This window comes from Lemur catta, chromosome 5 (assembly GCF_020740605.2).
Source record: "Lemur catta isolate mLemCat1 chromosome 5, mLemCat1.pri, whole genome shotgun sequence".
NCBI classification, from domain to species: domain Eukaryota; kingdom Metazoa; phylum Chordata; class Mammalia; order Primates; family Lemuridae; genus Lemur; species Lemur catta.
Genome location: NC_059132.1, coordinates 45,610,597 through 45,754,775, shown reverse-complemented (window position 1 = coordinate 45,754,775; position 144,179 = coordinate 45,610,597). Strand labels below are relative to the sequence as shown.

Below are 144,179 nucleotides of genomic sequence, written 5' to 3'. Positions count from 1 at the left end.
GTCCTTGTGCTTTAGAGTAACACCCATTGTGCTGGAGAAGCCAGCCAAGGCAGGACTAGGAGGTCCTGCGGGCAGGGCCCTCACGGTCAGAGTACCCCTTGGATCATTGCAGTTTCATAGGGGGAGAGGTGTGAGGTGCACTATCTGTGGCATCCATGGTATGGAGGGAACAGTGACAAAGGCGAGGAAGTTGCTCCTGATTGCCGTAGCATAGTCATCCCTTGGGGTGCCCATGCCAACCCTGAGCAGGAATGGCCATGGCTGTATCAGCAGCGGTAGGTAGGAGAGGGTAGGAGGAGAAGGAGGAAGAGAAGAGTCTAAAAGGAGGAGACCTGGCCCTCTGGTCCCGTATGTCCCGAGGAGCCCTTCTGGCATGCTATGCTGTACTCTGACCCTTAGGCAGCCTGCCTGGAATGTCCCAGATTTGGGATGACACAGTTCACCCAGGATTCACTGGCCAACTGGCTGTTGCTGTGTGAGTGTGTGTTGCAGAATATTTGTGGGGGGACAACGGAAAAGAAAAATAAGACACTGAAGGGCTGAATCCCCCTAGACAGGACAAAGAGGCACGATTTTCATGAAAGTGGTATGGCACTCACTGCATGTGCTCGGGTGTATGGTGAGGAAGAGCATCCTCCACAGTGCTGGCAGCCTGGTGCTGTGTTCTCAAGAACAGAGGGGAGCTGTCTGAGAGATTCAGAGCCTGCAGACTGCCAGAGGTGCGAGGGGAGGAAAAACAAACCTCCTCGCCTACCCTTTCCGTGGGGCTCCCAGTTCCTCCGGGGTCTCTCTCTGCTGTAATCTTGCCCCTTCTTCTTCTGCCCTGAGACTTTTTCCTGTGGGATCTGTGGTGGCTTCTGGCACTGTTTCCTCAGAATGGCACCTGGGCTGTGCCTTGTCATCTGAAACTTTCTGTTCTTTCTCACAAGATCTGGTTCCCAGTGTGTCTAGTCAGCCCTTCTGCCTGTATCCCCTCTATGCTTTTCCTACTGGGGGCTTTTAGAGATATCTTTCATTACAAGCCGCACAGTACTTGTGTGAACACTGAGTGCTTCCTCAGTCACAAGATTGTGGAGCGTGGACCTTGGGGACATTGGGGCGGAGCAGACCATTCTCCCCCCGCCACCTGCAGCAACTGGGGCACTGGGTGAGCAAGGGCACCGCTCCCTCCCCCTAGCCAGTGTCTTTCATGCCTTATCTTTAGAATTCTGATTGCACATTTTTTTCCTCCAAGTAGATTAATGAAACATATCTGTTTCCATATTTTTCTCTTTGTAGTAATAAAGTTTGCTTTTAGGTAGTGGTAGATGACCAAGTTTAACTATTTGAATGTCTCATAGCAATAAAATCAAAGTCTACAGAGTAGAGAAAAAAAGTAACTCTGAAATAAATATTAGGCATTACTATTATGGATATGCTATGAACAGAAGTCTGTTATATATTTTATTGTTCTGAATGTTTTCCTTTTTCCTCCTTGATTTATGTTCATAACTGAGTGGGAATGTCTCTTTTTTTTGTTTGTGTGTTTCTCCATGCTCCCCCGCCTTTTGAAATGGTTTTACATCCACGTACATTTTCCTTGCAAAAGATGTTTCTTCAGTGTCTGTCCCTTCATTCCTTCTCTGTCTCCATATTTAGTTACAGCTTTCTATGTAGTAGCTATGTGTGCCTTTCCTTCATCTGTCTTTACCTGACATGGTTTATTCCTGTTTACTTCCCTCTTTCTTGCAAAGCCCTGAGTGGGTACAATCATTTACCTTTAGCTTTTTAAGGAACATGATAGAAGTGACTTATACTATTTGCAGTGTCAACCCTTTTACATAAGGTACTACTAAAAGCTAAAGTCCCATATATTGCTGGGCAAGAGATAACTCATACAAAGATAATACAAAGATAAATCATGCGAACATATGTCAAAATATAACACGTGATTAATGTAAGTTCCTTAATGTTACTTCTTTCAAAAATGCTCTAAACTATCTGGGAAAATTTTTGTCCTAGGTTATTCTTGTTATGAAAATAATCTAATGCATGTCATAGTGTTTGTACAGTAATGAACTAGGGGTAAGCGGAGTGATATTTTGAGGATATCTGTATGAGCTCTCATAATCCTCTCCCCATGAGAAGATGTAGGTGAACAAATCAGAGAATCGAGGGTTGTGTCTACATCCGAGTGACTCCAAAATCTGTGCCCTTTGTGTTAGATCGTATGGTAATGGTGAATATTATTCTTAATTTACCCGCTTTGATACTCGTTATTCTTAAAGCTGTTGTTTTTTTTTCTAGAATGTTCTGCCACCAGGGGTAATAAAGCAAATGACTGCTTATCGGCGACACATGAAAACTGGTAAGCTATTTGAAGATTTTCTATTTTTGTGTTATCTCTTGTTATTTAATTAAAAATATTTTCATATACTCTTTATTTTTATGGTAGTACAAGCCAAATTTACTGTGAGAACAGAAGATGGAACAATGTTTGAAGACAGTATTTTTAATGATCCACCTGTGGTTCCAAGCCTTCCCACAGCATCAGTCGATGTGCAGGGCTTTCATGATCCGTTCCTGCAACCACCTGGCCCTGGTCTGAAAGCTTCCTTCAAGTCTTCAACTAAGCCAGGTGGTACAGAGGTAAGTTAATGTAAGCAACAACAGCAACAACCCCTTCTTTTCCCCACGCTTTTTTCACATACCACCCCGCATCCCCATCATGCTGACAAGGATCGTAGAAATGTATGCCCTCAAGATCATAATAGAAAGCAGTGTAATCACAAGAGAGAGAGATGTATAGGACTGAGATTTCTAAAGTTTGGTTGGGAGTAAAGAATTCTTTGAGTTGCCATTGTGTGAGCAGAGAATTAGAAAGCAACCCAAAAGGACTGCTCAAGAGACATGTAGATGAGAAAGGGATGAGGGGGAGGAATTCATGTGAGAAGGGCAAGATAAATAGAAGGGTTGAATAAGAGAGTCAAAGTGAGAGATTATTATAAAAACACCACAGCAATAGTGGAGTTTAATGAGAGCAGGAACTCTCCATATGTAAAATCCAATGGAAATTCTTTTAAATGCAAATTGAGAAAAGACAATCAGCACAAAAGATGCTCAGATTCTTCAGAATGACATGTACCTGATTTCAGTGAAGAAATGAAAGACAATTTGAAAATGATTAAGGTGATGGATATCCCAATTACCCTGTATGCTTCTACTAATATGAAGGGTCAAATTATCACATGTAGGCCCCATATATGTGCACCAAGTATGCAGCAATTAAAAATGACTTAGAAATAAAAGAATTTATTCTTCATTTCTGTTAAATTTAGTAAAGTGATGTCTTAATCTGAATCTAGTAAAACCTATGTCGTAGATAATGCCAAGAGATATCTATCTTGGGGCTTGTCAGATTTTTTAATGAATTATTTAGTTTAGACTCTTGTTCCTTCCTTAAGGTTGCTAACTTAGTGTTTTCTCTATCCATAACTTGCCTAAGTAATATATCTTACTGTTTGATACAATCCTGGTGACTGTTTTAGATCTTTTAGAGAATAAGGAGAAAGAAATAAATAAACCTTTTATTTGATCTTTTGATTAATTAAAATTATAATCTCAGATTATATAAGGGAGGTTCTGAATTTTTATTGATGCTAAGAGAAAAGAAATTTTGAGCCACAGCCCTCTTAGAGAAATAAATGCAGCAATTATTTATTTCTGCAGTTATTCTCATTGATCTTATGCTAATACTATCTGTATGTAAAGGGCACCTGTATATACACATGCCATGAACTTAAACATAATTGGTGACTCTTCTCTCACATAAACTACTTATAGAAACAATGAAGGAATGATTTCCAATGGAGAATACAAAATCATCTCTAGACGATGGTTTTTTTCTTTGAAAAATATCTCCCCAAAAGGGGACCCTTTATATTATTCACAGGAAGCTTTATGAACTTTAGTATTTATAGATTTTTGACCTGGCCCAGAGATGAATTCATCTCTTAAACTCAGGAATCCTTTACACCTGACATTTGAGTCTGTTTCTTCTGTCTTCCTAGGAATATTGGGTCTTCCTTCACAATCATAGATGTTTTCGGATTTTTGATCTTCAACTTGAATAATCATGGCTTTATTTTCTTCATGCTAGATGCTCTCTCTGATTTTTAACTAATATCCTATGTGGCATAAAGAGGAAATTAGAGCTATTACTATGTCCTTTACCGGGGCAGAAGAAAAACCATGTCACATCCAACATGAGGATTTACATTTCCTTCTAAAATTATAGTAGTATTTAAACATGCCTCCTAATTCTGTAATCACACAAATGGAGAAGGAGGTCTTCTACAGATTAAAACTTTTAAGATTAATTTTTACATAAGAATCCTATTGAATTGGCATTTTGAATCAGTGCTTTAGAATTCAACCATTTCATTTCATTTAAACATGCATATCCCGGCAATTTTCTGGAAGTAAATATTTGCATATATAAATGAAAGTATATTTTATATCCTTGACAGATTCTGGGTAATGTATTTGAAAACATTGCATCCCATATTATATTTCCCTACTCTCATATTCATTTCCAGAATTTCCAAGTTCTTTCAAGGTTTGCATTATTAAATTCTACCACTTTAGTATATTTTTCAAATATTTACCTTCTGAACTCTGTAAAATTTTCCCAAGTAAGCTAACCGAATCCTACACCCAATGTGTTTACCCAGATTTCTCTTGTGCATCACATCCACTAGGTGCCTCAAATTCGATACATTGCCAAATGAAGCTCTCCTTGACCCTTGTCAGACTCTTCCTGGTTCTCCATAATATACTCCGACATCTGGCTTCTTCACCCTAGTAAATAACCCCTAATAAATAGCAGTGAAAGATTCAAGCAGGAACAATCCAGCTCTCCAGTCCTCCCCCCAGTCGCCAATTCTGTCATTCACCAAGTTCTGTATCTTCTCCCTGCTCACCATTTTTCCTATCTTATTATGCTTACTCACTCTCTGCCTTATGATGTTGGAACACTGTTTTCTGGATTCCCGCCACCCCACCCCCGCTTGGTAAGTTCATTTAGCTTTCCATTGCTGCCTGGATGACCTTTCTAAAATTTATTTGTGAAGATGTAAGTCATCTCCTCATTGAGGGTATCCTCATTCCATGAAGGGGACAGCTGATGTCCTAGGATGGCACGTGACTGGTGTGGTTCAGACTGATTCTCCCATTTTCCCTCTCCATCCCGCTTCCTATAGCTGTTTTCCAGTTTTACCACATTATTTTGCTTCCCCTATTTGCCTGGTTGCTTCCTTATCCTTGTGCTGATCCCACATGTCAAGAAATTCTTTACACCTTCGGTCTGTATTTTGTGTGTCTTTCAAAATCCATTCCTCTCTTTGTAGCGTTTCTGGACTTTCCCAGTTAGAATGGACTGTTCTCTCCTTTGTGCCCTCACTAGACTTTGTTCAGTCCATTTGTTGAACTGGTGACTTACTTAGTGACTTACCCATTTGTATTCCTATTTGTTTCCATACATCTCAAGTCCCGCTTGAATTATCAGGCAGAATCTGCCTTCTATTTATATGTTCTGCTTTGTCCCAGAATATTGCCCATGATTTGGCAGACACAGTGACTGTTTATTATCTGACTGAGTGAGTGGGTGAGTGAGAGAATAAATACAATGCATTCTGAAGTGCATTTCTTTTTTTTTTTTTTTCACAGGAGGAGACAACAAAGCCAGCAGGTTTAAGAGAGGAAAATGGTATGAGTATTATTGAAAATGCTCCACGAGAGCAAAATGTAATGTCAGTTTTGCTGTAACACGTGAAAATAGCAGAAGCGGTAAATCAGTGAATATCTCTGAGATTTCTCCATGGGTAAATACTGTCGTAAAGGCACCAGTTAACATATGTGGCTTCAAATGTAACAACCGTTTCCTGTAATTATTTTTCTTTTCCTGTTTTCCTTCATACGGCCTACCTTTTGTTCTTTTAATCTGCATCAATTCTGAAAAAATTTTTTGCTATTAATTTTATTTCATCTAAATAAAAAAGAATGGCAGTAGACTTGTATAGGTATTTGAAGTATAAAGTCAGACATGTTCTCATAAATGACTCTGTGAATGACATTTTATAGCTAAGAGGTCCTTGTTAACATCTGGACCAAAGGAAGAGGAAGCGTCGTCACCTGCGGATTCGGATTCTGAGGTACTGTGTTTTCTTGTTGTCGTTGTTATGCTGTTAAAATCTAAGCACTGAGTGATGTTAAAATCCAAGAAGGGGTGGTGTGATGTCACAGTCTGACCTCTCCATTTGCATATAAGGGCTGATCGTCTTACAAGTTTCAGCTTATAAGTCAGAAAATAATGGTGTGCTAAGTACATTACAGCTGTACAGTATAATTCTTCTAGTTTGCTGCATTTTTTTAAGAGGCCATCATACCGTAGGGTAAAAAATAAGGCTTAGAAGTGGGAAAGAATCAATTTGGGCTTTGAAGTATGTTGACCTACAAGCTAAAGAATTCTTCCGGGTCAAGCCATGGCCAAATGTAAAATTGCATGGTACATGGGAACGTGTGAAAGGTCTAATGACATTCAAAGAGAAAGAGTGTGGAGTAGAATGTTTTGGAAGCTGGAATTAAAAAAGATAGTGCCTGAAACCTGAAGATTTTAAAATGTTGGATAGTCAAGTCAAGATGTTGAGGAAACAGGAGATGGAAAAGTGTGGGGAATAGTAAATACGTGAGAGTATAATGACAACAATTCTATTTAGTGATATTTTGATGAGTAGAATTTCTTATCAAAAACAAAGTGCACTAAATATATTTGTGGCTGCTGTGCTTTTACAAGGGTAGGTAGGAACTACTGATGACGTATAGTAAGGGAACAGCTGTGGAAAGAGCTTGGAAGGGCCTGACCTCTTAGATAGAAGCAGCTGCTGCACAGTGGTACCTGGATGGAGGAGAAGTCAGGTGACATGTTAGCATCCTGGTTATGTCACTGATTACACTAGGCATGAAATCTGCAGGAACTTCCAGGGCAGTGCCAGCAGCGGTGGACAGAAGAGGGAGGGAGGAGCAAGATGAGAAGGGTCTAAAAGAATGAGACCTGTCATTCTTGACACCTGTGTCTCAAGGAGCCCTTCTGGGATTCGGTGCTGTCCTCTCACATGTAGGCAGCTTGCCCAGAATGTGCCAGCTGTGAGACCGCTCAGGTCCCCGAGATTCACTGGTGCCCTCTGGCTGCTGCAGTCTGAGTGGGTTGTGTAGCACATTTGTGTCGGTTCCAGTGAAATGAGAAACTGAAGGGCTGAAGCTCCCTGGGCAGCACAGAGGCACGCAATGGGTGCGAAAGCAGTATGGTGCCCACCACATGGGCTGTGGTCTGTGGGGAGGGAGAACGACCTCCAGGGTGCCAGCGGCCTTGTGGTCTGTGCTCAAGAAGCTCCCAGTTCCCTGAGGGCATCAGCGCTTGGGCTCCTGAGGACAGAGGGGCTGTCTGACAGTTTGGGGGCCTGCAGACTGCCAGAGGTGTGAGGGGAGGAAAAACAAACCTCCTCACCTACCCTTTCCGTGGGGCTCCCAGGTCCTCCGGGGTCTCTCTCTGCCAGAATCTTGCTCTTTCTTGTTCTGCCCTGTGAGTTCTTCCCGTGGGATCTGTGGTGGGTTCTGGCACTGTGTCCTTAGAATTACCCCTTTACACCTGGGGTGTGCCTTAGCATCTGAGACTTTCTGTTCTTCCTCGTAGGATCCAGTGCCCGATATCTGTAGTCAGCCATTCTGCCTGTATTCCCCTCTGTGCTCTTTCTAGTGAGTGTTTCTGAAGATATCTTTAAGACATGATATCATTACAAGCCGCACATTACTGTTTAGAATTCTGATTACCCATTTTTTTTTCTCCTAGGAGAAACTGATGGAATGTTTCTGTTTCTGTTTTTCTCTTTTTGTATTTATAAGTTTACAGCTTTCAGATAGTAGTATATGACCATGTTTCACTACTTGAATGCCTCATTTTATAGCAATAAATTAAAGTCTACAAAAGTGGAGACAAAAAGTAACTGTCACGTAAATGTTAGTCAGTATTATTGTGGATGTGCTATGAACAGAAGTCTCTGTTATAGATCTTATTGTGCTGAATGTCTTTTCTTTTCTTTCTTGATTTACGTTCATAATTGAGTGGAAATGTTTCTTGTTTTTGTTTGTGTGTTCATCCATGTGCCCGCAGCTTTTGAAATGGTTTTACACCCACCTAAATTTTCCTTGCAGGAGACGTTTCTTCAGTGTCTGTCTCTTCATTCCCTCTCTGCCTCCGTATTTAGTTACAGGTTTCTTTGTAGTCGCTATGTGTGCCTTTCTTTCATCCATCAGTGCCATATGAGTTTTATTCCTGTTTATTTCTCTCTTTCTTGCAAAGACCTGAGTGGGCACAATCATTTCTCTGTAGCTTTTTGTCAAACAAGACGGAAGTGTCTTATACTACCTTTAATCTCCATTGTTTTAGGTAAGGTACTAGTAAAAACTAAACTCCCACATATTCATGGGCAAGAGATAATTCATACAAATATAAATCACGTGGATGGATGTAAAAATATAGCACACGATGACTGTAAGTTCCTTAATGTTAGTTGTTTCAGAAATGCTCTCAACTATGTCAGAAAATTTTTGTCCTAGGTTATTCTGGTTAAGAAAATACTCTAAATGTATCATAGAGTTTGTATAGTAATGAAGTAGGGATGAGGGGGATAATATTTTGAGGACATCTGTAGTAGCTCCCATAACGCTCTCCCCACATAAAGATATATGTTAAATAATGACAGAATTGAGTGTTGGGTCTACATTCAAGTTATTCCATAATCTGTGCACGTTGTGTTGATTCATCTGGTAATGGTGAACATTACACTTGAGTTACCCGTGTTGATACTCATTTTTATTAAGGCTTCTGTTTTTTGTTCTAGAATGTTGCACAACCAGGATTGACGAAGCCAATGGCCACTTCTCAGCAACTCACGAAAAGTGGTAAGCTATTTCAAGACTGCCTATATTGTGTTATTCCTTGTTAACTAATTACACATATTTTCATATACTCTTTATTTTTGCAGTACTAAAAGGCAAATATAATAGTGTGGGAACAGAAAAGGAAACCATGTTACAGGACGGTATTTCTCATCATCGAGATGTGGTTGAAAGCCTTCCGACGTCAGTCAAAGTCGAGGGCTTTCATGCTCATTTCGTGGAAACACATGGCCCTGGTCTGCAACCTTTCTTGATGTCTTCAACTGAGGAAGGTCACACAGAGGTAAGTTAGTTTAAGGACCCACAACAACAAAAACCCCTTCTTTTCCCCACGCTTTGTTCACATACCACCCCCTGACCCTCATCATGCTGACAAGGATCCTAGAAAGAAATGGATGGCCTCAAGGTCATCATAGAAACCAGTGTAATCACAAGAGAGAGAAATGTACAGGATTGAGATTTATAAACTTTGGTGGGAGAAAACAATTCTTAGGGCTGCCACTGTGTGAGCAAAGAATTAGAAAGCAACCCAAAAGTGCTGCTCCACAAATATGTGGATGGAGGAATGAATGAAGGGGAAGAATTCATGTGCGAAGGGCAAGATAAACGTAATGATTGAATAAGAGCGTCAATTTGACAGATTAGTATAAAAACACCTCAGAAATGGTGGAGTTAAATGAGAGCAGGATCTCTGCACATTAAAAAATATGAAGAAAATGCTTTTATTTTTTATTTTTATTTTTATTATTTTTCTTGAGACAGCGGGCTAGAGTGCCGTGGCATCGGCCTAGCTCACAGCAACCTCAAACTCCTGGACTCAAGCAATCCTCCTGCCTCAGCCTCTCAAGTGGCTGGGACTACAGGCATGCGCCAATATGCCTGGCTAATTTTTTTCTATATATTTTTAGTTGTCCTGCTCATTTCTCTGTATTTTTAGTAGAGAGGGGGTCTTGCTCTTGCTCAGGCTGGTCTGGAACTCCTGAGCTCAGAGGATCCACCAGCCAGGGCCTCCCAGAGTGCTAGATGGAAATGCTTTTCAATGCAAATTAAGACTCTGGGAGGTGGGGTGGGAGGGGATGGAGGTATGACTGCATGGTGAGTGCCAGGCACACTGTCTGGAGAATGGACACGCTTGAGGCTCTGACTCAGGGGGATGGGCGGGACATGGACAATGTATATAACCTGAACTTATGTACCCCCATGATGAGCTGAAATAAACAAAAATGAATAAAAATAAAAATAAATGCAAATTAAGAAACGAGAGGCAGTCAGTGCAAAAGATTCTTCAGACTTACATATCCCTGATGTTAATGAAGGACTGAAAGAAAGTTTGAGATGATTGTCATGAACATTAATCAGCTGGGCATTTTAAAACTGCTAGAAGAGGATAATTTGAATGTTGCTAGCATATAGAAAAGAGAATCATTTAAGGTGATGGATATCCCAGTTACCCTGTATGGTTCTATTAAAATGAATGTTTCAAATTATCACATGTTAGTCCTCATATGTGTACACCTAGTGAGCATCAGTTAAAATCCATGTGGGAAGTAAAGAAAATTTAATTCTCACTTCTTTTCAATTTAGTAAAGTGATGTCTTGTCTTGAATCTAGTAAAATCTGTGTCCTGCATGATGAAAAGTAGTTTTGACTCTTTTGTTTCTTGTTAAACGTGTCCAACTTAGTGTTCAGTCACTCCATCAGTTACCTAAGTAATTTATCTTATTGTTTGATATAATCTTGGTGGCTGTTCTAGATATTTTGGAGAATAAGGAGAGAGAAATAGATAAGCCTTTGATTGGATATCTTTGTTAACGAAAATTGAAATGTGAGGTTATATACAGGAGGTTCTCAGTCTGTTTCGATGAAATCAGAAAGGCAATTTTGAGCCACAACCCTCTTAGAGAAACAAATGCAGCGATTATTTCTTTCTGGAGTTACTCTGATTTATCTTGTGGCAATAATATCGGTACCTAATGGCCACCTGTATGTACACATGCCACGTGAACGTAAACAAAATTGTCGATTGCTTGCTCACATAAACTACCTTTTATCACAGAAACATGCTGAAGGCATGGTTTCCAAAGGAGTATGCAAAATCATCTCCGGGCGATGATTTTTTAATTTTAAAAATATCTCCCGCTAAGGGCACGCTTTATATTGTTCCCGGGAAGCTTTGTGAACTTTCGTATTCACAGTTGTTCCACCTGGCCTGTACAGTCATTCATCTCTAAAACTGAGGAACCCTGTACATTTGACATTTCAGTCAAATTCTTCTGTCTTCCTAGGAACATTGGGTCCCCCTTGACAATCGTAGGTGTACCTGAAGATTTTTAATCTTCAACGTGGATAATCATGGCTTTACTTTTCTTCATACTAGATGCTCTCTCCGACTCTTAACTACTACCCTATCTGGCATAAAGCGGAAATTAGAGCTATTAGTATGTCCTTTACCAGGGCAGAAGGAAAAGCACGTGAAATTCAACAATGAGTATTATGTTTCCTTTTTACCTTATAGTAGCATTTAAAGATGCCTCCTAATTCTGTAATCACACAAATGGAGAAGGAAGTCTGCTACAGTTTAACACTCATCAGATAAATTTTTACAAAGGAATCCTCTTGAACTGGCATTTTGAATCAGTGCGGCCGAATTCAGCCATTTCATTTCATTTCATTTAAACGTGCATATCCCAGCAATTTTCTGGAAGTAAATATTTGCGTATATAAATAAAAGTATATTTCATATCCTTGAATCAGACACTTAGTTATGTAATTGAAAAATTGCATCCCGTATCTTATTTCCCTCCTCTCCTTATCCTTCTAGAATTAGCGAGTTCTTTCTATGTTTGCCTTATTGAATTCTACCACTTTTGTATGCTTTTCAAATATTTACCTTCTAACTCCAGATAATTTTCCTGAGTAAGCTTACCGAATCCTACGCCCAATGTGTTTACCCAGCTCTGTGTTGTGCATCACGTCCACTAGGTGCCTCAACTTTGACGCATTGCCATGTGAAGCTGTCCCTCACCCTTGTCTGAGTCTTCCTGACTGTCCGTAATATACTCCGACATCTGGCTTCTTCACCCCAGTAAACAACCCCGAATAAATAGCAGTGAAAGACTCAAGCAGGAACAGTCCAGCTCTCCAGTCCTCCCCCCAATCGCCAATTCTGTCATTCACCAAGTTCTGTATCTTCTCCCTGCTCTCCATTTTTCCTATCTTATTATGCTTACTCACTCTCTGCCTTATGATGTTGGAACACTGTTTTCTGGATTCCCGCCACCCCACCCCCGCTTGGTAAGTTCATTTAGCTTTCCATTGCTGCCTGGATGACCTTTCTAAAATTTATTTGTGAAGATGTAAGTCATCTCCTCATTGAGGGTATCCTCATTCCATGAAGGGAACAGCTGATGTTCTAGGATGGCACGTGACTGGTGTGGTTCAGACTGATTCTCCCATTTTCCCTCTCCATCCCGCTTCCTGTAGCTTTTTGCAGTTTTACCACATTATTTTGCTTCCCCTATTTGCCTGGTTGCTTCCTTATCCTTGTGCTGATCCCACATGTCAAGAAATTCTTTACACCTTCGGTCTGTATTTTGTGTGTCTTTCAAAATCCATTCCTCTCTTTGTAGCGTTTCTGGAGTTTCCCAGGTAGAATGGAGTGTTCTCTCCTTTGTGCCCTCACTAGACTTTGTTCAGTCCGTTTGTCGAACTGGTGACTTAATGACTTACCCATTTGTATTCCTATTTGTTTCCATACATCTCAAGTCCCGCTTGAATTATCAGGCAGAATCTGCCTTCTATTTATATGTTCCGCTTTGTCCCAGAATATTGCCCATGATTTGGCAGACACAGTGACTTTTGTTATCTGACTGAGTGAGTGGGTGAGTGAGAGAATAAATTCAATGCATTCTGAAGTGCATTTCTTTTTTTTTTTTTTTTTCCACAGGAGGAGACAACAAAGCCAGCAGGTTTAAGAGAGGAAAATGGTATGAGTATTATTGAAAATGCTCTACGAGAGCAAAATGTAATGTCAGTTTTGCTGTAACACGTGAAAATAGCAGGAGCGGTAAATCAGTGAATATCTCTGAGATTTCTCCATGGGTAAATACTGTCGTAAAGGCACCAGTTAACATATATGGCTTCAAATGTAACAACCGTTTCCTGTAATTATTTTTCTTTTCCTGTTTTCCTTCATACAGCCTACCTTTTGTTCTTTTAATCTGCATCAATTCTGAAAAAAATTTTTACTATTAATTTTATTTCATCTAAATAAAAAAGAATGGCAGTAGACTTGTATAGGTATTTGAAGTATAAAGTCAGACATGTTCTCATAAATGACTCTGTGAATGACATTTTATAGCTAAGAGGTCCTTGTTAACATCTGGACCAAAGGAAGAGGAAGCGTCATCACCTGCGGATTCGGATTCTGAGGTACTGTGTTTTGTTGTTGTCGTTGTTATGCTGTTAAAATCTAAGCACTGAGTGATGTTAAAATCCAAGAAGGGGTGGTGTGATGTCACAGTCTGACCTCTCCATTTGCATATAAGGGCTGATCGTCTTACAAGTTTCAGCTTATAAGTCAGAAAATAATGGTGTGCTAAGTACATTACAGCTGTACAGTATAATTCTTCTAGTTTGCTGCATTTTTTTAAGAGGCCATCATACCGTAGGGTAAAAAATAAGGCTTAGAAGTGGGAAAGAATCAATTTGGGCTTTGAAGTATGTTGACCTACAAGCTAAAGAATTCTTCCGGGTCAAGCCATGGCCAAATGTAAAATTGCATGGTACATGGGAACGTGTGAAAGGTCTAATGACATTCAAAGAGAAAGAGTGTGGAGTAGAATGTTTTGGAAGCTGGAATTAAAAAAGATAGTGCCTGAAACCTGAAGATTTTAAAATGTTGGATAGTCAAGTCAAGATGTTGAGGAAACAGGAGATGGAAAAGTGTGGGGAATAGTAAATACGTGAGAGTATAATGACAACAATTCTATTTAGTGATATTTTGATGAGTAGAATTTCTTATCAAAAACAAAGTGCACTAAATATATTTGTGGCTGCTGTGCTTTTACAAGGGTAGGTAGGAACTACTGATGACGTATAGTAAGGGAACAGCTGTGGAAAGAGCTTGGAAGGGCCTGACCTCTTAGATAGAAGCAGCTGCTGCACAGTGGTACCTGGATGGAGGAGAAGTCAGGTGACATGTTAGCATCCTGGTTATGTCACTGATTACACTAGGCATGAAATCTGCAGGAACTTCCAGGGCAGTGCCAGCAGCGGTGGACAGAAGAGGGAGGGAGGAGCAAGATGAGAAGGGTCTAAAAGAATGAGACCTGTCATTCTTGACACCTGTGTCTCAAGGAGCCCTTCTGGGATTCGGTGCTGTCCTCTCACATGTAGGCAGCTTGCCCAGAATGTGCCAGCTGTGAGACCGCTCAGGTCCCCGAGATTCACTGGTGCCCTCTGGCTGCTGCAGTCTGAGTGGGTTGTGTAGCACATTTGTGTCGGTTCCAGTGAAATGAGAAACTGAAGGGCTGAAGCTCCCTGGGCAGCACAGAGGCACGCAATGGGTGCGAAAGCAGTATGGTGCCCACCACATGGGCTGTGGTCTGTGGGGAGGGAGAACGACCTCCAGGGTGCCAGCGGCCTTGTGGTCTGTGCTCAAGAAGCTCCCAGTTCCCTGAGGGCATCAGCGCTTGGGCTCCTGAGGACAGAGGGGCTGTCTGACAGTTTGGGGGCCTGCAGACTGCCAGAGGTGTGAGGGGAGGAAAAACAAACCTCCTCACCTACCCTTTCCGTGGGGCTCCCAGGTCCTCCGGGGTCTCTCTCTGCCAGAATCTTGCTCTTTCTTGTTCTGCCCTGTGAGTTCTTCCCGTGGGATCTGTGGTGGGTTCTGGCACTGTGTCCTTAGAATTACCCCTTTACACCTGGGGTGTGCCTTAGCATCTGAGACTTTCTGTTCTTCCTCGTAGGATCCAGTGCCCGATATCTGTAGTCAGCCATTCTGCCTGTATTCCCCTCTGTGCTCTTTCTAGTGAGTGTTTCTGAAGATATCTTTAAGACATGATATCATTACAAGCCGCACATTACTGTTTAGAATTCTGATTACCCATTTTTTTTTCTCCTAGGAGAAACTGATGGAATGTTTCTGTTTCTGTTTTTCTCTTTTTGTATTTATAAGTTTACAGCTTTCAGATAGTAGTATATGACCATGTTTCACTACTTGAATGCCTCATTTTATAGCAATAAATTAAAGTCTACAAAAGTGGAGACAAAAAGTAACTGTCACGTAAATGTTAGTCAGTATTATTGTGGATGTGCTATGAACAGAAGTCTCTGTTATAGATCTTATTGTGCTGAATGTCTTTTCTTTTCTTTCTTGATTTACGTTCATAATTGAGTGGAAATGTTTCTTGTTTTTGTTTGTGTGTTCATCCATGTGCCCGCAGCTTTTGAAATGGTTTTACACCCACCTAAATTTTCCTTGCAGGAGACGTTTCTTCAGTGTCTGTCTCTTCATTCCCTCTCTGCCTCCGTATTTAGTTACAGGTTTCTTTGTAGTCGCTATGTGTGCCTTTCTTTCATCCATCAGTGCCATATGAGTTTTATTCCTGTTTATTTCTCTCTTTCTTGCAAAGACCTGAGTGGGCACAATCATTTCTCTGTAGCTTTTTGTCAAACAAGACGGAAGTGTCTTATACTACCTTTAATCTCCATTGTTTTAGGTAAGGTACTAGTAAAAACTAAACTCCCACATATTCATGGGCAAGAGATAATTCATACAAATATAAATCACGTGGATGGATGTAAAAATATAGCACACGATGACTGTAAGTTCCTTAATGTTAGTTGTTTCAGAAATGCTCTCAACTATGTCAGAAAATTTTTGTCCTAGGTTATTCTGGTTAAGAAAATACTCTAAATGTATCATAGAGTTTGTATAGTAATGAAGTAGGGATGAGGGGGATAATATTTTGAGGACATCTGTAGTAGCTCCCATAACGCTCTCCCCACATAAAGATATATGTTAAATAATGACAGAATTGAGTGTTGGGTCTACATTCAAGTTATTCCATAATCTGTGCACGTTGTGTTGATTCATCTGGTAATGGTGAACATTACACTTGAGTTACCCGTGTTGATACTCATTTTTATTAAGGCTTCTGTTTTTTGTTCTAGAATGTTGCACAACCAGGATTGACGAAGCCAATGGCCACTTCTCAGCAACTCACGAAAAGTGGTAAGCTATTTCAAGACTGCCTATATTGTGTTATTCCTTGTTAACTAATTACACATATTTTCATATACTCTTTATTTTTGCAGTACTAAAAGGCAAATATAATAGTGTGGGAACAGAAAAGGAAACCATGTTACAGGACGGTATTTCTCATCATCGAGATGTGGTTGAAAGCCTTCCGACGTCAGTCAAAGTCGAGGGCTTTCATGCTCATTTCGTGGAAACACATGGCCCTGGTCTGCAACCTTTCTTGATGTCTTCAACTGAGGAAGGTCACACAGAGGTAAGTTAGTTTAAGGACCCACAACAACAAAAACCCCTTCTTTTCCCCACGCTTTGTTCACATACCACCCCCTGACCCTCATCATGCTGACAAGGATCCTAGAAAGAAATGGATGGCCTCAAGGTCATCATAGAAACCAGTGTAATCACAAGAGAGAGAAATGTACAGGATTGAGATTTATAAACTTTGGTGGGAGAAAACAATTCTTAGGGCTGCCACTGTGTGAGCAAAGAATTAGAAAGCAACCCAAAAGTGCTGCTCCACAAATATGTGGATGGAGGAATGAATGAAGGGGAAGAATTCATGTGCGAAGGGCAAGATAAACGTAATGATTGAATAAGAGCGTCAATTTGACAGATTAGTATAAAAACACCTCAGAAATGGTGGAGTTAAATGAGAGCAGGATCTCTGCACATTAAAAAATATGAAGAAAATGCTTTTATTTTTTATTTTTATTTTTATTATTTTTCTTGAGACAGCGGGCTAGAGTGCTGTGGCATCGGCCTAGCTCACAGCAACCTCAAACTCCTGGACTCAAGCAATCCTCCTGCCTCAGCCTCTCAAGTGGCTGGGACTACAGGCATGCGCCAATATGCCTGGCTAATTTTTTTCTATATATTTTTAGTTGTCCTGCTCATTTCTCTGTATTTTTAGTAGAGAGGGGGTCTTGCTCTTGCTCAGGCTGGTCTGGAACTCCTGAGCTCAGAGGATCCACCAGCCAGGGCCTCCCAGAGTGCTAGATGGAAATGCTTTTCAATGCAAATTAAGACTCTGGGAGGTGGGGTGGGAGGGGATGGAGGTATGACTGCATGGTGAGTGCCAGGCACACTGTCTGGAGAATGGACACGCTTGAGGCTCTGACTCAGGGGGATGGGCGGGACATGGACAATGTATATAACCTGAACTTATGTACCCCCATGATGAGCTGAAATAAACAAAAATGAATAAAAATAAAAATAAATGCAAATTAAGAAACGAGAGGCAGTCAGTGCAAAAGATTCTTCAGACTTACATATCCCTGATGTTAATGAAGGACTGAAAGAAAGTTTGAGATGATTGTCATGAACATTAATCAGCTGGGCATTTTAAAACTGCTAGAAGAGGATAATTTGAATGTTGCTAGCATATAGAAAAGAGAATCATTTAAGGTGATGGATATCCCAGTTACCCTGTATGGTTCTATTAAAATGAATGTTTCAAATTATCACATGTTAGTCCTCATATGTGTACACCTAGTGAGCATCAGTTAAAATCCATGTGGGAAGTAAAGAAAATTTAATTCTCACTTCTTTTCAATTTAGTAAAGTGATGTCTTGTCTTGAATCTAGTAAAATCTGTGTCCTGCATGATGAAAAGTAGTTTTGACTCTTTTGTTTCTTGTTAAACGTGTCCAACTTAGTGTTCAGTCACTCCATCAGTTACCTAAGTAATTTATCTTATTGTTTGATATAATCTTGGTGGCTGTTCTAGATATTTTGGAGAATAAGGAGAGAGAAATAGATAAGCCTTTGATTGGATATCTTTGTTAACGAAAATTGAAATGTGAGGTTATATACAGGAGGTTCTCAGTCTGTTTCGATGAAATCAGAAAGGCAATTTTGAGCCACAACCCTCTTAGAGAAACAAATGCAGCGATTATTTCTTTCTGGAGTTACTCTGATTTATCTTGTGGCAATAATATCGGTACCTAATGGCCACCTGTATGTACACATGCCACGTGAACGTAAACAAAATTGTCGATTGCTTGCTCACATAAACTACCTTTTATCACAGAAACATGCTGAAGGCATGGTTTCCAAAGGAGTATGCAAAATCATCTCCGGGCGATGATTTTTTAATTTTAAAAATATCTCCCGCTAAGGGCACGCTTTATATTGTTCCCGGGAAGCTTTGTGAACTTTCGTATTCACAGTTGTTCCACCTGGCCTGTACAGTCATTCATCTCTAAAACTGAGGAACCCTGTACATTTGACATTTCAGTCAAATTCTTCTGTCTTCCTAGGAACATTGGGTCCCCCTTGACAATCGTAGGTGTACCTGAAGATTTTTAATCTTCAACGTGGATAATCATGGCTTTACTTTTCTTCATACTAGATGCTCTCTCTGACTCTTAACTACTACCCTATCTGGCATAAAGCGGAAATTAGAGCTATTAGTATGTCCTTTACCAGGGCAGAAGGAAAAGCACGTGAAATTCAACAATGAGTATTATGTTTCCTTTTTACCTTATAGTAGCATTTAAAGATGCCTCCTAATTCTGTAATCACACAAATGGAGAAGGAAGTCTGCTACAGTTTAACACTCATCAGATAAATTTTTACAAAGGAATCCTCTTGAACTGGCATTTTGAATCAGTGCGGCCGAATTCAGCCATTTCATTTCATTTCATTTAAACGTGCATATCCCAGCAATTTTCTGGAAGTAAATATTTGCGTATATAAATAAAAGTATATTTCATATCCTTGAATCAGACACTTAGTTATGTAATTGAAAAATTGCATCCCGTATCTTATTTCCCTCCTCTCCTTATCCTTCTAGAATTAGCGAGTTCTTTCTATGTTTGCCTTATTGAATTCTACCACTTTTGTATGCTTTTCAAATATTTACCTTCTAACTCCAGATAATTTTCCTGAGTAAGCTTACCGAATCCTACGCCCAATGTGTTTACCCAGCTCTGTGTTGTGCATCACGTCCACTAGGTGCCTCAACTTTGACGCATTGCCATGTGAAGCTGTCCCTCACCCTTGTCTGAGTCTTCCTGACTGTCCGTAATATACTCCGACATCTGGCTTCTTCACCCCAGTAAACAACCCCGAATAAATAGCAGTGAAAGACTCAAGCAGGAACAGTCCAGCTCTCCAGTCCTCCCCCCAATCGCCAATTCTGTCATTCACCAAGTTCTGTATCTTCTCCCTGCTCTCCATTTTTCCTATCTTATTATGCTTACTCACTCTCTGCCTTATGATGTTGGAACACTGTTTTCTGGATTCCCGCCACCCCACCCCCGCTTGGTAAGTTCATTTAGCTTTCCATTGCTGCCTGGATGACCTTTCTAAAATTTATTTGTGAAGATGTAAGTCATCTCCTCATTGAGGGTATCCTCATTCCATGAAGGGAACAGCTGATGTTCTAGGATGGCACGTGACTGGTGTGGTTCAGACTGATTCTCCCATTTTCCCTCTCCATCCCGCTTCCTGTAGCTTTTTGCAGTTTTACCACATTATTTTGCTTCCCCTATTTGCCTGGTTGCTTCCTTATCCTTGTGCTGATCCCACATGTCAAGAAATTCTTCACACCTTCGGTCTGTATTTTGTGTGTCTTTCAAAATCCATTCCTCTCTTTGTAGCGTTTCTGGAGTTTCCCAGGTAGAATGGAGTGTTCTCTCCTTTGTGCCCTCACTAGACTTTGTTCAGTCCGTTTGTCGAACTGGTGACTTAATGACTTACCCATTTGTATTCCTATTTGTTTCCATACATCTCAAGTCCCGCTTGAATTATCAGGCAGAATCTGCCTTCTATTTATATGTTCCGCTTTGTCCCAGAATATTGCCCATGATTTGGCAGACACAGTGACTTTTGTTATCTGACTGAGTGAGTGGGTGAGTGAGAGAATAAATTCAATGCATTCTGAAGTGCATTTCTTTTTTTTTTTTTTTTTCCACAGGAGGAGACAACAAAGCCAGCAGGTTTAAGAGAGGAAAATGGTATGAGTATTATTGAAAATGCTCTACGAGAGCAAAATGTAATGTCAGTTTTGCTGTAACACGTGAAAATAGCAGGAGCGGTAAATCAGTGAATATCTCTGAGATTTCTCCATGGGTAAATACTGTCGTAAAGGCACCAGTTAACATATGTGGCTTCAAATGTAACAACCGTTTCCTGTAATTATTTTTCTTTTCCTGTTTTCCTTCATACAGCCTACCTTTTGTTCTTTTAATCTGCATCAATTCTGAAAAAATTTTTTACTATTAATTTTATTTCATCTAAATAAAAAAGAATGGCAGTAGACTTGTATAGGTATTTGAAGTATAAAGTCAGACATGTTCTCATAAATGACTCTGTGAATGACATTTTATAGCTAAGAGGTCCTTGTTAACATCTGGACCAAAGGAAGAGGAAGCGTCATCACCTGCGGATTCGGATTCTGAGGTACTGTGTTTTGTTGTTGTTGTTGTTATGCTGTTAAAATCTAAGCACTGAGTGATGTTAAAATCCAAGAAGGGGTGGTGTGATGTCACAGTCTGACCTCGCCATTGGCATATAAGGGGTGATCGTCTTACAAGTTTCAGCTTATAAGTCAGAAAATAATGGTGTGCTAAGTATATTACAGCTGTACAGTATAATTCTTCTAGTTTGCTGCATTTTTTTTAAGAGGCCATCATAGTGTAGGGTAAAAAATACGGCTTAGAATTGGGAAAGAATCAATTTGGGCTTTGAAGTAGGTTTACCTACAAGCTAAAGAATTCTTCCGGGTCAAGCCGTGGCCAAATGTACAATTGCATGGTACATGGGAACGTGTGAAAGGTCTAATGACATTCAAAGAGAAAGAGTTTGGAGTAGAATGTTTTGGAAGCTGGAATTAAAAAAGATAGTGCCTGAAACCTGAAGATTTTAAAATGTTGGATAGTAAAGTCAAGATGTTGAGGAAACAGGAGATGGAAAAGTGTGGGGAATAGTAAATACCTGGGAGTATAATAACAACAATTCTGATTAGTGATATTTTGATGAGTAGAATTTGTTTTCAAAAACAAAATGCAATAAATATATTTGTAGCTGCTGTGCTTTGTAAAAGGGTAGGTAGGAACTAGTGATGACTTATAGTAAGGAAACAACTGTGGAAAGAGCTTGGAAGGGCCTGACCTCTTAGATAGAAGCAGCTGCTGCACAGTGGTACCTGGACGGAGGAGAAGTCAGGTGACATGTTAGCATCCTGGTTATGTCACTGATTACACTAGGCATGAAATCTGCAGGAACTGCCAGGGCTGTGCTAGCAGCGGTGGACAGAAGAGGGAGACAGGAGCAAGATAAGAAGGGTCTAAAGAATGAGATCTGTCATTCTTGACACCTGTATCTCAAGGAGCCCTTCTGGGATTCGGTGCTGTCCTCTCACATGTAGGCAGCCTGCCCAGAATGTGCCAGCTGTGAAATTGCACAGGTCCCCGAGATTCACTGGTGCCCTCTGGCTGCTGCAGTCTGAGTAGGTTGTGTAGCACATTTGTGTCGGTTCCAGTGAAATGAGAAACTGAAGGGCTGAAGCTCCCTGGGCAGCACAGAGGCACACAATGGGTGCGAAAGCAGTATGGTGCCCACCACGTGGGCTGTGGTCTGTGGTCTGTGGGGAGGGAGAACGACCTCCAGGGTGCCAGCGGCCTTGTGGTCTGTGCTCAAGAAGCTCCCAGTTCCCTGTGGGCTGCAGCGCTTGGGCTCCTGAGGACAGAGGGGCTGTCTGACAGTTTGGGGGCCTGCAGACTGCCAGAGGTGTGAGGGGAGGAAAAACAAACCTCCTCACCTACCCTTTCCGTGGGGCTCCCAGGTCCTCCGGGGTCTCTCTCTGCCAGAATCTTGCTCTTTCTTGTTCTGCCCTGTGAGTTCTTCCCGTGGGATCTGCGGTGGGTTCTGGCACTGTGTCCTTAGATTTACACCTGGGGTGTGCCTTACCATCTGAGAGTTTCTGTTCTTCCTCGTGGGATCCAGTGCCCGATATCTGTAATCAGCCATTCTGCCTGTATTCCCCTCTGTGCTCTTTCTAGTGAGTGTTTCTGAAGATATCTTTAAGACATGATATCACTACGAGCTACACATTACTTTTTAGAATTCTGATTCCCCATTTTTCCTCAAGGTGGAAATTGATGGCACAGTTTTGGTTTTGTTTTTCTTTCTCAGCTTTCAGGTAGTGGTAGGTGAGGATTTTTCAGTGCTTGAATGTCTCATTCTATAGCAATAATATCAAAGTCTACAGAAGTAGACACAAAAAGCAACTGTCAAGGGAAAGACTTCATTATTAGGGATGTGCTACGAACAAAAATGTCTGTTAATATATCTTTCTGCTCCAAATGTTTTTTCTTTTCTTCCTTGATTTATGTTCAGAGCTCATAGACTGGGAATATCTCTTCTTTTTGTTTCTGGTGTTCGTCCGTGCTCCCCCACCTTTTGAAATGGTTTTACATCCACCTAGATTTTTCTTGCAGAAGATGTTTCTTCAGTCTCTGTCCCTTCATTCCCTCTCTGACCCCATATTCAGTTACACCTTTGTGTGTAGTAGCTATGTGTGCCTTTCATTCATCCATCATTGCCCAAGAGGTTTTATTCCTGTGTATTTCTCCCTTTCTTGCAAAGCCCTGAGTGGGTACAATCATTTATCTTTAGCTTTTTGACAAACCACGATAGCAGCGACTTGAAGTTTTTGCAATGTCGACCCTTGTTCATAAGTACTACTAAAATCTAAACTCCGACGTATTCCCAGACAAGAGATAATTCACAGAAGTATAAATCATGTGAACGCATTGCAAAATATAACACAAAATTAATGTAAGTTACTTAATGGTACTTATTTCAGAAATGCTCAGACTACCTCGGGAAATGTTTGTCGTAGGTTATTCTTGTTATGAAAATAATCTAATGGATATCATAACGCTTTCATAATAATGCATTAGCAGCAAGGGGAGTGATATTTGGAAGATGTCTGTATGAGCTCTCATAATCCTCTCCCCATGAGAAGATGTAGGGGAACAAATCAGAGAACTGAGGGTCAAGTAAAACCTGTGTCATAGGTCATGTAAAGTGCTATCTCTTTCAGGCTTGTCAGATTTTATTAATGAATTATTAAGTTTTGACTCTTCTGTTTCTTGTTTAAGGTTTCTCAGTTAGTGTTTGGTCTCTCGTTACTTAACCTAGTAATATCTGTTATTGTTTGATATAATCTTGGTAGCTGTTTTAGATCTTTTGGAGAATAAGGAGAGAGAAATAGATAAGCCTTTGATTGGATATCTTTGTTAACGAAAATTGAAATGTGAGGTTATATACAGGAGGTTCTCAGTCTGTTTGGATGAAATCAGAAAAGCAATTTTGAGCCACAGCCCTCTTAGAGAAACCAATGCAGCGATTATTTCTTTCTGGAGTTACTCTGATTTATCTTGTGGCAATAATATCGGTACCTAATGGCCCCCTGTATGTATACATGCCACGTGAACGTAAACAAAATTGTCGATTGCTTGCTCACATAAACTACCTTTTATCACAGAAACATGCTGAAGGCATGGTTTCCAAAGGAGTATGCAAAATCATCTCCGGGCGATGATTTTTTAATTTTAAAAATATCTCCCGCTAAGGGCACGCTTTATATTGTTCCCGGGAAGCTTTGTGAACTTTCGTATTCACAGTTGTTCCACCTGGCCTGTACAGTCATTCATCTCTAAAACTGAGGAACCCTGTACATTTGACATTTCAGTCAAATTCTTCTGTCTTCCTAGGAACATTGGGTCCCCCTTGACGATCGTAGGTGTACCTGAAGATTTTTAATCTTCATCGTGGATAATCATGGCTTTACTTTCTTCATACTAGATGCTCTCTCTGACTCTTAACTACTACCCTATCTGGCATAAAGGGGAAATTAGAGCTATTAGTATGTCCTTTACCGGGGCAGAAGGAAAAGCACGTGAAATTAAACATAGATTATTATGTTTCCTTTTTACCTTATAGTAGCATTTAAAGATGCCTCCTAATTCTGTAATCACACAAATGGAGAAGGAGGTCTGCTACAGTTTAACACGCATCAGATAAATTTTTACAAGGGAATCCTCTTGAACTGGCATTTTGAATCAGTGTTGTAGAGTTAAGCCATTTCATTTCATTTCATTTAAATATGCTTATCCCAGGAATTTTCTAGAAGTAAATATTCGCATATATAAATAAAAGTATATTTTATATCCTTGAATCAGACACTGAGTTATGTAATAGAAAAATTGCATCCCGTCTCTTATTTCCCTCCTCTCCTTATCCTTCTAGAATTAGCGAGTTCTTTCTATGTTTGCCTTATTGAATTCTACCACTTTTGTATGCTTTTCAAATATTTACCTTCATAACTCCAGATAATTTTCCCGAGTAAGCTTACGGAATCCTATGCCCAATGTGTTTACCCAGCACTGTGTTGTGCATCACGTCCACTGGGTGCCTCAACTTTGACGCATTGCTAAGTGAAGCTGTTCTTGACCCTTGTCTGAGGCTTCCTGACTGTCCGTAATATACTCCGACATATGGCTTCTTCACCCGAGTAAACAACCCCGAATAAATAGCAGTGAAAGACTCAAGCAGGAACAATCAGCTCTCCAGTGCTCCCCCCAGTCGCCAATTCTGTCACTCACCAAGTTCTGTATCTTCTCTCTGCTCACCATTTTTCGTACCTTATTATGCTTACTCACTGTCTGACTTAAGATGTTGGAAAACTGTTTTGTGGACTCCCACCCCCCACCCCCACTTGGTAATTTCATTTAGCTTTCCATTGCTGCCTGGGTGACCTTTCTAAAATATAGTTGTGAAGATGTAAGTCATCTCCTCATTGAGGGGATCCTCATTCCATGACTGATTCTCCCGTTTTCCCTCTCCATCCCGCTTCCTGTAGCTGTTTTGCAGTTTTACCACATTATTTTGCTTCCCCTATTTGCCTGGTTGCTTCCTTATCCTTGTGCTGATCCCACATGTCAAGAAATTCTTCACACCTTGGGTCTGTATTTTGTGTGCCTTTCAAAATCCAGTCCTCTCTTGGTAGCGTTTCTGGAGGTTCCCAGTTAGAACGGACTGTTCTCTCCATTGTGCCCTCACTAGACTTTGTTCAGTCCATTTGTCGAACTGGTGACTTAGTGACTTACCCATTTGTCTTCCTATTTGTTTCCATACATCTCAAATCCCGCTTGTATATCAGGCAGAATCTGCCTTATATTTATATGTTCCGCGTTGTCCCACAATATTGCCCATGATTTGGAAGACACAGTGACTGTGTATTATCTGACTGAGTGAGTGGGTGAGTGAGTGTATAAATTCAATGTGTTCTGAAGTGCATTTCTTTTTTTTTTTCTTTTTTTTACAGGAGGAGACAACAAAGCCAGCAGGTTTAAGAGAGGAAAATGGTATGAGTATTATTGAAAATGCTCCACGAGAGCAAAAAAATAATGTCACTTTTACTGTAACACGTGAAAATAGCAGAAGCGATAAATCAGTGAATATCTCTGAGATTTTTCTGTGTGTAGATACTGTTGTAAAGGCACCAGTTAACGTATGTGGTTTCAAATGTAACAACCATTGCCTGTAATTACTTTTCTTTTCCTGTTTTCCTTCATACGGCCTACCTTTTGTTCTTTTAATCTGCATCAATTCTGAAATAATTTTCTGCTATTAATTTTATTTCATGTAAATAAAAATGAATGGCAGTAGACTTGTATAGGTGTTTGAAATATACAGTCAGACATGTTCTCATAAATGACTCTGTGAATGACATTTCATAGCTAAGATGTCCTTGTTAACATCTGGACGAAAGGAAGAGGAAGAGTCGTCACCTTGGGATTCGGATTCGGAGGTACTGTGTGGTGGCAGTGGTGTTATGGGGTTAAAACCTAAGCACTGAGTGATGTTAAAATCAAAGAAGGGGTGGTGTGATGTCACAGTCTGACCTCGCCATTGGCATATAAGGGCTGATCGTCTTACAAGTTTCAGCTTATAATTCAGAAAATAATGGTGTGCTAAGTACATTACAGCTGTACAGTATAATTCTTCTAGTTTGCTGCATTTTTTTTAAGAGGCCATCATACTGTAGGGTACAAAATAAGGCTTAGAAGTGGGAAAGAATCAATTTGGGCTTTCAAGTATGTTGACCTACAAGCTAAAGATTTCTTCCGGGTGAAGCCGTGGCCAAAAGTAAAGTTGCATGGTACATGGGAACGTGTGAAAGGTCTAATGACATTCAAAGAGAAAGAGTTTGTAGTAGAATGTTTTGGAAGCTGGAATTAAAAAAGATAGTGCCTGAAACCTGAAGATTTTAAAATGTTGGATAGTCAAGTCGAGTATTGAGGAAACAGGAGATGGAAAAGTGTGGGGAATAGTAAATACGTGAGAGTATAATAACAACAATTCTAATTAGTGATATTTTGATGAGTAGAATTTGTTTTCAAAAACAAAATGCACTAAATATATTTGTAGCTGCTGTGCTTTTTAAAAGGGTAGGTAGGAACTACTGATGACTTATAGTAAGGGAACAACTGTGGAAAGAGCTTGGAAGGGCCTGACCTCTTAGATAGAAGCAGCTGCTGCACAGTGGTACCTGGACGGAGGAGAAGTCAGGTGACATGTTAGCATCCTAGTTATGTCACTGATTACACTAGGCATGAAATCTGCAGGAACTGCCAGGGCTGTACCAGCAGCGGTGGACAGAAGAGGGAGGGAGGAGCAAGATGAGAAGGGTCTAAAAGAATGAGACCTGTCATTCTTGACACCTGTGTCTCAAGGAGCCCTTCTGGGATTCGGTGCTGTCCTCTCACATGTAGGCAGCCTGCCCAGAATGTGCCAGCTGTGAGACCGCTCAGGTCCCCGAGATTCACTGGTGCCCTCTGGCTGCTGCAGTCTGAGTGGGTTGTGTAGCACATTTGTGTCGGTTCCAGTGAAATGAGAAACTGAAGGGCTGAAGCTCCCTGGGCAGCACAGAGGCACACAATGGGTGCGAAAGCAGTATGGTGCCCACCACGTGGGCTGTGGTCTGTGGTCTGTGGGGAGGGAGAACGACCTCCAGGGTGCCAGCGGCCTTGTGGTCTGTGCTCAAGAAGCTCCCAGTTCCCTGTGGGCTGCAGCGCTTGGGCTCCTGAGGACAGAGGGGCTGTCTGACAGTTTGGGGGCCTGCAGACTGCCAGAGGTGTGAGGGGAGGAAAAACAAACCTCCTCACCTACCCTTTCCGTGGGGCTCCCAGGTCCTCCGGGGTCTCTCTCTGCCAGAATCTTGCTCTTTCTTGTTCTGCCCTGTGAGTTCTTCCCGTGGGATCTGCGGTGGGTTCTGGCACTGTGTCCTTAGATTTACACCTGGGGTGTGCCTTACCATCTGAGAGTTTCTGTTCTTCCTCGTGGGATCCAGTGCCCGATATCTGTAATCAGCCATTCTGCCTGTATTCCCCTCTGTGCTCTTTCTAGTGAGTGTTTCTGAAGATATCTTTAAGACATGATATCACTACGAGCTACACATTACTTTTTAGAATTCTGATTCCCCATTTTTCCTCAAGGTGGAAATTGATGGCACAGTTTTGGTTTTGTTTTTCTTTCTCAGCTTTCAGGTAGTGGTAGGTGAGGATTTTTCAGTGCTTGAATGTCTCATTCTATAGCAATAATATCAAAGTCTACAGAAGTAGACACAAAAAGCAACTGTCAAGGGAAAGACTTCATTATTAGGGATGTGCTACGAACAAAAATGTCTGTTAATATATCTTTCTGCTCCAAATGTTTTTTCTTTTCTTCCTTGATTTATGTTCAGAGCTCATAGACTGGGAATATCTCTTCTTTTTGTTTCTGGTGTTCGTCCGTGCTCCCCCACCTTTTGAAATGGTTTTACATCCACCTAGATTTTTCTTGCAGAAGATGTTTCTTCAGTCTCTGTCCCTTCATTCCCTCTCTGACCCCATATTCAGTTACACCTTTGTGTGTAGTAGCTATGTGTGCCTTTCATTCATCCATCATTGCCCAAGAGGTTTTATTCCTGTGTATTTCTCCCTTTCTTGCAAAGCCCTGAGTGGGTACAATCATTTATCTTTAGCTTTTTGACAAACCACGATAGCAGCGACTTGAAGTTTTTGCAATGTCGACCCTTGTTCATAAGTACTACTAAAATCTAAACTCCGACGTATTCCCAGACAAGAGATAATTCACAGAAGTATAAATCATGTGAACGCATTGCAAAATATAACACAAAATTAATGTAAGTTACTTAATGGTACTTATTTCAGAAATGCTCAGACTACCTCGGGAAATGTTTGTCGTAGGTTATTCTTGTTATGAAAATAATCTAATGGATATCATAACGCTTTCATAATAATGCATTAGCAGCAAGGGGAGTGATATTTGGAAGATGTCTGTATGAGCTCTCATAATCCTCTCCCCATGAGAAGATGTAGGGGAACAAATCAGAGAACTGAGGGTCAAGTAAAACCTGTGTCATAGGTCATGTAAAGTGCTATCTCTTTCAGGCTTGTCAGATTTTATTAATGAATTATTAAGTTTTGACTCTTCTGTTTCTTGTTTAAGGTTTCTCAGTTAGTGTTTGGTCTCTCGTTACTTAACCTAGTAATATCTGTTATTGTTTGATATAATCTTGGTAGCTGTTTTAGATCTTTTGGAGAATAAGGAGAGAGAAATAAATAAGCCTTTGATTGGATATCTTTGTTAACGAAAATTGAAATGTGAGGTTATATACAGGAGGTTCTCAGTCTGTTTGGATGAAATCAGAAAAGCAATTTTGAGCCACAGCCCTCTTAGAGAAACCAATGCAGCGATTATTTCTTTCTGGAGTTACTCTGATTTATCTTGTGGCAATAATATCGGTACCTAATGGCCCCCTGTATGTACACATGCCACGACAACGTAAACAAAATTGTCGATTGCTTGCTCACATAAACTACCTTTTATCACAGAAACATGCTGAAGGCATGGTTTCCAAAGGAGTATACAAAATCATCTCTGGGCGATGATTTTTTAATTTTAAAAATATCTCCCGCTAAGGGCACGCTTTATATTATCCCCGGGAAGCTTTGTGAACTTTCGTATTCACAGTTGTTCCACCTGGCCTGTACAGTCATTCATCTCTAAAACTGAGGAACCCTGTACATTTGACATTTCAGTCAAATTCTTCTGTCTTCCTAGGAACATTGGGTCCCCCTTTACAACCGTAGGTGTACCTGAAGATTTTTAATCTTCAATGTGGACAATCATGGCTTTACTTTCTTCATACTAGATGCTCTCTCCGACTGTTAACTGCTACCCTATCTAGCATAAAGGGGAAATTAGAGCTATTAGTATGTCCTTTACTGGGGCAGAAGCAAAGGCACGTGAAATTCAACATAGAGTATTATGTTTCCTTTTTACATTATAGTAGCATTTAAAGATGCCTCCTAACTCTGTAATCACACAAATGGAGAAGGAGACCTTCTACAGTTTAACACTCATCAGATAAATTTTTACAAAGGAATCCTCTTGAACTGACATTTTGAATCACTGTTGTAGAATTCAGCTGTTTCATTTCATTTCATTTAAACATGCATATCCCGGCAATTTTCTTTAAGTAAATATTTGTGTATATAAATAAAAGTATATTTTATATCCTTCAATCAGACACTGAGTTATGTAATAGAAAAATTGCATCCCGTCTTTTATTTCCCTCCTCTCCTTATCCTTCTAGAATTAGCGAGTTCTTTCTATGTTTGCCTTATTGAATTCTACCACTTTTGTATGCTTTTCAAATATTTACCTTCATAACTCCAGATAATTTTCCCGAGTAAGCTTACGGAATCCTATGCCCAATGTGTTTACCCAGCTCTGTGTTGTGCATCACGTCCACTGGGTGTCTCAACTTTGACGCATTGCCAGGTGAAGGTGTCCTTGACCCTTGTGTAAGGCTTCCTGACTGTCCATAATATACTCCGACATCTGGCTTGTTCACCCCAGGAAACAACCCCAAAGAAATAGCAGTGAAAGACTCAAGCAGGAGCAATCAGCTCTCCAGTCCTCCCCCCAGTCACCAATTCTGTCATTCACCAAGTTTTGTATCTTCTACCTGCTCACCATTTTTCCTATCTTATTATGCTTACTCACTCTCTGACTTACGATGTTGGAAGACTGTTTTCTGGACTCCTGCCCCCCACCGCCACTTGGTAAGTTCATTTAGCTTTCCATTGCTGCCTGGGTGACCTTTCTAAAATTTATTTGTGAAGATGTAAGTCATCTCCTCATTGAGGGTATCCTCATTCCATGAAGGGGACAGCTGATGTTCTAGGATGGCACGTGACTGGTGTGGTTCAGACTGATTCTCCCATTTTCCCTCTCCATCCCGCTTCCTGTAGCTTTTTGCAGTTTTACCACATTATTTTGCTTCCCCTATTTGCCTGGTTGCTTCCTTATCCTTGTGCTGATCCCACATGTCAAGAAATTCTTCACACCTTCGGTCTGTATTTTGTGTGTCTTTCAAAATCCATTCCTCTCTTTGTAGCGTTTCTGGAGTTTCCTAGTTAGAACGGACTGTTCTGTCCTTTGTGCCCTCACTGGACATTGTTCAGTCCATTTGTCGAACTGGTGACTTAGTGACTTACCCATTTGTTTGCTTATTTGCTTCCATACATCTCAAGTCCCGCTTGAATATCAGGCAGAATCTGCCTTCTCTTTATATGTTCCCCTTTGTCCCAGAATATTACCCATGATTTGGCAGACACAGTGACTGTGTATTATCTGACTGAGTGAGTGGGTGAGTGAGAGAATAAATACAATGTGTTCTGAAGTGCATTTCTTTTCTTTTTTTTTTTTACAGGAGGAGACAACAAAGCCAGCAGATTTAAGAGAGGAAAATGGTATGAGTATTATTGAAAATGCTCCACGAGAGCTAAAATGTAATGTCAGTTTTACTGTAACGCGTGAAAATAGCAGAAGCGGTAAATCAGTGACTATCTCTGAGATTTTTCCATGCGTAAATACTGTTGTAAAGGCACCAGTTAACGTATGTGGTTTCAAATGTAACAACCATTTCCTGTAATTATTTTTCTTTTCTTGTACTCCTTCATACGGCCTACCTTTTGTTCTTTTAATCTGCACCAATTCTGAAATAATTTTTTGCTATTACTTTTATTTCATCTGAATAAAAGTGAATGGCAGTAGACTTGTGTAGGTATTTGAATTATACAGTCACACATGTTCTCATAAATGACTCTGTGAATGACATTTTACAGCTAAGATGTCCTTGTTAACATCTGGACCGAAGGAAGAGGAAGCGTCGTCACCTTGGGATTCGGATTCGGAGGTACTGTGTTTTGTTGTTGTTGTTGTTATGCTGTTAAAATCTAAGCATTGAGTGAAGTTAAAATCCCAGAAGGGGTGGTGTGATGTCACAGTCTGACCTCTGCATTTTCATATAAGGGCTGATCGTCTTACAGTTTTCAGCTTATAGGTCAGTAAATAATAATGTGCTAAGGACATTACAGCTGTACAGTATAATTCTACTAGTTTGCTGCATTTTTTTAAGAGGCCATCATACTGTAGGGTAAAAAATAAGGCTTAGAAGTGGGAAAGAATCAATTTGGGCTTTCAAGTATGTTGACCTACAAGCTAAAGAATTCTTCCGGGTCAAGCCGTGGCCAAATGTAAAATTGCATGGTACATGTGAACGTGTGAAAGGTCCAGTGACATTCAAAGAGAAAGAGTTTGGAGTAGAATGTTTTGGAAGCTGGAAGTAACAAAGATAGTGCCTGAAACCTGAAGATTTTAAAACGTTGGATAGTCAAGTCAGGATATTGAGGAAACAGGAGATGGAAAAGTATGGGGAATAGTAAATACGTGAGAGTTTAATTACAGCAATTCTATTTACTGATATTTTGATGAGTAGAATTTGTTTTCAAAAACAAAATGCGCTAAATATATTTGTGGCTGCTGTGCTTTTACAAGGGTAGGTAGGAACTAGTGATGACGTATACTAAGGGGACAGCTGTGGAAAGAGCTTGGAAGGGCCTGACCTCTTAGGTAGAAGCAGCTGCTGCACAGTGGTACCTGGACGGAGGAGAAGTCAGGTGACATGTTAGCATCCTGGTTATGTCACTGATTACACTAGGCATGAAATCTGCAGGAACTGCCAGGGCTATGCCAGCAGCGGTGGAAAGAAGGGGGAGGGAGGAGCAAGATGAGAAGGGTCTAAAAGAATGAGACCTGTCATTCTTGACACCTGTGTCTCAAGGATCCTTTCTGGGATTCGGTGCTGTCCTCTCACATGTAGGCAGCCTGCCCAGAATGTGCCAGCTGTGAGACCGCTCAGGTCCCCGAGATTCACTGGTGCCCTCTGGCTGCTGCAGTCTGAGTGGGTTGTGTAGCACATTTGTGTCGGTTCCAGTGAAATGAGAAACTGAAGGGCTGAAGCTCCCTGGGCAGCACAGAGGCACACAATGGGTGCGAAAGCAGTATGGTGCCCACCACGTGGGCTGTGGTCTGTGGGGAGGGAGAACGACCTCCAGGGTGCCAGCGGCCTTGTGGTCTGTGCTCAAGAAGCTCCCAGTTCCCTGAGGGCAGCTGCGCTTGGGCTCCTGAGGACAGAGGGGCTGTCTGACAGTTTGGGGGCCTGCAGACTGCCAGAGGTGTGAGGGGAGGAAGAACAAACCTCCCCACCTACCCTTTCCGTGGGGCTCCCAGGTCCTCCGGGGTCTCTCTCTGCTACAACGCGTTGCTCCTTCCTGTTCTGCCCTGCGTCTTCTTCCCGTGGGATCTGTGGTTGGTTCTGGCACTGTGTCCTTAGAATTACACCTGGGGTGTGCCTTACCATCTGAGACTTCCTGTTCTTCCTCGTAGGGTCCGGTGCCCGATATCTGTAGTCACCCATTCTGCCTGTATTCCCCTCTGTGCTCTTTCTAGTGAGGGTTTCTGAAGGTATCTTTAAGACATGATATCATCACAAGCTGCACATTACTGTTTAGAATTCTGATTACCCATTTTTTTTTTTTTCCTCCTAGGAGAAACTGATGGAATGTTTCTGTTTCTATTTTTCTCTTTTTGTATTTATAAGTTTACAGCTTTCAGATAGTGGTATGTGACCATGTTTCACTACTTGAATGCCTCATTTTATAGCAATAAATTAAAGTGTACAAAAGTGGAGACAAAAAGTAACTGTTACATAAATGTTAGTCAGTATTATTGTGGATGTGCTATGAACAGAAGTCTCTGTTATAGATCTTATTGTGCTGAATGTCTTTTCTTTTCTTTCTTGATTTACATTCATAATTGAGTGGAAATGTTTCTTGTTTTTGTTTGTGTGTTCATCCATGTGCCCGCAGCTTTTGAAATGGTTTTACACCCACCTAAATTTTCCTTGCAGGAGACGTTTCTTCAGTGTCTGTCTCTTCATTCCCTCTCTGCCTCCATATTTAGTTATAGATTTCTTTTTAGTAGCTATGTGTGCCTTTCTTTCATCCATCAGTGCCATATGAGTTTTATTCCCGTTTATTTCTCTCTTTCTTGCAAAGACCTGAGTGGGCACAATCATTTCTCTGTAGCTTTTTGTCAAGCAAGATAGAAGTGTCTTATACTACTTTGCATCTCCATCCTTTTAGGTAAGGTACTAGTAAAAACTAAACTCCCACATATTCATGGGCAAGAGATAATTCATACAAATATAAATCACGTGGATGGATGTAAAAATATAACACATGATGACTGTAAGTTCCTTAATGTTAGTTGTTTCAGAAATGCTCTCAACTATGTCAGAAAATTTTTGTCCTAGGTTATTCTGGTTAAGAAAATACTCTAAATGAATCACAGTGTTTGTATGGTAATGAAGTAGGGATGAGGGGGATAATATTTTGAGGACATCTGTAGTAGCTCCCATAACGCTCTCCCCACGTAAAGATATATGTTAAATAATGACAGAATTGAGTGTTGGGTCTACATTCAAGTTATTCCACAATCTGTGCACGTTGTGTTGATTCGTCTGGTAATGGTGAACATTACGCTTGAGTTACCCATGTTGATACTCATTTTTATTAAGGCTTCTGTTTTTCTTTCTAGAATGTTGCACAACCGGGATTGACGAAGCCAATGGCCACTTCTCAGCAACTCACGAAAAGTGGTAAGCTATTTCAAGACTGCCTATATTGTGTTATTCCTTGTTAACTAATTACACATATTTTCATATACTCTTTATTTTTGCAGTAGTAAAAGGCAAATATAATGGTGTGGGAACAGAAAAGGAAACCATGTTACAGGACGGTATTTCTCATCATCGAGATGTGGTTGAAAGCCTTCCGACGTCAGTCAAAGTCCAGGGCTTTCATGCTCGTTTCGTGGAAACACATGGCCCTGGTCTGCAACCTTTCTTGATGTCTTCAACTGAGGAAGGTCACACAGAGGTAAGTTAGTTTAAGGACCCACAACAACAAAAACCCCTTCTTTTCCCCACGCTTTGTTCACATACCACCCCCTGACCCTCATCATGCTGACAAGGATCCTAGAAAGAAATGGATGGCCTCAAGGTCATCATAGAAACCAGTGTAATCACAAGAGAGAGAAATGTACAGGATTGAGATTTATAAACTTTGGTGGGAGAAAACAATTCTTAGGGCTGCCACTGTGTGAGCAAAGAATTAGAAAGCAACCCAAAAGTGCTGCTCCACAAATATGTGGATGGAGGAATGAATGAAGGGGAAGAATTCATGTGCGAAGGGCAAGATAAACGTAATGATTGAGTAAGAGCATCAATATGACAGATTAGTATAAAAACACCTCAGAAATAGTGGAGTTAAATGAGAGCAGGATCTCTCCACATTAGAAAATATGAAGAAAATGCTTTTATTTTTTATTTTTATTTTTATTATTTTTTTTGAGACAGCGGGCTAGAGTGCCATGGCATCAGCACGCTCACAGCAACCTCAAACTCCTGGACTCAAGCAATCCTCCTGCCTCAGCCTCTCAAGTGGCTGGGACTACAGGCATGCGCCAATATGCCTGGCTAATTTTTTTCTATATATTTTTAGTTGTCCTGCTCATTTCTCTGTATTTTTAGTAGAGAGGGGGTCTTGCTCTTGCTCAGGCTGGTCTGGAACTCCTGAGCTCAGAGGATCCACCAGCCAGGGCCTCCCAGAGTGCTAGATGGAAATGCTTTTCAATGCAAATTAAGACTCTGGGAGGTGGGGTGGGAGGGGATGGAGGTATGACTGCATGGTGAGTGCCAGGCACACTGTCTGGAGAATGGACACGCTTGAGGCTCTGACTCAGGGGGATGGGCGGGACATGGACAATGTATATAACCTGAACTTATGTACCCCCATGATGAGCTGAAATAAACAAAAATGAATAAAAATAAAAATAAATGCAAATTAAGAAACGAGAGGCAGTCAGTGCAAAAGATTCTTCAGAATGACATATCCCTGATGTTAATGAAGGACTGAAAGAGAGTTTAAGATGATTGTCATGAACATTAATCAGCTGGACATTTTAAAATTGCTAGAAGAGAATAATTTGAATGTTGCTAGCATATAGAAAAGAGAATCATTTAAGGTGATGGATATCCCAGTTACCCTGTATGATTCTATTAAAATGAATGTTTCAAATTATCACATGTTAGTCCTCATATGTGTACACCTAGTGAGCATCAGTTAAAATCCATGTGGGAAGTAAAGAAAATTTAATTCTCACTTCTTTTCAATTTAGTAAAGTGATGTCTTGTCTTGAATCTAGTAAAATCTGTGTCCTACATGATGAAAAGTAGTTTTGACTCTTTTGTTTCTTGTTAAACGTGTCCAACTTAGTGTTCAGTCACTCCATCAGTTACCTAAGTAATTTATCTTATTGTTTGATATAATCTTGGTGGCTGTTTTAGATCTTTTGGAGAATAAGGAGAGAGAAATAAATAAGCCTTTGATTGGATATCTTTGTTAACGAAAATTGAAATGTGAGGTTATATACAGGAGGTTCTCAGTCTGTTTCGATGAAATCAGAAAGGCAATTTTGAGCCACAACCCTCTTAGAGAAATAAATGCAGCGATTATTTCTTTCTGGAGTTACTCTGATTTATCTTGTGGCAATAATATCGGTACCTAATGGCCACCTGTATGTACACATGCCACGTGAACGTAAACAAAATTGTCGATTGCTTGCTCACATAAACTACCTTTTATCACAGAAACATGCTAAGGCATGGTTTCCAAAGGAGTATACAAAATCATCTCTGGGCGATGATTTTTTAATTTTAAAAATATCTTCTGCTAAGCGCACGCTGTATATTGTTCCCGGGATGCTTTGTGAACTTTCGTATTCACAGTTGTTCCACCTGGCCTGTACAGTCATTCATCTCTAAAACTGAGGAACCCTCTACATTTGACATTTCAGTCAAATTCTTCTGTCTTCCTAGGAACATTGGGTCCCCCTTGACAATCGTAGGTGTACCTGAAGATTTTTAATCTTCAACGTGGATAATCATGGGTTTACTTTCTTCATACTAGATGCTCTCTCCGACTCTTAACTACTACCCTATCTGGCATAAAGCGGACATTAGAGCTATTAGTATGTCCTTTAGCGGGGCAGAAGGAAAAGCACGTGAAATTCAACATAGAGTATTATGTTTCCTTTTTACATTATAGTAGCATTTAAAGATGCCTCCTAATTCTGTAATCACACAAATGGAGAAGGAGGTCTTCTACAGTTTAACACTCATCAGATAAATTTTTACAAAGGAATCCTCTTGAACTGGCATTTTGAATCAGTGTTGTAGAATTCAGCCATTTCATTTCATTTCATTTAAACATGCATATCCCGTCAATTTTCTGCAAGTAAATATTTGCGTATATAAATAAAAGTATATTTCATATCCTTGAATCAAACACTGAGTTATGTAATTGAAGAATTGCATCCCGTCTCTTATTTCCCTCCTCTCCTTATCCTTCTAGAGTTAACAAGTTCTTTCTATGTTTGCCTTATTGAATTCTACCACTTTTGTATGGTTTTCAAATATTTACCTTCATAACTCCAGACAGTTTTCCTGAGTAAGCTTACCGAATCCTACGCCCAATGTGTTTACCCAGCTCTGTGTTGTGCATCACGTCCACTGGGTGCCTCAGCTTTGACGCATTGCCAGGTGAAGCTGTCCTTGACCCTTGTCTGAGTCTTCCTGACTGTCTGTAATATACTCCGACATCTGGCTTCTTCACCCCAGTAAACAACCCCGAATAAATAGCAGTGAAAGACTCAAGCAGGAACAGTCCAGCTCTCCAGTCCTCCCCCCAGTCGCCAATTCTGTCATTCAGCAAGTTCTGTATCTTCTACCTGCTCACCATTTTTCCTATCTTATTACGCTTACTCACTCTCTGACTTATGATGTTGGAAGACCCCCGCTTGGTAAGTTCATTTAGCTTTCCATTGCTGCCTGGGTGACCTTTCTGAAATATATTTGTGAAGATGTAAGTCATCTCCTCATTGAGGGGATGCTCATTCCATGACTGATTCTCCCGTTTTCCCTCTCCATCCCGCTTCCTATAGCTGTTTTGCAGTTTTACCACATTATTTTGCTTCGCCTATTTGCCTGGTTGCTTCCTTATCCTTGTGCTGATCCCACATGTCAAGAAATTCTTCACACCTTCGGTCTGTATTTTGTGTGCCTTTCAAAATCCAGTCCTCTCTTGGTAGCATTTCTGGAGGTTCCCAGTTAGAACGGACTGTTCTCTCCATTGTGCCCTCACTAGACTTTGTTCAGTCCATTTGTCGAACTGGTGACTTAGTGACTTACCCATTTTTCTTCTTATTTGCTTCCATACATCTCAAGTCCCGCTTGAATATCAGGCAGAATCTGCCTTCTATTTATATGTTCCGCTTTGTCCCAGAATATTGCCCATGATTTGGCAGACACAGTGACTGTGTGTTATCTGACTGAGTGAGTGGGTGAGTGAGAGAATAAATACAATGTGTTCTGAAGTGCATTTCTTTTTTTTTTTTTTTTTTTTACAGGAGGAGACAACAAAGCCAGCAGGTTTAAGAGAGGAAAATGGTATGAGTATTATTGAAAATGCTCCACGAGAGCAAAAAAGTAATGTCAGTTTTACTGTAACGCGTGAAAATAGCAGAAGCGGTAAATCAGTGACTATCTCTGAGATTTTTCCATGCCTAAATACTGTTGTAAAGGCACCAGTTAACGTATGTGGTTTCAAATGTAACAACCATTTCCTGTAATTATTTTTCTTTTCTTGTATTCCTTCATATGGCCTACCTTTTGTTCTTTTAATCTGCATCAATTCTGAAATAATTTTTTGCTATTACTTTTATTTTATCTGAATAAAAGTGAATGGCAGTAGACTTGTGTAGGTATTTGAAATATACAGTCACACATGTTCTCATAAATGACTCTGTGAATGACATTTTACAGCTAAGATGTCCTTGTTAACGTGTGGACCGAAGGAAGAGGAAGCGTCGTCACCTTGGGATTGGGCTTCGGAGGTACTGTGTTTTGTTGTTGTTGTTGTTATGCTGTTACAACCTAAGCATTAAGTGAGGTTAAAAGCTGAAAAGCAGTGATCTAAGTTTTCATTCTCGCCTCTGCATATGCATATAAGGTGTTATTGTCTTATAATTTCCCGCTTGTTGTTAGGAAAACATTTCTGTGCTAAGTATATAGCAGCTGCCTAGTATAATTGTGCTCTTTTGCAGCATTCATTTAACAAGGCAGTGCACTGTACTGCAAAAACTAAGGCTTAGAAGTGACAAGGAATCAATTAGCGCTCTGAAGTATGTTGATCCAAACCTACCCAATTAGTGCAGTGGAACCCATAGCCCAGTGTAAGACTGTAGGGTACATCTGGATGTGGACAGGTCTAATGAGAGATACTCAGAGAGAAAGAGTTGAAGTATAATTATTTCCCAACATGCACTACAAAAGATAATGGCTGAAATGTGAAGACTTTAATATGTTTGGATTGTCAAGTAAAGATGTTCAAGGAACACTATGGGACAAGGAAAATTATGGGGAATAATCAATATGTAAGATTGTAATAACAAACCGGTTTAGTGATATTTTGATGAATATAATTCATTTTCAAAAATAGAATGAACAGAATATATTTGTGGCTGCCATGCTTTTGCAAGGGCAAGTATGACTTAATGACAATGGACAGTAAGGGCACAACTGTGGAAAGAAATGGGAAGGGTCTGACCCCTTAGATAGAAGCAGCTGTTGCACGGTGGTACCAGGACTGAGTGGATGTCAGATGACATGTTAGTATCCGATTATGTCACTTATTGTAGTAGGCGTGGCATCTGTAGGAACTGCCAGGGCTGTGTCAGTGTGGGTGGGCAGGGGAGGAGGAGGAGAAGGAGGAGAAGAGTCTAAAAGGATGAGACCTGTCATTCTTGACCCCCATGTCCCAAGGATCCCTTCTGGCATACTGTGTTGTCCTCTCACCTGTAGGCACTCTGCACAGACTGTGACAGCTGTGGGCTCACTCAGTTTCCCCAAGATTCACTGGTCCCCTCTGGCTGCTGCAGTCTGAGTAGGTTGTGCAGCACATTTGTGTGGGTTCCAGTGAAATGAGAAACTGAAGGGCTGAAGCTCCCTGGGCAGCACAGAGGCACACAATGGGTGCGAAAGTAGTATGGTGCCCACCACGTGGGCTGTGGTCTGTGGGGAGGGAGAATGACCTCCAGGGTGCCAGCAGCCTTGTGCTCTGTGCTCAAGAAGCTCCCAGTTCCCTGAGGGCAGCAGCGCTTGGGCTCCTGAGGACAGAGGGGCAGTCTGACAGTTTGGGGGGCCTGCAGACTGCCAGAGGTGTGAGGGGAGGAAAAACAAACCTCCCCACCTACCCTTTCCATGGGGCTCCCAGTTCCTCTGGGCTCTCTCTCTGCCAGAACATTCCTCCTTCCTGTTCTGCCCTGCAACTTCTTCCCGTAGGATCTGTGGTGGGTTCTGGCACTCTGTCCTTAGAATTACACCTGGGGTGTGCGTTAACATCTGAGACTTTCTGTTTTCCCTCATAGGATCCAGTGCCCGATATCTGTAGTTAGCCATTCTGCCTGTATTCCCCTCTGTGCTCTTTCTAGTGACCGTTTCTAAAGGTGTCTTTAAGACATGATATCATTACAAGGCGCACATTACTGTTTAGGATTCTGATTACCCATGTTTTTTTCTCCTAGGAGAAACTGATGGAATGTTTCTGTTTCCATTTTTCTCTTTTTGTATTTATAAGGTTACAGCATTCAGGTAGTGGTGTGTGACCATGTTTCACTACTTGAATGCCTCATTTTATAACAAAATTAAAGCCTACAAAAGTGGAGACAAAAAGTAACTGTCACGTAAATATTAGTATTATTGTGGATGTGCTTTGAATAGAAGTCTCTTTTTTAGATCTTATTGTTCTAAATTGCTTTTCTTTTCTTTCTTGATTTACATTCATAATTGAGTTGGAATGTTTCTTGTTTTTCTTTGTGTGTTCATCCATGTGCCCGAACCTTTTGAAATGGTTTTACACCCACCTAAATTTTCCTTGCAGAAAAGGTTTCTTCAGTGTCTGTCCCTTCATTCCCTCTCTGTCTCCATATTTAGTTACAGGTTTCTGTGTAGTAGCTTTGTGTGCCTTTCTTATCACAGAAACATGCTGAAGGAATGGTTTCCAGTGGAATATAGAACATCATCTCTGGGTGATTATTTTTTACTTTTAAAAATATCTCCCGCAAAGGGGACTCTTTATGGCATTCTCAGGAAGATTTATGAACTTTAGCATTCATAGCTGTTCCACTTGGCCTGTAGATGCATTCATCTCTAAACCTGAGGAATCCTGTACAGTTTACCTTTCAGCGGATTTCTTCTCCTTCTTATGAACATTGAGTCCTCCTTGATAATTGAAGATGTATCTGAAGATTTTTTTTTTTTTTGGAGACAGTCTTTCTGTGTTGCCCGGGCTAGAATGAGTGCTGTGGCGTCAGCCTAGCTCACAGCAACCCCAAACTCCTGGGCTTAAGCGATCCTACTGCCTCAGCCTCCCCAGTAGCTGGGACTACAGGCATGTGCCACCATGCCCGGCTAATTTTTTGTATATATATATTTTAGTTGGCCAGATAATTTCTTTCTATTTTTAGTAGAGATGGGGTCTCACTCTTGCTGAGGCTGGTCTCGAACTCCTGACCTCAAACAATCCACCCGCTTCGTCCTCCCAGAGTGCTAGGATTACAGGCCTGAGCCACCGCGCCCGGTCATATCTGAAGATTTTTAATCTTTAACTTGGGGAATCATAGCTTTATTTTCTTCAACTAGATACCATCTCCAATTTTTAACTAATAGCTTATCTGGTGTAAAGAGAAATTAGAACTATTCATATGTTGTTTACCAGGGCAGAAGAAAACCACATCAATTTCAACATGGGGTTTTACATTTCTTCGTATGTTATAGTAGCATTTAAACATGCCTCATAATTCTGTAATCACACAAATGGAGAAGGAGCTCTTTTACAGTTTAAAACTTTTAAGATTAATTTTTACAAAGGAATCCTCTTGAATTGGCATCTTGAATCGGTGTTTGAAAATTCAACAGTTTGATTCCTTTTAAAAATGCATATCCCGGCAATATTCCAGAAATGAACATTTGTGTATGTAAATAAAAGCACATTTTATGTCCTTGAAACACATATTGAGTTAGATAATTGAAAAATTATATACAGTATTTTTTTTTTACCACCTCTGGTTTTCATTTTTGGAATTTCAGAGTTTACATTATTGAATTCTACCACTTTAGTATATTTTTCAAATACTTACCTTCTTTACTCTGTGTAATTTTCTTAAGTAAGGTTACTCCTCCTCCCGATTTTTTTACATGTATCTGTCTTGTACATCACATCCCCTGGGTACCCAAGCTTGTTATAGTGTCACATGAAGCTGTCCTTGACTCTTGTCTGAGTCTTCCTGATCTTCATAATCTACTCTGCCATCTGGCTTCTTCACCCTAGTAAAGAGCCCTAATAAATAGCAGTGAAACTCTGAAGCAGGAACAGTCCTGCACCGCAGCCCTCCCTGCAGTCCCCAGTCCAGTCATTCACCAGGTTGTATATGTTCTAGCTGCTTACCATTTTTCATATCTTATTAGCCTAACTCACTCTCTGACTTACAATTTTGAAATACTCTTTTCTCGTTATCCCGGCTCCCGCCAGGTTCATTTATCTTTCCGTTGCTGCCTGGGTGACCTTTCTAAAATATATTTGTGAAGACCTAAGTCATCTCTTTATTCAGAGGATCCTCATTACTTGAAGGGGATAGTTCACATTCTGGGTCATACTCGTCTGCTGTGGTTGGGACTGATTCTCCCATTTCCACTCTCCATCCCGCTTCCTATAGCTGTGGTCATTTTACCACATTTCTTTGCTACTCCTAATTACCAAGTTGTGTTCTGCCTCATCCTTTTCATCAAGTTGCCCTGTGTAGAAAGCATTTATACTCTCCTTCTTCACTTTGTTTTTCAAAATCTGGTCCTATTTTTGCAGCATTTCCTCAGTTTACCAGGTAGAAGTGACGGTTCTCTTATTCATGCCCTTACTATCCTTTATTCAGTTCAATTATAGAAGTAATGAATTTTCTTTTTCTGTTTTTTTTTTTAATACATCTCAATCCTGTCTTGAATGTAGTGCAGAATCTGCCTTTGTTTATGTGCTCAGCTTTTCCCAGAGTATTGCCCATGATTTGATAGACACTATAAATACGTATTGTTTAACTGACTGGGTGGGTAAGTGTGTGAATAAATACAATGTGTTCTGAAGTTGGGATTTTTTTTTTTAATAGGAGGGAACAGCAAATCCATCAACTACAAAAGTGGAAAATGGTATCAGCATTATTGAAAATGCTCCTCAAGTGCGAAATGCTAATGGCAGTTTTACTGCTGTGTGCCATAGTAACAGAAGTGGTAAGTTAGTGACTATAGCTAAAAATTTTTCCACGCTTACATGCTGTTATGAAAACACCAATTAACGTATGTAGATCAAAATGCAACATCCATTTCGGTTAAATATTTTTCTTTTCTTGTTTTTCTTCTATTATCAACTTCTTCTCTCTGTATCTGCTTCAATCCTGAAATCAGTTTTTGCTAGTAATTTTATTTCCTTAAATGAAAATGAGTGGTGATAGATTCGTGTATGTATTTAAAATACACAGTAAAAAATGTTCTCATGAGTGTATCTGTGAATAACATTTTATAGATAAGATGTCCGCATTAGAACCTGGAGAAAATGAAGTTGTAGAAGTGCCTTTGGACTCGGCTTGTGAGGTACTGTCTGTTGTTGTGTTTTTAAAATATAAGCTTCGAGTGTTGTTAAATCTTAAAAAGCGATGATCTGACTTTTCACTCTCACCTCTCTCTCTATATATATATATAGAAGGAATTATTTTCTTACATTTTCACCTCATTATTAAGAAAGTAATTGTGTTGTAAGTATGTTAGGGCTGCATGATGCAATTCTGCCAGTTTATAGCATTCCTTTGTGCAGGCAGTATAATGCAACAAGTAAGGCTTAGAAGTGACAGGGAATCAATTTGGTCTCTGAAGTATGTTTATCTGTAACCTATAGAACAATTCCAGGTCACCCCATGGCCCGATGTAAGATTGTTTGGTACTTCTGGATGTGTGAGGGGCCTAATGACCCTCAGAGAGAAACAGTTTGGATGAGAATTTTTTGCAACATGAAACTTCAAATGATAATACTTGATACTTGAAGGTTTTAATGCATTTGGATATTCTAGTGTCGGTCTGCAAGGACCATTTCAGGAGAAGGAAATGTATGGGTAATAGTAAATATAGGAGTATCATAGTAACATTTTGGTTTAGTGATGTTCAGGTAAGTAGAATTCATTTTCAAGAATAGAATGCATTGAATATATTTGTGGCACCCATGCTTGAAATAATGACAATGTATGGTAAGGGCACAACTGTGGAAAGAGGTGGAAATGGCCTGACCTCTTAGAAGCAGTTGTTGCACAGTGGTACCAGCACTGAGTGGGAGTCAGAAGATAGATTAGTGTCTTGGTTGTATCACATACTGTCCCTGGAATAGTGGAAAAAATGATTCATCCTCTTGGACCTTTAGTGACCTCATTCTTAAAAGTCATACTAATATCTACCTTGTATGTATGGGTGATGAATAACTGTGATAAGAAATGTGAAAACAGTTTTTAACTGGAAAGTGTGTATACAAAAGTAAGGTCAAATGATCACACTGGTGTTCAGTGAGTTAATAAATATCGAGGGTGTTTTTTGTAAATCTGAAAGCAGTAGCATCCAGAAAAGAATGGGGAAGTTAGAATGGGCATGTGGCTTGTTAGTCTGGGGTATGTTAAGTTTCAGCAGACCATTACTGGAGATGTGCTATAGGAATATAGTGATTTGGCACTTGATAACCCTCCAGATAGGATTTTACATGTGTTGACCTTGAATAAATTCCTGTTACTGAGTACAGATTATGTGCTTAGTGCTTAGATGCTGAATGTACAAGATGAACTCTGTTACTGCAATGGTAGGAATAGAAAAGGTAGTAAGCAAAAAACATTTGATAGTCCTTATTAAGTGCTCCATATAAAGAAAACAGAGAAGGTTAGGTTAGACAATATTAAAGAGGTTCGTAGTTAGGGTGGAGCTGGGAGTGAGTGTGTAATTCTGTAGTCAGAGAAGATTTCTCTGAAGGTGACATTTAAATGGCCAACTTTCACATGGTTGAAGAAGGAACCAGCCATGTGAAAGTCTAGGAGGACAACATTGTGCACAGAAATCAGTGGATCACATTTCATCATTTTACCTGTAGGATCCTGGAATGACCAGGAAGCAGGAAGAGGGTAACCATCATCATCATCATTTTTATTGACATATTCCAAAGTTCATATCATGCCAAGTGTTCTGTTTTAACACTAAAATGTTTCTAGAATTAGAAATATTTTAAATGCTTAATGCCGAGTGTATTATAGCAAATGTGTTTTATATATATATATATATATATATATATGTATGTGTGTGTGTGTGTGTGTGTATATATATATATATATATTTTTTTTTTTTTAGTTGACTTTTTTGGTGGGGAATGCAAAGTCGAGTTAGGCATTTTGAAGTTAGTTCTTTGTTAAAATATTCACATGAGTTAATATTTTGTCCAGAAATCTGTTTGTTTTGGCATTCTGTGCTTGGATTACAGTCAATATCCCATATGAAGATGAGAGGTAAACTTTATCTAGAGAGCATAGATGAAGTATTCTATTGAAACGTTTTAATTTTCAATAGATATTTCTCCTTTTAGATCTGACTGGGTTTAAAATAGGAGATTCAGATTTTTTTTTTTAGAACATGATGGAAGTCTTGATGAAACTTCTTGGTTTTTTTTTTTTTATTGAAACTCATTATTGATATAAATTTTGACAGAGTGTCTCAAAGAGTCCTGTACAGAAGGATGTTGGTCCTTCATCTAGGGCTGTAGATCAAAAAGGAAGAAATACAGTAAATGGACAAATAGAAGGTAAGAACCATATTTGTAAAAAAAAAAAAAAAAAAAAAAAAAAAAAAAGTCATTTGGAGAACATTTGTTTAAAAACATGAGCCCTGATCTATTCTACCAGGCCAAAAAAAAAAAAAAAAAAAAAAAATCACCTATTAAGATACCTAGTAAGGAAAAGGAGAAGTGAAATGGTGACACATTGTAGATCTTCTCAGGTGCTAGCAACAGATGAAATTGAGAATGTCAGTGAAAGGAGCTGAATCGTTAGTTCCATTTCAAGATGGTCTAAGACCTGGGGGAAGTCAGGAAATAAGGAGGAGGCAAGGAGTCAAAGAGGGAATGAAGACTGAGGAAGGCAAAGAGTACAGGGAGTATGCGAAGGAAGGAGAAAAAGGAGGATGTAAAAGAAAGTGGTCAAATAAAATAATTCTTCAGAAAATGGAAGAACAGGGGATTAGAAAGGTGGGACGAATATAAAGTGAGCGTCCAGTGCCAAAACCTGACAGAGAAGTAGAGCAAAATTTTCCCATTCTACCTGTCCTCCTCCTGTTGTGAAGGCATTGATGGTTGAGGCCCATGATCCTGCAGAGCTCCTTTTTCCCTACCATAGAGCAATACAAGCAGATACGGTCAGCTATCCATGGGTGTAATTTAATGTCATGCAAAATGTTGTGACTTCATAGGTTCATACCATGAAAATTTGAGTTCTTCACCACACAGTGACAGAGCATCAAAAGTATATCTAAAAGAAGAATTACGGCAAGATACGCAAAAGTTTAAGAATGAGGTAGACATGTTACAAGTCGAATTACTGTCTGTGGAGAAAGAAAAAGGTCTGCTTGAAAAAGAGGTAGGGGTTCACTTACTGCTACTCTTTGTTTTTTCTCTTGATCAGTTCTTGATCCATTTTGATTTTCTACTTATGATATGAAAAGCTCATATGTAAAATAGGGTTTTCCATATATGTAATTGTGTGTAGAAATAGATTATTTCTGCTATGTACATGATTGGATTTCAGGAAAAGTTTCTCATAATCATTATTTCTTCATCAACCTAACTCCCTCTATCAGTCTCCCAGGTGGCATAAGGACTGGGAAACTACTAATAATTTAGCGGTATACCATGTGACCACCTGCACCAGGATAAGCATAAAGAAAATTGATAAAACTATCTATTAATAATGAGCTCTAGGGTCCCCCTCACCCCATTGACTGAAAGATGAATTGCATTCATGGAAAGAACACAATGGGAATACATTGGGAAGGACGCAGTGACTGAGAGGAGATACAACTGTGTCTAACCTTGAGAGTTGCAACAAATGTGGCCAGCCCAATGAATCTCTGAATGTGCTTTTATGTGTGCGAGTTGATCAGTTAAGTCAAACTTTTGGAGCTTATAATTCCATCATGACCACTTTAAATATTTTGGACAATAAATACACATACTTCCACATATTTATTTCAAAATCACCACTCTCAAATGTTTCTGTTGAATAGGAACTTTATATTATGTTGTTTAATGAAGTATGGTTAGATTTTTCACATATGATTTTATAAGTAGCATAAATGCTCAGCCAAAAATTTAGTATTTGACTCCAGAGTAGAAAGCTGAGTTCTCGACATTGAGTTTCAGTGGTAGACAAAAATCTGGAGACATTTCTTCTTTAAAAGTAAAAGTAGAAGAGGCCTCCCACCCCGCCCCTCTACGTCCAAGGCATTTTATTACTTTGACAAAGTCACACCTTTAATTTATCTGACAAATTTGGTGAATTTCTCTGATAATTTATGTGACTCAGCATGATGGCATTGCTTCGTCTCTTTTGGTGCCATAAAACGCTAGGTAATACCACTTTAGGAATACCACTTTTGGAGGAATCATTTCATCTTTCTTGGTTTTACTGCCATTATCAGTAGATAAGGGAGGTGAAGCAGGTAATTACTCATGCTGTACATTCTCCATCCATAAATTTTTATGTCTATTGAATATGGAATTTGGGGAGCATCTCATTTTTCAGAATTCTGCACTGGCAACTCAGCAGTTACACTCTGCCCCTTGTGTTGTGGCAAACTTGGTTGATATATTTCAGTGAACACCATCATTTTTTTTGAGATCCCAGGATCCGGATAAGCATAGAATGATAAAAGGCAGTGGGGAAAAGAATAAGCTGAGTGCAGAAGGGGAAAGCTTCCTTTGTCGTCATGAAGCCCCACAAGGTCACATTCTCTAAATCTGGCTATTTAGTGGAAAATCTAGGTGATAGCAAAAGAAGACTATACAAATGTTAGAAAAGTAGAGTATCTAGAGAATATTCCCAGGAAAAAGGAACGTAAAGTACTTTGGGAAATTTTATCTGTCCAAAGATAGGCAGACCTAAGGCTCTCACCATGGGGGTAGTATAAGGTTAGATATTAGAGTGCAAACCCAATTTTTAAATGTAGTCAAATTTATGAATCTTTCATTCTATGCCTTTGGGTTTGTTGTAATTCAGGGAAAGGTTTTTCCAGTTCTGAGATCCTTAAAAATCCGGTAGTGGTTTCTTTTTTACTTTCATGGATTAATTGTTTTCAAATAAATTTTTGATCCTGTGGGAATTTATGCTCTATAAGGTTGGAGGGTTTGCTCCAACTTCTTTTCCAGTTGTATATCCACTTACTGCAACCCTTTCATTGTATAAATGGACAGGTTATCTTTTAATTTCAGAGGAAATCATGATAGATAGGTCCTTGTATTGAGAGATAGCTAAAAGCTTCCTTGGTTTTCCATAGATTTCTCATAGCCAAGAAAGAGAAAAAGATCTGCTCCATAAGAATCGCATGTTGCAGGAGGAACTTGCCATGGTGAGAATGGAGAGAGACAAAATTAAAAGTCAGAATGAAGAAAATGAAAAGAAATATCCAAAGGACACGGAAATTACGAAAGAAAAGTATGATGACGTTTACATGACTCTATTGCGGAATTTGGAAACATTAAATAAAACTGTGTGTCAGTATGGTGAGAAGCTTTGTGTTCTCACAGCTGAGAATGCAATGCTAAAGTGTAAACTGGAGAGTGAAACACAAAACAAGGAAAGACTGGAAGAAGAACTTGCCTCTTGCCATTCCAGACTGACTGCCACTACACGTGATCTTGATGAAAGAGAGACATCAAGAAAACACCTAGAGCTTGCTTTCTACACAGCAAGAGATGAGTGGGATCACTTACAAGACAAAATGAATTTTTCCATGTCGAATCTAAAAGAAAACAATGAGATTCTTTCTGAAAAACTTTCTAAAGCAGAAAGTAAGATCGATAGCCTGGAAACGGAGCTCCATCACACAAGAGAGCTCCTCCGAGAAAAAACGTTGTTTTTAGAAGTTGTACAAAGAGACCTAAGGCAAACACAGTGCCAAACGGAAGAAATAGAACAAACGTATGGCAGTGACCAAAGCAAAGTGAATCCACACATGGGCGAGCAGGAATCTCTAGAGCAGAGATTCTGTGAACTACAAAGAGAAAATATGTTGCTTCGACAGCAACTACATGCTGCTCACAACAAAGCTGCCCAGAAAGACGAGACAGTAACCAATATCCAGGACCAGCTTCGGGATATTGTGAAACAAAGTCAAGCTGGCAGTGACAAGCAAAGTCTGCTTCTAGAAGGAAAACTTCAGGAGCTCACCAATGAATGTGATCGTTTAAAAGAAACAATGTGTCATTTGGAAAAAGAGTCTGCAGAAAGAACAGTAAGTACACAGAATGGTAAATGTTTTTCAAATCTCCTGAAAGAAAATTGCAAATAATATTTCATTATGGGTAAATGTTGAATCCAGCTGGATTCAAAAATATCTAGAATGATAAAAGTATTTGCTCTGTCAGCGTAGAAACATACCTTGTTTCCAGCAAATAGATGTGAGAGATGCTGTTCTTTGAGGAAAGACATCACGTCACCTTCGAAATTCTAAGAGGTTAAGCTACAAATTGTCAGTATAGACTAACATTAATAGTGCAGACTTACACTGTGTAAAATGCAATTTCAATGTCTTTATGTTGCCCCATTTTAACACCATGATGAAGCAGATACATGGAAATGTTTATACCTGAAATGAGTATTATGAAATTAAGATTCAGTGAAGTGGGTTACTCTGACCATTAAGTTTAGATTCCAGAGATGAACTGAAATGTACTGCTGTATCTTGTAATACTTTGACTTCAGTAGCTTTTTATATGTTTTAGTTGGCATAATTTTATTTTAATTCATGTCTGTTTGACTTATATCTGAAAATATTTCAATTTGAAATGATGTACTGTTTATGACCTATCAATTCTTCAACAGCAGTTTACTTTTATTAAATCATAAGATGGTAGTAACACTCAGCAGAAACCAATCAGGCGGGTGGGGAGAGGAGGGGACACGTAAATTCGCAACTAAAGGGTACAGTGCACGCTGTCTCGGTGATGGGCACACTTATAACTTCGACTCAAATTGCACAAAAGTAATTCCTGTAACCACAGCATTTGTACCCCCATAATACTCTGAAATTTTAAAAAAAATCATAATGTACTACTGAATTTTAGCAAAACCATAGTTGATTTACTCTTCTCAGTGTTATTTTTTATTTACTTTGTATATTTTTACACATAATTTGCTCATAATTGTCATTTCAAAGCTCAATCACTATGATTTGGAAATAACTTTGTCTAGTATAAAGATAACTATAGCTATCTGTGATTTGTGAGTTTGGCATTGGATCCCCATTTTCAGACTAATGAGGTGTGGCAGGATTCACATCTAGTGGGGATGGAGTGAGTAGGGGAGAGAGGTAGGAGCTGAAGTCAGGGAGTAGGGTGGAGGCCAGGTATGCTAGGACCTTGAAGGCTGTTGGAATTTTGCTTTTACTCTGACAAAGGAATCTATGGGAAGGATTTGAGCAGGCAATTGAATATGTGAGGAACTCTGAGGTTGATTTAAGCTTCTGATAAAAAAGAAGGAAAGCATTTTACAATGTAGAATCTCCTACCCCCATCGGTCCCTCCCACATACCCATTTCTTTTTGAGACTTCATTAGATCGTGGAACATTGCAAATTCCTCAGGGGACAAGTGACTAGTGGGCTGAATCTGTTGATTAAGTAACAGGATAGCAATTTGGCAGGAAGCTGACACTTTCTGTGATCTCAACTGAATTCAGTCATAAACAGGAATGTGTACACATGAGGAAAAGAAGGTGAATCAATATATGTGGTGATATTTTTCAAAGTATGTATGTTAGAGTTAGATATTCTTAACGTGATTTAATAATAAGGTGATTTATAAAATGAGGTAACAAAAACATCTTATCAGGTACTTGTGAGACATCTACAAGAACTGGCTACTACCTTGAAAAAACAACCAAGGCCAGAGGCTTTTGTAGAGGTTTCACCATGTCACGTTAATTTAGAAGATGGGACAGGTTCAAAGAAGAAAATAGATCAAATCAAAAGTCAAGTATGTATGAAATGTAACATGTCAACAGTTCATCTATAGCTGGTTAAGTAACATAAAGTGTTTATGATAGTGATTTCAGTGTGTAGCTTTCATTTGTATTTTTATTATAATTGATTTTATTACAGTTATATATCTTTACATGCATTTATTTTCTAAACTCTGTCATTCAGCCATTTTTTTCTTCTAATTGCATATGGTTTTTCTTATAACATCTTTAGGAAAATTCAGAATTAAACATCATTCCTCACAGAAGTTGAGAGTCTTTTTTGTTGTTGTTGTTCAACTGTGATCTTTAGTGAGTTCACTATTGCTATGGTGAGGGAAGCCTGATTAACCAAGAGGATAATGTTTCATGGAACGTTCCATAATATTTTCTGATTTCCCATTTTCAGTTTTGAGAATGGACACAGGATCTGTGTATATGTTTTTCATGGATTTCGGGGTAACTTGGTTTTTTTTGTATTGCTTGTTTTTTGAGACAGAGTCTCAGTCACCCTGGGTAGGGTGCTGTGCATCAGCATAGCTCACAGCAACCTCAAACTCCTGGGCTCCAGCGATCCTCCTGCCTCAGCCTCCTGTGTAGCTGGGACTACAGGCACTTGCCACAATGCCCGGCTATTTTTTTTTTCTTTCCTCTTTTTTTTTTTTTTTTTTTTTGAGACAGAGTCTCACTCTGTTGCCCGGGCTAGAGGGAGTGCCGTGGCATCATCCTAGCTCACAGCAACCTCAAACTCCTGGACTCAAGCAATCCTCCTGCCTCAGCTTCCTGAGTAGCTGGGACTACAGGCATGCGCCACTATGCCCGGGTAATTTTTTCTATATGTATTTTTAGCTGTCCATATAATTTCTCTCTATTTTCAGTAGAGACGGGGTCTCGCTCTTGCTCAGGCTGGTCTCGAACTCCTGAGCTCAAACAATCCGCCCGCCTCGGCCTCCCAGAGGGCTAGGATTACAGGCGTGAGCCACCGCGCCCGGCTGCGGCTAATTTTTTGTTTCTATTTTTAGTTGCCCAGCTCAGTTTTTCTATTTTCAGTAGAGACGGGGTCTTGCTCTTGCTCAGGCCGGTCTAGAACTCCTGAACCCAAGTAATCCTCCCGCCTCAGCCTCCCAGATTACTAGGATTAGAGGCATGAGCCACCGCACCCGGCCTATTTCAGGATAACTTGTATGAAAAGGCTATCTTTAGTGTTCTCCAAAATGCAAATATTTAGGCTGATTTACAAACTGTTTCAAAACGCAGACATTTCCTTCACCTTCCTTTCATTTACATGGTTTGTAAAAGCACAGAAGAAAAAAAGAATGAAATTAGGTCTTTCCCAGCAACATGGATAGAACTGGAGGCTATTCTCTTCAATGAAATTAAAGAAAAATACCACATGTTCTCACTTGTAAGTGGGAACTATATCATGTGTACACGTAAACATAGAAAGTGGAATAACAGACATTTGTAGATTCAGAAGGGATTGAGGGGAGTCAGGGGTGAAATGTTATTTAATGGGTACAATAAACACCATTCAGGTGATGATTACATTAAAAGCCCAAACTTCATTCATATCTACACAGTATATCAATATCACAGAACTACACATGTATGCCCTAAATATATAAAAAGAAAAACATTGTTAAAAAGCATAGAAATATTAAGATCATATATAGTATGCACATGTAAAATAGAGAATTAAGGAAATATTGGGATATAATACACGTACCATACAGTTCACTCATTTAAAGAATAAAAGTCACTGTCTCTCAGTATCCCCACAGAGCTGTGTAACCATGACCACAGTCCATTTTAGAATATTTTCATCACCCTAAAAAGAGACTCCATAGCCCTTAGCCACTCACCCATGTCCCTCCACCTTCTGCTTCCTAGGCAACCATCTTCTAATTTTTGTCTCTGCCAACTTGTTTGTTGTGGACATTTAATAAACATAGAGTCATAGAATGTGTCATACTTCATGACTGGCTTCTTTCCCATAGCCTCATGTTTCAGGGGTCGTGTGTGTTGTAGCACATATCAATACTTCCTTTCTATTTTAGTTGAGTACTATTTGCTTGTATGGTATACCAGTTACCCACTCATCGGTTGCTGGACATTTATGTCGCTTCTGCTTTGGGGCTGTTTTGAATAATGCAGCTATGAAGATTCATTTCCTAGTTACTATGTGGACATATGTTGTCATTTCCCTGCCACAGGATTTTATCCTCAGAGTTCTTTGGGCTGGAGTCACCATCTCTCTGCCTCACTCATGCAATCCTTTCTGCCTTTTCAGTTTCTGTTCATCTAGCCTCATTTACTCAGACCCAGCACACAATTTCCCCTTCTCTGTGAAGCTTTCCCTTGCTGACTTTACACCAGCACTTGTGGTATAGTCTGTGCAGAACAATCTAGCTCTTAATTTTACATTGCTTTTACTTTTTCTCAGAGTCCCCTGGCCACTCCCTAACTTAGATTCAGGGCTTGGGAGAGTCAAGGTGCTTTCTCCTGGTGTGGACGGTATGATTCCCCAGCGGGAATGTGGACCTCAGAAAGAAACTCATCCTCACCTGCATCGTGGATCCACTCCCCGTGTTCAGCCACTCCTGGCCCTGTGAGCTGCTTATCTTTCTTGTCCTTCCCAGAATTTGGAGTATTTTTTTTGCTTTTCTATTGAACTCTCATGTTGCCTCTTGGATAATATACTCAGGATGTGGTTGCCTACATGCTCTTTTGGTTCATCTAGGTGGATAACGTGTGCTGGTAATGCTTCTGGTCAGCCATTTTGAAAACAATTGGATCAGTTCTTAATGTCTTAACTGCTGATTCATATTCCGTTGTTTAGACACACAGGCATTTTATGTATCCATTCATCACTTGATGGCCCTTTGGGTTGTTTCCATGTTTTGGCTATTATGATATTAGTAATGCTGCTAGGAACTTTCATGTTCAATGTTTGTGTTTACGTATCTTTGCAATTCTCTTGGTTGTATACTCCTGAGTTGAATTGCTGGATCATAGGAAATTAGATACAGCATAGAGATTAATGATCTCCGCTTAATCTTTTGAGGAGCTACCAATCTGTTTTCCAAAGTGGCTGTACCATTTTCCATTCCCATCAGCATTGTATGAGGGCTCTACTTTCTCCACCTCCTTGCCAACACATATTTTCTATCTCTTTGCCCGAAAAATTTCCATCCTAGTGTGTGAAGTGATACCTCATTGTGATTTTGATTAGCATTTCCCTAATGAGTACTGACTTTAAGCATCTTTGGATGTGCTTATTAGGCATGTGTATATCTTCTTAGGAGAAATGTCTACTCTTTTCCCACTTTTAAATTGGTTTGTCTTTTTATTTCTGAATTATAAATGTTCTTTGTATATCCTGGATACAAGGCCTTTATCAATACATGATTTTCACATATTTTCTCTCACTCTGTGGCTCGGTTTTTCACTTTCACAGAAGTTTTAAATTTTTATACAGTTGAGTGAATCTATTTCTTCTTTTGGTGTTCTGTCTTAGAAATCACTGCCAAATACAGTCACAAAGATTGATGCCTCTGTGTTTTAAGAGTTTTATGGTTTTAGCTCTTCCATTTAGCTCTCCTATTTGGAGTTAATTTTTAGACATGGAAATTGGAGGGAGTCTGCCTTTAGTCTTTTGCATGTGGATGTAGAGCTTTCCCTGCACCAGTTGTTGAAAAGATGATTCTTTTCCCATTTGTGTGGTTTGTTAACCTTCTTGAAAATCAATTGGTCATAAAGGCAAGGGTTTAATTTTGAACTAACCGTTCAGATGGTTGCTCTGTGTCTGTTCTTATGTCAGTACCCAGTCAAATTTCATGAGAAATTTTTTGCAATCTGTTGCATATTACCAGTTGTCTTATGTAATAGTAAAAAGTCAATGTATTGAATGTCTTCATTTTTTGCTTTTTGAAGGAGCTTATGGCTAGCTTATGCCTTGCTGACTCCACAACTTGAGTGGAAATCAGGCTTACAAAGACAGAGTCCATTCTTTCAATTTTCTCTACTCAAACCTTTAATCTGTCACCCAGAGCCTCCCTCTTCACTCCCATTTCCATAAGTTCTTGGTCATGGGCTGTGCTGACTGAGTCTGCTATTTATTGTATTGTGTTTTATCAACTCATTATAATTCAGAGAATCATCTGTAGATTTTTATATCTAAGAAAGAAGATTAGGTCTGAGCTGTCAGCTTTTCTCATTGGAAATTAAGTTCATCCATCATCTTTCAGTTCACAGTAGCCCCTCTTTCCACCTGGTACCTGGTTCTTTAGTATAACACTGGCACTGATCCTATTCTTAGCACATGTACCCCAGAGGTGTAGATGGGTGCCAGTGGTGTCAGTGGTGGCTGGGTGCGTTGGTGCCTGGGCCTCCAGGTAGTGTGGCCCAGCAGCTGTGATGACAGTGGCAGGTTGGTCCTCACGCTCCCAGGTGGCACATGTGGCACCGTTTGTGACAGTAGCAATGGTGGGCCAGTCCTGAGCCCCTGGGTGGCACATTTGTGTGTGCACTGATGGTGGTGGGCAGGTCAGGGGAAGGTCAGGTGAAAGAGCTGTCAGCATTGCCCAGTTGGGAAGGCCTATCTTCCAGACCCCAGATTGTGGGGGTGGGGGTGGGCAGTAGCACTGTCCTCAGGCCCCCGAAGGTGCACCGGCCTGGGAAGGGCGGGCTGATCCTCAGGAACCTGGGTTGTGCATGTGGGCACTGGTGATGGCAGCAGCTAAAACAGGCAGGCTGGCCTTGTCTTCAGGTTCTCATGTGGTGCATGCAGGTACAAGCCGCAGCATGTCAGGTAGGCTTGTCCACAGGATTTGGTGTGGTACATATGAGCAGGCCAGTCCTCACGTCACCTGAAGGTGTGCACAGGTGCATGGTGGCCCTGCCGTGGAGGGGGTGGGGTTACCGTCATAGGCAGTGACCACAGTCAGGTGGCCCCCAGGCTTTGGGGAGCATGCACCTAGGTTCCCTTTGTCCTTGGGCAGATTCTCTCGTGGGCCAGACCACCTATTCCTAGAGATAGAGGGTGCTATGTGAGCTAGAGTTTTGGGGACCCAGCCACGCCTCTTGGTCCAGGTGGTGCACGATGCTATAACCCTCTAGGAGAATGTAAGGAGCTGTCAGCGGGGCTCCAGGCATGTGCACATGCAGGGGCTGCAGGACCACAGGGTAGGTGGAGCTTAGCCTGGTGGGGCCTGGGTGCTTACAGTGCAATATCCTGCAGCAGCTGGGTCTCAGGGTTGAGTGCGACTCAGCGTGAATTGCCTCTTGGGCACAGCCCGGTTGTGTGGGCTCCAGGCAGCTCCCTTTGTTAGATTCAGCACCTGCAAGGGCTGAGGGCTCTCCGTGGCTAGGATTGCAGGTGCCCTTGGGGGATTGTGCATCGCTGGGGATAGGGGAGTCTGTCCTGGCTCTGAGCTGATCCTGCCAGCCTGGCTGCTTCGCTTCCTTTTCATTCCTTGTTTAGGAGGGTCCCTGCTGAATTCCAGTGTTGTCTCTTAGAGGAGTTCTTCAAGGCATCTAATCTACTTGTTCTGTGGTCCCTCTCTGTGGAGTAGTCAAGTGCTAGGTGCCTCCATCAGCCATCTTGATGACATCTCTATCTACGGGATGAGTATGAAAGAAGGTATGGAAACGTTTTTAAGCCAGGACAATCTACCCCCTGGCTGCATTCTTTTTACATTTCTCCCACTTCAAAAACACACCACTTCCTACTCACTACACCCAGAAGTGTCATTGATTGTGGCTTTACACACAGGCTGGAAGCTCAAGACCTGCCATTCCAGATGGATGTACTCAATGTATATCATTTTTGCACTATTGTAAAGTTACAAAATTATAATTTTAACCATCCTAACTCAGGGACCATCTACATATCGTAAATTGAAACGTGGACAGGCTGAAAATGGGAAACTAATATTTGAACCCAAGAAGTCCTGGATCCTTGCTATTTAATTTTCTTTAGCTTATCTCTCATGTTGATTTTACTTTAGCTGCTGTGTAGCAGCAGTGCGCTTTCTTCCAGGTTTCAGTATCATTTCTTCACTGGCCTTGACACCCTCCCTGTCATCCTGTACCAGGGCCTTCAGACTTCCACTAACAGTCTCCTGGAAGACCTTTTGGTTTTCATTCTTATTCTTGTCTAGGTCCTTGGAACATCCTCCTTCCTCCTGGTCCCAAGGGATCCTACATGTTTTAGTGGTTCTTGTTGTCTAATGTCAGCACGCCCTATTTAGTATCCATGTCTGTACCAATTCTCTATTGCTGTGTAACAACCCATCTCAAAATTCAGTGTCTCCAAACAACATGATTTTGTTCACAATCTGCAGTTTTAAGCAGGGCTCAGAGAGGCCAGCTCATTCCTTCTCTTACTTGGCAACAGCTGGGGTGACGTGAAACTGGGGACTAGAATTACCTAAAGGCATGTTTGTTTACACATCTGGCAGTCAAAGCTGCCTTGTGGCTGGTACTCTAGCTGGGGTGCTCAGCTGGAGCTACAGGAGGATTCACCATGCGGCTTGGGCTTCCTCACAATATGGCGACCGTGTTCCATGGATAGGCTTCCCTAGAGAGAGCTGTCAGGTGGAAGCTAAATTATGTGTTCTAACCTAAGCTTACAAGTCACACAGCAGTTCCACCATGTTATAGTCACTAGAAACCAGTTGCTAAAGTCAGTTCATTTTCAGGAGAGGGAATTTCATGGCAGAAATGTCAAGCAGTTTGTAGACATGTTTTAAAACTATCACTTCACTCACTTTTTTAAAATCAGATAATCATTACAGCTAAAGGAAAATCATTTATTCCAACTCGGTACTGCTGAAATTCTACAAAGTATTTTTGGTGGTGGTGGTTGTTTAATGTGCTCCCTTATTTTGTCTAAAGAATCAAAAGATTATAATATAGTGCTATTGAATAAAGACATTTTTGTTCAAATGAATGGATTTTGTCACATTTATAGTGGGAGATGATTGCTTCCTAACCCCAAGGATCATCATTCCTGGGAATGTAATTCAAATGATCCTAAGGCATTTGCCATTCAGAAAAAGGCTTATGACATTAGAATGCATATGTCCAGGATTCATTAATCTGAGTCTTACTTTGAAAGTCTTTTTCTGGGAGCCATTTATTGACTCAGGCCTAAATAACTCAATAAGATATCCCTGAGACTTCTCTAGATATTCTGGGGAATAGTCATGCAAGAAGGGGCATGAGACTTTCTATTACGAGCCATTTCAAGGATGAAAGAATTGAATCAAGCATAGAAAAATCTAAGATCAAGTGCAAATGTTGTGTGGCAAAGAGGATGAGACTAAAGACTCTGTTTTTGTGATTGGTGGTGGTTTTAACTTTGGCCTTGATTTCCTGAGCAATTCAAGTGTCTGTATTTCAGGAATCTAGTACAGTATAGATAAAATTTTCTTTCAATTAACTGTATTTCAAAATGTGTTATTAGTTTTCTGTGAGGCTATTGTCAGCCTACGTCATTACCAAACTATATTATTTTGTTCTTGCAGATTGATCAACAAAAACAAGCACTGGAATTTCCATGTTCAAAATGTGGACGTCAGTATGCAAAGAATCAAGTTGTTCAGCCGGAATCGTTACCTAAGGAAATAATCCAAGAAAGATATGAGAAATTACAGACAAAGAATATGAGGTTGAAGCAAGCAATAGTAGACCTCAAAAATTACATGGAAAGGAATATGGTAGACCGTCATCAAGCTGACCAGTGTAAACGGGAGATTAAAGCAAAAGCCGAACAGACTGTTGCAGAAAAATTCAAAAAAATCAATCTGTTTTTGCAGGTTGGTTCATTTACCTGTGATGCACTTTCATTTATTTCACTGCAGATTATATCGTGGATATATACATTGTATGTGTTTCCTCTACTTCCCCTATGGTAATTTACTTTGTAGATTTCTAGAAGGAAATTGCCATCTGTTTCTCCCTTTAAATTTTTGTTTCCATCATCATTAGAACTAATACGGTCTTTCAGAGTAATGATTCTCCTCCTTAGAGTCATTTGATTATTAAGTCCAGTTGTCATAAAACAAGATTATTAGGAAAAGAAAAAAAACTTATGATTTAGAAATTATCCCATACTCTTGAACTGTTTTTAAGTTATATTGCTCAGGTTTTACAATTTTAAATTGATTCTATAATTCTTTCGATTATCAGATTACATGCGTACTATTTTTAAGAATGATCCAATTTTTTTCTTTGAAAAACATTGTCTTTATACTTATTATAATATAATTGTAGTTTTTTGTCTACAAGTATCCACAGATTTACTGAGTACAATGTGGGTGGTAGATGTACTTATCTATTTTCTACATGATATTGTAATCTAATTTGATTCCAAAAAGTTGCCAGTTTTTTCTATTTCAAAATATTAGGGGTATATAAATATTTTTCTTACATGGATAGCTTTTGTAATGCTTGAGTCAGGGCTATTAGTGTGCCTATCACCCAAAGAGTGTTCATTGCATCCGTTAGGTAGGTTTTCACTCCTCTCCTCATCCCCGGTTTCCCCTGCTTGATTTCCAATAACTTTTACTTCCCTCTGTGCACATGTGTGCCCATCATTTAGTTCCAATTTATTAGAGAATGCATGTGATGTTTGTTTTTCCATTCTTGAGATACTGCACTTAGAATAACAGTCTCCAGCTCCATCCGCATTGCTGCAAAAGACATTAATTCATCCTTTTTTATGGCCGAGTAGTACTTTATGGTATGTATGTGTGTGTGTATATATATATATATATATATATATATATACACACACACACACACACACACACGCACATATATATATACCACATTTGTTAATCCCCTCAGGAATTGACGGGCACTTAGGTTGATTCCAGATCTTTGCAATTATGAATTGTGCTGAAATTAACATTTTAATGCAGGTGTCTTGTTGAAAAAAACGACTTCCTTTCCTTTGGGTAGATTCCTAGTACTGAGATTGCTGGATTGAATGGTAGGTCTACATTTAGTTCTTTGAGAAATCTCCATACTATTTTCCATACAGGTTGTACTAATTTTCAGTCCTGCTAACAATGTGTAAGTGTTCCTCTCTCTGTTCTTCCAAGCCAGCATCTATTGCTTTTTTTGACTTTTTAATGAGTGCCATTCTGAAAGGGGTAAGGTGATGTCTCATTGTGTTTTTAATTTGCATTTTCCTGGTGATTAGTGATGTTGAACATTTTTTTTTTTTATTTGTTGACCATTGGTCTCTCTTCTTTTGAAAAACTTCTGTTCATGTCTTCTGCCCACATTTTTTTATTTCAGCATATTAAGGAGGTACAAATGTTTAGGTTACATATATTGCCCTTGCTTCCCCCTCCCCCCCCAGTCAGAGCTGCAAGCACGTCCATCCCCCAGACAGTGCGCATCACACTCATCATATATGTATATACCCCTCCCCTCCCCTCTCCCATCAGGCTCGATGCCTGATGAATGTTATTTCTACATGTGCACTTAGGTGTGGATGAGTTAAAACCAATTTGATGGTGAGTACCTGTGGTGCTTATTTTTCCATTCTTGGGATACTTCACTTAGTAGAATGGGTTCTAGCTCTATCTAGGAAATACAAGAGGTGCTGTATCACCATTGTTTCTTATAGCTGAATAGTACTCCCTGGTATACATATACCACATTTTATTAATCCACTCATGTATTGATGGGCACTTGAGTTGTTTCCGCATCTTTGCAATTGTGAAGTGTGCTGCTATAAACATTCGAGTGCAGATGTCTTTTTTACAGAATGTCTTTTGGTCTTTGGGGTAGATTCCCAGTAATGGGATTGCTGGATCAAATGGTAGATCTACTTGTATCTGTTTAAGGTATCTCCATATTGCTTTCCACAAAGGTTGCACTAGTTTACAGTCCCACCAGCATTGTATGAGTATTCTTATCTCTCTGCATCCATGCCAACATTTATTGTTTGGGGACTTTTTGATAAAGGCCATTCTCACTGGAGATAAGTGATATCTCATTGTGGTTTTGATTTGCATTTCCCTGATGATTAGAGATGTTGAGCATTTTTTCATGTGTTTATTGGCCATCCTTCTGTCTTCTTTTGAAAAGTTTCTGTTCATGTCCTTTGCCCACTTTTTGATAGGGTTCTTTGATCTTTTTTTGCTGATTTTCCTGAGTTCTAAATAGATTCTAGTTATCAGCCCTTTATCAGATGTGTAACATGCAAATATTTTTTCCCATTTTGTAGGTTGTCTGTTTGCTCTTGCGATAGTTTCTTTGGCTGTGCAGAAGCTTTTTAATTTGATCAGGTCCCATTTATTTATTTTTGTTGTTGCTGTGATTGCCTTTGGGATCTTCTTCATAAATTCTTTGCCTAGGCCAATGTCTTATAAGAGTTTTTCCAACATTTTCCTCTAGAATTCTTATAGTTTCATGCATTAGGTTTAAGTCTGTTATCCACTGTGAGTTGATTTTTGTGAGAGGTGAAAGGTGTGGATCCTATTTCAGTCTTCTGTATGTGGCTATCCAGTTTTCTGAGCACAGTTTATTGAATAAGGATTCTTTTCCCCAGTGTATGTTTTTGTCTGCTTTGTCAAAGATTAAATGGCTAAATGAGGACGGTTTTATATCTGTGTTCTTAATTCTGTTCCACTGGTCTCTGTACCTGTTCTTGTGCCAGTACCATGCTGTTTTAGTTACTATAGCCTTGTACTATAGTTTGAAGTCTGGTACATTGATGCCTCCCGTTTTGTTCTTTTTGCATAGGATTGCTTTGGTTATATGGGGTCTTCTCTGGTTCCATACGAAGTGTTAAATTATTTTTTCTAGATCTGTGAGAAATGATGTTGATATTTTAATAGGGATTGCATTGTATCTGTAGATCACTTTGGGTAGTATAGACATTCTAACAACATTGATTCTGCCAATGCACGAGCATGGTATGGTTTTCCACCATTTTACATCCTCTGCTATTTCCTTCCTCAGTGTTTCATAGTTCTTGTAGAAGTCCTGTACCTTCTTAGTTAAATATATTTCTAGGTACTTTATTTTCATTGTTGCTACTCTGAAGAGTATTGAGTCTTTGATTTGGTTCTGAGGTTGACTGTTATTGGCATATATGAATGCCTCTGATTTGTGTGTATTGATTTTGTATCCTGAGACTTTACTGAATTCATTTATCAATTCCAAGAGTCTGTTGGTTGAATCCTTTGGGTGTTCTAGATATAATATCGTATCATCAGCAAAGAGTGAGAGTTTGATCTCTTCTGCCCCCATTTGGATGCCCTTAATTTCCCCTCTCTTGTCTAATTGCTCTAGCAAGGATGTCCAGCACTATGTTGAACAGTGGGCATCCTTTTCTGATTCCAGTTCTAAGTGTGAATGCTTTCCATTTTTCCCCATTCAGGATGATGTTGGCTGTGGGTTTGTCATATATGGTTTGTATCATTTTTAGGTAAGCCCCGCCTGTGCTTATTTTGTTAAGCATTCTTTTCATAAAAGAGTGTTGAATTTTGTCAGATGCTTTCTCTGTGTCTATTGAGAGGATCATATGGTCTTTGTTTTTGCTACTATTTATGTGGTGAGTTATATTTATAGATTTGTGTATGTTGAACCATCCCTGCATCTCTGGGATGAAGCCCACTTGGTTGTGATGGATTATTTTTGTGAGAAGCACCTGAATTCGGTTGGCTAGGGTTTTGATGAGAATTTTTGCATCTATATTCATAAGGGGTGTTGGTCTGCAGTTTTCTTTTTTTGTTGTATCCTTTCCTGGTTTTGGTATCAGGGTTATGTTGGCTTCATAAAATGTGTTGAGGAGGATTCCATCCTTCTTGATGTTGCGGAATAATTTCTGCAGGATAGGCATCAGTTCTTCTTTGTAGGTGTGGTAAAATTTGGGTGTGAAACCCCTTTAGAGTTATTTGTTTGGGGTTATTTCTTTGCCTCTTGCTGATTTGTTTGAGTTCTTTGTAGATTCTGTATGTTAGCCTTTTATCATATGTAGGATGTGCCAATATTTTCTCCCAATCTGTAGGTTGTTGGTTTTCTCTCTTATTTGCTTTGGCATGTAGAAGCTTTTTAATTTAATCAAATCCCATTTATTTATTGTGTTGTTGCTGTAATTGCCTTTGGGGTCTTAGTCATAAATTGTTTGCCCAGGCCGATACCTAAAAGTGTTTTTTCTACATTTTCTTTTAGATTTTGTATGGTTTTGTGCCTTACATTTAATCCTTTTATCCATCTTGAGTTAATTATTGTGAGTGGTGAGAGCAAAGGGTCCTGTTTCATTCTTCTGCATGTGGCTATCCAGTTTGTTCAGCACTGTTTATTGAATAGAGCTGCTTTTCCCCAGTGTATATTGTCTGCTTTTTCAAAGATGAATTGGCTGTAGGTAGATGGTTTTATATCTGGGTTCTCTGTTCCATTCCATTGGTCTGTGTCTCTGTTTTTTTGTACCAATCTCATGCTGTTTTAGTTACTATAGCCTGGTAGTATAGTTTGAAGGCTGGTAATGTGATGCCTCCAGATTAATTCTTTTTGCTTAAGATTCCTTTGGCTCTTTGGGCTCCTTTATGGTTCCAAATGAAGTGCAGAATTATTTTTTCTAGTTCTTTATATATATATATATTTTTATTTTCTATTTCTTTTACTTCTGTTCTGACATTTATTCTTTCTTTTCTTCCACTGGCTTTGAGTTTGGTTTCCTCTTTTTCTTCTAGTTCCTTGACATGTGCTGTTAGCTTATTAGTTTGTGATATTTCTGTCTTTTTGATGTAGGCATTGAAAGCTATGAGTTTACCCCTGAGGGATGCTTTTGGAAAATCCTATATCTTGCGATAGCTTCTGTCCCCTTTGTCATTCAGTGCAAGGGACCTTTTATTTCCATCTTAATTTCATTCTTGATCCTATAATCATTGCACAGCAGGTTGTTTAATTATCTTGTCTTTGTGTAGATTTGAGTGTTTCGCTTGTGATTGATTTCTTGTTTTATTCCACTATGGTCTAAGAAAGGACATGGTATGATTTTAATTTTTATGAATTTCTTAAGACATGTGTTGTGGCCTAAGATATGATCAGTCTTGGAGAATGTCCTATGTGCTGATGAGAAGGATGTATATTCAGTAGTTTTGGGGTAGAGTATTACGTAGAGGTCTCTTAGGCCCGTGTATTTTAGAGTCCTGTTTAAGTCCAGTGTTGATTTATTTATTTTCTGCTTTGATGATTTGTCCAGCTCTGACTGTGGGGTGTTGAAGACCATGGCAAGTACAATGCTGCTGTTTATTTCTTTGCTTAGCTCTAGTGGAATTGGCTTTGTGTATCTGGGAGCTCCTGTATTGGGGCACTTATATTTAGGATTGTTATGTCTTTTTGTTAAATTGATCCCTCTACCATTATATAAAGATCCTCTGTGTCATTCTATAGCTTTGTTGATTTAAAGTCCACTTTATCTAGTATGAAATGTCTACACCTGCTCTCTTCTTGTTTCTGTTCATGTGGAATATTTTTTTTCCATCCTTTCACATTGAGTCTGTATGTGTCCCTGTGGTTTAGATATGTTTCCTGGAGACAGCAGACATTTGGGTGGTGTTTTGTCAGTCATTTCACCAGACTATGTCTTTTGAGTACAGCATGCAGACTCTTAATGTTGAGTGATAGAATTGATATCTGGGTTGCTGATGGGTTTTTGCCATTTTGGGTAGTACCTTATGGTTTAGTTTTCCCTCTTGTGCTGTTATTTTATAAGAACTGTGAGTTTTAGGTTTTCTTGGGTGATCTTACACTGGTGGGTATCTATTACGCTGATTCATATACAATGCAATTCTGAGTATTTCCTGCAGGACAGGTCTGGCCAGGGCAAATTCCTTCAGTGTTTGCTTGTCTGGAAAAGACTTAATTTCTCCATCCATTGTGAAACTTAGGTTTGTAAGATTCAAAATCCTAGTCTGGCAGTTGTTCTGTTTAAGAAGATTGAAGATGGGGCCCTATTCCCTTCTGACTTGTAAAATCTCGACTGAGAAGTCTGCAGTTAGCCTGATGAGTTCCCCTTTGTAGGTTAGTTGTTGGCTTTTGTCTTCTTGCTTGCAGAATTTTCTCCTTCATTTTGATTTTGGGCGGGTTGATTACTACACGTCTTGGAGATGCCCTGTTTGCTGTGAATTTTCATGGTGTTTGATGACTGTCTTATATCTGGATGTCTGAATCTCTGGCAATACCAATAAGTTCCTCCATAAGTTCCTTAAACAGACTTTCATGCTTTTTGTTCTTTCTTCTTCTCACTCAGGAATACCTATAATTCATATGTCAGTTTGCTTCACATTGTCTCATATCTATCTCAGTGATTGCTCAGTCTTTTTTATTCTTTTCTCTGCCTTTTTGAATGACTGGATTAGCTCCAGAGCCTTGTCTCAAGCTCTGAGATTCTTTCTTCTCCTTCTTTCATTCTGTTTTTGAAACTTTCTACTATTTTTTAAAATTCCCTAAATAACTCTTTCACTTCTTTATGTTCTGTTACATTCTTTCTTGTGTTGTCTCCTAAGCGACTTTTTCATTGATTTCCTGAAATATTTCTTGGCTGATTTTTGTTGGTTGTCAACTTTCTCTTCAATTCCATCCATCTTATTTGCCATCCACATTCATAAATCCATTTCTGTCATTTTGGCAAATTACATTCTGGTTGGAGTCCAGTATTGTAGCTCCATTGTGATTGCCTGGCAGTGTCGAACGATTTCATTTTTTTCTGTTGCCAGGGTTCTGTTGGTGATTTCTTCTCATTTGACTCCTCTTCACCTGGCTCTGGGCTAATAGGTTCACAGGGTACCTGTTCTCCTTTGCTGAGAACTCTGCTGTTTACTTAGGAGAAGGGGTGGACCCTAGGTGATGCTTTTGTGTCCTAGTCTTGAATGTTGACCCATCAGAGAGGGGTGGGTGCACCGAGAGCCTATAGAACAGCTGTTCTGTTTTGACCCATTCCCCTGCGATGGCTTCAGCTCAGGGTGGTACTGTATGATATTCCTATGGGGTGGTGAGTTATTCCCCAGCTTATTGATGGAAGTTTGAGTTGGGGGCTGTATGCAACCCTCTCCACAGAGACTGATGCTGTAGGGGATTGCTCTACTGAGCTTCACCCAGCAGAGGTGACAGTGGCAGCTTGGAGAGGCTCTCTAGGCAGTGTCCTGGGTGAACGGGCTCTGGACATTTGCTTGATCCCAGTCCAGGAGTGATGGGTGCTCAGGGCTGTGGGATCCCTCATGAAGTGTTGGACCTTGGGGAGGTTCTGCCAGCTCACTGGCAGTGGTGAAGACTCAGGGGTTTGTTCTTGGGGCCCAGGCACAACTCTGTAATCTCAGAGGTTGTGTTGCAGGACTGGCCAGGGCCCTAGAGCCACTTGGGCAGAGCTTCAGGCCTAGGTACAGCAAGAGCCTTTGAGCTGGGTCTGGGGATCGCAGGAGCGGAGGTGCACAGATGGGGGGACTGTCCGATTGGCATGGAGACTGCTGATGCTGAGCCACTTAGGTAGGGGTTTGTCCCAGCTGAAGGACCACAGAGGTTCTCCCCCTCTACCTAGATCCCACCAAGGCAGTTGTCCAAGTCTTCCCAGTTGGTTCCTGTAGCATCTGAGGCTCCTCCTCTGCTCAGAACTCACACTGGGGAGTGGGGCACTTGGCTCGCTGACACAGGCACGGCACAGGGAAGCGTCGGTTCTGTATGCTCCCTCCCTGGCCCAGCAGGAGTGATGGGAAGACTCCTGCTGGAAAGCTGAGTCCTGAACAGACCTGGCTCCGTGCACCTGAGCATTCAGGGTGGTGTAAGCTATAGAAACCCAGGAGCAGCAGCCACCACATCCCTGCTGTGCCTGTTCTCCAGGGCAGTGTCTCTGCACAGACTCTGCTGCAGCTCCCCATCAGTCCACAGGTCTGCAGTAGTGGAGGGAGTCCCCTCCCGGGTCAAGCCACCTGCAACTTTTATCTGCTGCTTAAAAGCAGCACCCACACAGGCTGCTTCTATTCTCCCTCTTTCCCTGTTCCCAGCAGTGTGAATTATATTGGGACACCCAGGTTAATTTCTGAGACAGTAGGTGCTGCTTGTGAATAAGAGTCTACCAGGCCTCGTTTGATTGAATCAGTAGATGCTGTCATGGGCTGTGCAAATTATTCTCCCTGCCAGTAGGTGGTGCTTCTAGGAAAGAGCCAGCTGCAGAGTTGTTCTCTGGGGCCTGTGGCTGGCTCAAGTCCCTCAGAGAAGTTCTCAAATGCGCCAGGCCGTGGGAGGGGACTCCTTCTTCTCCATGACAGTAGCAGTGGGTGGAGGAGCCAGGCTGGACAGGGCTGGGTCAGAGAGCCTGCCTCAGGCTCAGCAGAGGCAGGTGTCAAAGGTCAGTTCCCAGGATGCTGGATAAAGCCACTAGGAAGGGACTGAAGCAAGTTATCAAACTAGAAAGGCTGCTCGTAGGAGAGGGGCCATCTGGGAATCACAGACTGGCTGTGGGAGTGGGTTTCACTCTTCTCCCTCCTTCTCTGTCCTGTTCATCTCCTTACAGCATATGGTTGCAAACGGGAGGCCGAACTTGCTCAGCTCACGAGCAGTGGTGCCGTGGGTTGGGAACTTCACTGCCTGAGGTCCTGCCTCAGTCTGAAAGTGTGGCTTTCCTGTGGGGTCAGGGGTGCTCCGCCAGTTCACTGCAGTTTTGACCCACACTGCACTCTGTTGTCAGTTCTGCCCACGTGGGCTCACTTGCGTCCGGAAGTTAGTTGTCAGATCTCCCCTCAGTGCCCCCAGACAGTCCTAGTCCTCGGGGCATGAGATCTAGTCCTCGGGGCATGAGATCTGGCCTGCGTGCCTTTCCCCTAGAGCTCCAAGTTCATTCTCTGACCATGCCAGAGAGAATCGTGCTGGTCCCGAGTTATCCACGAAGTGCTGAAGCAGGCCAGGTACCCCTCTGCCTCAGGGTCCACCCTTCACTGCTGAGTGCCAGTGGGCAGCTACGAGTGCTGGTGAGCAGCTCCAGGAAGTGCAAGTGGGCAGGGAACCCCCAGAGTAGGCACCCCTGAAGGGTCCACTGAAGGTCCTCAAGGGGAAAGGTGTGGGCCCCACTGTCTGTGGACACCTCAGTGTCATGGGTGCACCAACAGAGGGGAGACAGCTGCTTTTGAGAGTTTCAGTTCAGTCACCCCTTTGGGCTGCAATCAGTGAGAGAAGGGGGAGGAAAAGAGTCTGAATGGATGAGAGCCAGTACTCCAGCCCACCATGTCTGTCTCCCTGGAAGGAAGCCCACAGGGAATTTCCAGGCTCTAGGATCACACAAATTCTCCAGGGCTCACTGCAGTCTGGGCAGGAGTTGGGAGCTGTCTGTGTAGGAACAGCTGACATGAAAACTGGATGGCTGGAGCTCCCTGGGGTGGACAAAGGAACACTATGTGTGGAGAAGCAGGGTGGCACCCACCATCTCAGCTCCAGCTTGTGGCTATGGGGAGTGATCCAGAAGAGGTTAGAAGGCTGATGCTTTATTTTGTGGATGTTCCCAGTCCAGTGGTGGCAACAGCCCTTGGGCTCGTGAGGGTAGAAAAGCTCTCCAGGGGCTTGGAGGACCGCTGACCACCATAGGTGTGAGGGAAGGAGAAATGAAACCCCCTACCTGCACTCTCCACTGGGCTCTGAGCTTCCCTGGGTTGATCTCTGTGGATATCGTTTTCCTTTCTATTTTTTTCTGCAACTACTTCCTGTGAAGTCTCTGACAGACTCTGGCACCTTTCCTTGTGAAATACATCTGAGTTGTGTTTTTTCCTTCTTCTCCTTTATCTGAAACAGTTTTTTCCCTGTGGGATGCTCTGGCAGCTGAAGTCTCTAGTCAGCCGACTTCCCTCTCCCCCTGAATTTTTTAATAATCCATATAGAATAATCCATATAGTTGATATTGATGATAAATATTTTAAACTTCAGCTTCTTTGGCTCTCTGAGGCCAGATGTGGTGAATCATGCCTGTAATCCCAGCACTTAGGGAGGCTGAGGCAGGAGGGTCACTGGAGGCCAGGAGTTTGAGACCAGCCTGGGCAACATAGTGAGATCCCTGTCTCTACAAAAAATAATAAAACTACCTGGTATGTGCCTGTAGTGCCAGGTACTCAGGTACTCTACCTGAGCCCAGGAGCTGGAGGCTGCCATGAGCTGTCTCTTCCAGCCTAGGTGACAAAGGGAGACCATGTTTCTAAAAGGGAGACAAAATAAAATAAAATGAATAAAATACTCTCTGAAGCACTGACTCTGAAGCAAAGGAAAGAAATATATAATAATTGTCCAGGTTATAATGATCAATATTGCATCATTTAAATTTGTTTCAGGCCTATGCAGCACAACGAGATAACAGACAAGAATTAAGAGAGAAAGAAGTGGCTGCAGTAAAGCGTGAGATGGAACTGAAAGTTAAATTTCTCGAATCTAAACTCCACAAAATGAAAATGTATCAAGAATTTAATAATGTTGAATTGCAAAAGATAAGCTACTCTATGAAGTTAGAAGGAGAAGCTAAAAAATCCTTGGCATGTGGACCAGAAACGTAAGTCAAAATATGAAATCATAGAAAGTAAGCTCATTAATTTGACTTGAAAGCATAATTTTTAGTGGGACAAGTTCATGAGATTGGCGGGATGTGACAGCTAACTAGACACTATAATTCTGGAAAATGATACAGTTAAATGAACTTACCTTTAAAATGTTCATCCAGGACTCTTTGGCTCTCACTTTCTTCTGATTTTAAAACCCCTTATTATTCTCATGTAGTTAACCTAGTCTGTTAGCCTTTCAGCTAAGTATTTTTGAAGCTTTATAATTGAGACAGTGATAACTGTTCTATAATTGCTTTTCACCATTCCTTTCATTAGAAATGTTAATAAGTTTAACTATGTTTTTGGGAGATGACCACGTAAACTGAAAGGGTTAAGTCCTCCTCCTCCTCCTGCTGCTCTTGGCACCTTCAGGCACTCGGTACATTAACCTTCCTTGATGGTGATCTTTGGAATTATCAGTAGAGGGTGCCTTGAGACCAGCAATATTTTATAGTTTTTCCACTCTAGATAAAGTCATGTGTGTGAAATGGGGAATGGCTAACATAGGGAAGAAAGAAAGTATAATTCACAAGGTGGTTAAAAATAATCCTTTGGTCAGTCTGAGGGTCCGGTGTATGGATGACAAAGGGCAGGCCCCCCTCTGAGGCCTCGGTAATGGTGTGAGGAGCTCACTGCCTTTGGAGCTGCCTTAGTTCTTTTTGATCACCAGCTCCACTATCTCATGCTCCCCTTGGACTTGGTACTCTGAATTATTCCTCAGTGCCAAATGCTTGATTTTCCCCACATGATGAGTGAAATGCACAAGGGTGGTGAAAGCAAATGTTGAAAATGTCTTTGAGGGATGTTTTTCTTAAATCTCTAAATTGGTTTACTGAATACAAATATTTCTAGTTTTTTTTTTTTTTTTTTAGTTTTTAGTCTTTTATTATCTATACTTAAGGAATACAACATGATGTGTTGATATCTTTATACATATTGAAATGGCTGTTATAGTCAAACAAATGTATGCATCATCTCACTTCCCCTTTAAATACAAGTATTTCTAATGGCATCTTCAAGAATCTTGCAAGTAGAGCTATTCCAGAAGGCAGCAAGTATTACCTGTTAAGCCATACATCATCGATAGCCATTTCCCTCCCCTCCTTACTTTGTTTGAGTTACTTGTTGTCTTCAAAATTCCCGTAGGGATATGTGTACTTGTTCAGAGCAATTTTAAAACTATAACTACATCCACTAGACTTGCTCTCTGACACATATTCAGAATTACAACACTGTTTAATGGGAAATTCCATTTTCTGAAGATAACTTTTTAAAAAGTACAATCATTTAGGAAAAAATGAAATAGTGAGTGTTTGTGTTTTATAATCTCCCAGAATGAGTGAGAGACCAGCAGAGCTCAGTAACAAACTCCTTGTAGACTAATAGCAGCCAGATCTGCTTTTACCACTCAGGCCTTGAGGCCAGTCGTACTGCCACCTCGTGGTGGCATTCTTAATAACGGTTTAGGTCTTGACAGAGAATTGATTCCAAATGAAAACTTAATGGTCCCTGCCTCATGCCCATGAACTTCAAATAATGACATGAAGAACAACTTGATCACAGTTAGTTATGTCACCTTTTTCCTTTGGGTTTCAGATTTCTGATAGAATACTTCTTTTGAATTTGGTGAAATACTGAGTTGTTTAATTGATTTATGCTTGTTAAGTAAAGGGTCATAATTATCTGTGTTCATAAAGAGAGGAAAGATAAATTTTATAGTTTTATGGAAGTCCTTACAGCTCTTATTTTCAACAGATACCCATTTGTTAATGTTATTCAATAAACAAAACTAAACTGGCACATTTTAAATTTCCTTAGAAGCTGTGTTTAAGTTAGATTTTAGAAATTGAATATTATGGACTAATAAAGTATGTTTACAGGTGCTTTTGCTTCCTTTCTAACTGACTTTAGCTTGGCTGTGGTTGATAACGCTTTGAAAGATTTCCTGCACCATCTCAAGTTTTCCAACATTAATCATAAGTGAATGATTGGCATCCAGATACTTAACCACATATGCATGTTTATTATTTAAAGGAAGCTCAGATAAATAAGTTTTATGAAATAAACACTCCCAAATATTAAAAAAGATAAATTTCTGTTTTTAAAAGTTTGTCATTTTGCTACATAAGAATATATCCTTAATTGCTATCTTACAGCATTTTTATCCCAATTATTATAAACTGTACCTACTACAGGGCAATCATGCAGCAGTTTTAAAATAGATAAATCAAGGAACTATTTAAATTTTGAAAATGGCATTCACTCGAATGATTGATGACTAAGCTGGCAATGACATCAAGAGTCTTTAAACAGTGACTACAACCAAACAGACTTCCTTATACTCTTCCTTCTCAGAATGCTGTACAATGCCAACATGGTCCCCAGCTCTCATGAAGATGTAACAAGGACCTTCCACTCCAACCCTGTGATTTCACTCATGTTAAGAATCCACTTCTGAGGATCTCAAGATGAATCCAACAATGAAAAGCTGTATCAATTGCAGAACGCTAAGGAAAAAAACAGTTGAACTATACTTAACCAAGTTGAAGATATTCGTCTAATGTTTGACCATTTTTGATTAGGAAGAAAATTTTAAAAGCCAGGCAGAGCGGTGCATGCCTGTACTCCCAGCTACTCATGTGGCCTAGGCAGGAGGATCACTTGAACCCAGGAGTTCAAAGCCATAGGGTAGCATGATTGTGCCTAAGAATAGCCGCAGCACTCCACTGGGCAACACAGCGAGGACCTCTCTCAAAAAAAATTGTTTCAAAAAAAATTTTGTTCAAACAGTTGTTTGAACCAAAATCCATCAAAAATAACAGCTAGTTTTCATTGTGTATCATTGTTATTAAAATATTCATTTCAGTCCATGTATCCTGCCATTTAGTTTTGATGCTGTGTTTATTATCTCCTTAATGTGGAGAAAAGTAACATAGACCTGTGTTAAATGAGGCCTCAACCTTCTTTCTTTACCTGAATTCATGTCATAAGAAATCAGAGCAGAGCAAAGCTCAGGCAGGCTGCAATCTCTCTGAGCCCCTGTTGCCTTTTATGTAATATTAAGGACTTTGACTAAATCACAGCATTTCAGACATTTTTAAAAGATTATGTAAGAAATATAACTTGTCATTTTTTTAGAGAAATTGCATGAAACCGTTTCACATAGGGCAGATAGAAGTAGAGCTGTCTAGTTAAAGGAGGGCTGGGGGCTCTGAAGTTGTGACTTCCGTATCCCTTCACCCTGCAGTGTCCTCTGTAGGACCTCAGATTTCTGTGGGACATAGTTTGAAAATCACCAGTTATGAGGGAATCCTTCCAATTAGCAAAAAGAGTGCCGGCATATTGTTCACTTGCGTGTAATTTTCTCACCTTATACTTTTAAGAATGGAATGATACAAATGAAGGTGTAGATGTGCTGCCTTGTTAATGTTGGGCTTGAACCCACCTCTACCACCTGAGACATAATCCCCACCTGGACAAACAGAGAGAGGCCACAGGGAAAGCAGAAGCACTTTTATTAAAAATATGTGTTTTACTCCAGAAGAAGCTAGCATGGTTTTTGAATTAGTATTATGCATAAGCTTAACTGAATTTTTTTTTTTAATTTCACCTGGCAGTGTTCAGTTTCTCCTAAGCTATTGCTTTACACACCTCAAAAGCCACGGATGGAACCCTTGTCTAACTGAATAGGACAGGGATTAATGTCCCCAAGACATTTTTCTGTCCTTTTGTTTTCCATAATCTGTGCCAGACACTGTATTGTCATTCCATTGAGGACAATAAGTCTGAACTTCTTTTAAGGGAACTAAGAAGAAAATCTGTGATTTCAGGGAAAAGGAAGGATAAAATGCAAAGAACTTTTAAAATGTCCTTTAATGTCGGCCAATGTTCACTTGTGTATGTAGATAACACTCCCCCCTCCCCCGGCCTGCCACCAGCCAGGAGAAAAGTGGAGCCATCAACACTCCAGACCCTCTTTTTCAGCCTCTGGGGGCCCCTCCAGAGTGGCTCCTGCCAGCATTTGGAATCTGTCCGTTTGTTCTCTGAGCTTCCGTCTCTGACCCCAGAAGAGATAGTTACAGTAGTATTTCCTTAATTAAAGTCATTCATGTAAAAACCTGCAGTTGACATTGTGTTTATTAATGCTTATGTAAGATTCTTTCGTTAAGTCCCTCTCCTTTTATCTGGTTTTGAGTTATTTTACAAGACCTGGCTAGTAATAGTCTGGTCACATTATTCAGTTTATAAGTGCTGTCTGTAATGCTATTGTCACAGAAATATTATGGAAAACGGTCTCTCAAAATATTGGGAAACCTGTTTTCAAAAATTTGAACAGGCACTGGATATCATATTATCATTATCATCAGAAAGTATTTATTACATTCAGTATACTATTTCAGACCCGGTTCTGGGCATTCAGGGAGAAAATACCTTTCCTACAAAAGATTTCAGTAAGAACCCTCCCTCTAGAGGGGGATGCTTGCAATGTAGTTTGAGATATTCCCACCCATTTCATAATTAAGTAGATAAATACAGCTATAATTAGATGTTTCAATCAGTTGGTACCAATTCTGGAAAGAAATCGCAGCTACAGTTGGAAGAGCTGTATATTATTTTCCCTGTTTCTAATTCTAGAGAGCCATGAATCAAAGAAACTAAGTTTGAAAACTGGCTCTAACCTATACTTACTTATCTATTTTTCAAGCAAATTTTCTGCAGTCTTTGTGGCCATATGAATAAAGAAATGTTAGTCCTAATACAGATAGCTTAATAATTTTACTTCCTCTTGGCCGATGGAATTTTCACGTAATGTGACAGTAGCACCTTCTTCATGGATGTATTTAAGATTCTGCGGTGAAAAGTTAATAGCGTAGAACATTTCTTAAAATTTTAAATTTATAATAGTGGAAAATGGAAAGTCAATTTTAAGGAAAAATCCATTACACTGAAAAATGGTTTAACCTTTTATAAAAGGCAGGGTTTTGCTAAGAATTAGATATTCATTTTAGAATATGACTTGAATCGTCCAATGTTTGTACAATTAAGAGAAAACATCACCCTTTGGAATGATGGATACCCAAGAATAGAGCCATAATAATTGTATGTTTATGAGATTAAATAGCATTATACATATATATTTTCTATTACGTAAATGTAAAATAAGTAGGAATTGTATTTCATTTATGGGATTATTTTTGTGTTGAAGCAAGCCTCAAGTTAAATCTAGTCTGGACATGTATTAAAAGCCAAAGTTTGTAAGTGAGATATGATTCCCATGATAATGTCTCTTATTTACTTAAACATTCTAAATAATATTAGACTTATTTCAGATGCAGCAGGAGTTAAAAGAAAATATAACTCTATATAGCAAATGATATCCCTTTCCATTGTTTGGTTAATAGATACTACATTTAGTATTTTTTCTTAGACACATCTAGTAAAAGATGTGAAAACATAAACATTTGTACTGAAGAGCATACTTATGCCTCATGAATTCGTCATGTTCCATAGCCTTAAGAACATCTCATGACATCTCTGTATGGCTTTTTTTCAGACTCCACACTTCATTCCTGCATCCCTGTGGAAGTGTCCAGAGGCAGGCTGAAACTGTTCACAGAATAACCAAACCCTCCTCAACTTCTCAGGTTTATGGCAGTGATTTAAGGCCAAAATGGGACAGCCGTTTCAGTTCATAAGCAATCACTTGACAGGTGACATTTTAAATCAGTCATTTCCTATGTTATTGGTTTACTTTTGCCCTCAGAAAAAGTTGCATATTCCTTGACATGGAATAAAAACTCCCCAATCAGTTTGCTCCCTGTCAAGGTATTCAGCCTTTTCTCTTGCCACTTGCCCTCCTCTCCCCCTTTGCTCTAGCATCTCACCAAACTAGACTACTTAGAAGTAAGTGCACAAGGACTTAGAAGTCCTAAGAAGGACTTAGAAGTAAGTCCTTCCTCAGCTCCAGCTGGTTGCATTTGCCACTTCCTTCTGTCTGGCACACTTTGTCCTTGTCCTTCAGGTTTCAACCTACATTCATCTCCACATAAAGTCTACAGTATTGACACAAAACTTGGACAGATGGCCCTTGTGTGTGTTCCAATAGTGTCCAGTTTTATACGTGTCGTGGTATCTGTGACTCTGTGTGGAAATTGCCTGTTTCTCAGCATGGTTGTGGAATAAGTGAATGAAGAATGGGAAAACCAGAGCTCTGACACTTAACCACAATCACAGTTAATTCAGTGTGCTACTGTGGGCAAATAATATTTAATAGTCATTTTGTCTTGTAGTCATACATACATATTTTTCATTCTTATTAACCCTGATAAAGTTCTCAACTTATTTTTAGTGACTTACACTTAGTATGAAATCTTTAGGGAAAGAATGTAATTCTTTCTTTTTCTTTTCACATGCTGCTGAATTGGAATCTAGATCCTATAGAGCTGCTGCTCTAGGATCTTCTGATGAGTCAGATCTGCATGAAGATCTAATTTGAAAAGCATCCTGAAGATGTGTACTGATGTTAAGGAGAAATTATATTGTACTGGGAGACTTTCGAGGAGACCTCACAAATGAAAACCAGTATCATTGAGCATATGCAGGCTGCCCAAGTGTCTGCTGCTTAATCAGCCAAACAAGCAAGTTTTCAAGAATACATTAGTGGCATACATTGATGGCTAATTTCTGTTTTCCAGTTTTTATCACTATATATAGTGACAGACATCACTGTATGCTTAGACAGACATCATATCGACATACTGGGACTGTGGTCACTGTCAATGTTTGCATTTATAACAGTTGTTACAGTACCACTGAACTGGCAGAATTTTAATTTTAAGCACTGATTTATATGACTTATTCCTCATGGAAAAATAAAATTTGCCTAAGGTTTCTTACTTTATCTGTTTATTTGTTTATTTTTTATTAACTTCTTGAAATATTCTTAAAATTATAGAAAAGTTCCAAGTTTTAGTACAGAGAGCTTTTTGTTTTTGAACTATTTGAGCATTAATTGGTGGCATTGTGCCATCACCCCTGATTACTTTAGTGAGTATTCCTACAAGTCAGGACCTTCCACGTAGCTGCAATACAGTCTTGGTAATCAGAAAGTTAACATGAATACATGCAATTATTAAATGGTCTGATTCTTTCCAAGTTTTATTAATTGTCTATAATGCCCTTGGTAACCATAGAATCCCATTCAGATCCATGGATTGCATTTAGTTGTCCTGTCTCTTAGATTCTTTCAGTCTGGAGCAGCTCCTCAGTCTTTTCTTGACCTTCACTACCTCTAATCTTTTGAAGAGTAAAGTCCAGTAATGTAGAGTGTCCCTCCATTGGGTTTTCTGAGCTTTCATTATGATTAGGTTTAGACCATAACATTTTGGACAAGAGTATCACAGAAGTGATCCTGTGAGGTTCTCGTTGCATCCTGTCATGTGACCTATAATCTGGCTTGTCCTATTACTGGCGGTGTTAGCATTGATCAGTAACAGTGGTATCTGCCAGTCTCTCATCTGTAAAGTTACTTTTTCACCTTGTAATTAATTAGGATTTTGTGGGCTTGGTAATTTGAGATATGTAAATATCTCTGTTCCTCATGAAACCTTCAATTGAATCATTTACTTTTTTCAAAATGGATTCATGGTTGATTTTATTCCATGGCTTACAATTTGTTGATATTTAAAATGTATTTTTCATTGTATAAGTATTCTGTTTTGTAAAATTCAGACATACAGAAAAATTATAGCAATAGTACAAAGAATTCTTGGTTGGATACCGTCCCTCAAATGTTAATGTTTGACTACATTGGCTTTATCCTTTCTCTGCCTTCTCTTTTCTTTCTACCTATAGAAATATATAATATACACTTTTTTCTGAACTCTTTGTAAGTTGGAGACCTGATTTGTCTTTTTTTGTGACTATGTCACTGTGTATCTCCTGTAATAAGGAATTATCTTCTTATATGATCTTATAGAGCTTTATCATAATTGTTGAAATCTAGAAATTAAAATTGGTTCAATATTAACATCTCATCTACAGACTGGGAACTAAAAATAAAATCCTAAGGCTCCTGCTAACTGAACAGATGCCTCTCGCCAAGGGGACTCCAGAAAAACCTTAAAACTGAGTCCCCAGCCATCATGGGATGGCAGGTGTAAAGCACAATTACATGCACAGGTCTTCTCATTACTATTCATGACTCTTCTAATAGCTTGTTAAATATGTATATTTAGCCATCCAGCTCAGTACAAATCCTGTTTCTTTTGTCCATCCCTTGAAACATGTGTTCTTGGCTTGAGGCGACAGCCGTGTTTCCCAGCCTGTCAGAATGACCGCTGCAGGTTGAAAATACTTCATGAGATATAAAGCTCTCCTTTTTCTAAGTATATAAACCTCATTGTATATTTTTTTAGTTAATAAGACCTTATTCAGATTTTTCCAATTATCTCAATATCCTTTATAGCCAAAGAAAATTCAAGATTAGGGATTGTCACAATCCATGATGTGTTGTGTCCATTTGTCAGGTCTTTTGAGTTTTTTAATCTGGGACAGTACCTGGGTCTGTCTTTGATTTTCATGGCATTTACATTTTTGCAGAGCACAGGTCAGTTATTGTGTAGGTTTTCTCTCAGTTTGGGTTCCTGTGAAGGTTCCTCATGATTTGATTCAGGTTATGCTGCATTCAGGCAGGAATGTCACAGAAGTGATGCCGAGTTCCTCTCAATGCAGCATATCTGGAAGAAGATGTTGTCACTGGGTGTCATGACTGGCCAGTGTTGACTCTGATTATTTAGTGAAGAAGGATGTGCTGGGGTTGTCTGTGGCAAAGTTGCTATTTGCCCTTTGCATTTCAGAAAGCTCTTGCGTGAAGGTACTTGGAGGCTCTGTAAATATCTGGCTTCTGCTCAGAATTTCATGCCCTAGATTGAACATTTCATTCATTGCTGATTCCTGCCTGAGTAAATTATTATGATGATTGTTGCCAAATGATTATTTTCTCATTCTTTCATTCCTTATATTATGCATTAATAAATAAAACCGACAAAGAGGGGTGAAGGGAAATCTTACAATTTTGGTAGGCAAATGCCCCCAGATTTGGTCAGTGGTAGCCATTTCCAGCTGACTTCATGTCTTTTTGGTCTCTCCCCATTACTCTTCGAGTACTTCCGTACCTTCTGGCAGAAAACAATGTTCCAAGCTTATGTTGTATTTTCTCTGCCCTATCCCTGGAATCAGCCATGTTTTTAGAAGCCCTGATTCCTTTTAAGGGAGAATGATATTTGGAAACCATGATCTGGACACACGTTGTGGCTGGTGTGCTTTGGGCTATTGGGGTCATCCTTGCTCACAAGCTTCCTCCGTGAGCAAAGCAGGGAGCACATGTGTATGCACAAATACACGTGCATGCTTACATTAGTCTGTATTTCTGTATCAAAATGTATTGAAAACTCTGAGTTCTTACTGACATTTCCAATTCCAGTTCTGAAGAGTTCATTCTACTTTTCCCTTTCAGTACAGTTCAGCCTTGAACAACGTGGGGGCTAGGGACACTGAACCCCTGTGCAGTTGAAGCTCTGCATATAACTTTGGACTCCCCAAAGATGTAATGACTAGAAGTCTTACCGATAACATAAACAGTCAATTAACATATGTTTTGTATGTTCTGCATACCATAGACTATATTTTTATACTAAAGTAAGTGAGAGAGAAAATATTACAAAAATCATAAGGAAAAGGAAATATACGTATACTAATGTACTGTATTTGTTGATATCAGTGTACATCTTCTGTTTACAAGGTGAATGTCTGTCTGAAATGGGGGACAGCCACAGCTCCACACCACAATCTGTGATACTTATCAAGCAACTCAACTCTTTCTTGTAGTGTCATGACTTTTTTTCTGCTTCTTGGGAGCACTTACAGCATCATAATGGAATTTCATATAGGTCCCATGGTGTTAGTCAAAGTTTGTGGTATTGCAATAACAATGGTGAAAAATGTGTGAGAACCATGAGAGATGACTTTTTCTGGAAAGACAGAGTGCTCAGTTGGAGATGATTAGTGTCACGTGGCATTTTAAGTGGATATTTGAAACATTTCAGCTTCCTGCAATAGCAACAGGAGGTGGCTTCAAAATTATTACAGTAGTAGAATATATGCGGTAGTTAATTTTATGCAGTGATGATTTAATATTGCATCTTTACATTTCTTTGCATTTCTGTCCACTGCAAATGGCACCATGTAGCCTGTGTGCCCCAATTTGGAGAAATGTATACTTTTTATAATAGATTGTGTATATTTTATGATAGTAAATGATAAAATAGACTAATACCTATAATACATATATTTTGTGCATTCATGACATACCTTTTTCTTAATTTTGTTGATTATCTCTATGCTGTGTGGTTCATCTGCAAGATTTTTCCAGTTGTAGTGAACCTCCAAAAATATTGCATTATATTTATCGGGAAGTACCTGCATAAAAGTGAACCCATACAGTGCAAACTGTGTTGTTCAAGGGTCAACTGTATTTGTATCTCTCTTTCCTGACAGTAACCTGGCTGTCTTCATCCCGAGTATATAGTAAGTGACCAATAACTGTTAGCTATGGTGGCCATGATGATAATGTAGAACCATCTGGGTGATTCAACTCCTCAAACATTTTCTGAGTACCTGTAAAGGCTAGAAAGGTCTCATGTCCCAGCCGTAAGGGGAAGTAAATCAGGAAGTAGTCCAAACTGTATTCTATATATTTGTGGCTAAGCCCAGGTGGGGACACCCCACTCCTGTCCTCTGAGCTTTCAGGAAGGTCCTCCTGAGGTCATTGGGTGGTCCCTTCACCCTCTGGAGTTCCCATTCTTTATCTCATCCTCAGATAACTTTGGACATACCTACTGCCCAAGGACCCCTGGGGTAAGTGTTGGGGGAAGGAAGGACTGGGAAGGGGCAATTCAAAGCTAAACCCTAGGGGGGTGGGGGTGGTAGAGGCAGAGAGAGACCTGTCTGCAACCACAGCAGAGTTCATAGCATTTCTGAGACTACAAGCCACAAGAAGTCAGTGTGTATAAGCATGAAGTAGAGGAGAAGACAATTGTCAGAAGGGCTGTCCTTGAAGGACTTCCTGAAAGGGTAGAGCTTGAGCTCAGTCCAAAGCATGGACAGAAGTTCCAGTGGGCCAAGATGACAAAATACTTGTAACAAAACCCATTCCTTCTTCCACGGCCTGAACCAAGGTCTTCCTTGGGTCATTTCTTTGTTTTGCCACCTGACAAGGTGCTTTTGCTCCCTGAGGAGGAAAGCTAGGAGCTTGCTTCTCTAAGACCCCTGCCCTCACCCCACTCCCATTTCAGACTCCTACGAAGGATGCCACTACGGTGAGGAGAGAGGAGACCACTCATCGGTACTACATGGCAGCGTAGCCTGGCATCAGGAGGCCTGAGGATCTGCAGGATCTTGGGGTTTCACTTTCCACATCGGTACAATGAGAATAAAATGGCACCTGACTGCATACCTGGAGAGCGTTTACAGAAAGCATACTCTATGCAGGATGCCTGTGGAGGTACGGAAATCTAAGAGAAGCCCTTGCATTTGGGACATGCAAAGGCCAGACTCCCTCCCTCCAATTTCAAGCTGTACATGGGCCTTAAGAGCTAAATAGAGTCGTGTGGGCAGTAGTAGTGGCTAGAAGGGTGGAGGTGACAGGGAACCTGCCTGTAGAGGGTGGCCCTGGGTATAGCTAAGTCCAGAGGAAGAGAGAATTTCAGATGGGAACAAAGGTGCCCAGCCAGGACATTCCAGAGAACACAGAAAATGGTTTGTGCTCTGTGGCCCAGCTACCAGAAAAGTCAGTGTTAATCAGAGGGCCCTTGGAGTCCTTGAAAAAGGAGCATGCAGGGTGGGTGAGTTTTCAGTGGGACACAGATGTGTGTGTAGAGCAGTGAGAGGGTGAGGGTCTTGCTCATCCAGAGCCAGCAAGGGCCAAACATGGGGGCGGCCCTTGGCCACCTGCCTGCAGCCTCTGTCCCTGTGGAGGCCAAACGCAGAGAGGCTGGGAGCCCGGACCAGGCTGCCCTGCACAGCTGGCATGCGAGGGTCCTCCTGCAGCCAGTGATGAGAAGGCTCTCTCCAGCCTCATCAGCTGCAGGCTTGGAACTTCTAACTCGGGAATGAGGCAAGACACACGGGAAGAACCAAGCCCCCACGAAATTTAACTGGATGTCCTATATTTTATCTGGCGACTCAGCTCCTTCTCAGAGTGTGTTCTTTAGGGAACCTGACCTATAACAAACCTGATGAAGTGGGTACTATCATTGCCCTCCTTCTAGAAAATGAAAAACTGAGTCTCAAATCGTGGTCCTATAAGTGACGCTGGTTGTAAAGGGAGGAGTAAAACATTATGGGTTTGGGAGCTGGGTCAGCTGGGGTGGGGTGCGGGTGCAGAAACTCCTCAGCCATTTTCAAAGCCCCACCTCTAACTGGGCCTACAGCTCTGGAGGAAAGGGCTGTGGTCCAGGTTTTCCAGCCAGCCTTCCCAGGGCAGGGCTGAACAACCCCCCTGGAAGAAGGATTTAATCAGCCCCTTTGTCTCTGCCTCTCTTGGCCTTTGCTTTCCTTGTCAGAGTCTGTGTCAATAGCTGGAAATCCAGGCCGCATGACAAGCAGCAGCCTGGCCTGGGCTGCCCCCTCCCCAGCTTCTCACTTCCACCTGCCTTTCCCCACACAGAGCCTGACTGCAGGGACCTGGGCAGGCTCCCCTCTCCCCTGAGAGTGCAGCTGGCCCAAGCCTCAGTGTTGCTCAGCTGGGCCCTAGCAGTTCCACTCCGACTCTCCTCAGTAGCCAGGGTGACCTCTAAACAAATCAGATTGTGCCACTCCCCTGCTCAAAACTCTTCCATAGCTCCTGGTAGCCTCCCTGCAGCTGTAGACTGTGCCTTTACCCATGACACTCCCTCTACCTGGAATACCTTTCTTCTCTATTTGAGCTAATCCCTCCCATTCTTCAAGACCCCTTTTTGTCTTTGAGGCCTCTATCTGTCCCCCTTGGCTAGAATGAGTCACTTCCCCACCTGGCCAGCATGGCATCCTTACTGTGTCTGATGCCCTCACCCCAGGGCGTAGGCTGTGAGCATTCGCCTGACCTCTGTGCGGCATTTTCTAGTTTATAAAGTGGTTTTCACATGTGCGCTCCCTTTCAGCTCTCTTGGATAGACCCCTTTGTCTCCATTTTAAAAATGATGCAGCAGAGGCCTGGCCGGGTTCCTGATGTGCTCATCCTCAGGTAGCTCAGGACTGCGGACCAGGACTCCGTTACCCAGATCTCGGAGTGCAGCGCCAGTGCTGTGTCCAGGAAAGGCTGGCCTTGCGACTGCATGGCCGACACCAGCTAGCTCGGTGGGTAGGCTAACATTACTTCAGCGGCGCTAAGAGGAGCCCCCTTCTCTGCTCTGTGCCTGTACCCAGACACAGGCCCCAGTTCCTGGCTGGGTATGGGGGTGCTTGGGCACAAATGCACTTCCGGTTCTGCCTGCTTCCTCTTTAACTGGAATGCTGGGCCAGGTGACTGGGAAGTCACCTTCCCGGGAGTGCAGTAGGAAGTTACCACCCTTGTACCTTTGATGGTAAGGGTAAGTGGAACTGGGATTCAGGCCCATGCAGTCCGGAGACGGGGAGCTGAGTGGGGTGCTTTCCACCTCTGGACGGCCCGGCATCACCAGCCTACCTGGAAACGCAGCCGACCTGGAACCCCCATTTCCCAAGGGCCACCCACAGAGCTGCCCAAGGACGGGGCTTAGGGAAGGGCTTCTGTCCTAGGCCTTTACAGTCAGTGCCAGTTTCCTCAGGGAATCATGGTGGCTCTACCATTCAAGCAGACCCCGAATCCCACCCCTTGTCACCCCTCCACTGCTACCAGCAGGTCCCAGCCACCGTCCTGGTCCCGTCTCTGCTGGCTGACTCTGGCAGCCTGTATGCAAAGGGCCTCTGCATGTCTGCTCTTCCATCCCTCTGCATAGTCCCCTCTGGACAGAGAAGTCAGGGCGATGGTGTCACTCTGCTCAAACCCTGCCTGGCCCCCCATTTGTGGCTAAGAAAAGCTCAAGTTCTTAAGCGGCCCACCAGACCCTCCATCATCGGTCCCCATTCCGCCACTGCCCCACTCCTCTGTGCCAGACACAGCCCCCTCTGGGCCTTCACTGTGGCTGATCCTTTTGCCTGGAAGACTCTTTCCCCAGAAACCCACTCAGCTAACTTTCTCTCCCTCCTCCTCCCAGTCTTTGCTGAGACCTCACCTTCTCAGCAAGGCCCACCCTGGCTACCGTGTCTCACATGGAAGTCAGCCCCACTCTGCCCCACCACTCTCCACGCCCTCCCTGCTCCCCTTCTGTTTCTTCAGTAACACTTTCACCTTCTGCTCACTTATCTCGATGGCTTACTGTGCGAGGCCAGGGACTCTGCCCCTTTTATTCACTACTGAAGCCCTAAGCCAGAGCCTTGGCGTATGGTATGCACTCACTAAATATGTGTGGGGTGCACTGGATCTAGAAGTGTGGACGATGATAATCCCTGCATCACTGTGCTGTATAAGAATTAAATCAGTCCGTTAAGAGCACTGAGCCTAGGGCTCCTGGTAAGTGCTCCGTGAATATTCTTACGGTCAATATGTTAAAATGAACAGATTGCAAAAATAAAAGGTACAAGGGGTCATCTGCAGTGGAAGGGGGCGAGGGTGCTCCTAGCCTCTTCCGTCCTGTTGCCAGGGCCTGGGGCCCCACCCTGCGAGTGGCACCGTCGCTGGTGGAGACCTTCTCCCCACACAGCTGCCTTCTTAGCCCTTGTCTTCTCCCAGCGTGGTAGACGGGGGCTCATCTAAGGGGCCTTCCTGGAACAGCCTCACGTAAAGGAACTTGGAGGTCAGCCAGTCCAACCCCTGTGTTTGTTTCACAGGGGACACCAAGGGCCCGTGTGGGAAAGGACTTGACCGAGGCCTGCTGCCAGCTCTAGGTGCCTTTCACCGTCCCTCCAGCGACTGCATCCTGGGAATCCCAAAGCAGGAATCAACATCTCTCAAAGGGCTTCTTTAACAAACCAGTTTGTGAAATGTTTAACTACGGAAAGCCTTACACAGCATTTGCAGTCTTCATCTGGTTGTGTTTACATTAAATCACCTTTGTTGCAAAGAATAAAATAAAATGAAATTTAAAGTGTTCTGGAAAATTTGAGATGTGACTGTCTAGTTGAATTTTTCATTTCAATAGATATTTATTGAGGACCTCAGGTGTAAGTCTTGGAGACAGAGGCGGGCAAGACACATTCTGTGCCTTTCCATAGTTCTCAGCGGGGGTTGGGAGAGGGCGTGGGCTGTGTATAAAAGAGCAGCATGATGCTGCAGCTGCCCTGCTCCTTGGTGTTTACCCAAAGGAGTCAAAAACTTACACCCACATAAAAACTTGCACGTGAATGTTTATGGCAGCTTTATTTATAATTGCCTAAAATTGGAAACAATCAAGGTGTCCTTCAACAGGTGAATGAATAAACAAACTGTAGCACGTCCAGACAATGAAATATTACTCAGGAATCAAAAAGATATGAGCTATTTAGCCACAAAATAACATGAAGGGACCTTAAATACATGTTGCTAAGTGAGGGAGGCTAGTCTGAAAAGGCTACATAGGTATGATCCCAAGGATATGATATTCTAGGGAGACAGAAAAAAGATCAGCGGTTGGCAGGGGTTGGGGGAGGCAGGGATGGATAGTTGTTTAGGGCAATGAAACTACTCTGTGTGATACTGGGATGGTGGATACGTCATCGTACATTTGTCCAAACCCATCGACCACACAACACCAAGAGTGAACCCCAGTGTACACTATGGACTTTGGGAGATAACGATGCATCCATGTTGCTTCATCCACTCTAACAAACGTGCCGGCCACTCTGATGCGGGATGTTGACAAGGGGGAGGTTGTGCACATGTGGGGGCAGGGGGCGTATGGGCAATCTCTGTATCATCCACTCAAGTTTGCTGTGAACCTTAAACTGCTCTAAAGTCTATTAATTTTTAATTAGGTCAGAATTAATACACAAAAAGACACACACCTGGAAAACCCAGCACAGATGGGGTTCACGGATTCAGGATCTCAGAGGTGGGAAGGTCTTAGGATCCTGTTTCCTCTGATGCCAGTCTGTGGCCCCCAGTTTCATGGAGAATGTACTCACCAAACTGCTCCAGTTGAAGGACTTTTACACTGGGAAGTGACTTTCTTGGAACCTCAGTGGGTTAGCAGTAGAGGACCTTAACGACCATTGCCCAGTCCCTTCGTGGTTCTGATGAGAACTGGGCTGTAGAGGACAGTGCCTGGCTTACGGCCTTCCAGCTCTGAGCGGTACAGCTGGCCTGAGCCTCTCGGCTCTGATACAGGCTCTCCGGTAGTGCTGCCACTTCTCACATCCCCGTCCCCATCCCCTAGGGGGCCTGTGAGGTTCAGACTGGGGAGGATTAGTATGGCTGAGGTGCACAGTGCAGGTCCAGGGCGAGGGGTAGCAGAGGACAGCAAAGGCCCCCTGAAGTCCAGCAAGACCAAACAATTGTCCTGCCCCTTCCAACCCTCCTCCTCCTTCCTGTGAGTGGCTGATCCTCCTGGGTTCTTACTTCTTGTCACCTTGCATAGAGGGCAAGGTCCCTCTGTCTTGCTCTAATCTTCCCTAAGAAGATAATGGGGAGATGCCCTAGGGCCCAAGCCACTCGGGGCCAGGCCTCCGTGGGAGGCATGACATGGAGTCTGGACCTCTCCATTCCTCCCTCCCCCTCCCCCTGCTCTAGCTCAGCTGCCCGGTTGGACCTCCTCAGGCAGGAAGGGATGGGGAACAAGCAGCTGGCATGTGTGCCATGAGAGGGAAGCAGAGGCTGTCCCGTGTGTCCCACGCACACTTGCAAAATGCCTGCCCCTCTTTCACCAGATGTAAAGCCAGCAGCTCCTTCTGGGAGGATCTAATTGACTAATTCTCAGACTCTGTCTCAAAAAAAAAAAAAAAGTAAAGTAGTGTCTTCACCAGTCAAAAACAAGATGGCAAACAAAAAACAAAACAAGTTTACGGATGTTAATTAAATAAAAAGATGGGTATTATTTGTACTCAGGAAACCCAGAAGAGGCAGGCCCATGACCAGTGGACACGGAGTTCTGGTTCTCAGTAGATTTATCATGCTCGTGAGTTTAGCACATAGGTAAAGGCTCCCTTTGGCAGGGCCCCACCGTCCACCTCCGTGGTCCACTGGACTTTCCAGCTGTGTTCTGGGTGAAGCAGGGCTGGGATGTTACCAAATGATGAATAGGTGTCTCTGCTGTGCCTTCCCCTGATTGGTTCCCAGCTTCTCTGCCCCGAGGAACCACCCTCCTGACCTACACCTGCCACCTGTAGATTTAATCCCTACCTAACTAACATCAGTACATTGTAATATATTTTTTAACTCCATTATAATAACAACAGCCGACACCAACAAATCTTTTACTGAAAACCACTTGCTGATCTTCAATTCTCCTCTTCCATCAACACTGTTGGAATCACAAATCCTGAGTAACCATCACTACCAAAACTGCAGATGGTCAGGGCTCAACTACGACTGACTATTACATAAGCCTGTTTACAATTCCTAACTTCCCATGCTTGAGTCAGGAAACCAGAGGTGTTCAGGACACCAGGACCCAAATCTCTGAAGTGTCATCCACTTCCGGCATGCTCTTTCAAAAACAACAAGTGAACATTTAAAAAGTGATTGATATTCCCAGTAGATTCCAAGTTTACCAGAGCTGTTCCTAAAGATAAATCAATCAGCAATCACCTAATCCAATGTGTCCACGAGTCCACCGTATTTTGTTTACTTATTTTTATTTTTTAGGATATTTCGTTCATAATTCTTCTGTTGCATAAATAATTCCAAAAATAAAATAGAAGCAGAGGAAAATCTTTTAATCTTTTAAAAAGTATTTGTTTCTGTGATTCTTAATACATATTAAATAAAACATGTTGGATTTGAGATTTGAAGCAGACAGATGTTGAAAATGGTCAACTCCATTAAGCCAGAGAGCAAAGTGATTCTTACACAGGCAGTCGCTGAAGCGGCCAGGAAGTATGTGAAACAGGTGTTCAATATTGATTAAAAAACTAGAAAGAAATATGACTGAGGCACAATTCTGTAAGTATGGGATTTTTTAAACAATACATTATACAATTGACAGTGAGTATATTCAGGTTTCATCAATTCTAGTATCAAGAGGTGGTCATAATTTTTTTATGGATCAGAAATATCAAACTACTTTAGGAAAATGAATTATTTAGGCTACGTGCTTTGGTTCTTTTGTGCTGATGAAAATAGGTTTCATCTGAGTTTTTATCCATCATGTGTCAGAATTACTGACTTTATCTTTAGAGAAAAACAAATCTTTATACCCTGAAATAATTGATGGGTAACCAAAGGATGTGGTAGATTTCCTTGTGCTTCTTTCAGAAAACGAGTAAAATTACTGAAAATTATCCTGTAATATATAACTGAGACTTATGCTGCAAAAGACATAAATTCAGTGGTAAAGGAATATCATAAACTTTCAGGAAAATCACAGGGATTTGCTTCTATAAGCATCATTCCCATTTGAAAATGGCACAGTGAACAAGACAACAAAAAATAATATAAATGCTGGGGAATAGCTCCATTGAATGGGGCTGTGCAGATAAAATGATGTAACCTAAATTAGTACCTTTGGCAGCCCCTGTGGCATGTCTGTTCAAAGTACACATCATATCCTCTTCTTCCTTTACCTCTCTGCCGACAAAAGGAACTAACTGTGCCGCGAACACTCAAACGTCTCTGTCTCGTAGAGCTTTGCCAAGCCATTCTGTTATGAGATGTGCATGGACATACGGCGAAACAGACTGCTAGAAAAAAGGACCTAGGCTTGCACGCTTCTTCCTTTCTTCTCCTCTGGAAATTCTCAATCTCTGAACACCCAGTACTACTCAGATGTGCGTGTGTGTGTCTGTAGATACAGTGGACATATGAGATTGATAAACATGTAGATGATGGATGTGAAAGGCTGGGAAACAGAAGTGTTTTGGATTTTGGACTTTTTAAGATTTTGTAATATTTGCATACACATAATGAGATATCTTGGGAATGGACTCAGCTTTAAACGTGAAATTTATTTGCATTTCATATACACTTTATACACATAGCCTGAGGGTGATTTTATACAACATTTTTAATAATTGTGCACATGAAACTAAGTCTGTGTACATCAAACTGTTGGAAAGCAAAGATATCACTCTCTCAGCCACCTCTGTGGAAAATCTGTGGTGGTTTGGCATCATCGCCATTCCTGACTCTGAATTTATCTGCGGCCAGTAAGCGATCATTGTCTTACACTTATTCACAAATAAGTACTTAACGGCAAAAAAAAAAAAGGCATACCATGAATACAGCGAAGAAACAATGTGTTCAGGTTATCAGAAGAGCACAGTGGCATCACCAGAACACCTGTATCCGCCGTCAGACAACAGCAACAGTGACTGCAATTCCATTGTCATATTCCAGAAAATTAACAGTGTTCCCTTAATATTAACAAATATCCAGTCCATGTTTAGATTCCTATATTTGTGTCAAATATTTTTCATGATTGGTTTGTTTGGATCAGGATCTAAATAAAAACTACCTTGTGCTTGGTTCGTTTATATATCTTGAGTCTCTTTTATTCTGATTATTTATATCTCCTCCTTGTTTTATTTCTTGCTATTTACTTTTTGTTCTTTTTTTTTTCTTTTCCTTTCTTTTTCACATTTTCAAGAATATCTTTACACCACAAAGCAGAGAATAGGTAAAACAAAACCAGAGTGAGTAACGCATAGGTCTTGGCTCTGAGTTGGGTATCCATGGGGAAGCCATGTTGGTGAGTTTGGTCTGAACACGTACCATTTCATTACCCCTTTGTGGGCATGCTTAAGTGGGGAATTTAGCATGCTTGGAAAAGATAAATTGCAGCTGAAGGGGTCTTTTATCCCTTGGGGATGCTGAACAAACTGTGCCTTGTGCAACTGTGCTTTGACTGCAACCCATCACATGAGGTCAAGTGTGAAATTTTCTATTTATGGTGTTGTGTCCATGCTCAAAGACTTAAGGATTTCGGAGAATTTCAGATTTTAGATAGTCAACTTAGGGATGCACCAACTGCAGTACGAACTTGTTTATTTTGTCCACTTTCCAAGGGGGGAGGGTATTTATTCCTGTAGTAAATGTCTCACATTTCCCGTCTTTAATGTCTTACAGCTCTGACAACTTTCTCAAGGTGTCCAGTCTTGGATTATGGATATCCTGTGGCCCACGGGTCTAACTTTTGGTATTTCTATTCATCAAGAGGAGACTTCAGGCTCCAAAACTGAGCCAAATTTCTGGAAGGGGTGGCTTAGGAGAATACCTTTCCCAAGAAAGGTTAATGCATCATTTATATTCCAGCAAATATGACTAATCTGAATTGCTGTTGGTGCCGTTTAAGATTGACTCTTCAGGTAAAGCATCACTTTTTGTGTTTCCTACTTTCCCTCATGCCACACATTATAAATCTCTCAGAACACCGTGGAGTTGGCAATAGTCTGCTGAGTATGAAGCCGTTTCTATCATGCTATTAGCAATGGCATAGAATAACACACTGGTATTTGCAAGTGGTGTCTTCAGAGCTTCTGTGTATCTTAACATCCAAACCAAGACACAAGTCTTATACGTTTTCAAACACCCTCGGAAACGCATGCCACTCCTTAATGCTTAGTATTTTGTTTGCAACCTAGTGAATGTCAGTGAAGCTCTACATAGATGAAGTGGATTCTTATTATTTGCAGATTTGGGTGTTGCAAAGACTGATCACTAAAGTCATTTGGATTATGTAAGGACCGTATAATATTAAAAAAGCAACAGAGAGAATCACCAGGCCACTTTTTCATTTAAGTCAAATAATGTACTCTCCACTCCCAATTTTGAGGCTCTCTTTTAATGATGGAGAAAAATAATACATGTCTTTCTAAGTTACCTCGAAGCTCCCACTGAGTTGCAGGAGTCATTTGCAGAAATATGGTCCTTGTTCCTCTAGATAAAGCCTGCAGGGTCAGGGGAACAATGGTTTTCCAAAAGACAGGGCTGCCACTGACATTTGTTGGCTTTCATATTTCAGGATGTGTCACACAAAGAATATGTGTGCACCTGAATACCAGGTATTGGGCATTGGTTATGTATGGGCCGTAGGTTTGAATTCTAGAAATTACTATAAAGAAAAAACAATTTGCGCCCTCTTTGTTCTTGACATTTTGCATTCCCCAAAGAATTAGGAGCTGACAAACCAAAGCACTCAACATCTGTCTCTGCATTGGGAAACATTTGGAGATTTGATTTAAGACTTTGACTATTCTGAGAGATAAGCAAGAAGTAATCTCATGATTCAACAACAGAGGAATAAATAATAGAAATAATTTATATATTTGAGATCTTATATTACATGCTGCTTTAACAAAAAGAGATATCCTATGTACATAAGATATACACATATCCCCCACACACATATACACATATACACATACACATACACTTATACACACGTGTGTGTGTGTGTGTGTGTGTGTGTGTGTGTGTGTATGAGAGAGAGAGAGAGAGAGAGAGAGAGAGTGTGTGAAGGGGCCAGATGCTATTCCCATTAATACAGTTCTCTTCTGCAAGCTACACAGTGGGAGAACATATTTACAACATATAACCACAAAAGAACTTGTTAGAGAATATTTTAAAAATTTCTACAAATTAATTAAAAAGAATATTGAATACAAAAAAAATAGAGTTTTCTTCTATATATTTGAAAAATGCATGAATGTCCTGGGTCCCTTTATACTGATTTGATTAATTTTAAGTAATTTCCCAGAAATTAAGGTATAGCTGGCCAGGTGTGATGGCTGATGCCTGTAATGCTAGCACTCCAGGAGGCCGAGGTGGGTGGATCGTTTGAGCTCAGGAGTTCGAGACCAGCCTGAGCAAGAGCGAGACCCACCCCCCCCCCGTCTCTACTAAAAATAGAAAGAAATTAGCTGAACAACTAAAATATATAGAAAAAATTATAGAAAAAAAAAAGTATAGCTACACTCCATGTTATAAATGTATTCAAAAAGAAAACAACATTGTTTTTCTGAATTATTCAATCATTGAGTTTTCCCAGTAGCCGGATGGCCTATAAGCATTCATATATTAATATTACTCTTGAAATGTCAAATATGTTTGCAAAATGTGCCATACCATGATAGATTAGCCACCCTAAATAAGTTACTTATGAATTTCAGTGGTAGAAAAGAAGGTTCAGTAAAACAGAACTGTGAATTCTTTCCTAAGTCCTGAGTACTAGATTTAAGACAAAACAGAATGCAATATGTCAGCTTTTAGAATCCACAATATATATGTCAGTGAATTTATTTTAAAAGTTTATATTTTCTTTGGTGGCCTATTATTTTCTGATGATATACCTACTTATGACTTAAAAGCCACATCTTGTAACCTCCTAGTAAACTAAATATCCCTCCAAAGGTAAACAACAAAAACTAATTTAAAATTGAAAGAACACACACATTCATATCCTCAGGAGATTTTTACAAATTCAAAAATATGAGTTATCCAAGTAAAGATATTTAAAGGGGTAATTATTTTCTGAATCTTTATTTCTGTCCTGCCCTGTTTTAATTAAGGAGTGAGTTCTCTCATTGAAGCTTGATGTTCTCATGAATTAGCCACTGGGGACCCCTTAAATTGGGAATTCTATAAACAGTGCCTGAAATTACATATTCAAACAGCACAACCACTAATTCTTGTAATTGTTTATGTTGACCTACCTTTTCCAGGAAAATCATTCTCCTACAGAAAGTACAACGTAATCTTTCCTTGACTAAAGAGAAGACTCAATTAGATTTAATTTGTTCAATCAGGGATGATAAACAGATTATAATTTGTCTTACAAAAGGAAAAACATCATCAGGGTTACTTTTGGAAGTGTTATGAAACATTATATTGAATTACATCCCAGGGCAAATATGAACTTGCAAGTATACCATAATCGTTTTACTTAAAAATATAATTATTCATCTGGATAGTTTTGGTCACTTCTGAAAGCAAGGAGCAACATAGCCAGTCCATTTAGAATAAACAAATATTTGCAACACAGAGAAGTTGGACTCAACATTTTTTTTCAGTTTATCTAATTAGACAATCATCTATCAATAAACACACCCACAATAAAATTAGCATTCCATGAAGATGTAAGGCCAGAAAGCAAATAATGTACCTAAATCAATGAGTCATTTCGAGGAACAGTGACCTCTGCCATTTTAAAGCCAGACTTAAAAAAAAAAAAAAAGTTGTTCTTCATCAAACTGTCTTACAAGGGGAACAGACACCTTTAAAAAATGTATCTTATAAACAAACTGTGTACCTGTTCATTGCTTTACAACAATTGATCACAGTCTTATTTAGTATTATGTTCAATGAAAACAATTATAGCATTGTGTAGAAAAATTGGAGAAAAAAAAATTGCTATATGAGTAATTAGTCACCCATCCTCTAAAATTATTTATTCTATACCTCAAAGGAATAGAACAGAGAAAAAAAATCTTTGAAGGTGATCATTACAGAGTTTGCATCCTTTTGACATACACTCTGTGATCTAGAATCAAATAGGGTAAGTTTAAGTAACCACATAGCTTGTCTGCAACCTGTCTTCAGATGGTGGACTGAGGCTCCAGTTGCATTATCCATGACAACCCATTTTCCACGCAGAACATATCTTTTCCGTGTTATGCTTCTTCTTTGAGCAAGTGTGAGGCTTGTAACTGAGCTCTACAAGGTATATTTATCCAATGTATCTTATTTCTCTTTCACCTATGGGGAAGCTAGCTCAAGGAGACTGAGGAACATACCTACATGACTGGCCATGGTCAGGGATCCAACTGGATTAAAACATTGTGCTTTCTCCAACACAATAAGCTTGGAGGTAAAACAGCATGTTTTACACAACCCATGCGTGCAGCAAATTGCATTAAATGTGTTCACTTCATACCCATTTCTGGATATCACTAGCAAACATTGTATTGTATTGGAAACTATTATTGATATTTACTTATAGCATCTCCTCTTGAAAAATGCATCGTTTCCACCTAAATAATGAAAAAGTGTTATTAAAAATTAATGTTATTATAGAGTAAAATTTTATTTCACACTCAAGCTGTGTCGGCCTTATGATAACTTTCTAGGTGCTTATGTTGCATAAGGCAGGGGTTTATTTGCTGAATTCTGAAGCTTGTTAGTATGAAACCTCATTTCTGTAGGAAATCAGGGGTACTACATTTATTCTATAATTTCTTTCTTTTTTTTTTTGAGACAGAGTCTCACTCTGTTGCCCAGGCTAGAGTGAGTGCCGTGGCGTCAGCCTCGCTCACAGCAACCTCAAACTCCTGGGCTTAAGCGATCCTACTGCCTCAGCCTCCAGAGTAGCTGGGACTACAGACATGTGCCACCATGCCCAGCTAATTTTTTTCTATATATATTTTTAGTTGGCCAGATAATTTCTTTCTACTTTTTTAGTAGAGACGGGGTCTCACTCTTGCTCAGGCTGGTCTCGAACTCCCGACCTCGAGCGATCCACCCACCTCGGCCTCCCAGAGTGCTAGGATTACAGGCGTGAGCCACCACGCCCGGCCTCACCCAGATTATTTTTTATGTTGTCCTGAAAAGAACTATGATTGGGTGGACTTTCCTACAAATATCAATTAGGTCATTTTGATTGATATTGTTAATCAGATCTCTGTTATACTTACTGATTTCTCTGTCTACTTTTTCTGTCAATTATTGAGGGACAGATATTTAAATTGCCTACATAAACTTATGAATTTCTCTGATTGTCCTAGCACATATATAAACTTTTGATTTGTGCATTTTGAGGCTCTGATATTAGGTACATAAATGTTCAGGACTTTACATCCTTTCGATAAACTGATCCTTTTATAGTGTAAAACAAAAACCATTATCACAGCCATACCAAATTTTATTTGATTAACATTAGTATGGTATAACTTAAAAATTCCCCACAGCCCATAAATCCCACATTCATTCTTTTAAATCTCTTTTCTCTGTATCTTTTTAAAATTTTTTGAATAGGGTTTTTACTGTGAAGTCTTTAAATTCACAAGTCATTTTTTTTCCTACAAACTAATCTACTGTTAATTCTGCTCCATGCAATTTCCATCTCACACTAGTTTTCATATCTAGATGTTAAATATATCTTTTGTGTCTCTATCTAACTTTATGAACACATGAAATACCATTATAGTAACTGCTTAATGTCAATGACCCATAATGTAACATGTGTGTCATTTCCGGGTCTAGATTGACTGATTCTTTTTACCGTATTGGCTATATTTTTCTACTGCTTCCCATGACTGGCAATGTTTGGGTGCGGGACTTTGTTAAATTTACCCTGTTTGCGCTTCAATATTTTTGTATCCTACAAGTATACTTGAGCTCACTTCTAAGACACATGTAAGTTTTCAAATGGACACAGGCACATGTACCAGGTGAGACTATATTCTAGCCTAAAAGCAATCTCAATTAATTGAAAGAAAATCCAGTGACTAGAATGCGTGTGTTCAACCACAGTGGCATTAAAATATAACCAATAATTGAAACATGTCTGGAAAATCCACAGATAATGGAAACTATTAAATAAATAACACTTGTAAAATATCTATGTGGATAGTCAAAGAAGGGAAGTCACACAGTCATTGAACAAGTCACACAGTCATTGAACAAAATGATTATGAAAGCACAACGTATCAAATTAGTAGGATGACGCTAGAGCAATCCTTAGAAATTAGTATGTCTCTGAATTACTATTTTAAAGAAGAACGAAAATCTTAAATTAGTGAGTTCCAGCTTCCACTTTAAGAAATTGGAGAAGAATGACTCAAGCCCCACGTAAGCAGGACATAGGAAATAATATTAGAGAACGAAAAGAGAATAGGGTAGCCCAGGCAATAAATAGAAAGATGTGAATAAAGAATATGCTAAAATGGTGATTACTTTCACTATTTTTATTATTATTTCAGAATATTATAGAAGTACAAGTGTGTTGGTTACATAAATTGCTTTTGTACCGTTTGAGTCAAAGTTATAAGTGTGCCCATCCCCCAGATAGTGTGCATTGTACCCATTAGGTGTGAATTTACCCATCCCCTCCTCCCCCTCCTACCTGCCTGACACCCGATGAATGTTCCTTCCATATGCGCACATAAGTGTAAATCAATTAGTTCCAATTAGATGATGAGTACATGTGCTGTTTGTTTTTCCATTCTTGTGATACTTCACTTACAAGAATGGACTCCAGCTCCATCCAGGTAAATACAAGACATATTAGTTTGCCATTTTTTTCATGGCTGAGTAGAACTCCATGGTATACATATACCACATTTTATTTAAAATAAAAAACCACTACAAAAACCCTGTTCCTTCTTCCAATAGTTACGTAACCAACAATCAAAATCCAAAGTTATTTGCTTTTGAGAAAGGGAATGCTAAAAAGGCACATAAGTGCCCCCAAAGGCTCTTGAAGACAGACAGTTCTCATCACTGGCCACATGGCTTCTCCCAAGTTTAGATTTAAATTCAGTTGTTTGACAAACTCTTATAGCTTGTTGGTGTGAATGTAAATTGTTACAAGTATTTGGAGGATAACTTAACAACACCTAACAAAACTTTAAAAGTGCATGCTCTTTGGTTCAGTAATTACACTTCTAGAAATTTTTTCATTTCATTTATTTATTTGTTTTTGAGACACAGTCTCACTCTGTTGCCCAGGCTGGAGTGCTGTGCCATCAGCCTAGATCACAGCAGCTTTGGGCTCCTGGGCTCAAGTGATCCTCCTGCCCTATCCTCCTGCATGGCTGGGACTGTAGGCACATGTGCCACCATGCCCGACTAATGTTTTTTTTTTTTTTTTGTTAGAGACAGGGTCTCACTCTTGCTCAGACTGGTCCCAAACTCCTCAGCTCAAGCGATCCTCCCCCCTCAGCCTCCCAGAGTGCTAGGATTATAGGCATGAGGCACTGCACCCAACCAAAATTTTAACTATAGGTATACTTAAATGTGTAAAGATGCATGTAAGATATTTCAGTGCATACTAATTATCACAGCACACATATAAACAGGTTGGAAACATCCTAAAGGTCCCTCAGAAAGGAATAGATTAAGTAAATTAAAGTGTATCCATACAATGAAATATTATACAGCCACTAAAATAATACGTGTCATATATATCCATATGTATACACATATACACACCAACACATACAGAAATAAGAGGAGTACAGTATAAAGCTTAAGAGTTTAAGCTTAAGAGACTCGCTGATTTTGTATTCCAGCTCTTGTACTTACTAGATATAGGCAAATTTTTAAATCTTTGTGCCTCAAATTTTTCATCTATAAAATGGGAACAATAATAGCACTACCTTTACAGTATTGTGAGGATTAAACTAACTTAAAGTGCTTAGATAGAATAGTGCCTGACACATAGCCCCCCAAAACAAAACAGAACCCCACCATCTTTTCCTAGAGTACTCAGTGCTCACTATAAAGATTTATATAAATGTCAGTAATCCATTGGTTCTAGTCTGTTAGTAGTGAAGGAGTATTTTGGAGTATGAACAAAAAGGAAGCTGTAGCTTAGTCATTTTTATCATAGCTAAGGACTACAGAGAACTGCATTCTTATCTTTACTTGCACATACACTCATGAGTTTATATGAATAAATATGTAAATATATCTGATAAATATGTATATACCTCTATATGCATGTATTTATGGCATATGTATGTGTGTGTGAGAGATATATACACATACAAATAAATATGAAATGCAACAAGCCAAAAATCTGATGGAATTGCAATGGCAGCATACCTTCGTCGATAAAATTTATATTTTGAAAAACGTTCCAAATAGTTAAAGTAAGAACAAGAACTGAATAGTACAAGGGAGATAATTTCAGTTATATATAATTATTTTCAAGCAAGTTGACAGAACATTTACCTCATTAAAGAGGAAGAATTTTCTCATTCATAGAAGCATGCAACAGTGCACTAAGTGTTGCTGTTTACTTTCTCATTTTTTAAATTTTTTGTTTGTTCAGTTTTTTTTAAAGACAGGATCTTGCTCTGTCATGCAGGCTGGAGTGCAGTGGCATGATCATAGCTCACTGCAGCCTCCAACTCCTGGACTCAAGGGATCCACCCGCCTCAGCCTCCCATGTAGTTGAAACTATAGGAATGTGCCACCACATCCAGCAAATTTTCTTTTTTTAATTTTTTGTAGAGATAGGGGGGTCTCACTATGTTGCCCAGGCTGGCCTTCAACTCCTGACCTCAAGTGATCCTCCCACCTTGGCCTCCCAAAGCACTGGGATTACAGCTGTGAGGCACCAAGCTGGGCTCTTACCCTAAATTTATCATATATTGCCCTTTAGAGGATTCCTATTTATGCTGCATTTTTACGTTTCCCTCTTTTATTTCCAAATGTAGATAAATAATCCCATTTTCACCTAGTTAGCTCATTATTATTGGCCTACGCTGTTTGTTATCACACATAACTATGCATACCAGAGGGGAGCTGTGGGGGCGTTTTAAAATTAAACTGACATTAAAATCATCAATTTGATATAATTTAACTTATGGTTGGTTTCCCAGGGGAAAAAAGGGGTTCATACATAAAAACAGAAAAGCCAAAGAATGTTCTTTAAAACACATTTAGCTTCAAAGCCTTGAATAGAGAAACACCATTAAAATCCAGATAACATTCTTAATTATGCTGAAAATTATTTTTACCTTGAATCACCAAGGGCAGAAATGCAGTCCTATTTCCCCAACTTTTCACTGTTTTTTTTTTTTTTTTTTTGAAGCTCTGTTATAATTCTGGGGAGTGCAGGACAGGAGCATCCCCTACAGGACGAGCTGGGGCCAAGCTTCATGCAATGTTCTGGCGCTATCTTTCTCATCTGTTCCTTTGTATTCACCCTGTGGTTAATAGTAATTGTGCAGAGACAGTTAGAGATGGCTACTGTGGCGGTTTGTGAATTACCGCAACATTCTCAGCCCCTGAAAAGGATTCTGCAATTTTGTCAAAGGATCTGAAAGCACACGCTAAAATGTATACTGGAATTTTCTTTTTCTATTTACTGTGTTTTCTTGATACAAACTTCTTAAAACTGTGTCTCTTTTTAGCATTGTAAAATGTAAGCTTGCATGTAGTTAATTTAAGAGAGAGAAAGAGAGAAAATTCAGAAAGAAGCACATCACCCTCATTTTTCATGACCAGCTTTGACTGCAGTCTCACCCCTAAAGCAGGAAGAAGCTAATTAGTGTAAGAGCAAAAGAAGTTCTAGCACTCCGTGTGTGGGGTGTGTGTGTGCAAGCGTGTGTGTGCATGTCAGCGTGAGTATCTGTGAGTGGGCACGTTTGTGTGCATGTGCTCGTGTGTGAGGGCACGCGAATGAGTGTGTTCTTTCCCCTAGAAATATATGTTTTTACATGTCGCATCGCCCTAAAGAACAAATCGGAAGGTGTATCAATTCTCTTGGACCTCCGTGACAAAGGACCACGGAGTGGGGGGTTTCACGACACACGTGTATTTTCTCACAGTTCTGGAGCCTGAAAGTCCAAGATTAAGGTGTCAACAGGGTTGGTTTCTGCTGAGGTTTCCCTCCTTGGCCATCTCCGCTCAAGATGTTTTCACACCCTCTTCCCTCTATGCTTATTTTGGGGCCCAAATTTCCCCTGTTTATAAGAACACAAGTCACCTTAGAGTCCACCCTAATGACCTCATTTTAACTTTAATCCCATGTAAAGACCCTGTATTCAAATAAGGGTCACATTTCCAGGTACTGGATCTTAGGACTGTCACATATAAATTAGGAGGGAAAGGTACATAATTCAACCTGTAACAGCAATTTTTGAGAAAAGACTAGATGCGCACGCTTAGGATCTGTTGACTTAAGCAAACCAGGGTGATCTTTGAAGAAATATTCTTTAATTATCTAATAGAGATGCATTGCGCTTTTAAGAAAACATGAGCTAAACATAAAAAAAGTAAACAGAAAACTCTGGTTTCTTCCTTGGGAGGGCATATTTCACAATTTGAGTAACTGGAGTGGTCACACACACACACAGCTGGTTTTACTTGGCTTCTCCTGCTAAAGGAACAACTGATTAAAAGTTCACTGAGCTATGGATTTCTCTACCTCTCAGTTACACGGGAGGCTTCAAAACAGGACTGACATTTCATACTTTGCTATGCAACTCAATTCCTCACAGTTCTACAAATCAACCTACGCTAAAAAGTCATCAAACTCCCTCCTCTCAGATAAGTCTTTGAAATACTAGAAGCCAACTATTTCCCTGATGATTTTTTATTTTTTTCTGTTTCTCATTCCCCTGTGGGGGCAATCTGTGCAATGAGAATGAGAGAAAATTCTTGAGCAAGTCTCTATTTCAAATATTTATTTTGCATCGGCGTCAAACTGATGTAGAAATGTAAACAATTCTTGGTGATGACAGGTCTGTATTTTTCTATTTTTTATGCCTGTTATTCTTTTGAAGTTTCTCCCTGAACTTAACAGTAATTGAAATCTGTAAGTTGTATGCAGATTGTGGCTCCATAAAATGCCTTCTTATAGACGAGGTCAACACCGGGCACAAAAGATTTCATATCATAAGACTCATTCACAGCAGAACATGCAGAGCAGCTCCCTGCTCCAAAGAACACATTTGCACACACTGTGAGAGGCATAGTGCTACCAATCCACCCTCAGACAACATTAAAGCTTTTTTCAGACTTGCCATAATTTTGTAAATTGCCTCATGCTTTTTAGTTGTGGTAAAATATTACATACCTAACATAAAACTTAGCATTTTAACCATTTTTAAGCATGCACTTTGGTGGTGTTAAGTACATAACATTCACATCGTTGTGCCACTATCACCCACCATGCACCTGCAGAACGTTTTTCATCTTGCAAAACTGAAACTTTGTACTCATGAAAGATTATGTACCCACTGCCCCAGCCTGGAGTCCCCTGGTGACATCATGCTATTTCTGACTCTATGAATTGGGCTGTTCTAGGTACTTGGTATAAGTGAAATCATGTAATATCTGTGACTGGTTTATTTTGTATAGCATAACGTCCTCAAGGTTCACCCATGTTGTAGCATGTTGTGGAATTCTATTCCTCTTTTTGGCTGAATAATATTCCATTGTATAGATATATGATATTTTGTTTATCCACTTACATGTTGATGGACAATTGAGTTGCTTCCACATTTTGGCTATTTTGAATAAGACTGTAATAAACAAATATCCCTTTGGGCCTCTGGATTCAATTCTTTTGAATTGAATTTTCTGGGTTATATCATAATTCTATCTTTAACTTTTTGATAGACCACTTTACCATTTTCCACAGTAACAGCACACTTTATATTCACACCAGCCACGAGCCAGCATTCCAATCTCTCCACATCCTCACCATCACTTGTTATTAATATTTTCCAGTTTTTGGATAATCCTAAAGGGTACAAGTGGTATCTCATTGTGGTTTTGATTGACATTTCCCTAATGATTAGATGTAAGCTTTATTCTTACAAAATTATTTTCTATTGTCCCAGATACCTAAGGCAAAAATTTCCACATTGGTTTACAGTTCAAACTTCTGAATTTTAAAGCAGGAGTTGGCACACTGTGGGCCTGGAGCTGAATTTGGTCTTTTATTTGTTTTTATAAATGAAGTTTTATAAGACCATAGCCTTGTCCATTTGTTTGTGCAGTGCCTATGACTGCTTTTGCGCCACAGAGTCCTGGTCTGATAGCTGTGGCAGCCCACAAAGCTGAAAATATTTCCTATGTGGCCCTTTGCAGAAAAACTATGCCCAACCCCCCTTTAGAGTGTTGGCGGTGGGAATCTATCTTCAGAATATGATTTAAAGAAATATGAGAAACCTGGACCTATTGCAAAGTTTTTGGCCACACATATGACAAGTGTGGGGATAAATTATCTTGAAAAAGGCAGTGTATCATGGAAAAATGGAGATAGATGACTTAAGAGATAGGAAAATCTCTAGGGGATGTAGAAATGTTTCTCCAGTAAAAAATACCATAAGGCTGTTAATGTGGCCGAGCAGCCCCAGGGGGTGCAGGTGGGCAGGGAACTGCCAGAGTGGGCACCCACAGGTCCACTGAAGGTCCCCAATGGGAAAGGTGTCCTGGGTGCACCAACAGAGGGGAGACAGTCACTTTTGAGAGGCTCAGCTCAATCGTCCATTTTGGCTGCAACGGGTGGGGGAGCAATGGGGAAGAAAAGGAGTCTAAAGGCTGAGAGCCAGCATTCCAGCCCTCCTCATCCATCTCCTGGAAGGAAGCCCACATAGCATGTCCAAAGTCTGGGGTCACCCAAATTCTCCAGGGTCCACCGCAATGTGGGCACAAGTTGGGAACTGTCTGTGCAGGAACAGGTGACAAGAAAACTGAAGGGCTGGAGCTCCCTGGGGTGGACAAGGGAACACCATGTGTGGAGAAGCAGGGTGGCACCTGCCATCGCAGCTCCAGACGGTGGCTCTGGGGGGCAATTTCGAAGGGGCCAGAAGCCCGATACTTTACTTTCTGGAAGCTGCCAGTCCAGTGGTGGCAACAGCCTTTGGGCTCGTGAGGGTAGAAAAGCTGTCCAGCGGCTTGGGGGCCCACTGGCTACCAGAGGTGGGAGAGAAGGAGAAATGAACCCCCCACCTGCCCTCTCCACCAGGTTCTGAGCTTCTCTGGGGTTGATCTGTGTGGATATCTCTTTTCTTCCTGTTCTGGTCCACAGCTTCTTCCCATGGCATATCCGGCAGGCTCTGGCACCCTCACCCGCAGACCACACGTGAGCTAGGATTTTTTCCTTCCTCTCCTTTACCTCCTTTGTCTGAAACCTTTCCTTCCCTCTTGGATGATCTGCCAGCTGATGTCTCCAGTCAGCCATCTTCACTCTCCCCCTCAATTTTTTAATAATTCAGATACAACGATCAATTAATTGATATTGATGATAAATGGCTTAAACTTCAGCTTCTTTTTTCACAGATGTAAAATTGCTCTCTGAGGCCACATGTAGTGGCTCATGCCTGTGACTCCAGCAACTTGGGAGGCTGAGGTAGGAGGGTTACTTGGGGCCATGAGTTTGATACCAGCCTGGGCAACATAGGAGACCCCAGACTCTACAAAAAATAATAAAATTAGCTGGGTCTGGTGGTGTGTGCCTGTAGTGCCAGGTACTCAGGATGTGGAGGCAGGATGATTGCCGGAGGCCAGGAGTTGGAGGCCACCATGAGCTATGATCTGGCCCCTGCACTCCAGCCTAGGTGGCACTGGGAGACCATGTTTCTGAAAAGGAGAAAGAATAAAATAAAAGAAGATAAAATTACTCTCTGAAGCACTGATTCAAAAGGAAAGGAAAGATATATATAATAATTGTCCAGGTTTTAATGACTAAAAATGCATCATTTTAATTTGTTTCAGGCACAAGCAGCATCTCAAGAAAACATAGAGCAATTAAGAGACAGCCATATGGCTGCAGTAAAACCTCAGGTGGAACTCAGAACTAAAGATCTGGAATCCGAACTCTACAAAATGAAAATGTCTCAGGAAGACTTAAAAATGTTGAATTGGAAAAATATAATCTACTCTATCAAGTAGAAGTAGAAGCTAGAAAATCCTTGTCATGTAAACATGTAAGTCAAAATATGGAATCATAGAAAATAAATTAAGCTCATTAATTAGGCTTGAAGGCATAATTTTTAGTGGGACAAGTTCATGAGGTTTGTGTGATGTGACAGCTAACTAGATACTATAATTTAGGAAAATGATGTAGGTAAATCAGTTTACCTTTAAAATATTCATCCAGGACTGTTTATATCTCTCGCCTTCTTTTGATTTTAAAACCCCTTATTATTCTTATGTAGTTAGCATAGTCTGTTGGCCTTTCAGCTAAGTATTTTTGAAGCTTTATACTTGGGCAGTGATAACTGTTCTAAAATTGCTTTTCACCATTCTTTTGACTAGAAACATTAATGAGTTTAACTTTTTGGGAGATGACCATGTAAACTGAAAGGGTTAAGTCCTCCTCCTCCTCCTGCTGCTGCTGCTCTTGGCAGCTTCAGGCACTCGGTACATTAACCTTCCTTGATGGTGATCTTTGGAATTATCAGCAGAGGGTGCCTTGAGACCAGCAATATTTTATAGTTTTTCCACTCTAGATAAAGTCATGTGTGTGAAATGGGGAATGGCTAACATAGGGAAGAAAGAAAGTATAATTCACAAGGTGGTTAAAAATAATCCTTTGGTCAGTCTGAGGGTCCGGTGTATGGATGACAAAGGGCAGGCCCCCCTCTGAGGCCTCGGTAATGGTGTGAGGAGCTCACTGCCTTTGGAGCTGCCTTAGTTCTTTTTGATCACCAGCTCCACTATCTCATGCTCCCCTTGGACTTGGTACTCTGAATTATTCCTCAGTGCCAAATGCTTGATTTTCCCCACATGATGAGTGAAATGCACAAGGGTGGTGAAAGCAAATGGTGAAAATGGCTTTGAGGGATGTTTTTCTTAAATCTCTAAATTGGTTTACTAAATAGAAGTATTTTTCTTTTTTTAATTTTTTTTATTTCAGCATATTATGGGAGTACAAAAGTTTAGGTTATGTATATTGTCCTTGTCCCCCCCTCCCCACCCCAAGTCAGAGCTTCAGGCGTGTTCATCCCCTAGACGGTGCGCCTTGCTCTCATTATGTATGTATACACCCATCCCTTCCCCCCATCTGCCCGACACTCGATTAATGTTATTCCTATATGTGCTCTTAGGTGATGATCAGTGAAACCAATTTGATGGTGAGTACATGTGGTGCTTGTTTTTCCATCCTTGGGATGCTTCACTTAGTAGAATGGGTTCCAGCTCTATCCAGGAAAATACAAGAGGTGTTATGTCACCATTGTTTCTTATAGCTGAGAAAATATAGCTTTCTTATAGCCATGCTATACATATACCACATTTTATTAACCCACTCATGTATTTATGGGCACTTGAGTTGTTTCCACATCTTTGCAATTGTGAATTGTGCTTCTATAAACATTCAGATGCAGATGTCTTTTTTATAGAACATCTTTTGTTCTTTTCGGTAGATGCCCAATAATGGGATTGCTGGAGCAAATTGTAGATCTACTTGTATCTCTTTGAGGTATCTCCATATTGCTTTCCACAGAGGTTGTACTAGTTTGCAGTCCTACCAGCACTGTATGAGTGTTCCTATCTCTCCACATCCATGCCAAGATTTATTGTTTTGGGACTTTTTGATAAAGGCCATTCTCACTGGAGATAAGTGATATCTCATTGTGCTTTGGATTTACATTTCCCTGAGGATTAGAGATGTTGAGCATTTTTTCATATGTTTTTTGGCCATACTTCTGTCTTGTTTTGAAAAGTTTCCATTCATGTCCTTTGCCCACTTTTTGATAGTGTTGTTTGATTTTTTCTTGCTGATTTTCCTGAGTTCTAAATAGATTCTAGTTATCAGCCCTTTATCGGATGTGTAGCATGCAAAAATTTTTTCCCATTCTGTAGGTTGTCTGTTTGCTCTCATGATAGTTTCTTTGGCTGTGCAGAAGCTTTTTAATTTGAGTAGGTCCCATTTATTTATTTTTGTTGTTGCTGTGATTGCCTTTGGGGTTTTGTTCATAAATCCTTTGTCTAGGCCAATGTCTATGAGAGTTTTTCCCACATTTTCTTCTAGAATTCTAATAGTTTCACACCTTAGATTTAAGTCTGTTATCCACTGTGATTTGATTTTTGTGAGAGGTGAAAGGTGTGGGTCCTGTTTCAGTCTTCTACATGTGGCTATCTCATTTTCCCAGCACCATTTATTGAATAAGGATTCTTTCCCCCAGTGTATGTTTCTGTCTGCTTTGTCACAGATTAGATGGCTATATGAGGATGGTTTAATGTCTGGATTCTCAGTTCTGTTCCACTGGACTGTGTCCCTGTTCTTGTGCCAATACCAAGCTTATTTAATAACCACAGCCTTGTAGTATAGTTTGAAGTCTGCTAAATTAATACCTCCCATTTTGTTCTTACTGCCTAAAATTGCTTTTGCTAAATGGGGTCTTTTCTGGTTCTATACGAAGCATAAAATTATTTTTTCTATATCTGTGAAAAATAATGTTGGTAATTTAATAGGGATTGCCTTGAATCTGTAGATCACTTTGGGTAGTATAGACATTTTAACAATGTTGATTCTGCCGACCCACGAGCATGGTATGGTTTTCCACCTGTTTACCTCCTCTGATATTTCCTTCCTCAGTGTTTCATAGTTCTCCCTGTAGAGGTCTTTTAACTCCTTAGTTAAATATTTTCCTAGGTACTTTATTTTCTTTGTTGCTATTGTGCAGGGTATCGAGTCTTTGATTTGGTTCTCAGTTTGACTGTTAATGGCCTATACAAATGCCTCTGATTTATGTGTATTGATTTTTTTATCCTGAGACTTTACTGAATTCATTTATCAATTCCAGGAGTCTCTTGGCTGAATCCTTGGGGTTTTCTAGATATAATATCATATCATCAGCAAAGAGTGAGAATTTTGATCTCTTCTGCCACCATTTGGACGCCCTTAATTTTGCTCTCTTGCCTGATTGCTCTTGCAAGGACTTCCAGCACTATGTTGAATAGAAGTGGAGAAAGTGGGCAACCTTGTCTGATTCCAGTTCTAAGTGGGAATGCTTTCAATTTTTCCCCATTCAGTATGATGTTGGCTATGGGTTTGTCATATATGGGTTGTATCATTTTTAGGTAGGCCCCGTCTATGCCTATTTTGTTAAGCATTCTTATCATAAAAGGGTGTTGAATTTTCTAAAATGCTTTTTCTACATCTATTGAGAGGATCATACAGTCTTTGTTTTTACTTCTATTTATGTGGTGAATTACATTTGTAGATTTGTGTATATTGAACCATCTCTGCATCTCTGGGATGAAGCCCACTTGGTTGTGATGGATTATATTCTTGATAAGCACCTGGATTAGGATTTTGCTGAGAATTTTTGCATCTATTTTCATAAGGGATATGGGACTGTAGCTTTCTTTTTTTGTTGCGTCCTTTCCTGGTTTTGGTATAAGGGTTATGTTGGCTTCATAAAATGTGTTGGGGAAGATTCCAACCCTCTCAATGTTGTGCAATAACTTTTGCAGGATAGGCACCAATTCTTCTTTGTAGGTGTGGTAAAATTCGGGTGTGGAACCATGTGGTCCAGGACTTTTCTTTTTAGGATGGTTTTTTATTGCTGTTTCAATTTCAGTTCTTGATATTGGTTCGTTCAGGAATTCTATTTCTTCCTGCTTGAGCCCAGGGAGGCTGTGTGTTTCTAAAAATTTGTCCATTTCCTCCACGTTTTCCAGTTTGTGTGCATAAGGCTTTTTGTAGAATTCATAGGTGATATCTTGTATCTCCGTGGCATCAGTTGTAATATCTCCTTTCATATTCCTGATGGAGCTTATTAGAGATTTTTCTTTTCTGCTCTTAGTCTAGCCAAAGGCATGTCGATTTTGTTTATCTTTTCAAAGAACCAACTTTTTGTTTCATTAATCTTCCATATAATTTTCCTGTTGTCAATTTCATTTAGTTCTGATTTGATCTTATTAATTTCACTTATTCTGCTAGGTTTGGGGTCGGTCTTTTCTTCTTTCTCCAGCTCTTCGAGTCAATTCATTAGGTTGTCTATTTGTGATTCTTCTGTCTTTTGGATATAGACATTTATGGAAATAAACTTTCCTCTCAGGACTGCGTTAGCTGTGTCCCACAGATTTTGATAACTTGTGTCTCTCTTGTCATTTAGTTCAAAGAATCTTTTGATTTCCATCTTGATTTCCTCATTTATGAAATAATCATTCAGGAGAAGGTTATTTAGCTTCCATGAGTTTGAGTAGAAATGAGAGGTTTCTGTTAGGATTGATTTCTACTTTTATTCCACTGTGATATCAGAAGATGCATGGCATAATTTCTATTTTTTAAATTTTTTGAGACAGGCTTTGTGGCCTAGGCTATGGTCAATCTTAGAGAATGTCCCATGAGCTGGTGAGAAGAATGTATATTCAGTGGTTTTGAGGTAGAATGTTCAGTAAATGTCCGTCAGGCCCATTTGCTCTGGAGTTCTGATTAAGTCCATTGTTTCTTTGTTAATTTTCTGTTTGGAGGATCTGTCCTGTTCTGGCAGAGGAGTGTTGAAGTCTCCAGCTATTATGGTGTTGCTGTTTATCATTTTGTTTAGATCAATTAGATATGCTTTATGAATCTGAGTACTGTCATGGTAGGTGAATAAATATTTAGGATTGTTATGTCTTCTTGTTGAATTATTCTCTTTACTGTTATATAATGACCATCTATGTCTTTCATTACTTTTGTTGATTTTAAGACTATGTCATCTCATAGGAGAACTGCTACACCAGCAGTTTCTCTTGATTTCTATTTGGATGGAATGTTGTTTTCACCTTGAGTCTGAATGAGTCCTTATTGGTTAGATGTGTTTCCTGAAGACAGCAGATACTTGGCTTTTATGTTTTTCTTAATCCATTTGTGCAGCCTATATCTCTTCTGTGGGTAGTTCAAGGCATTCGCATTTATTGAAAGAATTGATAAGTGCAATGGACTTCTGTTCATCCTGTCGAGCAGATCTTTGTTGGTTTGTTTTGTCTCTTGAGACATTGTGGTATCTGGGCTTTGACCTTTAGCTTTTAGGTTTTACACTGGTGGGTGTCTGTCGCACTGATTCGTGTATCATGCAGTTCTCAGTACTTCCTGCAGGGCAAGTCCTGTCTTGACAAATTCCCTCAGTTTTTCCTTGTCTGAGAAAGTCTTTATTTCCCCCTCATATATGAAACTTAGTTTTGCAGGATACAAAATTCTAGGCTGGCCATTATGCTGTTTGAGAACACTGAGAATGGGGCCCCAGTTCCTTCTGGCTCATAAGGTGTCTGTTGAAAAGTGTGCAGTTAGTCTGATGGGTTTTCCTTTGTAAGTTACCTGGTGTTTTCACCTCACTGCTCACAGGAGGGCCTCTTTCCTCTTTATTTTGGCCAGTCTGATGACTATGAATCATTGAGTTTGCCTCTTTGCCATGAATCTCTCAGGAGTCCTTTGAGCTTCTTGTACCTGGACATCTACATTTCTAGCAAGACCAGGGAAATTTTCCTTTACTATTCCCTCAGGTAGGTTTTCCAACCCTTTTGTGTTTTCTTCTTCACCCTCAAGGATACCTATGATTCTTCTGTGAGGCCTGTTTATGTAATCCCATATTTCCTGTAGGCTTGGCTTGTTCCTCTTATTTCTCTGCTCTATCTCTGTGACTGACTTGTTTAATTGAATGGTGTTGTCTTCAAGCTCTGAAATTCCTTCTTCTGCCTGATCTAACCTATCCTTAAGGCTTTCCACTGTGTTTTGTAATTCCTTGAATGAATTTTTCATTTCCAGAAGTTCTTTTTGGTTTTTCTTCAACATTTCAATTTCTTTACTGAATTTTTCATTCATTTGCTGCATGGTTTTTCCACTTTCTTTGTGTTGGGTTTCCATTTTATCTTACATTTCATTGAGCTTTCTTACCATCCATGTTCCAAATTCTTCATCTGTCATTTCAATATTCTGATTTTGGTTGGTATCCATTGCAGGTGTTCTTTCACTTTGATTCTTTATTGTTCCAGGGTTCTTTCACTGATTCCTCATTATCTGGGGCAACTGTTACTTCCTACATTTGGATTTTCTTTTGTTTAGATACTGACATGTGCAGTTTAATCTCTGAGCCAGTACCTGGTACTTGGGGGTCAGAACTGACCACACCCTGTATGATAAGTCAGTAAATCCAGTAAAAGGGCATGCAAATTGACCTCCCTCACAGTAGGTGGCACTTGCTGGAAGGAACAAGCTGCAATGTTGTTTGGGGGTCCTGCGACCAGCTCTAGCTCCTCAGGAGAAGCACTCTAATGCCTCAGGTGGTGGGGGGTCCCTGGGACTTCCAGGTGTGCCCTTTTCTCCACCACAGCAGAGGCAGGTGGAGGAGTGAGGCTGGGCATGGTTGGGTTGGGTGAGCCTAACCTCAAGCTCCACAGATGCTTTTAGCAGGGACCAAAGGTCTGCTCGCCACCCCTGGGCAAAGCTGCCAGGGAGGGGATGAAGTGGACCCACTCAGCCAGAACGTCTGCATGTGGAGGCGGGGCTGTCTGAAACCCTCAATCTGGCAGTCTGGAGTAGGCCTCGCTCCTTTCCAGCCTCCTCTATTTTGTGGTTTCTCTCTGGCCTTTGCCAGCAGGCAGGACCTTAAGCCTGCCGAGCCCTCCACAACTTTGATGTGTGCTGGGAGGCTCCCTGCCTGGAATCCCGGCTGGCCTCCCATGGGAGGAGGGGCACCCCACAAGCACACAGCAGCTAGAACACATACTGCACTCTCCCGAACTGATGTTCCCCTGCAGGCACCCACGTCTTGTGAGACTAATTCACAAATATTCCTTCTGTCCCCCCGGGCAATGCAATTGAGACCTGAGTGTACAGGATCTGGCCTGTGGTCCCATCCCCGGGTCCCAGGAGGTCAATCCCTGACCACGCCCTGGAGAATGATGCTGATCCTGAGTCACTCACAGTGTGCTCAAACTGTTTCAATGTCCCTCTGTCTCAGGGTGTGCCCCTCTCTGTTGTTGTCACCAGGCAAGCAGCACCAGGGAGGGCCAGCGGACAGGGAGCTCAGTCTGAGCACCCTTCAGTCTGGTGCAGGACCCCAAAATGAAAGGTGTGAGCTCCATTTCCTGGGGAAGCCTCCATGTAGTGGCTCAGTAGTCTCTCAAAGCAGCCATGTGTCGGGGAGTGGAAGGGGAGAAAGAGAGTCTGGATGGAGGAAAGTCCGAACTCTGGCCATCTCTAACCCTCTCTCCAGGAGGCAGTCTGCCCAGAATGAGGGGGCTCTGGAGTCACACAGATCACCTGGGACCCACTGGACCCCTGTGGCTCTTGCAGCCTGGGCCAGAGTTGGGAAATATCTGTGTAGAAATGAGCAAGATGGAAGCTGAGGGGTTGAAGCCCCCTGGGGAGGTCAAAGGCGTCCGGTGGGTAGAGAAGCAATATGGTGCCTGCCAGCTGGCTCGGGTCTGTGGGGCAGAAGGTGCCCTGGGGAGGCTGGGAGCCTGGTGCTCTGTCCGCAAGGACCTCCCCGCTCACTGGCGGTTGCAGTCTCTGGGCTCCTGTGGTCAGAAGGCTTCTCCGGCAGCTTGGGAACCCACCAACAGTCTAAGATGTGAAGAAGGGGGACGTCAGCCACTCCACCTACTCTGCTTGCTGGTCTCCAAGCCTCTCAGGGCCTAATCCCCACTGACTGACTTTCTCCTTCCAGTTCTGCTCTGTAACCTCTTCCCGTGGAGTCTCCTGAAGGTTCAGGCACCTTCCTTCAGACCCTTGTCCAAATCTGTCTGTCTGTCTGTCTGTGTATTCTCTTTCATCTAAAACTTCTCCTTCGTCCAGAGACATTCTGGCCGGTGGTATCTCTGATATGTCATCTAAAGCCAGCGGCTTCCGGAGGGTGGGGAGGGGCGAACTGCAGCAGCCACCGGCGTCCTTCTCCTGCCAGAGGGGTGGCTGCGACCTTGAGGTGGGAAAAAGTACTCTTCAGGCATGATAATCCTAGCTCAGTCCATCAGTGCGGAAGTGTTTGTTCCAAGATTCCCAAAGAGTCTTTAACCAGGACCAAGATAGAGAAGGAACTGCCCTGTCCAGGCACTGCGGAGGGACTGAGATGGGAGAGCAGAAACATTTTCTGGCCGGAAGGACTGTGGCCCTGAGTCTGGAGCCAGAGAGGCTCAGGGTTGGCGAGCAGTGGAGATAGAGCATCCCCACAAGCGTTCGTTAATGAGGAATGTGAAAATGGACCTTGGCACAGCCCTACTCTGAATTAAGGTTCCTTAACTTTGAATGAGATTTAGCTTTGTCCGTACACTCCATCAGAGTGCTATGCTGCAGTCAACAGAAGAGAGAAATTCTCTACTCCTGGGACAAGTTCCCCCAGTACTGCGGGGAAGGAGGGTCTCGTAGAGGGAATCTGTGCCGTGGAGGGTGTGATCTTTACAGACACCTCCCTGAGCAGAGACAACGGGAAAAAACTTCAGTATGGAGAGGGAGGTGCAAAGCACTTCACTTTGTTGTAGGCTCTGCCGGCTACGTGGTCCACATCAGAGGACGTGGGATCTAACCGGCCAGCAGTAGGTGGGTGCAGTCTTTCCATAGCCGCCCCAGGGGCCCTGTGGCCCCCACCTGCTGCTTCTCCTATTTCAATTTCCATGTCCTCTCCGTTTTGTAACTCAAGGAGCTCTCGGGCTTAGGAACAGCTGACAACCCCGACAGCTCCCAGCAGTGGCACCTGGGCAAGGGGTGGGCGGGCACTGACTTGTGGGCGTGCTCTGGGGCACCCTGTCCCGGCTGCCATGAGTCACTGCAAGGTGAGCAAAGATGCATGCTGCAGGGTGGGACCTTTGGGGCCAAACCCAGAGGATCTGGCAAGGCCACGGGGGTGAGTAATGAGACAGGGAAGAGCATCCCTCATGGGAGAATCCCACGGCAGCCTTCTGGTCACATCCTGATCTTCCACGTCTGTCCTTTGCCGGAGAGGTGGCCGGCCCACATGCCTGGCTAGACTCCATGCACACTGCTGAATCAGAGGGCTCGGTGGCGGGGGGAGCTTTGGAAGCCCAGCAAACCCAAGCCCTTTATTCAGAGCAGAACCTGAAGCCCAGAGGAGGAGTACTTGTCCCAAGGCAGGGTAGAGCCAGGGCTTGAGCCCGGTCTCCTGCCAGAGCCAGCACTCCTTAGCCAGAGAGCTCAGGGGCCACCTGTGCCAGCCCCCACCCCACGTGCTGTGCTGGAACAGCTGGTGATGGGTGGTGGGCAGTGACTCAGGGCAACAGAAACTGTGACTCTCATCCCTCATGCCAATCCCTGTCCCCCTGGCTCAGCCGACCCCTCCTGCTGCACCTTCCAGAACTGGTGGCTTTTCCTTCTGGGTCGATGTACGTCCCTCACTGCCTTATCCCTGGGCGAGGGACAGGCTGATCCAAGTTAGGGTGACTGTGAAGAACCCTGTGGAGTGGTGCCCCGCCTCCAGCTGTCCTTTCGTATGGAGCACCGGGCCGGTGTGCAGAGAGCCGGGAGGCCGGCCGTGCAAGCGAAGGGCTTGTCGTCCGGGGAGCGGCTGCCGAGGCTGGCGCTGAGGGTGGCACTGAGGGTGGCGCTGAGGCTGAGCATTCCTGCGGCCAAGTCATTAGGCTCTGATTCATCCTGTCACTAAGCGCTGGGGTGGAAATTTCTGAGAACGCCCCTAGAGGTGACGATATGGACAAAAGCTGCTCTGTGCCTTCGAGGGGCATCTTCCCTCAGCGCTCTGGAATGCCACACCTGTTTATCCCCGCGCAGAGTGCGCGCCGACTGTCTACCTCTGCTTTCTGCGTGGGCTCAGATGTCATTGGCGTTTAATCAGTGTTAAAAATTAGTAATATCCAAGCCATTGACCTTTGAATAAAGGCCTTTGAGACCCCTGCCAGGGCGGTTCCTCCTTCGTGGGGTCTGGTCGGCCCTTGCCAGGCAACACAGCTGGAAAGGGGAAAAGCCCCAGCTCCTGGTGCACCTGGACCGCCCCCAAGCAGGTTGTCCTGACCAGGCCGGGACTCAGAGGTCACAGTGACATGGGTCAGGGCCAGGCACATTGACTAAGGTGCCTGGGATGTTTGCCATTTCCAAACCAACGGCTGTGGCTTTTGCTCCCCTGCTTCCGGTCCTGTGAACAGGCTCTGCCTCACCACCGAATGCCAGGCGTCTCTGTCCCTTTTGGACCGGAGGATGTCAGTGTGCTGGTCGATTGGGCCTTTCAGACCCCCATGGGGCGGGAGCCGGGCACTCTCTGCCCCTCCCTTCCTCGTCTGCCCCGAGCAGGATCCGTTCCACCCTTGTCAGCCGGGACTTCCCTGTCCGGTGGTTGAGCACCAGAGGGATCCGGGTTTTCCCGCCAGTCTGCATCCAGGGCGTCTGTCCTCTTCTGTTTAAAAAAAAGAAAATATGCCAACTCTTCTTTACCTGCAAGGCGTGGCTGGTGACGTTGAGGCCAAGTGTTCTTTTCCAGCCAGCTCCCCTTTCTCTCCCCCCACCCGGGAAGGCTGGGGAAATGTGCACATTGCGGGGGGCGGGGGGGGGGGACTTGCGTCTCCCGGCTTCCGGATGGTACAAGGATAGAATACAAGGTTTCTGCAACTTACTTACTATCCCTGCGAATTGATTTTCGAGGTAGTTGAGATGTGGAGAGGGTAAGGAAATGGTCAGGGTCACCAGCTGGCAGGTGGACAAGGCCAGGTGTAACCTCCAGGGCTTGATGCTGACACCTGTGGAGGGCTCTCAGCGAGACAGGTGCTGCGAGACACTGGATGCCCTCGATCCCTTTCCATGTCCGTAACGGCCTTGTGAGGAGGTGGTCACCACTGTCCCAACTTCATAGATGAGGAAAGTGAGGCTCACAGAAGTTAAGTACTTTCCAAAAATTGTCACTTGGGCTTCTGAGCCATTGTTACAGCAGCAACAGATACCTTCTGGGGACCCTGGGCATTATGGATGACTGGACTATTGGAGGGACCAGCTGCCCCAGGTGACCCTCAGCCTTGGGCAGAGCGGGGGGGTGGCCACCCTGCCAAACGCCACTTCGTTTATTCGTCTTCCTTTCCCACCTTGCATCTGTTGCTTGTGATCTTCACAGCAGCACCCAGTCACGTGTGTCATGTTCTTAGGAGACGCAGGCGGGCTCGGGGGGTTGAGGGCGGAACCCAGGTGTGGGGTGGTTGTGGGGATCGCAGGAGGCAGATTTTAGCACAGAGCTGGGAGAGCACCGAGTGCCCACTGCATGGCTGCTCTTGCCATGACCCTAAGGCCATGTGGAGGACGGAAGGAGGGAAAGGGGGACCCGGGGCGACCGCAGGATTAGAGAACCGGCTGCCGTGGAAGGCAGCGCCAGGGAGAAGCCTCCGTTTGCTGAGTTCCTACTCAGGGCTCTGTCCCACCCTGCACGGGCATCCCCGGGGCCGTGACCAGGTGTGGGAGGCAGGATGGACCCAGCTTGCAGGTGAGGGAATCCAGGCCCTTGTGCAAGCAAGCGGGGGTGGAGTGAGGCTTTGAATGCACCTGGGGCAGACTCCAAAGCCCTCGCCTGGTCCTGACACTGGACTGCATCAGGGGGCAGAGACATGCTCATGAGGGACCGAGAAGAACGCAAGCAGGGAGACAGGAAGACGCAGAAGGAGCCAATGGAGTCTCTGAGGGAGCCGGGGCGTGTGAAGTGGTCTCCGGCCAGAGTTTCTAACAATGGCCTCAGTGCCCCGAGCATTCCCGTGTGCATGGCGAGTCTGTGCTTCACATGTCAATGCATTTGAGCCTCCCAGAAAATCCTAGGAGGTTGGTAATGTCATCACCACCACCATCATGATCATTATCATCTCCCTCTTACAAATGAGGAAAGTGAGGCACAGAAGGGTGGAGAAAGTTGTCCGAGGTCACACAGCTAGTAGGTGACATGGCTGGGATTCGAACTTGTCTTATGGTTAAGAATGAGAGGAGTTTTTCCTCCTCTCCTCCTCCTTCTCCTCCCTCCCCGCTCCCTCTCTTCCTCCTTCTTTTTAAGATTACGCAGCCTTTTCTTTTCCCGCAAGGCCAGGTCAGAGGAGTCTAGGCAAAGTCTTCTTTTCCTGCCAGCTTTGCTCTCCCTATTTTTTTTCTTCTCCAAAGCTGGAAGAGGTGACTATTTTAGTCCCTCTGCCACCCTGCTTCTTTCCTGCGCTGGCGTGGTGTTGTGTGCAGGAGGGAGGAGTTGGCAACAGGTGTGTGTGTGTGTGTGTGTGTGTGTGTGTGTGTGTGTGTGTGTGAGAGAGAGAGAGAGAGAGAGAGAGAGAGACAAAGTTGCTCCAGGAAAACACTGGATCCTGGAGCTTGAAGCTCACCCCCTCCCACTCCCTTTATTCATTCTAAACCTTTACAAAAACCTTCATGGTTAGTCTCCTTTCAGGAGCATGAGGAAAGTGCCAAACCCTGAGGTCACCTGCTGGCCTTGTCCCAACTTGCTGCTCAGGAAGCAGCCTTCGTACACCCCTTGCACCTGTGTCTGATGGGAAATTGGGGGCGGAAGGAGCAGATCAGGAAAGAACCTGCACTGGGTGTGGGTCCTATGGCTCTGGGCAGGCTCTCCCTGCCTCTCCCCTCCCGACAAAGGGGAGCCTCTGAGTCACTGGCTCCGCCCACCTCCCCTGTCCAGTCCCCTTCCCTGCGTGCCCGCCTCCACCTCCGCACCTAGCCATTGCTCACCTGTCTGCGTATCTGTCCCCCTGACTGAGTCAGCACTCGAGCTTTTCCTGAGACCAGCCCTGCGGTGAGCCACACAATCATGAATGGCCCGCATGCGATAGGTTGCAATGATTGAACAATAAAAGTCCAGTGCCAGCCAAGACTGATGGTTCAATTTGTAAGGAAATAACAGTCAACTGCTGCATAGTGGGGAGTCTTGTTTCAGGTTTATTTCATGCTAGAAGTTCCCTTTCTGCCAACAAGTTAGGGAACTAGGTATCTACCAGAGCTACAGAGAAAAGCTATTGCTCGGTAAGAAGCATTTTGCAGAGCAGCCAGTAGAGGAGCGTGAGGTGCCTCAAGCTACAGCACTGCACAGGTACACATGTGAACTCCGTCCACCACGGCCTCGGTAACAACCAGGCAGGAAGCAATCCTTATAGTCCACAGTAAGTGCTCAGTAAAGGGCTACCGAATAAATGAAGAAAACCTTTTATTTTATTTCTAAAGTTTGAGCAATTGCAGACTGAGAAACTGAGAACTCTCTGTAATCGGAATATCAATGCCGATATAAAAATGTGATTATTCCGATCTAGACTGGTTTGAAAGGTGGAACAGTTTGAGGTGCAGGAAGAGATCATGAAACCAAGATGGTGAAAGAAAAGAACCAGTGACTGAGATGCATCACTTTATGGTAGTTGCCTAAAGGGAGGGTTGGTGTGCATTGTTGCACAGGTGTACACTGCACAACTCCGGACTACAATATACGGAGCGACTCTGGAATTTTGCAACGCGATGGGTCTGCATCATGGTTTTCCCAGTCTCTGAGTGAGGACAGTGTAGAAATTTAACATCAGAACAAAACAGTGCATATTATATGCAGTTTGTCTATATATCTATCTATGCTTACCTTAACTGTTTAGTGAATTGTAGATATAATTCATTCCCATGGATTCAGTCATTTAAACACTTTTTATTATGGAATAATTATAGACTCACAGGAAGTTGGAAAACAATGCAAAGGAAGTCTCATGTACCCCTCATCCTGTCTCCCCCAGGTAACACCTTGCAGAACTAGATACAATATCAAAACCAGGAAATTTAAACTGGTATAATACAATCTACAGAGTTTATTTGGATTTCACCAATATTACACCCATCATTTGTGTGTGTGTCTGTGTGTGTGTATGTGTGTCTGTGTAGTTCTACAAAGTTTGTCACATTAAACTGGCAGTAGATTCTTGTAACCACCACGACAATCAAGATACAGAACTGGTCCATCACTATAAGGATATCTCCCACCCCTTACCTCCTCCTCCTCCACGTCGAAACCCTGGTCACCACTAACCTGTTCTCCACTCTTATAATTTTGTTATTTTGAGAATGTTATATAAATGAGAATTCAATCTTTTTTCTTGTCAATCACTTTTTTTCTTTTTTAGAGACAGGATCTCACTCTGTTGTCCAGGCTGGAGTGCAGTGGCATGATCATAGGTTCCTGTAACCTCGAACTCCTGGGCTCAGGTGATCCTCCTGTCTCAGCCTCCTGAGTAACTGGGACTACAGATGTGTGCCACCCATTTGGCTAATTTCTTATTTTTTATAGAGATGGGGTCTCACTATATTGTCCAGGCTGGTTGTCAATCAATTTTAGCTAATTCTTTCACTATAAAGTTCTGACTTACGGATTTGTAAACAAGTGTTTTTAAGCAGAAATGCTTGACTTAGGGGGACCCAACTGACAGTGAAGTCAAGAATCTGGTGCCTGCAGAGAGCCGGCCAGGAAACCAGGATGGGACTTCTATTTATTAAGCACTTGCTGTGCTCCAGGCACGGTTCTGAGGCTTTCTGTAGTTGCCTACAGTATGGTGCCATGAGAGTCTGTCTCCTCTTTGGGGCTTCTTCTCCCACCCCCATGCAACACACACTGTCCTTTGCATATTGCCATTGGGTGCCCATTTCCGCCCTGGGAGCAGGAGAATGTCTGGCTACTCAGAGAGCTGGATGTGAGCTGCAGGGCCTCTGGCCACCCAGATGTTCAGCCTTGATCTTCCCTCTCTTGGGTGCAGAGTAAGCTCTGCCTGCCTGGAGGCCGCTTCTCCTTCCTTTGCCTGTGCCCCTTGCACTGCCCTTGCTGCCACCTTCCAGCTGCCAGGACCAAATGCCCTCTGGGAGCTGGATGCAGGTGGCCTTCCCCATTGGCATCACCTCCTGCAGCTGCATCAGGTTCTTGCCACTAAAGACTTGGAGAGAAACACAAACAAAGATTATTAGCAACCTCAACATTTTCAGGAATTCAAGATTAATGGAGAGAAACTCATTGTCCTAAATCCTCAGCTGCATATGAGGTTTAGGAAATTCCCTTCTTGAAGTTATTAAGCCTCGGTGGCCTGGTGAGACTAGCTCTCCAGGGACATAATGTAATTGGCCTGTTCTGGGAACTTTGGGCTGCATCACCACGACCTAACGTTCAAGGTTTCTAAACCAGGAATGGATTATTCAGGCACCAGCGAGTTGTCATGTCTGCAGCTCTTCGAAAACGGAAGTGACTATGATGGGTCTGATGAGTTAGGTGCCGTATTGCCTGAAGGAAAGGCATAAACCAAATATGATTGTAGAGCCCTTGTTGCACTTGATTTTGTGAAATCTCTGTATCTGCGTGTCAATGGACCTACGGCTTGATGCAGAGAAGATACAATCTCGGTGCTTCAACTTTGCTTGGATACCAGTGAATAAACCACAGCTATTTTATAGGCAGAATCCTTCACTATTACATTCCCAGAGTATCCTGGATTGCATTGTTTTTTGAGACAGGGTCTCACTATAATTGACCTGTTATCTGGGAACTTTGGGCTGCCCAGAGTGGACTGCAGTGGGTGTGATCAGAGCTCACTGCAGCTCGGACGCCTGGGCTCAAGTGACCCTCCCACCTCAGCCTCCCGCGTAGCTGGGACTACAGGTGCTCACCGCCATGCCCAGCTAGTTTTTAAATTTTTTGTGGCGACAGGCCCTTGCTATGTTGTCCAGGCTGTGGACTGGATATTTACAACTGTTTTGGCATCAGGACACCTATCATTGTTTGACTCGCATTGTGGCCAAGTACTTCATGTTGTGGAATACATATACCTTACTGAGGCAAATAATGATAGTGTTGTGAGAATTTAGTTAGAAATTTTGTTCAAAATTTGTAGATCCCTTGGAAATTGCAACAGGAGATAAGATATCTGCATTTAACCTTTCTTTCTAGGTTGGATCCTGAGGCCATAAAACTAGAAGTCAAAAAGAAGGATCTCTGAGTTCATAGAAGCTCATATAAGGAGGGAAACAAGTCATTGTGTCATTGTCACTGGGCTCATTAAAAACTAGGTGACTGAACTTAAATTCATCCAAAATGGTAGGCATTTTGGTGAATTTAGAAATTTATCACTAAATGACTCATTAAACCTTTGTTCTTCATCCTTTTGTCTCAGAAACCCCCTCTTCCTCGGGCCACTCCTCATCATGGGTAAGACAGCTCAAAGCTCTTGTGAGTCCTTCAAGGGCGAAGACAGAATTAATTCCCTTTGTAGGGGATTCCAAGTCAAAGCAGATGACCTTAAAGCAAGGTCCAAAGCGTGCCAATCCCAAATAAAACACTGGGAAATTCTTTGTTTACAAATAAGAGCCCTATGATGCATTGGAAATGTGTTTTTCTTCTCTTTATGAAAAGTCCTTAGATTTATCGCACAGACTCCCCGACACCCTTTCCCCCGGTAGCAAGGTATCCTTCCTGTGAGAGGCATGCTAAAGACCCACACTCTCCTACCGACAGTCCTACAATCCAGAATGCTGTGAAAACCAAAAGTATTTTGTATACTTGACACCATTTTAGCAGCAAACTATGACCTGAGCTGACTGGAAACTATTTATAGGTCTTATTTATCTCACTTACTACCAATGTTCATGCTTCATTGCAGAAATATTAATGTGTGAATATAGGACTGTGCCCCACGTACCCCAGGAGTGTAGTTACACAATATATGGTATATGTGAATCTGAAAAATTCTGAATTCTGTAACACACCTGCCCCAAGGGTTCTGGATAAAGGATTGTGGACCTGAAATACACCTTTTTTTTTTTATTTCCCCATACTACAAAAACATCAGGTGCCCTTTCTGATAGGGGATGGAACCAACCAGATGGCCACGCATGTCAGGCTTTCTCAGTCCCCCAGCCCTGGCAGTTTACGGTGACATGATCCCATGTTAAACCCCAGAGTCTGACACTTCCTCTGCCTGCCCTCTGTCCAAGCACCGGCAATGTGCCCTTCTGCGCTGGCTGGGCCCAGAGGTGACCCCAGCACTGTGAGCCTTGCACTTCCAAGAACACTCTCCTGAATCCTCCAAAAGGGGGTGGTGAGGGGTGGTGAGAGTGCTTGGCCAGCTGCTGCCAAGGCTTCCACTGGGCTGTGAAGGTCTTTTGGTAAATCCGCCGAGTCCTTGCTCATTAGGTTAGCAATCTATTCATTCTCTCAGTTAACACTCATTGTGCATCTTTTGTGATCTAAGAATGTTTTATTGAGATCCTCACGTAAAATGTGCATGTGTGTGTGTGTGTGAGAGAGAGAGAGAGAGAGAGAGAAGCTTGTCTCAATCAGTATTTTCCCAGACAATGTTTCAAAGACTCTAAGAGATGTTAATGGGTTTTAGAGGAAGAACATTTCCATGATCAAATAGGTCTAGAAAGTGATGGGTTAAATGGTTCAACAGGTCTCCTCACTGCAGCACTTTTCTGAGTCCTAGTAAGTCCTTAGTACACACAGCAAACATCCAAAAGGGCACGTTAGCATTGACCAAGGAGCGTTGGCCATGGGACCTCTAAGTTCCTCAGAGGATTTCTGTATTCCACGGGGGCTGTAAGAGTTAAAGAATGAGCTGTGCGGAAGGTGACAGAGTGAAGGATTCTAACAGCCACGGGAAGCATTTCCACCTTGCGCTGTCTCTGCGTCTGCAGGGGCTGCAGGGTATTGTTGCCTCCCCCCACTGCTTGGAAAAAATATGGAAGTGTAGGTGCCCACTTGGAGCGACGAGGATGCTCTTCTGGGATCATCTAACCTTGGAAGGTAGTAGCCCCTTGAGAGCAATTTCCAACTGAATCTCTACATTTCTTTCATTCCCTAGTCAGCTTGCCTTCTACAAAACTGTACTACACACAACAAAGAACATTACTGCCCTCTGACCTCTCGGCATTTTGAGAAGCAAGATTTCCCATGATCCGAGGACACAGGGAGCACCGGAGGAGTCCCGTTTTCATGACTGGTCTGGCAGTGGGGCTAAGGCTTCCCTTAGGAAAACCGACAGCAAGCGCGGCTGTGCTGTTTTCAGACACCGTTTTCCAAAGCTAAAATGTTGGTTTCACCTGTAGAAATTCAGCACAGCTTTATGACACTGGGTGCCTTTTTGCTGGAAATCAGATACAGTTTTGAGGCAGAGTGGCAGGAGGTTGGACTTCTCAGTGTTTGTTTCCTTAAATAATCACTTGAGTTCAATTGAACTTGGATTTTTTTTTTGCCACATTTGTGGTGTGGCTGTCGTTATCATCATCATTATTTCTGCCACTGACTTGCTCTCTGATAGGAATTATGTCACTTTATTCCGATTTTACTTTGTCGTGCCTTGGTCACCTCAGAGGAAAATGTGAACTTATATTTATGAAGAAATGCCTGTCTAATTGGGAATACTCCTGGAGTGGAAAATGGTATTTTATTTTCCTCTGTGATCACCGTGTAGTGAGCACTGGACAACATACGACTGGAGTTTAAGAATGAAGACCCCACTAGGGCAGGGCCTCTGCTGTCTTATCTATTGTACTCCCAGCCCCGAACGGGGACAGATCAGCGGGGCGCCCAGCACTTGTTGAAGGCACAAACGATTGATTAATGATGGAAGGAAGGAAGGATGGAAGGAAGGGAGGAAGGGAAGGAGGAAGGGAGGAAGGACGAATGGGAGGGGACTGCCTGCTGAGCTGGCAGGTAGCAGAGTGTTACCTTTGTTCATGTCATGAAAGCCAGGAAATGTGCAGAAGTATTTTCTTCTCAATTCTCTCCAAATACATAACATTTTTTTCCATAAGTGAAATTTTCATAGACGTTTCTTTCCTCCCCTCTTACGTGGGTGAGTGGATTATCTCATTGGCCAGGACTCTCGGAGCTGGTTAGTACAGCAAGCTACTACTTTTTTAAAAAATGAAATTTTCTCTTTTTTTTCTTTTTGGGAGAAGCCCACATTTGGCCTGTGTGCTAGCCTGTGTGCTAGCTAAATGGCTTGATCCTTTCAAAATAGTCTATGCAAACCCAAGTGACCTTCAGCTTGATGCCTTTTTCTTCCCTCCCACTTTTCCTTCCCCCAAGAGGCTGCAGCGTAAGGGGCAGAAGAAAGAACACTCGCCTGGAGCCCAGAGACCCAGGTTCGAGTCCCACCTTAGCAACTCATCCATCCTGTGGTCCTGGGCAAATCTCTTGGCTTTTGTAGCCTCAAATGCCCCAGTCCCCCAGGGCTGCCGTGGAATGCAATGAGCTCAGTGTGGAAAGCGTTGCTTTTCCCTGGTAGAATGCATGCGAGGTGCAGGGCAGGGGCCACGGGATGGAGGCTGGACTGTGGCCACACAGCCCCCATCTATAGGCGTCCCCAGCCTGCTAGAGCCGAGGATGCTTACGTGAGCAGCCTGGGCTGACCAGGGCCCAGGTTTTTTGTCACAACTCCTACTCTAATAAATTTAAAAAAATGGGTAATGCCCCCTAGGAGGCTTTTGGTTTATGCATTAAAAAAAAAATCATTTTTAAAAAATTCCAAACCCACCAGACTGTGAGTCAGGAGTTTAGGTTTCAGAATTGGCTCTGAACTCACTGAGATTTGCACAAATTCTGTGAATTTTGGTTTCCTATCTGTCACCTGAGGAGGCAGATTACACACGTTCCCCTTTAACATAAAGTTCTTTCATGTTTGCTGAGCATTGTTTTAAATACGTGACACAGTAGGATGCAGCAGGGACAACTGCGATTCCCCCTTCATGGAATGAGAAACAGGCTCAGAGAGGTTCAGCCCCTGGGTCAGACCTGGGTTTCAGCCAGGACTCTGATGCCCGGGCCTGCGTGGGAACGGCCCTCGGTGCACTGGCTTCTCAGAGCAGAGGTCCCCACAGGCAGGGACCCGCCACCCCTCAGAGCTCTGCCCTCAAGATGCAAAAACAAGAGAAAGGCTTCTCAAGTAATTTCCAGCCTCCTTTTCTGGATGTGCTTGAGGAAGCAGGTGCCTGGGGCCTCACGGGGGTGTCCCTGTGCCCCCCTGCTCTGGCCGCGGAGCTCCCGTCACCTGGCTAGGGAAGCCCCCAGTGCACGTGGGCGTGCAAAGGCACCACTCTGTTTCTGTACGTAGTGTTTTCCCTTCTACTTCTGGGATAAATTAATATAAACGAGAGTGGGTGAAAGACCAGCAGCGACCTACGCAGTACTGATTTTATAAACTACCAGCCCACACGTGATCCAGCCGCAGTCCCGGCTGCTGCTGCTGAAGAGATGATCGGGCCAGACAAATAAAAGGTGCACACTGTAAAAAGGCGACACAGCGGACAACCGTCCGGTGGTGGCAAAGGAGGAAGCTGGTGCCTTTGCAGCCAGGCGCCCAGTGTTGCTTTCCGAGGTGCGTGGAGGCTCCCATTAATGGCAGCTTTGTGTGCATCTGAGGGTGGATTGTGGCTCAAAAGAAGAAATGACGGAGGTGATGAGGGTGTGCCTTGCACAACAACTGAGCTATTGTCCTGTCCCCACACTGCACCTCACCCTGTCCTTCGTTACTGGATCCCGGGGCTCACCCGTCAGTGCAGCATGGAGGTTTCCCTGGGGCTGCAGGCCCACTGGCCGGCCCCACTGAGAGCCCCCATCCCAGCCTGCACCACCAGCTTCTCCTATTTAAAAAAAAAAAAAAAAAAACCTCTTGCTGGAACTAAGCCCTGAGAGGAAATGAGTCTGGAGACAGCAAGTCATTTCCAGGGAGGAGCCTGCTAAGAACAGGCTGCAGACTGTGAGCTCACCTGTCCCTTTACCTGCAAAGGAGCCATTTAAATCAGATGCATCCAGACCTTGGCCCGGCCCCTAAATCACCAGGGAGCGTCTTCCTTGTTCCCCTAGTGGCCCCAGATAAGTGTTATGGGGAGAGCTTTTGCTTTTTGTTTCCAAACCCAAACGTCTTTTCCTTATGTTCTCTACCTTTCTTTAACAGGAAAAGACTCCACAGCACACTGATGGGATTTTTATTGATTCCTCAATTAGTCATCAGGAACCTTGGAGTGAGGAACACAAAAGGAAGGGGTGCTTGCGTCTGTGATGCCCGAGTCCCCGCGTTGGCGGGAGCCCTGCCTCCAGCTCCCCTCCCCAGCCACGAAGTGTCTCCCTTCTGCAGAGGTCGATGTCATCAAACGAGACCCCGACTCTCATGCAGAGGTTCTCTCCTGATCTGCCTCCCTCGGGCTGTGACCGCACAAGGCTCCCGGCATTCCCTGCACCCAGGATCAAGTCGGGTTGGAGGCTCGTCCTGACTTAGCCTCAGTGGGAACGCCAGCTTTTTTGGGGACAAGCCAGCTCACAGCTAGTGGAACAGAACCTGACGATGAGACCCAGGGTGCAGTCCTGGCCTCCATCCTGGGCTCTTGGCTTCCTCATGTGCACAGTGAGTTCATCATCGCCACCATCATATGAAGGCAAAGACCAAGGGCACCTAATATTTATTGGTATTTACTGTGTGCTGGGTATTCTTCTAGGTGCTTCACATTCATGTGCTCACTGAACCTCCACGACAACCGGATGCAGTAAGCCCGGTCTCTACCCCCATTTTATAGATGAGAAAACTGAGGTTTAGACATAACTTACCTGCTCACTGTCACACAGCTAGGAGTTTGTCAGATTAAGATCCAAACCGTGGTGACCTCACTATACTATCTCTTGGAATAAGTAAAGGTCTGTTTCTAGCACCTCTGTTGTCACCATCTACCTACATCTGTCAGTCACCTGTCTCCACCTCCACGCATCTGTCTGTGTGCACCTGACACCTGCCTGTCTCCATCTGTCTCTACCTCTGCATCCATCCGTCCATCCATCCATCCGTGTACCCAATGTTTCGGAGTGAGACGTACTTTCCACTTCCCAGAGCCTTGAGATCCCCTGGCCCCCTGGCACCTCTGGTGCCAGTGGGAGACAGGGCTGGCAGGCAGCGGAGTCCTGAGCTGGGCAGGGACGCTGCGCGAGGCAGGGCAGCCTGGCCCCAGGTCCCCTCCTCCTCAGGACTCTCCGCTCACCTCAGTCTGGAGAGAGATGACCTGGTCGATGACCTGCCAGGTTAGACCCTGAGATCAACTGACAGAGCCGCATCCACACAGCTGGGCTCCGACCCTGCTCCAGTCCTTGAACCCGCCTGCTCCGCCCACCTCCCGCAGGGCCCTCCCTGCTGTCTAACCTCTTTAAACCTCTCCTGACCTCACCTAGGACCACACGTGGGTGGTCTCTCCACCAGTCTCTGCCATCAGCACAGGCAGATTTAGGGTTCTCTCATGTTGCTTTCTTGTCAGTGTGTGTGTGTGTGTATAACAGCTTTTTTGAGATATAATTTATATACTACACAATTCACTGATTTAAAGGTGTGTGTGTGTGTGTGTGTGTGTGTGTTAATTTACCAAGCAGATGGGGGAGGGAGGAGTTGAATGAAAACCTCTTCTCTTGCCATGAAAATTTTGATTGTTTTAATGTGTTCATGAACTTCTAATAGTATAAAGACCTTTCCCCAAAAGTGGACAGAATAAGACAGGGCAGGTTCCTATTTGTGAGCACTGAGACCAGCGGTCCCACGGCCATTCACCAGAGAAAACTCAAGCTCCTACTTCCTGCCCCATTGTGCCTGGCGGACTCTGAGAGATACTTTCCCCAAACTACCTGCCCCGTTGATTAAGTGAAGGGCTGTTACCAAAAAGACAATGATAGTACGGACACAGTAACCTCTAGACAGAGTCACAACCTAAATTGGGCAATGACAAAGCTGGGAGGACCTTAGAGATGACCCAGTCCCCGTTTAGTCCCATTTTGTGGAGCTGGGACCTGAGGCTCAGAGAGGTCAAGGCAGGACTGGCAGCCCCGTGTCTGTCAATCCTGGGCAGGGTGTCACCCTCTTCCCATTCTTCCAGCAGAACGAAGAGCATTTAGTTAAAGGCTACAGCAAGTCACATGGGGCCGGAAAAGCTTCAAGGGAATCTGCAGAGGACACAACCTGAGCATGAGGGAAAAGGCGCTGGGGTCTTGAGATTAGCAACTGTCCTGGAGCATCTCCCCACTAGGTACTTACCAGTTAGGTGCAAAGGGAAACGGCCACTGCCTTTATGGTGGAGAAATCCAGCCAGTCACCCGGCCAGGTGGGACATGTAGGTCTCTTTGTGGTCCAGTGGTGTTGGTTGTTGCTTTCCGAAAAATGAAGAAAAGAAAACAGCCCGGGTTCAACCCTCCTGTGAAATGAAGCGCACAGAGTGTTTGTTGAGTGACTATGGTGCCCCCAGCAAAATCCTCGTGGCGAGGGCAGGATGAACATCAGGGAAAATGTGGCATGATTCCTGCTCTGTGCATCTTACAATGAAGCTGGATGAGGAAATAGCCCACTGGAACAATTAATTACATGATTATTAAATGTCAGGGCTTCTGTTACTGACTTGAAAGAAAGTAACATTCTGTGGCCAGGAGGGAGCTGAGTAGCTCGAAGTGGGCTGTGGGTGGGCTTGGGGTAGCTCCGAAGGGCTGCAAAGATAGTGGGTGGGAGCAGGCACCCCAACAATGGAAAGGCCGCACCCAGGGGCTGGGCAGAAGGAGACCCCCTGCCAGGGTCTGGAAAGGGAAACGTTAGCACCAAGAGCACAAAGATTACAAGCTTGAAAGAACCACACGTTCCTTGGCTTAAGCAAAGAGCTTGTAGTTTCCAGTGAGCACGTCTTCCTTGAAGTGTTTGATTCTCCCGCGTCTGGCCTGGAAACGCAGCCCTGGTCTTGGCGTGTTTCCACAGAGAGGAGGTTTGGGTGAGGCTCTTCTGCCTCCCACAGAGGCAGGCTCTCTCTTGCCATCCTAAGATACACCCAGAGTCACTGTAAAGGGGACTGGCCCATCCTTTTCCCCAAACTATGCTGCTTCCAGAGAGGCTCAGAGTTTTGAGGAAGAATGATTTGTTTTCCCCTGTTTTGTCCGACAACATAGCATTCACCAGCTGTCTGCACCCGGAGGCAGAATGGCCCCGGAGCCGATGGAAGTGGTGGGGAGGGTCCCATTCTAGCGTTGGAGGAAGAGCAAGTGGACACGCTACCCTTGTTGGGTCGCCTGTTTCTTCCCGAGTAAGAGACTATAAACTCCTTCCATGTTAAAAAGATTTGAAAAAAAAACCAACCAATTTTGTTTAGTAAAAATGTCTAATCTGACCGTCCTTTAGGGCTGTGGCAAGGTGCATTTGATGACAGAAGCCTGGGAGCCGCTCCGTCTGGTGCAGGCCTGTGGGTGCTGAGCAAAAGCACCTCCCCCGGCTTCAGGCTCGGAGGCTTTCAGAGCCCTCGCAGGGACGTTTCAGCCAACACGGACACACCCTTCCTGACCATCTCAGGCTGTTGGAATTTGAGAAGCTCTTTGATATTTTAATAAAACTGGTTTCGATTTTTCCCCTTCAAAAACCAATTGAAATGAGCCCCAGTTTCTGAACAGGACCTGTTTTCTGTGTGCAATAGTCAGGTGGGGCTGGTTTATGCCACGGTAAACAAACATCCCCCCCACTCTCACTGGCTTAAAACCCCAAGATTTACTTCTCTTTCTCACCGCACGTCCCCTGTGGCTGGGCCAGTGCCCGTGTCCACACTGATCTCATTCTAGGGCCTGGTGGCCACGCAGGCACCATCCCCAGCTCTGCTTGTCCCCAGGACGGAGGGAAGAGACGCCTGGAGAGTCACTGCTGCTTTCTGGACCTTCTGCCCAGACACATCACTTCCGTGTGTCCGCCGTGGCCGCTTCTAGTTCAAGGCAGCAAGAAAGACAATCCCACAGCGTGCCCAGGGGGAGAAAACTTGGTGACTCTCCAAACTGTGGCAGAGGGTACGAAGGGTGGTGTGAGATGGTCGTGTGCCTGGTCCAAATGGACTAGAAGTCACAGAACAGGGATTTTCTCCTTAGCTCTTGCCCTCAGTCACACCGCACAACCTCCTAGAGATTTCGTTTCCTTACCCCCAAGTAGGGAGAAAGGGCTGGAAATGGAGAGGAATAACGACCCCTGTCTGACCCACCCCACGGGAACGTTGCACGGATCAAAATAAGGCAGTGGCGGTGAAAGTGAAATGGGGCTGAAAGGAGAGAAAAGCATTTTCATAACGGGCTAGTGACTGCTCCAGGGAGCTCCAGCCCAGAGGGGATTTGCATAGGTAGCTGCATTTACTGACATAAGGTTGCAGGAGAGAGAAAGTCCAAAATAGCTGCGGCCTAAATATGACAGACGTTGTTTCTCTCTCAGGTAGAAAGTCAGTTAAGCGGCCGGCAGTCCAGGGGAGGTGTGGGGCGCCACGAGTCTCAGGCTCAGCTGCATTCGCTGCGCTCCTTTGCCACCTTCCGTGTGTCCCCGTCTGAGCCTGGGTTCCCTAGAACCCAGAGCTGGAGGCCAAAGCCAACACCCCGACGCTCTCTTGGGGACTGCGAGTGCAGGAAGCAAGAGGGAGGGAAGAAGAGAGGTGAGGCGGAGCAGGGTGGAGTGGGATACAGAGCAGTGTGGTGTTAGGCTGGCCTCAGCTTGTAACAAATGCAGCTAATTTTTAGCCTCATGGGATGTCCCCAGAAAGGCCTACTGGGGCTTGGAGCAGGAAACACGGCGGGAAGAAGGGAGAATTGTCAGCCTGGTCGTGTCTGTCTCCCACTGGTCAAAGCTGGACCCCCACACTTCCAGGTGGCGCCGTGTGGCGTGTCCTACATGGGAAAGCCACATCGTGAAACAGCTGCAGCAGCAGCACCTGCACCGTGAACCGTGGCACATGCAACCAGCCAATGAGCAGGTGTGAGCCTGGGGCGTGGGGGTGCTCTCCACCCGCCCATCTCAGTCTGCAGCCCCGCAGGCCCAGCCTGGAAGGGCAGTGTGTCTGCCTGAGCGAGCAGGTCTGCAGCAACATGGGAGCCCCAGGGCAGGAGGTGAGAGGCATGTGACGCGAGGCATGAAGCAATGTGCTGTTAGGTGTCCCTGCAAGCAACAAGAGGAATCAGGACCATCTGCCACAGTGGGTCCAACCCAGCTGGGCAGGTGAGATGCCATGGCACCATAACCTCTGCCACAAGATGGCATGAAATTCAATGAACCTCCTTTTAAGAAATTGAAACCTTTTCATGGCCTACAAGAATGTGGTGGTGGCAAATGATCCTGTTAGAGGTTCATTAGGTGATACTGGACAGAGAAAACATACTTAAGCAAATCCTGGGCAGCACATAAACTAGCTCAGATGCATACCTCATGGGCCAAAACAGCTGCATCAGCTCCAGCCATCATGTCCGCATTCCTGCTAACAAGGAAGGTGGAAAGATTGAAGCACATCTCTCCCATTTATGGTCATTTCTGAAAAGTGGCACACTATGCTGGGCATGGTGGCACACACCTGAAGTCGACTTGTGCCCAGCTAAAAATTAGCAGAAAGGCAGAACAGGATATTGGGGCTAATTGGCAGCTTGTGCCACAGAAGCCAGAGTTGGGAGCCCCTGAGTGAGCACTGCAGAGTGTGCCCAATGCGTGCCCCCATTTCCAGTAGGCGTGAGCAGGAGTGTGGGAGGGGGAAGGAAGGAAAGTGGGGGCAGGTGACTGGGGGGACGGAGGAGCCTCCAGGGGGAGTCAGAGATGTGGAGGAAGAAGAGGGAGGGGCAAGGAGGGAAGCAAGAGGGAGGGTGAATGCGGAGGGACAAGAGAACTGCCCCACCTGCAGACTGGGCTCCTTTGGTTTCTGTGGAAACCACGGGCTGTTCCCTGGGCAGCAGATGAGACGAGTGCGAGGGTGGCTCCTGCCGGCGGGGCAGCTCCGTGCACCAGGGCTGCGCCGGCCTCAGGCCAGCTGTGACCTGCACCCCAGCCTCCTCCTGCTACTTGCCCTAAAGCTGGGCCAGGAAGACAGACCCCCTTAGCTGTCTTCTGCCTCTGGTCCCTCCCGGGCCCAGAGTGGGCGGTCATGTGTTCCTCCAAGGGCCCCGTGGTCTGGGTTTACCCCGTCTTCTGGGCATCAGCCTCCGGCTCCTCTGTGGCTCCCCAGCACTCTGAAATGGCCTTTCTTGTTTCCAGAAGCTTCTGGGGAGATAAAAATAGGATCTGGTCCGCAGACATTAAGGCCAAACCAAGACCCTCGAACTCCCCCTGCCCCGCCCCTGGGTGCCGAGGTCGTGGCAGGGAGCAGACCCTTAACAGGCAGCGTTTGGTCTGGACAGACCTCGCCACGAACAAGACTGTGAAGACCGGCTCCTCCCCGCTAGGGGCGTCCTGCCCTGAAACCCGCGGGTGCCTCCCGGGCCGTGTGAACTGAAACCCGCCAGCTCCTCGCAAGCCCAGCCTCGTTTCTCATCTCGGCGCATCCTTCTCTGCCCCGAAGGGGCCTGGCTCCAGGTGTGTCTCAGCACCGCAGGGCACTTGGCTGTCGCCTTGGCCTTGAAGGCTCGCTCCCCGCAGAAGCAGCCGCATAACCCTGGGCACTCACGGGGTGTGTCGGGGGCCGGGAAAGGCTCTGCCCTCGCTGGGTTTCCCTCCCCCGAGGTTTTCCTTCCTGCCTGCCTGGGAGTGGGAAGCAGCTGTCGTCCCTCCTTTCCGCCCTCAGCCGGGGCTCTGGGTGTTGAATTGCAGCTCCCTGCTGATCCTGCAGCAGGCAGCTGGGGCAAGGCAAGGAGCAGGGCCTTGGGAGTCCTGGGTTCAAATCCCACCTGCCCCAGCTGCTGTGCAACCTTGGTGTGTGACAGCCTCTCTGGGGCTCGGTGTTCGTGTCTGTGGAGTGAGACTGACGTAGACCTGACTGGGTCACGGTCAGGATTACACCAGCCATGCTGCAAAGGCACCTGGCTTGTGCTGACTCAGCTTCGGGTTCTCCCGACCGCTCACCCCCCCTCAGTCCCTGGCAGGAGGGGCTGCCTGCTGTGCCCCCCACAGGAGGATCAGCCCTTGCCAGCAGCCTCCATCAACTACTTGTCGTCAGTAGTGAGGACGCCAGGCTTGCTCTGCGACAAAGCCTCGTCCAACAGGGCGGGACCACAGTGCTTCTGCGGGGCTCAGGGGACAGTGGCAGTGTGCACAGTTCCCTTCTGTCACTCGTGCCACACTGGGCACATGAAAGCCCTGGGTCAGAGCACGCAGTAGCCCGGCCCACACTGTCTGGGGCAGTCGTCGGCCACCACTGTCACGTTTCTGGCTCCTCCGATCCCACAGGGAGCCCCATAGCAGTGTGATTGACGGGTGGTGCCCACCACACCCACGGCTCCCCTTGAGGTCCCGGTGTCACCGCACAGGCTCAAGAGGGCTGTCTCTGAGCAGGTGCCCCCGCACTGCCCCTCTCTGAACGGATGTCTTAGTTAAAATTCTCCCCGTTTCCGCACCGTCCTCTTCCCCTCTCCCCTTGGCGTCCTCTCAAATCTTTTTTCTCTAAACTTCCAGTTGAAGAATAATTTTCCTCAATTGTTTTTTCCTCCACCAAAGAACAAGTCCATGGCCAAGGAGGAAGAGGCCAACTTGAGCATGTGGGGATTGCTGACCGCTCTGTCCCCAGCTTGCAGGGGACCCTGAGGACCACGAAGAGCCAGGCAGACAGCAGGGTGGTGTGTCCCTCAGAGCTGGGTGCGGGTGTCAGGAGCCCAGCACCTATGCATGTGCCAACGACGACATCAGGGGAGGAAAAGAGGCCCGTGACGAGCGGAGTGACAGTGTCTGCCCCTGCAGGCACGGGGGCTGCCACGGTGGCTGGAGGGCTGGGAGACGTAGGGGCTGGTCCCAGCAGACAGGTGCTTAGAGCCGAGAGTGGCTTTGGTGAAGAGAGTAGCGAGGTCATTCCCAACCCGGTGGGCCACGGGAGGGGCCTGTCAGGTGGGAGCTGGGTGACGAGGCTTCAGCTGAGTCAATCTGTCCCCAAGAAGGGCCGGGAGAAAGCGGGTGAGCCGGGAGTGGGAGGGATGAGAGGTGACTGGCTGGAAGGAGGGAGGTGGCAGGGCCACAGAGGATCCGCTGGCTGCCTGGGCCACCCCCTGGCCTCCACTCTGTCCCTCTCTCCCACCGCCGGGCCGAGGACACGCCTCAGGAGGTAGTCTTCAGATGGGTAAACTGAGTTAGGAGTCACTGCAGGCCCAGAGAGGAGGGCAGGAAGCCGAGTGCTGTAATCCCCAGGCTGGTTGTTCGCTCACGCCCGGGTAGGACCCTCTTTAGCCCTGCCGCTCACTGCGTTTAAGGGGCTCAGTGGTTCTGATTCGTGCGGCAGTATCATGGCCACGCTGCTGTCGAGCGTTTGGGGCTCTTGGCCTCCATCCGCACCCCGCCCCCCCCCGTGTCTTGTGTGCCACACTCCCGACACTGCGACCGCACGCTGAGCCCCCGTCAGGGCCAACTTCTCACCGCTGGTGCCGGACGGAGGCAGGGGCAGGGCTGTTTCCCCATGGCCACCCGGAGGTGTGGGACACTGCCCCAGGTCGGCAGCTCGGTGCACTGGTGCAGCCCCCACGGCCCGCATGTGCAAGGGCCACGGAGCTCCAGGGGTTGCGAGGGGACCCGGTGCTGCCCCCGTTCTAACGTCTTCTTCCCAGGCTATTGGTTGGACCTTGAGAGTTGACAGGACCGTACAATGTGAAATCTTTAATTCTGATTTTTAAATGGAAAACCAAGCAGGAATCACTGTCCAGTGACCTCCCACCTGATCGCAGAGGGAGCCCCTTGCTGGAGCCAGGGCCTGGGCCCACAGCCCTCCCCCAGCTGGCTGACAGAGCCCAGGCCAGCACCTCATCTCCCAGGGCCTCGGTTTCCCTCGGTTTCCTCACCCATACATTGGTGGGGTGGCTGGCGTTTCTCCATGGCAGGTCTGGTTGCCAACGTGATGCTGCCTGGAGTCTCAGAAACATCGTGAGCAGGAAGTACGGGCATAAAGCAAGGTACCCAGGGTGGAGGGGATTTGATTGTTTTAAATGCAAGTATTTTATTTTCTAGGGTGACTTGGGAGCTGCGGGTGTTGCTCCGAAGGGACGAATATGTTCTCGCGCTGTAAGAGGTGTCTGGGCTGCCGTGGCTTGAGCTCAGCACTGTGTGTCAGGTAGATCTGGAAACCCCCTTCTCCCCAGTGAGCACTGGGGGGACTTAGTCACGCGTCCTCGTGGAAACGGAGCAGAGGTTCTCTGAGCTACTCAGCAGGCTCTCCACAAAGTTCTGGGGACCAGCACTGCGGTGAGCATGTGTGTGTGTGTGAGAGAGAGAGAGAGAAATGGGGGAACAGAAAGGGAAAGGAGAAGGACAATGTGTGTGGATGGGGTGGAGGGAACAAAAAGATTAGGGTACCGTCACTGACCTCCAGGGCTTGCAGTGCAACCGGGGATCCTAACATGCTAACAAATACAGAAATGTTATAGGGTAGAGTAGGGCCATAACAGGGAGGGCAATGGAAAGTGTGGTTAATTCTGGCTGGAATAACCATGGAAACCATGGAAGCCTTCCTGAAGGAGGCGGCGTTTGGCACATGTTTTCCCTTCAGCATGAGCTGGGTATCTGTGAGAGACAAAGGAAGACTTTGGGGCAGAGGGAACAGCAGCTGCAGGAGGGCTGCTGGCTGCTGTCTAAGCCCTGGGCTCTGGGCCAGGCCTTCTTCACACCCATTTCTCCTCAGGCTGCGGCTCCTCTCGGGAGGCTGCACAGGGGACGCTGTCTTCGGTTTACAGGCAGTGATGGGAGGAGTTTCACTTCACTCAGCAAAATCTTTTCTTAGAACCACGGTTGGTTCTTGCAAAATTTTCTGGCCACATAAAAGCCAAGAGGCTGGTTTTCGAAAAGCCTTCCATGGCTGAGAAGGAATGTTCAAGGAAGGGTGGTGCATCATCGATGAGCTCTTTCCAAGTGCTCCGGTTCGAATGTTTGTCACCTCCCAAACTCACGTTGCAACTTAATCCCCACCGTGGCAGTATTGAGAGGTGGGGCCTTTAAGAGATGCTTGAATCATGAGGGCTCTGCCCGCACAAGTGGATTCATCCACTCATAGGCTAATGGATTAATGGGGTAATGAACAGACGGCTTATCACGGGAGTGGGGCTGGTGCTTTATAAGAAGAGGACGAGAGACCTGAGCCAGCAGCTCAGCTCCCTCCCCATGAGATGCCCCAGGCCACCTCGGGGCTCTGCAGAGAGTCCCCACCAGCAAGAAGGCCCTCACCAGATGCACCTTCTCAACCTTGCACTTCCCAGCCCCCAGGGCTGTAAGAAATAAATTTTGTTTCTTATAAATTACCCAGTTTCAGGTATTCTGTTACAAGCGACAGAAAACTAAGAGGGACTAAGACGCCGTATTCATGTGTCTTTACAGCTGGGACGTGGAGGAGGGAGGCCAAGAGGAGACCAAAGCTCAGGATGTCTGTGAGCAAGGCGACGTCCTCCAGGGCACCCTCTCCACCAGTGGCACACACTCTGCCATCCACGCGGTTTTTATCTGTTCATCCAACTCCCACCGTCTGCCTTTGCCAGCTGCGGTGTTACGGGTGTTGAGGGACAGCATGGGGAGAAGGGGAGGATTCTAGAAATGAAAAAAGTGAGTTCTCTTCCTTTTAAAGTTGCAAATGAATGATTACTCCATGAATGGCAGCTTCAAGCTGCAGCGATAAATGCAGAATAGAAAGTCGCTGTGTCTTGGGGAATCAAGGCGGCATTATTTATGCTCAGTTTTGCAGGATGAGTAAGTAGGAGTTTACCCACAGAGACAGGAGAGAAGGATGTTCCCAAAAGCTAAGCAGCAACTGCAAGGCCCATTGAAGGAAAGAAACCCCAAGTCCTAGTCTGTTGCTGTCATTAAATGCCGTGCCGCCTCCTTGTGCCTCTACTCAGCAGCAATAATAGGTTATGAAGCGTTGTGTGGCCTTTCAGGGTGGGAGAAATTTTGCACAGGAAATCTATCATCACCTTACAGAGCATTGTACCAGTTTCCAGAGACCACTTGACACACCATTTTCATTGCCGTGGAGCAAATTGCTCAGCACACATTAGAAACCTAGTCAATGCTCAGTGTCATGGAAGCAAAGCATTGCAATCCTGTGACTGAGGCATGACACCTATATTTTGTCAGGTAGTGAAAGGACACACACACTTGCCTTGACTATACTGAGGATGGAGTGGAATAACTACAGTAGATTTTATTTGTGAGATTTTTTTTTTATTTCAGCTTATTATGGGGGTACAAAAGTTCAGGTTATATATATTGCCCATGCCCCCCAGCCCCCGAGTCAGAGATTTTGTTTTTTTAATAAAAGAAGAGGTGTAAACACATCTTAACTGCAATGATTGTGATTGTCCATAATCTTGAAATGTAAAGAACCGAATTTTTAAAAACTAGGCATTGCTACCATGATTTTAGCTGCTGTTTATTGAGTAGACATAAAGGGCTTTGCACACAATACGTTTTTTCTATTTTCAGTAACTTTGATTTTTCTTCTCATTTCTAGGGTGTCTGGTAGGGGACCACATTGCCAAAAAGAAGACTGACTTGAAGCGAGTGTCTGCGAGCAGCGTGGGCTTGGCCGTGGTGGCAGGGACAGCTGCTGCCCTGGGCGCCGAGAGAGGCATCAGCAAGGCTGGGTGCCCGGAGCGCAGAGATGGGGCACGGGGAGGCTGGCAGGGCTGGGCGTGAGCAGGGAGGAGGTGAAGGGGGTCGGGGCAGCCTGGGGACTGGGAGGAAGAGGTAAAACCACCAGGAGGAAAACATGGGCTGGAGGCGTGGAACGGATCATCCTTTGCATTTCATGCTCAGTCTTCACTGTTTTCCGCTTCTAGAAATGAGACCAAGAGTGAAGACTGTGGACCCCTCCAGGCCAGGCTGGCCCCCAAATGATGGCATATGGGGGAACTTTCTGTTACTAGGGGCCTCAGCACTCAACTGCCTGGGTGCAAATCCTGCTGTTCCCCCCACTTGCTGTGGGACCTTGGGTAAGTTACTCAACTTCTCGGTGCTTAGTTTCCTCACCTGCAGGAGGGTCAGGAAGCACACTGGGCTCGTGGGCACGTTGTCAAGGCTGCGGGAGGCCAAGCACGCGGAGGGTTTAGAACAGTGTCTGAGGCCTAGCAGGGGCTCTGCACATGGTCGCTGAGCACTTTCTCTTACCTCCTCAAGCATATTTCCCCCTGGACATCCCAAAACACACTCTGCGGCCGGATTTCTGGTAACAAGAGCACTGGGTGTGACTGTTTCTTGTGTTCGCGTCGGTTAGGATGTTTGTAGCAGCAAGCGCTACAAAGTGGATTCTTCATATGGATGTTCATGTTTACGATGCAGGAAGCCCAGAGGTAGATGGTCCATCCAGATGTTTCTGTGTCTCCCAATCTTTTTGCCCGATTTTGAGCCACTTAGGCGGCCATTAGCCAGTCTACCGAGCTTCAGCAGAGGTGTGGCCACAAGGGGAGGGATGAAATTTCTAAAAGGAAAAAGACACACATCGGGGCTCCTGTTTCCAGACGAGCGTTGTCCTCTGAGGTGATCACCTGGGCAGCAGGACACCTCTTCCGATGTGCTGTGCTGCTCAAGTGACTTTGAACTCTCTTACCAGAATCCCCCCCAGACGTATGTTATGATGACATGCAGACAGGAATATTAATGTTCTCCCTTTTGATGTATTTATGAGGTTCCCGGTTGGACAGATATTTTGTGTGTCTGTTGCACACAAGCAAGGGAGGAACCCATTCTGGGGACTTTGCACAGCTGTCTCGGGTACTTTGCAGTGACCCTGAGCAGCTGGCGTCATCATCCCAGTGTAAGGCCAAACGGATGGAGGGTCACGCGGTTAAGCGGGATCCCTAATGTCACACCAGAGCGGGCCGTGCAGGGGGCCGTGGGCTGCGACTCCTTGTTTACCACGCGGCCTCCACAGGCGTCGGGGCTGCCCTGGAGGGTTTGCGATGAGCGGGGCAGGGAAGAAGCGCAGGTGGGGAGAAGGCTGGAAGTGTAGTCTGGTGCTGGTTTGTGGACTTTGAGGACTTACTATTTCATTTCATAATCATGGCAAAGGCCTTGCAGATTCAAACAAGGAAATGCTTTATTCAACAACATTTTAGAGGGATTAATTTGACAGTGAAGTGCTGGGGAAGAGATGTTGAAGGTCGGGAGACCAGTGAGGAAGCTATTGAACTAGCTGAAATGTAGCGTCGTGTTTCTAAGACATTTGGATTTCATGAACAGCCAAGCTTCCCCCTAAACTTGAAGAGACTGACATAGGCGTCCCACTGTTTCATTTTGCCCAAATGAGGGGCATAAACAACAACAACAACAACAACAACCACCCAGTCACACTCCCATTTCCTAAGTGAAAAGACGTGTGACCCTCCCTCAGCAGGAAGGATGCTGCTAGGGGAAGACAGCCTTTCCCCAAAAGGACGTGCGGAAGGTTCTGTCAACACAGGGCGTCCCTCCCAACTCACACACCCACGCACACACACGTTTGTTGTTATTTTTCTCATCTCAAAGCAGAAAAGCAAAAACTGTTCTGGCCATGCTTCTAGTCTTTAATCCAGCTCCAGGAACCACTGTAGCAGGACATAAGGGTCCCTCCAAATGCCCCATCTGGGAATGGCCCTCCTCCAGCTCAAGGAGCTCACCCAGGGACCTGTGCTCAACCCACGGTTCTACCTGGACTAATCCAGGGCTGGCACCGAGGCTGGGCTCCTGGCAAGGCTGGTCCCATCCATTGGCCAGCAGTGGCCCATCAAACCTCTCCCCCCAGAATTCACGCCGAGTGACAGAGGCTGTATCTAGACCAGAAAACACTTGAACCGAAGGGTCACAAAGGGTTGAAATAATCATTTTGGGACTTATCTAGGTAAAAGCCGGGGAACAGGGCAAATCTGCAGGAAGAAGTCCAGGCAAGAAACCACATAGCCTTAGAGGGAAAAAAAGAGCTGGAAGCTTTTGGGCCTCATCCCCGACACCTTCCCAAGTCTAATCTCATTTCCACCTTGGTGTCAGTGAGATGCCCCTGTGACTTTTTATAACCCCCTTAGGTCGAGTGGTTATTTCTTGCAACCAAAGAACCTCGGCTAGGACTGAAGTCAAGACAAAATCAAAGATCATGATATAAAAGAAAGGGACAGATGGAGAAACAGGAATGGAGAAGTGAGTAAAATTCAGCAAGGGACTAAATGTGGGGAGAAGAGGAGAGTCCAGGTTTCCTGCGAGGCATTGATCCAGGGCAGGGAGGTGTGTCCGAAGCAGAAAACAGGAAACCCAGGAGGAAGAGGAGCTGGGGGTGACTTGTGGATTTGTGCCAGTGACGGTTGGTGTAGAGGAGATGTCTGAACCTGAGGGGAGGCTGATCACAGAGGGGAGCGTGTGGGTAGGGAAGGGAGAGGGGTGGAGAAAGGCGGGCACAGGGGCTTGGGTTTGGGCGTTGGTGGTGAGGGATCCGGATGCCCCTGCGGAGCATCCTTGGCTACCAGTGAGCTGGCAAATGCGAATGAGGCTGGAGAAATCAGAAAGGCCAGGGCCCACGGGTTTCCTAGCCCCTGGCGGTGCGTAGCAGATGCCCGCTGAGTGCACCTGAGGAAGAGAGTGTGCATGTCATAGCGAGAGTGGGCGGTGCACACTGGGGTACACTAGCACGGTTCTCACAACTGGGTCACACCACTGCATTTCAGTACAGTAATTCCAGCCTGGGATTTAGAGACGAGGTACTGGGGTCCGAGGGAGGGCAGGGAGGAAGGAGGAGCTGGGAGGAAAAATGTGATGGCTAGAATCCCAGTACAAAGAAGGGAGAAAGGGGATGAGGTTAAGATCATTGCCCGAGGTGCAACTATCTCTTTTTCAAATGGTCTGATGGCCCTGTGTCGAGTGACATGCAAGATTTATTTCAAAAGGAGGTTCTTGGATCCTGGCCTGAATTAAGGCACTGGTTCCGAGGCCCAGAACCCGCATTTTAAACAAGCTCCAAAGCTAACACTTGTGCCCCCCAGTGTTTGAGGATTTGTTTCCGTTACCCTCAGGGGGTTGGCTGTATTTATTTCACATGATCTCTTCTGCAAGCACTTCAGAGGGGTTCTTGTGCCCATTTATTATGAAGAAAATCAACAATTCCAAAGCCATGCTGCAAACCTTCTAGAGCCACATAGGGCACCACTGGTGATATCTTGGCAGTGGTTCCCAACCTTTTTGGCACCAGGTACCGGTTTCATGGAAGACAATATTTCCACGGATGGGGGAAGGGGGTTGGGGGATGGGGGATGCCGGCTGAGTGGCTGTAAATGCAGATGAAGCTTCTCTCACCCGCCTGGCGCTCACCTCCTGCTGTGAGGCCCGGTTCCTAAGTTTCATGGAAGACAATATTTCCATGGATTGGGGGGAATAAAACAGGGGATGGGTGTGCAGACTCAGGCGGTGATGTGAGGCCCAGCTCCTAACAGGCCCCAGACTCGTACCAGGACGCGGCCCAGGGGTGGACACCACAGTTATTGAGAATGGAATCCAGACGATATATCCTCTCTATACAACCAGGACCAAGTTAGCACCAACGAAGGTTTCTGCGTCTCTGCAAGAAGACCCATTGGTGGGTCCCACGCCCGCAGCGTTGCTGGCATTGCAGCAAGAGAGAAGGACGTGCCCCTCTCTTTCCAGCCAGCTGAGGAAACCTCTCTACAAGCCCTCTTTCAGCATCGTGAGAGCAAGGTGACTCCTGTCTGCAGGACTCACCGTGTGGCGTCAGGTCCGCGGGCCCGGGAGGGAGGCAAGCTGCACTGCCCCCGTGGGGTATCGTGATGTGTGGTCTTCAGGCTGAGATGCCTCAGCTTTCTTGGGTGATCAAAGTCGTTTGGTTCTACCCACAGATATCATGGCTGTCACTGCAAGAATGTCCTGCGTAACTGTTTAGAGTTGGGTTTTGAACAAAAAGGCATCCACACCTTTCAGACAATACGAGAGCAACAAAACGGACTCTGATATCCCTGTTGATGGTGCATGCATTGCGCCATTTAGGATTGTTTTGGCTGCCAGCCACAGAAGATCTGATGACTTCAAAGGGCATTGTTTCCTCCAACCAGAGCGTGGCTCCCAGTAGAGAGCATGCGCGGCCAGAGCGCAGCATGAAGGCAGAAATCAGAATCTGTCCTTGGAGCATTAGCAGGGAAGCAGGCAGGACGACCCGACTCTGTGACTGAGCCACAGGGGCGTCTTTGATGTGTCACTGCTGTGGTTCTTCAGTCGTGCCATCCCAGTGCTGGGAAAGCATCCCTGGGCCTCAGTTTCCTGCTCTGAAGCCACTGACAGAGCATCAGTAGTCTTTGCAGTACACCTTCCTGCGCTCAAGGTCTAGTCCCACAGGAACCAGCCCCGGCTCCTTTACGTGGTTCATGATCACACAAAAGAGGCTCCAGAGTGATGAGTGGAGGGAACTTGTATGTAACGGGCGGTGAGGCTTCAGGGATGGGGCGTGGCTCTGAGAGGCTCCGCTTGCAAAATAGGGCTGTGATGGCGTAGCAGCCTGGCTGCAGGGCAGTGGGCTGGGGCCATCAGGGGCCTGAGACAGACTGCAAGGGTAGGTTCAAAGGGAAACCTTGAGAAGCAGATCCCAAGGCCCTTGAATTTGGCCAACTATGTCAAACAGAGGAGCGAGGCAGAAAAGATGGCCCTGGCAGTGCTGTTTGGGACCCGTCTACTCTTTCCTCTGGCATATTTTCCCGGAGCATCTGCTATGAGCCAGATTCTGTTAGATGCTGAGGTTTTAAGAGAAGGTACGGAAGACAGAGCGGATCATGTGTAGAGATTCATTGTTTTTTACTTACCTTCAGACTCTTCCCCTCTTTTAATCTCTGTGCATCCCTTTCCCATTAACTGAAGGGTCATTTTGTGTCAAGCTTCGTATCTGTCACGGCATGCTGATCTCTGAAGCAGGAGTTGTTATGCATATTTTTGTTTTCCGGCTGATAAAACAGGGCCCGCGAGGGGGTGAGAGACCCAGGTTTCCACTGCTAGTGAGACTCAGACCCCTGGGGTCTGTCTTGGTGAGAAAACCAGCACATTTCTCTTCCCCCTCGTGCCTCTGGGTTATTTAGTTAGTTAGTTATTTGCCTTTTATCCCTCACATTTTACAATATTTTATTAATTTTTATTTAGAATCAAGTAATATATACACGAATATTTTAACAATCGACTAGTTCTAAGACTTCTGATGAAAAACAGTGTGTTCTTGCCTGTCTTCTCCCAATTCTTCCTGCTGCCCACTTTCAAATGTTAGCTAGTTCCATGCTAAAGGTACCGGGCAAGGGGTGCTCTTTTTTGATGTGTTAATCTTAGACATTACTCACTGTCTTCAGGCCATGAAGTTTTATCTCTTTGAGCCGGACACCATCTCTCCCTTCCAGACGTGTTCTTCTCACCCTGGCGTTCCCCCTGGAGAACGACCTTTGTGGGCACAGCAGACCCCTGAGCACTGGCTGCAGGTTGGGTCCAGTTCACAGGCGGCATCAGCAGGAGATGGGATTGGAGGGGGACTCGGGGGCCAGGCAGGTTGTTCTCCTGGATAATTCCCTGCTCCTCTTCTGGAAGGTGGCGCTATCAGATAGCTATCTTAGGTTCCAGTGACGACTGCTTCCTTGCTCTTGAGCTCTCAGCCCTAGAGATGGCAGTGACTCCTGCTGCTGTTGGTGCCAGCTACTGCGCCATCTTTGTCTTCCTAAACCCGGTCCACACGTTTATAAATAGCCCTTTATTGCAGTTTGATACCACTTACCCCTACCCCATGCCCATACAGTGTACATCCTCTCAATATAATTAGGTCATATTTATGACATCATTAGTTGTACAGTATTTACATTATTAAACTATGTAAATATTCCTGACTACATAGCCATGTAGAGAATTACCATTTAATTCTTTCCACATGCTTCATCAGATCTGTTAACTACCTTTAAATGTTGTTTTCCAAAGGTTCAAATGTCATTAATTCTCTACATCTTTTTCTTTGGGTGGGGGCAGGTGTGCAGTGAACCAGCTGCCACAATACATAGAACTCGCGGCTACACATTCTGCAATGAAAATCCCAACTAACAAACTAGCAACGTGATGAAGTCAGGACCTGTAACTCTCAAGGGTCCCTTCTTTGGTCTAAAAGGTTTTACTCGCCTTGGCAAATATCGTGACCACTTTATAGATCCTAAATATTCTACTGGACAGATACTATCATCTCTTGCAAATGTGTATTATCATCACCCCTTTCAAATAACACATTTTAAGTTTACTGACTTTTAGTTATAGGGTCTGCCTTCTCCTCTCCTGCTGAGTATCACTGTATTTATTCTCTCCTTGATCATCTCAAGCTCTAGCTGACAATAAGCCAATTTTTGGATGCATTTGTCCATAAAAGAAAGTCAATAGGTTTTATTTGTTAAAGAATTGGATTGTAGTAGGCTTTAACCTCTGGCTGGGTAACACACTCTTCCAATAATGTAGTTCTTATAAATATAAGATCAATAGTTTGAAATTCTGAAATTATGGTTTTATTTTTCATAGCCTTTTCCTAGAGATCCTTCCCTGGAGCCCTCTGTTAGTTGGTTAACATGCTGGAACTTTCCTTCAGCATGACCTCTGCTACTTCCCTTTGCCCCCTCCTGCCCCCTCCCCTCCTAAAATACTTATTTTACTGTAACCTTGTCAGTTTCTCCTGTGCTGGATGTCCTGTTTCCTGGATTCCATACCTTCCTATTTCTTGATTTACTCCCTTGTTTTGTTGGAGCATATCCTCTAGCAGCTTTGTATGAAAGAGCTAATGGCAGGTAAATTTTATTGAGTTCTTACATATCTAAAAATACATTTATCCTACTTTTCACTTGATTTGTATTTGGACAAGTATACAATTTTAGTCTAAAAATTATTTTTCTTCAAAAATGTGAAACATTGCTCCATTGTCTTCTAGTAGCAATTATTGCTGGAAGAAAGTCTAAAGACATTGATCCTCTTTTTTGTTTATTTGTTTGTGATGTGTTTCTCTTTAGAATTCTCTTTTTCATCCTAATATTCTGAAATTTTATGACATGACTTTGGTATGCATCTTTAAAAATTTATTGTGCTGGGCATTTAGTGGTGTTTTTCAATCTGAGAATCTTAGCTTTTAGTTGTGGGAACTTTTCTTGTATGCATCTTTATATATATAATTTCCTTTCTTCCAATTTATATATTGCTTCAGGAATTCCTACTGTTTAATTTGAAACTTGTGGATTGAATTTTTAATTAAGTCTCTTATCTCTTTCTCTATGGTTCTGTTTTTTTGGGATATATCTTTGACTTTATCTTTCAATTGTTTATTAAAATTTTAATGTTCCTATTTCTTGTTTTCTGATTATTTTATTTTAAAAGCATTTTATTCTGGTTTTACATATTCAATATCATCTCACTTTTTCTAAGGAGAGTCACCTTTTTGTTTTTATTTTTAAAGTTTTCTTGTGTTTCCTGCATTGTCTCTGTTTCTCCTGGGTTCCTATTTTTGCTGTGTCTGTTTTAGTTTCATACGTCTTAAAGTCTTACTTCACCTGCCTGGAGACCCTTAGCTAACTGGAAGCTCTGTGTTTCCAAGATTGGACTTTTTAACAGGTGGACATTCAAAGTAGGATCTCTCTCCCCTACTGCACCGTCCCTATTGCAATAGTCATGAATAAAGTCTTCCTTACCATTTTTACAAGCATAAGAAT

At 43.0% G+C, this 144,179-nt stretch overlaps 1 protein-coding gene and 2 long non-coding RNA genes across 5 annotated transcripts; 2 read left to right on the top strand and 1 right to left on the bottom strand.

The window, feature by feature from the left end:
* Positions 1–38,662: 38,662 nt before the first annotated feature.
* Positions 38,663–84,973, top strand: LOC123638222 (ankyrin repeat domain-containing protein 26-like). The gene is made up of 13 exons (XM_045551675.1): positions 38,663–38,698; positions 43,019–43,139; positions 43,432–43,499; positions 45,636–45,729; positions 46,392–46,558; positions 48,474–49,430; positions 51,027–51,170; positions 58,683–58,973; positions 69,489–69,703; positions 75,307–75,397; positions 80,632–80,669; positions 81,107–81,315; positions 84,699–84,973. The coding sequence occupies exons 3-12, from the start codon at positions 43,437–43,439 to the stop codon at positions 81,132–81,134; spliced, it is 2,088 nt and encodes a 695-aa protein (XP_045407631.1). The 5' UTR covers positions 38,663–38,698; positions 43,019–43,139; positions 43,432–43,436; the 3' UTR covers positions 81,135–81,315; positions 84,699–84,973.
* Positions 84,974–90,011: 5,038 nt separating this feature from the next.
* LOC123638221 lies at positions 90,012–124,730 on the top strand. The gene is made up of 3 exons (XR_006735251.1): positions 90,012–90,305; positions 103,393–103,604; positions 124,504–124,730. It is a non-coding gene; the product is annotated as an uncharacterized LOC123638221 (long non-coding RNA).
* A 1,276-nt stretch (positions 124,731–126,006) lies between these two features.
* Positions 126,007–131,005, bottom strand: LOC123638220. 3 transcript variants are annotated; one of them, XR_006735250.1, is made up of 5 exons: positions 130,705–131,005; positions 130,235–130,596; positions 129,775–129,823; positions 126,613–126,769; positions 126,007–126,521 (listed from the first exon to the last, which is right to left on the bottom strand). It is a non-coding gene; the product is annotated as an uncharacterized LOC123638220 (long non-coding RNA). The 3 variants fall into 3 exon arrangements; XR_006735249.1 differs by having other exon boundaries at positions 126,613–127,376; positions 130,235–131,005; XR_006735248.1 differs by having other exon boundaries at positions 130,235–131,005.
* Between the last annotated feature and the right edge of the window lie 13,174 nt (positions 131,006–144,179).

Excerpts from the sequence above, each read along its gene's own strand:
- LOC123638222 (XM_045551675.1), top strand. The coding sequence starts at position 43,437 with ATGTCCGCATTAGAACCTGGAGAAAATGAAGTTGTAGAAGTGCCTTTG. Across the intron at positions 45,730-46,391 it reads AGTAAATGGACAAATAGAAG|GTTCATACCATGAAAATTTG; the intron begins GTAAGAACCATA and ends GTGACTTCATAG. Across the intron at positions 49,431-51,026 it reads AAGAGTCTGCAGAAAGAACA|GTACTTGTGAGACATCTACA; the intron begins GTAAGTACACAG and ends ACATCTTATCAG.